This window comes from Strigops habroptila, chromosome 1, assembly GCF_004027225.2.
Source record: "Strigops habroptila isolate Jane chromosome 1, bStrHab1.2.pri, whole genome shotgun sequence".
Classification (NCBI taxonomy): Eukaryota; Metazoa; Chordata; class Aves; order Psittaciformes; family Psittacidae; genus Strigops; species Strigops habroptila.
The window spans coordinates 142,896,131-143,018,026 of record NC_044277.2 but is presented as its reverse complement, the minus strand read 5'-3'; the positions used below and the strand labels follow the sequence as shown (position 1 = coordinate 143,018,026).

At 46.7% G+C, this 121,896-nt stretch overlaps 3 protein-coding genes and 2 non-coding genes across 7 annotated transcripts; 4 read left to right on the top strand and 1 right to left on the bottom strand.

Annotated features, from left to right (window-relative positions):
* Nucleotides 1–6,944: 6,944 nt before the first annotated feature.
* On the top strand, nucleotides 6,945–17,890 carry SLC25A38 (solute carrier family 25 member 38). Of its 3 annotated transcripts, none has more exons than XM_030512895.1 (7): nucleotides 6,954–7,216; nucleotides 9,893–10,014; nucleotides 10,635–10,719; nucleotides 11,562–11,741; nucleotides 12,168–12,336; nucleotides 12,936–13,102; nucleotides 14,472–17,890. In XM_030512895.1, the coding sequence occupies exons 1-7, from the start codon at nucleotides 7,151–7,153 to the stop codon at nucleotides 14,592–14,594; spliced, it is 912 nt and encodes a 303-aa protein (XP_030368755.1). In that variant the 5' UTR covers nucleotides 6,954–7,150; the 3' UTR covers nucleotides 14,595–17,890. The 3 variants fall into 3 exon arrangements, with proteins under 3 accessions (XP_030368765.1, XP_030368755.1, XP_030368746.1); XM_030512886.1 differs by lacking the exon at nucleotides 6,954–7,216 and adding an exon at nucleotides 7,522–7,668; XM_030512905.1 differs by lacking the exon at nucleotides 12,936–13,102 and having other exon boundaries at nucleotides 6,945–7,216; nucleotides 14,472–14,560.
* A 3,803-nt stretch (nucleotides 17,891–21,693) lies between these two features.
* On the top strand, nucleotides 21,694–26,026 carry LOC115619900 (40S ribosomal protein SA). The gene is made up of 7 exons (XM_030512873.1): nucleotides 21,694–21,784; nucleotides 22,044–22,211; nucleotides 22,760–22,878; nucleotides 24,110–24,355; nucleotides 25,278–25,406; nucleotides 25,620–25,788; nucleotides 25,880–26,026. The coding sequence occupies exons 2-7, from the start codon at nucleotides 22,079–22,081 to the stop codon at nucleotides 25,972–25,974; spliced, it is 891 nt and encodes a 296-aa protein (XP_030368733.1). The 5' UTR covers nucleotides 21,694–21,784; nucleotides 22,044–22,078; the 3' UTR covers nucleotides 25,975–26,026.
* Nucleotides 23,482–23,641, top strand: LOC115600777. The gene has a single exon (XR_003989148.1). It is a non-coding gene; the product is annotated as a small nucleolar RNA SNORA62/SNORA6 family (small nucleolar RNA).
* LOC115600783 lies at nucleotides 24,429–24,587 on the top strand. The gene has a single exon (XR_003989149.1). It is a non-coding gene; the product is annotated as a small nucleolar RNA SNORA62/SNORA6 family (small nucleolar RNA).
* An 11,411-nt stretch (nucleotides 26,027–37,437) lies between the features above and the next one.
* TMC2 (transmembrane channel like 2) lies at nucleotides 37,438–107,056 on the bottom strand. The gene is made up of 21 exons (XM_030485735.1): nucleotides 106,913–107,056; nucleotides 77,866–77,908; nucleotides 70,684–70,731; nucleotides 68,400–68,727; nucleotides 67,536–67,685; nucleotides 65,306–65,396; nucleotides 64,359–64,440; nucleotides 63,983–64,089; nucleotides 62,123–62,221; nucleotides 58,398–58,540; nucleotides 56,764–56,911; nucleotides 56,139–56,327; nucleotides 54,561–54,740; nucleotides 53,553–53,705; nucleotides 51,971–52,099; nucleotides 49,422–49,489; nucleotides 48,317–48,556; nucleotides 46,409–46,534; nucleotides 41,236–41,314; nucleotides 38,810–38,930; nucleotides 37,438–37,691 (listed from the first exon to the last, which is right to left on the bottom strand). The coding sequence occupies exons 1-21, from the start codon at nucleotides 107,054–107,056 to the stop codon at nucleotides 37,438–37,440; spliced, it is 2,922 nt and encodes a 973-aa protein (XP_030341595.1).
* Nucleotides 107,057–121,896: the final 14,840 nt, after the last annotated feature.

The window sequence follows — 121,896 nt, the reverse complement described above, 5'->3', positions numbered from 1 at the left end:
CTCCATGTCCTTTTTATGTTGAGGACACCAGAACTGTACGCAGTACTCCAAGTGAGGTCTCACAAGAGCAAAGTAGAGGGGCAGGATCACCTCCTTCGACCTGCTGGTCACGCTTCTTTTGATGCAGCCCAGGATGCGGTTGGCTTTCTGGGCTGCAAGTGCACACTGCCGGCTCATGTTAAGCTTCTCATCAACCAACACAAGTCCTTCTCCTCAGGCTGCTCTGAATCTCTTCTCCGCCCAACCTGTAGCAGTGCCTGGGATTGCCCCGACCCAGGTGTAGGACATACATATATACTCATGCACATGTGTATATATACACAAATATGTACACATACATAGATGTGCATATAGAATCATAGAATCATAGAATCGTAAGGGTTGGAAAGGACCTTAAGATCATCTAGTTCCAACCCCCCTGCCATGGGCAGGGACACCTTGCCCTAAACCATGTGGCTCAAGGCTCTGTCCAACCTGGCCTTGAACACCGCCAGGGATGGAGCATCCACAACCTCCCTGGGCAACCCATTCCAGTGCTTCACCACCCTCACTGTAAAGAACTTCTTCCTTATATCTAATCTAAACTTCCCCTGTTTAAGTTTGAACCCATTACCCCTTGTCCTACCACTACAGTCCCTAAGGAAGAGTCCCTCCCCAGCATCCTTGTAGACCCCCTTCAGATACTGGAAGGCTGCTATGAGGTCACCACGCAGCCTTCTCTTCTCCAGGCTGAACAGCCCCAACTTTCTCAGCCTGCCTTCATACGGGAGGTGCTCCAGCCCTCTTATCATCCTCGTGGCCCTCCTCTGGACTCGCTCCAACAGCTCCATGTCCTTTTTATGTTGAGGACACCAGAACTGTACACAGTACTCCAAGTGGGGTCTCACAAGAGCAGAGTAGAGGGGCAGGATCACCTCCTTCGACCTGCTGGTCACGCTTCTTTTGATGCAGCCCAGGATGCGGTTGGCTTTCTGGGCTGCAAGCGCACACTGCCGGCTCATGTTCAGCTTCTCGTCAACCAACACAAGTCCTTCTCTGCAGGGCTGCTCTGAATCTCTTCTCTGCCCAGCCTGTAGCAGTGCCTGGGGTTGCCCCGACCCAGGTGTAGGACCTTGCACTTGGCTTGGTTAAACTTCATAAGGTTGGCATCGGCCCACCTCACAAGCGTGTCAAGGTCCCTCTGGATGGCATCCCTTCCCTTCAGCGTATCAACCGAACCACACAGCTTGGTGTCATCGGCAAACTTGCTGAGGGCGCACTCAATCCCACTGTCCATGTCACCGACAAAGATGTTGAACAGGACCGGTCCCAACACCGATCCCTGCGGGACACCACTCGTTACAGGTTTCCAACTGGACATCGAGCCATTTACCACAACTCTTTGCGTGCGGCCATCGAGCCAGTTTTTTATCCACCGAGTGGTCCATCTATCAAATTGATGTCTCTCCAATTTAGAGACAAGGATGTCATGTGGGACAGTGTCGAATGCTTTGCACAAGTCCAGATAGATGACATCAACTGCTCTGCCCCTGTCCATCAGTTCCGTGGCTCCATCATAGAAGGCCACCAAATTGGTCAGGCAGGATTTCCCCTTAGTGAAGCCATGTTGGCTGTCACCAACCACCTCGTTGTTTTTCATGTGCCTTAGCATGTTTTCCAGGAGAAACTGTTCCAAGATTTTGCCAGGCACAGAGGTGAGACTGACTGGTCTGTAGTTCCCCGGGTCTTCCACCTTCCCCTTCTTGAAAATGGGGGTTATATTACCCTTCTTCCAGTCATCAGGAACTTCACCTGACTGCCAGGATTTTTCGAATATGATGGACAGTGGTTTAGCAACTTCATTCGCCAGCTCCTTCAGGACCCGTGGATGGATTTCATCAGGTCCCATGGACTTGTGCACGTTCAGGTTCTTAAGATGGTCTCGAACCTGATCCTCTCCTATAGTGGGCCTAAGGTCTTCGTTCTCGCAGTCCCTGCATTTGCTTTCCAAGACTTGGGTTGTGTGGTCAGAGCATTTGCTGGTGAAGACTGAGGCAAAGAAGTCATTAAGAACCTCAGCCTTCTCCAAATCCATGGTAGCCAGTTCTCCTGATAGCTTCTGGAGAGGGCCTACATTGTCCCTAGCCTGTCTTTTATTTGCTACGTATCTATAGAATCCTTTCCTGTTATCTTTTACATCCCTTGCCAAACTTAATTCTAGCTGGGCCTTAGCTTTCCTAACCTGGTCCCTAGCTTCTCGGGCAATGCTCCTGTATTCTTCCCAGGCCGCCTGTCCTTGCTTCCACCTTCTATAAGCTTCTTTTTTCCCTCCAAGTTTCCTCAGCAGCTCCTTGTCCATCCATGGAGGTCTCCTGGCCCTCCTGCTGCACTTTCTTCTAGTCAGGATGCAACACTCTTGAGCACGTAGCAGGTGATCCTTGAATACCGACCAGCAGTCTTGGGCCCCCCTGCCCTCTAGGACTGTATCCAAATATATATATATATTTTTTTTTTATGTATATAAATGTTGATAGATAAATGCAACGGTGTTCTGAAGCTTTTAGTCCTGACCTATTTCTCCCTACAAGATATCATCATATTTGAAGTTTTATAATAAAGATACTGCATGTAATGTAATTGCATGATACTTGCACCTGAGGAACCTATTTCGTCATTAATTTTTTTAGCTTGTGTGTTTTCGTCTGTCCTGGGCAGTGCTGCAAAACTGACAATGTCTCCAGCTGCCTCTTCTCACCCTCCCTCTTCCTCCTCCCCCGGGAGAAAGAAGCAGATAATAGATTATCTTTTCTTCTAGCAATTTAATTTCCTGCCAGCCTGCCTTACAATGTTTCCACACATTGGGCTGACTTCCTTGAGGAGAGCAGAACAAAACACAGTTATGACCAGAGGGAAAGGCTCTAGTTCCAGCAGCAGGACCACAGCCAGGCGCAGCAGTCCAGCTCCTGCCTTTCAGCGAGTGCCAGGCCACCCTTGGGCAAACAGGGGGGTTTTGTATGTGCAACCACTCAGGTGTTGAGAAGGGGATTCACAGAAATTCCGGACAAAGCCAAAGGGTGGTGGACAGCACCAGCTATCTCCCCTGCAGACTCACAGTGTGAGCCCTCTAGATCAGACCTTGCTCAGCTGAAGCATAAGAGATGGAAACAATTTCTGCAGCCCTGCAGCCAACCCTTCTGTGAGCACTTTGGGACACGTGCTCTGCTTGGGCAGAGCCTATCTGCCCAAGCTGGCAAGAGGATGGCCTTTCCCTGGTGCTGCTGAGCATATCTACTAGTGGATATGTCCCTCTTTTCAGAGGTTTCACTGCTGTGGTGTAGCTGTTGGAGGGAGACTGTTATCCAGGGCTTCCCCACAAGGGTTGTGAGCCTGTGGTGTGAGTGTAGCATGAATGTGCAGAGCTTTCTTTGCAAAGTCTTTCACTTTTCTAGTTCTCACCAGAGTCTAAAGGGTACCTTCCCCCTGCTGCTGCCTCAGCACCACTTGCAAACCCTTCCAGTGGGGAGGCAGGAGATGCTTTCTGCAGCTCACAGGATTTCCTGCCTGAGGCAGCTGCCTTCCTCCATCGCAGCAGCACCACCAGGAGCTCCGAGCTGGACCTGACCTCAGCTTCTCCTCACAGCCCAGGTGCTTTGAGCTGCTGCTGCCTTCCTGTGCAAAGGACGTAGGTGAGACCCACATCCGGAGGCTGCACAGAACCTGCCCTGTGTTGCTGTGGGTAGCCAGGAATATCATTGCAGACCTCAGAGCTCCTCTCCTTCCTGAAGGGACAAGCCTGGGAGCAGTATGCTGCCCTGCCGGTGTCTGTGAGGGCACTGAGAGCACAGGAGAGCAGGAGGCATCTTCCTGCATCTGTGCAAGCTTGAGGGTAGTGCCACATTTTAGGGTCATTCCAAGAGCTGGGAGCACAAGAAGGACCCAGCTGCTGAGGCTAGTCCATCATGGAATCCCAGACTGGGTTGGGTTGGAAAGGACCTTAACATCATCTAGTTCCAACCCCCTGCCATGGACCCCATGTCTGTTCACCCGCTCGCATAAAAAGTACCCACCACAGTTGTTATATTGGTCCTGCTCATATCTGCTACTTAACTTTATATCCTGATCTTGCTTTTCTTTTTTGCTGAGATGATGCAGGCTAAAGAGGATTCAGGATGATGTTGGCACATTAAATAGTCTTGTTTTGGCTTCACTGTGTCGTCTTAAAATAGAGACCAGCGTAATTGTTAGCCACATTCAAGCTTAAACCTAGAATACATACTTGTTTTCTTTTGATTTATTGGTGTTATTTGCACCAGAGGGTCCCTTCTACAGAGGGTCTCTGGTAGAAAGATGGAGTCTTTGGTGCCACCTATGATGTTCTGTATGTTTAGTTGGAAAGGCCTTAACAGGCCTTGCATTTGCATTTGCATTTGCAATGCACTGCACTTGCATTGCAGTGGCATCAGTGGGATTCGTCTTGCACAAATGTCACTTCTTGCACTGTGAAAACCTGTGCAGCACTTGTAGAGAGCAAAAAGGGTATGTTTAAGGACCACCCTATTGAACTACACCAGCTAAAAGTGGGATATATGAGGAAGTGCTAGCTTACAGTGTGGCTAGATCCCTTGGGAAATAGTGTGAAGTGGGACCTGGTGGATTCTTCCCCATCTTTCAGCTCTGAGCTGCGGAATTCCACTTTAGCACAGAGAATGGCAGTCTCAGTGTTTTGATCCAAAATGGCATGAAACTTGTCCATATCTGCCTTTTTCTGGCATTATGCTGAAGCCTCCTTCCCGAGGCAACATGGAGGCAACACTAATTAAATCCTTGGCAGAATCTCTGGCTTTCAAGGCACTTGTTTGAGCCACTGCATGCAGGCTGGGGATGAGGAGGGGAGCTTCTGACATGATCCTTTCCAGAAGAGTCCTCCCAGCCAGCAGCACAACTCCATTTCTGCTGTGGTAACATCCAGCTATGCCTGGAGGTCAGAACCAGCCAAACGTTTAACAAGGGAAAAAAAGAGATATTAACGAAGGGTATTTGTGTCCTGCACCTCTCTTGGCTGAAAGAAGCTCCGGCACAGCGATGGGCCTGCATTATCATGCACAAAACTCCCAACAACCCTGGTAATTGTATCGTAATCCTGTTTTATTTTCAGCCTCTTGAAAACACTAATTTAGTATATTCCAGTTATGAAGCACCATGGAAATTACTAACTGCACCAGGAGAGGATCCAAAAAGATTCACAACAGAAAATAATACAAACCAAAACCCCCATAACTTTAAGTATTCTGTCTAGATATAAAAAACAGTTTGGGAAATTGAAAGAGAATTAGATCCTTAGTCTGAATATGTCAGTTTTAACTATAACATGTGGGCTGACATGCATTTTGGATTAATACTTGTACCTCAAAGGCAGCAAGCAATGCTGAGCAAAGCAAAGCTGCTGCTGTACTACACCAGCTTTGATGCACATGTGTGCTGCTGCGTGTCTGTGTGCTTCTGCATCGATCTGCATTCCTGCTGACTTGGCTGAGGTGCCAAAATGCACAGAGCCAGGTCACAGAAATCCCTCCTCAGAATAGCAGCAGTGTGATTTGGGTTACCACAGCCTCTGCTGACAAGTGCATCTGCTGGGACCTCGTCCTGACCCAACACTGCTCTCATGTTGTGGCTGGTCAGGACTCTCCGTGTGGGTCCAATGTGCTTTCCATCAGTCAGTGAAGCAGCATCAGTGCTGCTTCATCTCCTCATTCATTGTGAGGCTTAATTTAAGGGAGCAAAACTCTTCCAGGTCCACAGCAAGCCAAGAACCTGGAGACTGCTGGTACTGTCAGGGTTTCATGCTGGAAGAGCTCATTCATGGGATGTGCACTGTTTGCTACCATGACAGTCCCTGCTTTGCTTTGGAAAACAACAAAAGCATCCATTGTATCTCCCCCCAAAGACATGGAGGGAGAGGATCCAGCCACACCACGCTCAGCTCCATGCAAAAGCTCAGCTCCATACAGAAACATTTCAAACACACCACTTGGGTCTGTCAGCCCTATTAGAGTCCTTAAGATCACTTCTTTAAACAATCATTTAAATGTGCTTTTACTGTGCCTTCAAAGCAAATGTGAACTGCCATGGTTACGTTAAGTCAGAATTAGTTCTGAGAACAAAACATACCCTTCAGTGCTCAGGCACCTAACCAGTCCCACCCAGCACAGCAGAAACATGCCAAAGAACACCAGCCAAAGCAGCTTTTCCAAAACTACAGATCTCTCCCAGCCAGCTTCCTCATCTAATCAATGATGATGTATTGGGTTTGTGCAGCAATATTTGGTAGCAAGGGGTCTGCAGGGGTGGCTTCTATGAGAAGATACCAGAAGCTGCCTGCATGTTGGAAGTAGCCAGTTCCAGCTGACTCCGAGATGGACCCACCGCTAGCCACAGCGGTATCTGTAGCATGTCTGTGATAACATGTTCAGAAAGGGTAAAATCTACTGTGCAACAGCAGCTAGGAGAGAGGAATGAGCATGAGACAGAGATAGCCCTGCACACAGCAAGGTCAGCACGGGAGGAGGCAGGAGGTGCAGAGCCGATTCCCATGCAGTCCATGGTACAGACCATGGCGAGGCAGGCTGTCCCCGTGGTGGCCCAATGTGAGCGAGGGACGGAAGCAGCAGGAGGGATGAAGGTGGGCTGATCCTGTTCTCCATGCGTTAACAGGCAGAGCCAGTTAATGAAACATAACACAGTCACTCCTTGGAGGAGGGAACTGCATAATGAGAGAGGAACAAGGCAAGAGGGGGTCCCTAACGGAGAGCTTTTGCTCGCCTGCGTGTTATTTTCTCAGAGAAGTATATTCTCTCTTTCTTACGGGGCCAAGCGAGCCAATAAGTGGTCTGTGCATGTGGCTGTTGCTGCGCTCAGGACTTTGTTTCTAACAACAGCCCAACGCAGCTGGAGTGTGTCGGGACGCGCTGGCCTGCGCTCGGCGGGGCACTGAAGGCTGGTTCCCAGAAAAGCAGCTCCTGGAAGCTGCTGCGCGCTCCTCCCTGCCTCCTTCTGCTCCGCTGATAAGGAACGGAGCTCAGGCCCATGGGCTGAGGGCTGGTGCAAGTCCATAAGCGCCTCACTGCTGCGACGGTCCCTTCCAACCCAAACTATTCCATGATCCTGTGACTCAATGCTCTGGAAGCTCATCCCTCTGCTGCGGGCCCAGGAGGTGGAAGACCAAGTGGACACCCAGTTGGTAAGACAGCGCCAGGGATAGGACTGGGTTTATGAACTGGAGTATCCACAGCAAGGCGGCTGTGAGGGGATGCTGAGGGAAGACATGGAGACCACGCGTTATAACCCGCCCCCTTCCCGCTGCCTGCGCCTCACACAGCCCGCTGGGGCGCAGCTGCTGGATATCTGAACAGCCTAAGAATGTGACAACAGCCAAAGATGTGACAAGAACGCGGCCCGGTGGCGCGGAGAGGCGAACAGCCGCGGTGCCCGCTCACAGCGCCGGCCACAGCGGGGCCCCGGCTCAGGCGGCACCAGCGAGGATGCGGGACGCGAAGGGTTAAGGGCAGGCGCATGCGCTTCCCGCCCCCCGGGTTGGCTGCTCGGATTGGCCAGCGGCGGCGCTGCGTCACTGCGTGCCGGCGCGCTCAATGGCTGCGGGGCGGCGCTGGGATGCCGCGGCGAGAGGCTGAGGTACGGGCGGGGGGGGCGGTCGGTACCGGGCCAGGGGTTGGCACCGGGCGGGTGCGCCCGGGCTCCCCTCGGCGGGAGGGTGTGAGGCGGCGACGGAGCGGGCCTTGTGGGGCCAGGGTGGGCCTGTGCACCGCGGCCGGAGCGGGAGTTCAGCCGCGTCTGGCCGGCAGCGGTGGAAGGCGGCCGTGAGTGTGCTCCTCCTGAGAGCGCCGTGCGGGCAGCCCCTGTGCTGCCGTTCGTCGTTAGCCAAGCACCGTTGTGTGGGGATTTCACCCTTAAAAGGGGTTTATAAGAAGGATGAGGAGAGTTTTTAGCAGGGCCTTTTGTGACAGGACGAGGGGTAATGGTTTTAAACTAAAAGAGGGAGATTCAGGCTGGATTGAGGAAGAAATTCTGTGCAATGAGGGTGGTTAAACCCTGGCACAGGTTGCCCGGAGAGGTGCTGGATGCCCCATCCCTGGAGACATTCCAGGTCAGGCTGGATGTGGTTCTGGGCAACCTGATTTAGTCGAAGATGTCCCTGCTCATTGCAGGGGGTTGGACTGGATGAGCTTTGAAGGTCCCTTCCAACCCAAACCTTTCATAAACAGGGGAAGTTCAGGTTGGATATAAGGAAGAAGTTCTTCCCTGTGAGGGTGCTGAGGCGCTGGCACAGGGTGCCCAGAGAAGCTGTGGCTGCCCCATCCCTGGCAGTGTTCAAGGCCAGGTTGGACACAGGGGCTTGAAACCACTCTAGTGGAAGGTGTCCCTGCCCATGGCAGGGGGTTGGAACTGGATGAGCTTTAAAGTCCCTTCCAACACAAACCATCCTATGATTCTGTGTGGGTTTTGAAATGCCAGGAGTTTGCAGTGAGTGTGGATGGGAAAACTGTGCCTTAGCTAACCAGGCCATGCTGTGCTTTGGGTGCATTTGAGACAGGTTTAAGGTGTGGGCAGCTCTAAGGGAGAGCTCCACTGGTGTCCGTGGCAGTGTGGGGCCTTGGTGTTCATTGGGAAGGGTTGGAGGCACTGCCAGCAGGGTGCCGAGCAGAGGTGGGTGATTAGGGCTAAGGCACAGGGAGTTCTAGGGTGGTAGAAAGGGGGCACCCCTTTCCTTTGACATGGAAAATGGTTACGAAATGGCTGCTAAGAGATTGCTGCTGTTGCTGTGCCTGAGGCTGCAGATGGAGGTTTGATTGAAGGTCTAAAGATCCCTATATGTGACGATCCTGAAACACCAATTAAAGATCACTTGATCCCCACTCCGCAGACCCCCAGCATTGCTTTCCCACTGGCTAACCCTCCTGTTGCACCTCAACCCAAAGAAAAGGTTTGTCAGATGAAGAAATACCTAAGATGAGTTGTGTTCTGAGAGATGTAGTGACACTTAAAGCAGTTTTGAACTTGATAGAAAGTATAAAAGAGGTGAATAGCCGGCAGGGCCAGAGCAGTGACTGTCCCCCTGTGCTGGGCACTGCTGAGGCCGCACCTCGAATCCTGTGTTCAGTTCTGGGCCCCTCACTGCAAGAGAGACATTGAGGTGCTGGAGCGGGGCCAGAGAATGGCAATGGAGCTGGTGCAGGGCCTGGAGCACAAGTGTGATGAGGAACGGCTGAGGGACCTGGGGGTTTAGTCTGGAGAAGAGAAGGCTCAGGGGGGACCTTATCGCTCTCTACAGCTGCCTGACAGGAGGTTGCAGTGAGGGGGGGTCGGTCTCTGCTCCCAAGGAACAAGTGACAGGACAAGAGGAAACGGCCTCAAGCTGCGCCAGGGCAGGTTTAGACTGGAGATGAGGAACGATTCGTTCCCCAGAGGGTGCTCAGGCATTGGAACAGGCTGCCCAGGGCAGTGCTGGAGTCACCGTCCCTGCAAGTGTTCACACCCCGTGTAGATGAGGCCCTCAGTGCCATGGGTTAGTGGTGGCCTTGGCAGTGCTGGGGAACGGTTGGACTGGGGAACTGGATGAGTTTAAAGGTCTTTTCCAAGCTGGTTGATTCTGTGACATTCAGAAAACTCTTTCCAACCACCGAGTTGCAAGAATGTTATCAAACAATCTCCCAGGAAAAGCAGAGGGACCAAACACCACAAATAAATTTTAGGCTCTGAAAAAGTTTCCTGTGCCATGAGCATCAGTCCTTAGCATTTGGGGTTGGCTCATCTTCCGTTCCTTTAACATGCATCATACCAGCTGCTCTATTTCCTCTTGTGCCATTATTAACTAAATGGTCCTTTTCTTCCCTTCCAGATGCATCCAGTTCTAAAGGCCTTTGTGTGTGGCTCCATCAGTGGGACTTGCTCCACACTCCTCTTCCAACCCCTTGACCTGCTGAAAACTCGCCTGCAAACTCTGCAGCCTGCTGTGAATGGGTAAGAAGGTGGGGATGTGTGTGCATGGGGTCTGTGGGGTGCTCCACCATAGGCTTCTACCTCATTTGCTGGCTGGGGCTTGGAGTTCATAGGGCTGTAACTTGGATACTGAGTCTTTCTGAAATAGGAGCTGTGTTTTTATAACATGAAGGATTGATAATTTGCTCCAGAAGAGAGAAAATGGGTGCTCTTGTGAACGCTACTTTAATAACATGTAACCTCAGCATTTGTCTGCTCTCACTGGAGAGACTAGTGTTTGCTGGAGTGGTTGCTGTCCAGTTTCACGGGGTGTCCTCTGCCTGAAAAATCCTGTACTGTTGCCACATAACATTTCCAGGTGTGCAGCTGCTCCCATTTGCTTGGTGTAGTCAACTATGACTACATCTGCTGCTGTTAACAAAGGGAGTGAGCAATTAAAAGTGCTAATGAGAGAGACATCTGTTACAAATGGTAGTAGAGCAGAAGAGGATGGAGAAGCCCTGGGAAGAATACAAAGAGAAGCAGGCTGAGTTGAGAAAGAGCACCTCAGAGGTATGGGTGAAAGGGAGTGGCTGTGGAGTACCTCTGCCAGAGTGCAGAAGCAGGTCACCTCTGCAGTTCTTGTCGTGTCTTCCTTTCAGGTCCAGCCGTGCTGGGATGGTAACACTGCTCTTCAGGGTTGTTCGTACTGAGAGTCTTCTGGGGCTCTGGAAAGGAGTCTCTCCAGTAAGTGGCTGGTTTAACTCTGACTTCTAAAAATAAGTAGATAAATAAACCTATTGTTTCATAGAATCACAGACTGGTTTGGGTTGGAAAGGACCTTAAAGCTCATCCAGTTCCAATCCCCTGCCACAGGTAGGGACACCTCACACTAGACCAGGTTGCTCCAAGCCCCTGTGTCCAACCTGGCCTTGAACACTGCCAGGGATGGGGCAGCCACAGCTCCTCTGGGCACCCTGTGCCAGCGCCTCAGCACCCTCACAAGGAAGAACTTCTTCCTTAGATCCAACCTGAACTTCCCCTGTTTCAGTTTGAACCCATCACCCCTTGTCCTGTTGTGGTTGTTTATTACTAACTATGGCTGCCTGGATTTAAATAGCCAGCTCTTGTACAATTATGAGTGAAACCATGTGTGTTAGACTAAATCCTATTTTAAGGAATTAATGTTGTGAATTCCATTGATTTGGTCATGGTGGTCCCTGTGGTTTTGAAGTCCTCAGCAGCTGAACACTTGGATGCTTTTGCAAAGGTGGGGTGGCAACTGCACCAGCTTAATTTTTTGTTTTGGAATATCTTGTTCCTAGAAAACTGAATCAATTGGCTTTCAGTGCCATACATCATAGAATCACAGGCTGGTTTGGGTTGGAACGGACCTTAAGATCATCCAGTTCCAACCCCCTGCCATGGGTAAATGATTTGTACTTTGTCTTCTTTCCTCAGCATGTTCGCTTCAGTGATTTTTTGTTTTCTACAAAGCTTCCTGTCAAGTTTAATAGTCTTTAAAATGTTCTGTAGTACATTTTGTCTTATGTATGCTTTTTCTTTCTTTGCTTCTGTTTCTTCTGAAGTCCTTTGCAAGATGTATTCCTGGGGTTGGGATTTACTTCAGCACTTTGTACATGATGAAGCAAAAGTTTCTAGTGGACCGGTCACCCACAGCCCTGGAGTCTGTCCTTCTGGGTGTCACTGCACGTGCAGTTTCTGGGATTTGCATGTTGCCAGTGACTGTAGTGAAGACCCGATATGAGGCGAGTATGACTTTGTCACACACCTTCCTTGTGATGAAACAGAAATTCCTCTGTCTGGAGAAAGTTGTTGCCTCTTGGCTACAGCCAGGGATGTAGTCCTGATTTCATCTGCGCTCACCCATTATGCAGGAAATGCCACGCACTGATATTTAGGCAAGAGATGTTAAGATGAAACAGAATTCACCCTGAGATTTTTAAGTTCCAATTGTATAGAGTGTTTGTGTAGCATTTCTCATATTTTACCTTCCTGAAGGGTTGTTTTAAAGGTAGGTGAAACCCACTTTTTGCCTCGGGCTGTCCTCTGTGCTGCTATCTCGGGCATCATATCGGGTGCATACTACAGGGTTTTTTTGGCTGCTATGGCCTCAGACTATGTGTAGGGCTCCTTGGCCTGTGTGAGTGACTGACCGCTGTCTACGCTTGCAGAGTGGAAAATTTGGCTATGGGAGTGTATATGGAGCTCTGAAGAATATCTATCAGACAGAAGGGGTTCGTGGCATGTTCAGTGGGCTCACTGCAACGCTGCTGCGGGATGCTCCCTTCTCTGGCATCTACCTGATGTTCTACACGCAGACCAAAAACCTCACACCTCAGGGTAAGGCTGAACATTGGAGGCTGCAATGGAAAATGTTTATCTTCTCGCATCTTGCCCTGCAGTTGCCTGCTTGCATGCTCTGCCCTCTACCTCAGTAGTTAAAATGAGTCTCTTGTAGGGCTTTAAGTGGAACATTCACATTTTCCTTTGGAGAACTCTAGACCTATAACTCAGAAATGGAAATTTGCCCTAAATTGATTGATTGTCTTTATGAAGACTGATGCATAAGGTGGGTTGGTGAAGAGTTGAAAGAGAGGATGTCTCGAGTGCTTTCTGCTGCTGGTTATCTTGTATACTGATCAGTTTCCACTGAACCAGGGCTCCTCTGATGTTAGAACTGGCTGGGGCAACACTTGCACAATCTTTCCTTTTCCGAGTAACTCAAGTTCGGTTCCCCAGCAAGTGAGGCTTTTTAATAGTGCTAACTTTACACTAGTAGCCACTTTTCCCCTTGAAAGGCTTCTCTAGCCTGCATGGATTTTAACTTCTCTTAGACTCCAACGTTGATTTCATCATTCAGTAGCTTTTCGCTTTGTCACGCACCATGAGTGTTCCTGGCCTCTCTTGTGTCTGAGTGCATTCCCTTTGCTCTGTTGCAGACGAGCTGGATCCAGTGCTCATGCCCTTGCTGAATTTTGGCTGTGGGATCTTTGCGGGAATCTTGGCCTCGCTGGCAACGCAGCCTGCTGATGTCATCAAAACACACATGCAGCTGTCCCCCCAGAAGTACCGCAGGACAAGCCAGGCCATTGCCTTCATCTACAAGGTGAGGTGAAGCCCTTCTCATGTGCCATTCACAGCCTCACTTGTGATCTCCTTGCTCGAAGCACAGCTATGCTAAGAAAGCTGTTGCCTTTTAAAGGAGGTGAACAAATGTGACTGATATGCTCTTGCAGTCAGGCTAATCACTGTCAGCATTTTCAGAAGCTGAAGTGGGTCGTGCTGTGAGAGACTGAGGCTAAATCTCTTGTTTATGTGCAGACCTCTTCCGTCATAAGTAGAAGGTACTCTGATGGTCTGAAAGCAGTCAGAAGCTTCAGTCCATTCCTTGCTTTTCCTTGTAGTTAGAGCGGCCATTGTCATGATGTACTCCTCTTGAATGTATTACGACGCAGTGAACTTGTTACCTGATTATTTTTGCCATTCCTCAGTCCTCTATCTGTTTTCACAAAAAATTGAAATTGGAGAGCAGACACAGAGTAGTGGAGCACAAAGATGGGCATATTCCAGTAAGCATCTCTCCACACAGACCTCCTTCCTGTTTTCAGGCTGGTGAATGATTTCACTTCAGTCCTGTCTGTTACATATTGATTCTTACACTGGTAGTGATGGAAAGCACTTAGCTTATTCCATTGTATTTCACTTCAGCTTAGCTTAGCATGTAGGCTTGGAGCAGCTGTGCTTGGTTTATCAGTGTAGGCACATCTGTAATTACCACACTGGGGCAAAGGGTTTCTTTAGTGTGAAGTGCTGGTTTCAGATACAAACCAGCTACAACACAATTCTTTGCCTTTTGGACACTAAAAGAGAAATAAATGCCCAGATCAATATTCAGGAATGGGATGGAGATGTAGTCAAAGCCCATCTTTCCCTTCCTGCCCTCAGAAGGGCAAGTCTCGGCAGGTTTCCTTTGTTTCCATATTGAACTCTACTCCTTAACTGAAATCTGTTTATTTGTGCATGGATTTTTTTTGTGCATGCTACATTTTTCTCTCCTCAGAATGCTTTTTCACTTCAGTACTCACAGATCTCAGTTTTTAACACAACAGTTAAGTGACTTTCGGAAATATGAAGCTCTAAACCTAAGACAAATCATTTTCCTGAAGTGTCTTGAAACTGTTACACCCTCAACTTCTCTTCGTTGGGCTTGAGTGTGGCTTTCCCCATCTGTTGTCCCCATCCTGGCATTCCCTTCTCCGCTCACGGCTTGTCCTGCTTTCCTGGGTAGGCCCTGCAATTGTACAGTGCTACAGGTTCTTCCTCAGCATTCAATGCTATTTAAACCTGAGTCTTTCAGAAACCATTCTGGGTCAAGCTGAAATCTATCTTGTGCTGTTCTATGTCATACACGATGAGAAATGAAAACATTAAAGGCAGGTTGTGATGGATTGCTGTGTGTTTCTCTCCAATTGCAGGACTTTGGATTGGCAGGCTTTTTCCGAGGCGGTGTGCCCCGTGCCCTCAGGCGCACTCTCATGGCAGCAATGGCATGGACGGTGTATGAACAGATGATGGAAAAAATGGGCTTGAAATCTTGACTGTCTTGCACGAGAAATGACCAGCTTCACTCCTGCTGCTGCTTGCTGTGATCAACTGGCACTAGGAAGTTCCCAGTTCCACAGAGGAATAAGCTTTGCTCAGCCAGGAGGAAGAAAGCCTTTCTGATACAGGGGATTAGGCCTTTTGGCAAGTAGAGGAAAGGAACGATTGGATCTTTGTGTCACTAGATCAGCTCATTCCAGAAGGACTGCACTTGCAGACTGCCATGGGCAATGGCAGGGTTTCCACAGCCTGGTAACTATGCTAAGAAGCCCCTTTTAAAAATAGCTCTGTGTTCACCACCTTTATGCAAGGAGACATTGCTGAGCCAAAAGCATTTGAGAAGAAAACAGTGGTTGAAGAACCTGCCAGCCTGATCCTTGCTGGTCTGGCCAGTAAGACCACAATGACCCACTGTCCGATGTAGATCCTCCTTCTTCCTGTGATTTGTTCTCTAGATCCTCCTTCCTCATACACTTTGTTCTCACGGGGGAACGTTGCAGACCATGGTGGGAGACTGGATGTGTCTCTTACTGTGTATATTACAGGAGTGAGTGGAAGAGAAACGAAGTGCTGAAGGAAAGCCAGGAACGTGATTTCTGTCACTGCTTTGTACTGTGCATGGTAGCAGAGGAGGTAACTGGAACCTCCTTGCTGTGTCATGTGTTATCATGTAATTGAGCATCTTAACACTCTTGAAATGTGCTGCTGCCTCTACAGCAGTGTTTGCACAGGAATTAAGAAGCATGAGGCACTTTAAAATTGATTGCTACCAAAGTTCTACTTGTTCCCTTAGAAACGTTTTTCCTGCTGGTCTCACAATATCAGGAATGCTCAAGTATTACCTTTTTTTATCCAGTTGTACTAGAGATTTATTTGCTTCCTATTATTCATTTGTTAATCCATGATCAACACCCTCCATGTGAGCTGGTCCTTAGATGTAGCTTTTAGGGTTATAGCTCATAATGCATAAATGTATAATGGAAGTAGATATATGTACTGACACTTTAGATTTCCCTTAAAAGCTGCTGCTGATTGCATGTGGAATATGTTTGAGTTTGGAAAGAAAAGGCTGGTCTTTTCTGTTTGAAACATGAGTGTTTGGTAGGGAACTTGAATTCTCTTTGGGCTCCACACAGACCCTTCTCAGTTTCCTGGCTTATCATTTTCTCTTAGCAGGAAGTCCACAGTTCAGAATTCCCAAGTTTAAGCTTAGATAAATACATTTATTTTCATCCACTGTGCCTTCTTCCTCATTCCTATTGTGTTAAGGCAGACCGCAAAGTGTGTGCTGTCCAAACTTGGGTACCATCTGCTCTCCTCTTCACTTGTGCCTCTGTGCTGGCTGGTTGGGTTGGAATCCTTGCAGCTCTGTTGGCATTGCCAAGCTGGGCATGGAAGTGTGCATCTTGTTCTGTAGAAGAAAACATAGCTTGCAGAAAACATAGCTTTGGTTTTTCTTAAGTATCTAGGCATATTACAAATCACTTTAGAAGCAGAGCAGATGTCTCTAAACATGAAGACTTCACACTGTAGCTGTGCAAACAACCAGTACTACCTACCTGTTTGTTATTCAGAGTGGAATTTGCATAATCACTGCCTGCCCTGGCAACCTCCTGAGCACAAGAGTAGAGGGGATGTGGGTTGTAAGAGATGTTCTTTACCAGATTCCTACTTCAAGAAGGTTTAGTGACTGACGTGAAAGTTAAGTGTGAGTAAAGTGTAAGGTGGATGGCTGGACGCTTGGAAGGTGCTGCCTGTTTTTAGCCTCAGCCCATCTGTGAGGGGACAGTGGTGCTACCCAGTACAGGAGTCTCCAAGAAGGGTGGTGAAGAGTCCTGTGTGCACATATCTGCATGTTAATGAATAGAGCACTGCATGAGATCAGTGCCTGTTGTGACTGACAAGCTGTCAGGTTCCCTCTGCTGCTTCTCACAGTCAGCCATGTGGGCACATAATTGGCCAAATCCTAAGTATGAAGAACTGTTCCTTTCTTTTGCTGTCCCTCCTACCCTCAGTGACTTGAACTTGTGAGAGCAGTGGTAACTGCGCACCCTGCTGGTAGTTATCCTGAGCCAGGTGATAAATCTTGAATTAAGTAACATCCTCATCAGAAACCTGAAATGCAGGAACACTTCAGTGGCTTTTGTGCCCTGTACTCCTGCCTGGTCCAGTTACAAAGGAAGAACTAGAGAATTTATTCCCATGTGCCAGTGTTTTAAAGTCCACTGATTTTTATTTTCTTTTAGGTCTAAAGCAGTGTTAGCTTTTGTTTTGGGAAAGTTCCCTTTACTTTGTGGAGAATGAGGAGGCTCTTTGTTGTTGCAGCGAAGTGAAAAGTACATGCTTTTTGACTTGTGAATTAGCCTAGGCTCCTTTGAGTTTAAGAAATGGAGAATCTAAACTCTACCAACCCTTGGTGCTGTAAATCCAAAAACTTCTCCACATGTGAGCTGGGGAGAGTGAGTTTTGTGGTGCGAGTTTTATTTATTACTTCCTTTGTCAGGTCTCTCATACCTGGGGGAAGGGAAAGCCTGAGGTTCTGTTTCACTGTCTCCTGAAAGCTGTATCACATAGGCAGGCACAAGACTGTTTCTCAGCTCTGATCCTTACCATCCTTCACCCTTTTGCCCTCTTCAAAACCATTCTGTTTCTGAAGTGATTTACTGAAGGTACTTCTTAATACCTATAGCAAGTCAAGAAAAACAAGTGTATGGACTTGAAGTTTAGATATATTGCCCCTGAGGTTGTATGCTTCTAATCAACAACAAGTGGCCACTGTACAGCCTAAATGCGAAGTCAGTCAAATAAAAGATCCAGATCCAGGTGCTTAATCACATACCTGATGGCAATTCAACACTAATGATCCTATCAGATAATCACTTCCAAAGCCATCTGAGCTTGGATGCCAGAGCAGGTGGTGTGATCCTTTCTATATGTGGCAGGATGCAGTCAGATTCCTCTTGGAATGACCTCAGGTACTGGCAATACCCTGTTAGTGAACATGCATTGACTTTGCTGCAGTGTAAGAACACAACTGGTTAACATGTTGAGGCAGTCAGGATTTGAATTGTAAGGACACAAGAGAAATAGTCTGGTTATTTATGTTTTAGAAACTTCACATTTCCATTCTTCCTGTGTGAATATTCTCCCACCCCCCGCACTGTTTAAGCAGAACTGGAGCTTTGGAACATTGCATAGGTTTGAGTATGGTGAGTGTTTATGTGTCTACGTAAAATATTTATGTGAGAAGGTGTATTATATATTTCTATTAAAAACTGGTTGCCAAAATGAACCGTGTCATCTCGGCAGCGTTTCTTTAAAAAACCCAACCTCCCAAACCAATCAACCCACAAGGGGTGGGATGGAATGGAGTCTTAGAGCAACAGGAGTCTCCCAAGAGAACAGAGCTATTGGATGAGTTCAGAGCACATACATGGCAATGCGTATTCTCTTTTTCTATGAGGTATAATATACACTGTGCTAGTGTAAGCTAAATCAGCTTTACTTAAATGGAAAGAGCACATAACAATGGGGAATCTTGTCTTTTCCACAGCTTCCTGTGCCTGCCTGCTGCGTGTAAAGGCTGATGGAAACAGGAGCTCCATAGTAGCACCTTTAGGACAGTGGGGTTTGAGCACTCTGGGGGGAGACTGTTTTTAATCTCCTGCCAACCAGGTCTTTGCTACTCAGGCGGTCTGATCTCAGCAGGGGACAAGCCGTTGTGCCTGGGACATAATCCTCTGCTGCAAGGTGATGCTGGGTTGGTGGGATCTCCTCTTGCTGCCACCGTGTGGTCCTGGGATTCGTTAGCAGGTTGTGCTAAGCAAAGCACTGATGTTGATGATACTGAGATGTACATCTGTAACCCTTTCTCTTTTCAGATATTGCCTAGATGATACATTCTTATATGGAGTTATCTGTGTGTGTCAGTCCTACCAGACAGTCCTGGCGTGGAGCCTTGGGCCAGCTGGACCTGAACTGCTTGTGCAGGTACCTGGTACCATGTTAGGCTGGCGATAGTGCCCACTCCTGCACACAGGGCTCCCCAGAGCAATCCTGCTGCCTAGGCAATTCTAGCTTTGTAGAACTAGAACTAAGAAGGGAATAGATTTGCTGAAGTATGTTTTCCCAAAGCATGAAATAAATAATAATGAACCAAATCATAAGCCCCACTTGAGAGGCCTTTCCAGGTGAAATCCACATTTCACTGACAATAGTTGGCACATCTCTGTCCTTTCCATTCAAGCTGTTTATGTTTCATATCAGCTTCAATATCTTTGTAATCAGATGAGGAGGCTATGCCCTAAGAAGTTCTTCTCGGATAAGGAATATTTTCAATCTAACTCAACTTTTACAAAGCAATGTCTGCCATGCGCTGGGTGCAGTTGTGTAACAAAGTTCAGTGTGAATAGTGGCTGGAGGGATATGGTCGAAAATAGGTGATAAGGTAGATAGATTTCCACCTGAATAACATGTCCATTGGTGACAGAGATTTATTTTAAAGCATCTCAGCTTTAAAAATAACTTCAGTTATTTTTAAATAGCATCTCAGTTAAAAAATAACCCAAACTTTCAGGTTGCTTAAGAAAATAATTAGAAATACTTTAGCGTCAAGCTTTAGCATTACTTTTCGGAGCCCTCTCATGGGCTCTGGAGCTCATGGTCTGCCAGAAAGGGCCAAAACTGTAACAAGAAGAAAAAAGTGAAGTATTAGAGATTCCAGAGGAGCCTGGAATGCTTACCAGCAGCACTCCGAGAATGGTGGAGGTTGGAAGGGACCATGGGGTCATCTAGTCCAACCTCCCTGCTCAAGCAGCTCCTTTCATAACATGTTTGCTGCAATATTTGTTACTGAACTTCCATCAGTGTGTTCAAACACACTTTGAATGCAGTTGGCTTTTGATCATGCAGAGGAGCTCTCCAGACTACATTTACCGCACGCAGTGTGGTAACAACAGCACCTCCCCTCTCCTCCCCCCAAGCTAACATCCACATCATGCTCCTGTTAGGAGATATGTTGGGCATAGCCCCATCATGGCAGCTCTCACCGTCCGCAGCAACAGGAGTCTAGAATGTGCCAGGCACCCGTGCAACAGCTCCTGATCCTGCTGGGAGCTCCCAACCGCTTGCTGAGTTTCATTTGACTTCTCTTTGTCACCACCATGAGGCAAACGTCTGAACTACTCTCTGAAAGTATCTTCTAAACCTGTTCTGGCGATCCCGCTAATTAAGCTCATCAAGCAAGCCCACAGAAGAGAGAAGACGGTGAGAGCCAGCTCCTGAGGTGCAGGTTGAGCTTTTGGGGAAATGTTGGAAAGTGGCTGACAGTGGCTGCTCACCAAAACAGGACAAGGCTGAGAACGCTGGGGCTGTTCAGCCTGGAGAAGAGAAGCTGCGTGGAGACCTCAGAGCAGCTTCCGGTGGCTGAAGGGGGCTACAAGGCTGCTGGAGAGGGACTCTTCATCAGGGACTGTAGCGATAGGACAAGGGGTGATGGGTTCAAACTGAAACAGGGGAAGTTCAGGTTAGATCTAAGGAAGAAGTTCTTCCCTGTGAGGGTGGTGAGGTGCTGGCACAGGGTGCCCAGAGAAGCTGTGGCTGCCCCATCCCTGGCAGTGTTCAAGGCCAGGTTGGATGGGGCTTGGAGCAGCCTGCTCTAGTGTGAGGTGTCCCTGCCCGGATCAGGACTTGGACCTGGACCCAGACCAGGACCAATACCTGGGGCAGGACCAGGTCTGGGACCAGGACTTGGAACAGGCCCAGGACCAGGCCCAGGATTTGGACCTGGGCAAGCAGCAGGACCAGTACCAAGACCCGGACAAGGACTTGGACCATGACCAGGACAAGAATGTGGACCAAGACTTGGACCTGCACCAGGACCAGGACCTAGTCCTGGACCCAGACCAGGACACCTACCAGGATTTGGACCTGGGCCAGGACCCGGACCAGGACTAGGTCTAGGACTTCGACCTGGACCAGGACCTGGACCTGGACCAGGACTTTGACCAGGACCAGAACCTTGGCCAGAACCAGGACCAAGACTTGGACCAGGATTTCGACCTGGGCCAGAACCAGAACTAGGACTTGGACCTGGACCAGTATCAAGACCAGGAGCCGGACCAGGACCAGGACATCGACCAGTACTTGGATCTAGACCGGGACCAGGACCCAGACCAGGACCAGGACGCAGACCAGAACCAGAACTTGGGCCAGGAACAGGACCAGGACTTGGACCCGAACCAGGACATCGACCTGGACCAGGACCCGGATCAGGATCAGGACCACGACCTGGACCCCCACCCAGACCCAGACCAGGGCCAGGGCCAGGAATTGGAACTGGGCCAGCACCAGGACCAGGACCAAGACCCAGATCAGGGCCAGGGCATGGATCTGGACCTGGACCAGGATGTGGCCCAGTACTTGGACCTACCAAGATCAGAACCAGGATTTGGACCTGGGCCAGTACCAGGACCAGGACGAGGACTCGGATCTGGACCAAGAAAAGGACCAGGACCAGGACTTGGAATCGGATGGGACGTGGACCAGGACCAGGACGTGGATCAGGACCAGGATTTGAACCTGGGCCAGCACTAGGACCAGGACTAGGACCCGGAGCCGGACTAGAACCTGGACAAGGATTTGGACCTGGGCCTGGATCAGGTCCAGGACCAGAACCAGAACTTGGACCTGGACTACGACTTGGACCAGGACCTGAACCTGGACCATGACTTGGACCTGGACCCGGACCAGGACCAGAACCTGGACCAGGACCGGGATCAGGACCAGGACATGGACCAGGAATTGGACCTGGAAATGGACCTGGATTTAGACCTGAGCCAGCACCAGGACCAGGACATGGACCAGGACCTGAACCTGGACCGTGACCTGGATCTGGACCAGGACCAGGATCAGGACCCGGAGCAGGACCAGGATTTGGACCGGATCCAGTACAAGGACCCGGATCCGGACCCCGGCCCGGACCAGGACCTGAACCTGGACCGTGACCTGGATCTGGATCTGGACCAGGACCAGGATTTGGACCGGGACCCTCCTGCCCCAGCATCGGGCTGAGCCCCGCCCCTCCCGCGGCTCCCCATTGGCTGGCGGCGCTATATATAGACGTCACATGTCCCCGCCCTTTCTCTTCGCTCCGCGCTCTTTCGGACCTCCACACGGCGTTGTCAGCGTGAGTGCGGGCCGCGGGCCGCGGGCCGCGGCGGGCGGCCGAGGGCCTCCGGGGGTCCCGGCGCGCTGCGGCCGAACCCAGCAGCCTCCCCCCGCAACCCTCGTGGTGCCGGCGGGCGGCGCTGGCCGGGCGGCGGGGAAGGCCGAGGCTGGCGGGAGGCGGGCGGCGCGGCCAAGATGGCGGCGGCGGCTGGGGGGCCTCGTGTGGCGGCGGGAGAAGGGGGTCCCCGCGGGGCTCAGCGCCGCGCTTCTCCGTGCAGGTTCCCTGTCGTCGCTTCCAAAGGGAAACCCCGCAATGTCCGGAGGTCTCGATGTCCTGCAGATGAAGGAGGAGGATGTCCTCAAATTCCTCGCTGCCGGGACCCACCTGGGAGGCACCAACCTGGACTTCCAGATGGAGCAGTATATCTACAAAAGGAAAAGCGATGGTAAGGCCGTGGGGTGGGCAGCCGGGGCTCTGTGGGCACAGCTGAGGAAGGAGGAAAGCGCGAATGCTTGAGCTCTTTAGCAGTGTCTCCATGGCCTGAAAGGTACAGCCGTGTTTTACTCATAGAATCCATTTACTTGGAGAAGTAGAATGAAACACGTATTTCAGAACTTGATAAATTAACTACAGCTGGATTCGGGCACTTCTGATAGTTCTTGACTATAGTAACAAAACGGTTTTAATGTCTCGGTAGTGATTTCTGCTACTTGTTTGCAGTGTTACTCAATCTGAGCTGCACCCTGTTAAAAGATTGAAGTTCATATTCAGGCCCTGGGTCGTGTTGATAGATGTCTGGAAGTGTTGTATCTATCATGTTGATGGGTAGCCTCCCACATAAAACCATCTGGGGGGAGTTTCCTTGTAGTAGCTTTCTACTAAGAGAGTTTTGGAGTAACCACAGCCATGCAACATGTTTAATGGTGAGAGAGTGCTGTCCTGTTGTAGGATCTTGTATCAGCTGGTTGCTCTAAAGCCTTTTGTCACCAATAGGTATTTACATCATCAATTTGAAGAGGACCTGGGAGAAGCTCCTCCTGGCAGCCCGTGCCATTGTTGCCATTGAGAACCCAGCTGATGTGAGCGTCATTTCCTCTAGGAATACTGGACAGGTATGGAAATGTGTTGGTCATGAAGCCTTCAGGTCTTGGGAGCAGGACTCTTGGCTGCATCATTGCCTGCTGGTGGCAAATGGTAAAAGTAGCACAAATCCTGGCCCGGAGATGCTTTTTTTGCCAGCATGTTTCTTGTGTTGCACTTGCAGCTGAAATCAGTTGAAACCCACTGCTCATTTCTGTAGTTTTAGGGTGTTTGGTAACTTCTTTCATATCCTCCTCTGGGTACTTCCTGTTGGGTTATTGGTGTTTTAGTGGTCAGTCCCCTGGTGCTCTCCTCACCCCTAAGAATTCTGTGAGTCATTGGCACTGCTTTTTGGGGACAATAAGTGCTTGATGCATAATATTCCAAGGAAATCATTTGCCCTGTTCCTGAGCAAAGTGTAGTAACTTTGTTTTTAATTTCATCTGTAGATTCCTAGCAAAAAAAAAGTCATAGAAGGGGACACAACCTTTAAGTAAAATCTAATTGGCCACTGACGTTTAGCTGCGAATTGAGTTTCTTTGGAGCAGCATAGGTGGTGCCACAAATGTTTAGGGAGATTGTGGATGACATGGGGTGGATTTACAAAGGAAAAGCTTGGGTTCCTGTGGGATTGACCTGCACACTGTTAAAGCTTGATGCTGAGGTCAGTTTTTGGCCAATGAGCTCTCAAGTGTCGGAAGTGTGCTACAGCAAACTGCATGGCAGGGTGTTCGCTAACGCCAGGAGAGGGGCTCCCTCTGTGAGTGGAGTTTGATAGTAGGCCCTGCCACATGCCTGAGGAGGTGTTGCAAGTGAGTAGGAGCTGCCAGCTGCAGTTTTAATGGGTGCAGCTGCAGTTTATGTGTATTTACTACTGAGTTTTTCCTGTAGTTATGGTACTGGATAAGGAAAAGATGTAGAAATAATGGAAGAAAATCAGCTTTGCTTCCTTCATAAGCTCTTTTCTCCCCCCTTTCATGTTCCGATTATGAGACTATGGAGTAGACCATGCAAACTTCAGAAGAACACAGGGTTTTGGGTACTGAATTGCTGCTTTGCTGGTGGATATGATCTTTTTAACTCCAGGTGCTGGTGTAGCTATTTTCAGAAGCCTTTTTATTTTGTGAGTGCAGAGCTGGTGGTGAGCCCTGATTTTACCCAGGACTTGAAACAAATGGTTCAGTTCAATTTTGTGCATGCTCACACCTGGCTGAGTGGCTTGAAACACAGTTTTCCTGCTTCACTTTGTGGTCCATTTTGCAGCGTGCCGTTCTCAAGTTTGCTGCTGCCACTGGGGCTACTCCTATCGCTGGACGTTTCACCCCGGGCACCTTCACAAACCAGATCCAAGCAGCTTTCCGTGAGCCACGACTCCTGGTTGTCACAGACCCCCGGGCTGACCATCAGCCACTGACTGAGGCATCTTATGTCAACATCCCCACCATTGCGCTGTGCAACACCGACTCCCCGCTGCGCTACGTGGACATTGCCATTCCCTGCAACAACAAGGTAAAGGCTTTGGAAGGGTTGCTGTGTATCTCACTAGTTAAGGCCTCTTGCAAACTAGCAGAGGAGAAGGAGAACTGCACACAGTTGGAGCTTGGAGCTGAGGCCAGTTTGTGGCCAAGGAACTCTCAAGTGTAGGACGTGTGCTATAGTAACCTGGCAGGGTTTTTCACTGACACCAGGAGGGTCTTTGTGGCCCAATGAGTGGAGTTTGGTAGTCATTCTTGCCACAATCAATGAGTATGAATGGATGCCCCATCCCTGACAGTGTTCAAGGCTGATTGGACACAGCCTTGGGTGACATGGTCTAGTGTGAGGTGTCCCTGCCCATGGCAGGGGGTTGGAACTGGGTGATCTTAAGGTCCTTTCCAACCCAAACCAGTCTGGGATAAAGAGATCTGCTGAAGAAACTGCTCAGAAATGTGACCTTGCCAGAAACCACCTGAAAGTCTAGGAGGATGGGAAACTTGCCTTTGATCTCCATCTAGATGTCATTCACTACAACTTATGTAAGCCAAATCTGAGCATGTGTGTGAGATTTGCTCATTTAGTCGGGTTTTCTGTTCATTTTAGCATGTGATGAGCATAATCCCTGTCTTCTGGATAAGATTCACGTGGGGTAGCAAGCAGTGGGAGCTCCATAGCAGAAGAATTGCTTCAGGCAGTGCTGGATACAGCAAATTGAGGTGCTGATGATTGAACTGTGCTTTGATTCCTGCAGAAACCTGAAAATGTCACTGGGGAACTCAGAGTTGCCTTTTCCTGAGTCCCAAGTGCACAAGTCTGGGCATTAGCAAGTGATGTCTTTCTCTTGCCAAGTAAGAACCTTGGATTGGGTGCACAGAAGTCTTGCTCTTTCAAAGAAGAAAAGGTGTTTGAAGGTTTTAGCTTTGCAGCAGATCTTACACCCTTTCTCCTGTTCCAGGGAGCCCACTCCGTGGGTCTGATGTGGTGGATGCTGGCTCGGGAGGTCCTGCGCATGCGTGGCACCATCTCCCGTGAGCATCCATGGGAAGTCATGCCTGACTTGTACTTCTACAGGGATCCTGAGGAGGTAGGAGATGTGTCTCTGAGATGCCTTGCTTGCATGGTGCTCCTGCCCCGTGTCTGCCTGCTGTCAGGGACAGGCTTTGCCGGTATAATCACTGCACTCCACATTTAAGGTGGTGGTTGGTTCCTTGTATTGCCTGTCAGTCGGTGCCTGTTTGGTCCACGAGGGTGGTGAGGTGTTTCTGGGAGACTTAGGCTATGTGCTCTTCCATTGCAGATTGAAAAGGAGGAGCAGGCTGCAGCTGAGAAAGCAGTAACAAAGGAGGAGTTCCAGACAGAATGGACGGCCCCAGCTCCTGAATTCACTGCTCCTCCTCAGCCTGAGGTTGCAGATTGGTCTGAGGGAGTGCAGGTCCCATCTGTGCCCATCCAGCAGTTCCCCACAGGTCAGTTTGGGGGTGGCTGTGGGAGGTGGGGGGGGCGTTGCAGCGGGTGGAAAGAGCTGTGGCGTACTAATTGTTGGCTGTGTAATTGCAGAGGACTGGAGTGCCCAGCCTGCCACTGAGGACTGGTCAGCAGCTCCCACAGCCCAGGCAACCGAGTGGGTTGGCACTGCCACGGAGTGGTCCTAACTTCAGTCCTGCTGTACTGCAAGAGAAATAAAGACTGGTTTAATACACACCACGTACTGCTTTCTTAAACTGGTTGGTGGGTGCAATAAAGGGTAGTGTGGGGCATGGCCTATGGTCAAGGGTGGTGGAGGGTCTGTACCTGCCATTTCGCCCTGGTGCTGGGGACTGTGGCTCATCCCCAATGGGGCGATTCATTGCACTTGTCCCAGCTTCCACCAGTCTGCAGGGCATCCTGTGGCCCAGCGAGGGCTGCGTGGTACAGGGAGGAGAGCCCTGGACTGGGAGCTGTTCCCCTGCTGAAACTGCGGTTCCAGCACCAGTGTCACTGATTCCTTCCTCAAAAACGCTGCAGTAGTCCTCAGAAAAAAGTACCAAAACCAAACCAAACACCTCTTCCCCCCCTTAATTATTTTGCCTTAATTATTTTGAGGGGTATATTTCTGTGATTAATAGCAATAATGGGAGGTAGACCCTTCAAGAAGAATGAGATTGGTTTGTTGGAGGTGGAGATGAGATCGAACTGGATCCCCTTTTCCATATTGCTGTGATCTTGTATTCTTGTTCTCCCTTCAGCCATGTCAAATCAACCCATGAGGAATGTTCTCTGTTAGCACATGTGCTCATTTCTTTTACTGTAACAGTACATATTAGCAGTGAAAAGCCTAAAGCAAGCTAGCTATGCTGTTGTCCAAAGGAAGCTGGTCTCCTGTTGTCCTTACCTCTTAGATGCAAGACAGCTGAAGATTTTGTTAACTAATGCACAGCTTTTAGCTGAGAGGCACATGAGGACTTCACTGATTTGGCCCTGAAAGGGCCTTTCCCATTCTGTTTGCCAGAAACAAGTCTGCCACCCATGTGCTGGGCTGCATCAACAGCAGCGTGAGCAGCAGGTCGAGGGAGGTGATCCTGCCCCTCTGCTCTGCTCTTGTGAGACCCCACTTGCAGCACTGTGTGCAGTGCTGGTGTCCTCAACATCAGCAGGACATGGAGCTGTTGGAGCAAGTCCAGAGGAGGCCACGAGGACGATCAGGGGCTGGAGCACCTCCCGTATGAAGACAGGCTGAGAACATTGGGGCTGTTCAGCCTGGAGAAGAGAAGCTGCGTGGAGACCTCATAGCAGCCTCCAGTGTCTGAAGGGGGCTACAAGGCTGCTGGAGAGGGACTCTTCATCAGAGACTGTAGCGATAGGACAAGGGGTGATGGGTTCAAACTGAAACAGGGGAAGTTCAGGTTAGATCTAAGGCAGAAGTTCTTCCCTGTGGGGGTGCTGAGGCGCTGGCACAGGGTGCCCAGAGAAGCTGTGGCTGCCCCATCCCTGGCAGTGTTCAAGGCCAGGTTGGACACAGGGGCTTGGAGCAACCTGCTCTAGTGTGAGGTGTCCCTGCCCATGGCAGGGGGTTGGAACTGGATGATCTTAAGGTCCTTTCCAACCCAAACCATTCTGTGATTGAGATGTGTGTTTCTGGCACATCCTTGAGTCTTTGTCTTGCCAGCACCCAGCAGTGGGAGGCTCCTTCCAGCCACCCGAGGTGTGTCACTGTGTGCCAGGGGATGGTGAGAGCCTGTTTGCTTTGGGACCCTGGGTGAGTGTTGTAGCTGGGTCGGGGACAGCGGCTGCTGATGCGCTCCCCAGTTCTGAGATTGCCCAAAATAACTTGTTGCTCTCCTCTTTCTTTTCACCCTTCCACATTAAAAGTTTCCAGACTTGGCATGGGCTCAGCCCTCTGTACCTTGAATCGTTGCTGTTACTGTGTCACCATTGTCCCTTTATGTTCTGTAGCCTCTTTCATGTGAATGTGTTCCAGTTAATGAGAATCTAGCAGCCCTCAGAGAGCTCCTGTGTGGGTGATGGTGGGGTTTGAATCAGTGATGGCTGCATCTAAGTGCTTGTCAGTGAAATATTCCTGGCACGTTACTGGAATGGGGTTGTTTTCCTCAAAGGATTTCCTAAAGCATCAGTTTGACCTTTTAGAAGTGGCTTTCTTAGGACCAAGTGAGAGGTGGATCCACGCAGCCTGGAAGGAGAGGGTCAGGAGTCAGATCTCTGCGTGTGGAATCAGAATTGCCTCTTTGGGGTAACTGGAGTGGGGTGGAAGAGCTCGTTCGACGGGAGCTCTGCAGAGGGGACAGACAGCAGCCCTGTGGAAAAGGAGGCAGCTTTGGCTGCAGCAGCAGAGCTGCTTCACTTCCACTGCAGGAAAGCTCTGTTCCTCAGCGGGCAGGGGCACAGGGGAGGAGAGGGATCTTTTTGTGTTTGGGTTGGTTGAATTGGGCTTGATATGTTTTTTAGGATAGCCTTTCTCTTCCACATTCAGTCACAACAGGAGCTAGTTGATGTTGCTGAGCATCACAGAACCCGTCTGGAGAAATGAGCCCTTGAGGAGTCCTTGCCAGTACATTACAATGGGATCCATGGATCTTGTATACACATGTGCTTCCTAATTCCCTCTCTAATTTATGTGCCCACATTCACAGATGTTCCCTTTCCTCTCTAGTCATTTCTTTGCTCAAATATCACCTGATCTTTTCAGTACCCCAGTATTGTTGTAGGATTACACCAAGGCTTTTCTTTTCGAGGAAGCAAAGGGCTTTATGCACAGCTGAAGAGACTCAGCTCTGTTTCCTTAAATCCAGGCTGCCAAAATGCTCCACTCTTTCCACCTGTAGACTGGTGACACACTGTTCTACCTTCACCCTCACCTACACTCTTTACCCAGAGAGGTGGTGGATGCATCCCTAGAGACACTCAAGGCCAGGCTGGATGTGGTTCTGGGCAACCTGATCTAGTTGAAGATGTCCCTGCTCATTGCAGGGGGTTGGACTGGATGAACTTTGAAGGTGCCTTCCAACCCAAACTGTTCTATGGTTCTGTATTTGCTTTTTGGGTCTGAACTAGGTGAGGATGACCATACCCGCCTGTCGCTGCTCTTGGGCACAGGCATGTTAACAAACACGGGTTCCTGGGGGCAGACAGTCCCCCGGAGCATCTCTCCCACCTGGCAGGTATCAGGAGGATGATGATGGTGCTGGGCTGCACAGCTGCGAAGTGCCGGGGTGAGCATCATTTCTAAAATCCCAGCAGATGGGGCTGTTATTCCTGGTTTGTCCGCTTCCCGCTGCTGCTGCTGGTAGCCTGAGAGCAGGACTGGGGGGAAGACAGCCAAAAGCTGTTTTGTAAGCACACCTGAGCCTTTTTGAGGTGGATCTCTGCAGTGAAAGAAGTCACCTGCCCTCCTAAATATCCCAGCTGCTATTTAGTGCTGCAGGAGAGAGTTCGCACTGTTGCAAATCCCCTGGCTGTGGGGTCTGGTGATGATGCATCTTCAGCGCCTGGCTCCATCTCTCGCAGTGGGAGCAGAGCTGGTCCTGCTGTGTCTTGCCATGCCTCTTGCCTGGCTTTTGACTTCCCTGCAGCAGGCTGGTGTCACCCTCTCACAGGGATCGAAATACACTGTTTGTGACAAAAACCCCAACCCAAACCCTACTGTTGTTCTCTATGTGTCTGGGTGTTAAACTTACCTCCACGCTCAGCTGCAAACCTTGATCTTGCTCTTAATTTCCCTAAAGGAGCAAGTGTGGGATGCTGCTGGCTTTCAGTGCAGAGGAAAATGGCGCTCTTAGATGAAGATGCTCATCCATCCTGCTTCACTTATTGCTTCCAGCATTTCTAGATTGGCTTGTCCCTAGTTCTCCCAAAGCTCACAGGTACACAACTCATTGCACCCACTGGCTTTGCTTATATAGGGAAAAATTAAGCTGAACGTGTAGAGAGGGAATCAGAGCATGCACCATTTACCTTCACTTGTTATTTTGCTGTTAGGGGCTCTAATTTGAGGGGCAAGATCACATACAAAACCAAGCCTCCACTACTTGCTCAGCATTGCTTCTGAAGGCTCCTTTGTGCCACGTACCTGCTCTCACCTGGGTAAGGTTTTATGAGCCTCAGGGGTGAGGGGCTGGAGCATCTCCTCCCCCTTGCTCACAAGGAGTGGGATGGGGTAGGAGTGAGGAGGCTGTTGGCTTTTCTTCTTGGCTTGGTGAGGCAAACCCCCTTGGTCCGAATGCTGCAGCCAGCCCATTGTGCTCCATCAGCGCCTTCAGGAGGTTTAGCAGCTTGTGTTTCTGACTCGAAGGGGGCCTTTGGAAACAGAAACCCTTTTGAGATTGATTTTAAGTCTTGATTTGGTTTGTTTAAGCACGGCCTGGATTCCTCCTTGACTTCCAAGGATGCTTCTGCGCTTTGTTTAAAGCCTTATTTTCCTTCTGAGAAAGCAACATGTTTGTGGTTGTGTTTCAAAATGAGAACTGGGATTTCTGGAACCACACCTCGAAGAGAGAAGCAGGAACTTCTTTAGAATGTCAAATCTGAGGCTTGTGGTATGAAATCCTGCAAGTTCCCAACGTTGCAGGTTATCAGCTCTGCACGGTGCCCGGGTGGGACAAGCACTCTATGGACAAGCTGTTCTGTTGTGGTCACAGGTTGGTCTGTGCTGGTTCTGCTCCCCTGGTATGTGGGAGATGGAGGTTGCTCTGTTCAGGTAAGTGCCAACCCTTTGCATTTCTTTAATCTTTATGTTAAATCTTCTGCTATTACAAGGATATGGATTGACCTTCCCTCCTAGTGTCCATTTGAGGGGCAGCTGTGTTAGAGCAGAGCATCTCTTGGCTGGCTGCAGCCTGGGAGAAGACTTGGTGTGCACATGTGAGCTCATGTGCTTCCTGGGGCACAAGGGCTGCTGTAAGGCTCTGCTGTCTTCTGGGACTGTGGCTTTATGATTAGAGGCTCTTGGGGCTCTCCTGCTAAGAGCAATGAGTGCTTCCCATGGGGAAATGTAAGCTGGAGGGAAACGGGAGGGACCAGGCAGAGAGCAGCCACCTCTTTCCTTGCTGAGGCTGGGGTGGGCTTGTCTGTTGTGGTAGCTGCTCAATCAGCGTGATGCTGGTGCCACAGAAACCCTTGTGCATGGTACCAATTTCTGGTTAGATGAGATTTAATGGTGGCTGCAGAGGATGTGTCTTGGTGCTGCGGAGACCCTGCATCCCACCTCTCTCGTGTTGGCAGGCTGCGTTTCTCACAGGGTAGGTTTGGGATGAGTGGTTACTGTGGGGTGAGGAGAGCACCCCCACCACACTGGGGGTTGTGGACCTGTTTCATAGAATCCCAGACTAGTTTGTGTTGGAAGGGGCCTTAAAGCTCATCCAGTTCCAGTCCCCTGCCCCATGGGCAGGGACACCTTCCACTAGGGCAGGTTGCTCCAAGCCCCATCCAAGCTGCCCTTGAACAAAATGTAGGGGCTACCTGGCAACAGGAGCTTTGAGCTTCAGGCTAGTCCCTTGACTGACCAAGGAACAGCGCTGTTCTCCTTCTCCAAAAGGTACTGGGCTCCCTGGGGAGCCAAAGCTTGGTTGGCAGCGGCCTTCTGCAAAACCCACGCAGCCTTGGGGCTGTTTCCCTGCTGCCGATGGGGCTGGGGACCCACAAGCTGCAGTGGTGCTGCTGTGATGGCTTTGTGTTTGTACCACCGTGCCCAAGCTACTGTAGTGAAGTGCTCCAGCTAATGAAGAAGGCATGGGTTTTACTATGTTGGGGATGGTTGGTGGTTTTGTGTGTTGTTTCCCGCTCCTCGAGCCAGCCCTGAGCTCTCCCATTGCCTGATCTAAAGAAATCTGATAATAACCTTCATATTTTGAAGATCCGAAATATCTGCTTGGGCACTAAATTATTTACTGCTGCTGCTAGCAAAAAAACCCCTCAAAATCATCCCAAAAGTCCCATATGTGTGAAATCTTTCTCAGTTAGAGGAAGATTTGGATCTGCAGCCTTTTGCAGAAGAAGCCTTGGTTTCCATGAACAGCTTTGCTTTGAGGGAGGGAGAGTGGAGAAAGGGGAGGACGCAACAGCTTGGGATGTTTCTGCAGCTGCTGATCGCTATTAGAATGGGGTTACTATTAGTGTTCCACCTCCCACTAATGCTGCGATGGTTTGCCCTCCTCGAGCCGCCCAGGTAACAGTGCCATGCTGCTATGGTTGCTCTTATTTCATCTTCAGCTGAGCTGAAGCTATTTTTTCCCCCTCCCACATTGCCTGCAGAGAGACAGCACTGGCAGCCTGCGCAGGTGCCACTGGGTTCCTCCTCGCCTCCATTCCTGCTTTAACATCCTGCCGCTGTCTCCTTGCAAAGCCTTTTCACTGCTGCTGTGTGGCAGCAGTGGGCACAGGGCCTGTTGTGACAGGACAAGGGGTGATGGTTTTAAACTAAAAGAGGGAGATTCAGGCTGGGTTGAGGAAGAAATTCTTTACAATGAGGGTGGTTAAACACTGGCACAGGTTGCCCAGAGAGGTGGTGGATGAACCATCCCTGGAGACATTCCAGGCCAGGCTGGATGTGGTTCTGGGCAACCTGGTCTAGTTGAAGATGTCCCTGCTCATTGCAGGGGGTTGGACTGGATGAGCTTAGAAGGTCCCTTCCAACCCAAACCATTCCATGATTCTATGAGGTGGGAGAGACCCTCTGCGGTTGCCACCCTCCTTCTTGGCTGCTCTGCCACCTCGGGGTGGCTTTTGCCTGTATGGTCTTTCCATGGGGGTTTGATGCTGATGTGTAGCTTTTGCCTGCTGGGAAATGGCATCTGTCTGTCCATCCCTGGTGGCTGTGGGCTCTTCTCCCTCTGCCTTCATGCTGCTATGGGAGGATGCTCGGTGCAGACGCATCCCGTCTCCTCAGTGCTTTACCACCAATCATAGAATCACAGAATGAACCAGGTTGGAAAAGACCTTTAAGCTCATCAAGTCCAACCATTACTCCAGCACTGCCAAGGCCACCACTAACCCATGTCGGTGCCTGTGTTGATATGTGCATATACAGACTGGCTGCCAACATGTGGGAGCTCTGTTTGCTGAGCACATGGAGAAGGTGGGTTTTCCTGGGCAGAACCACATGGTACCCATTTCAGATTCTGAGGCAATGCTCACCACTGGTTTGGCTGGTCTATAGATGGCTGAATTGAAGGGGGCCCAGGGAGTTGGGTCCTGTGATTGGAAACGAAGGACTGCAGCAAAGCCAAGCCTCCCTGCATTAGCTTTGTGTTGGTATAGACCATTTAAAACATGCTGCTGACTTCTGATTCAGCAATGATGACTGTGTTGTGTGAGAAATGGGCCAGTATTAGAAATCCTTGGTTTCCAGAGTTGCCTTTTTCCCTGAGGAAAAACTGTATCTGAGCATTTGTGAGTGCTAAAGCCTTGGCTGCAGGTGAAACCGGGCTGCCACTTGTCAAAGGACAAGCTGCTGCCTTGGGGCTTAGGCAAGCAGCAAGAAAAGCATGATGGAGAGAAGAAAATCCCCGTGGCTGTCAGGCTGCAGAGCTGATAACGCTGCATGCAGCGTGAATTGAAACTGGGGGCATCACTCTTTAAAGCTTTTAGGTGAGCACTTCATTTGTGTTGTCAGGACATCACTGCTTGGCAGAGACGTGGCTTGGAGATGTAGTGCGGTCAGGCTTTAAAGGTTCCCATTCAACCTGCTTTGGTGACAGCAAAAGCACCTGATATTGTTGTATAGAGGGGTGTGAGCATGCTGGGGTGCAGAGAGGTGGGCAATCTGCTGCACCCGTGGCCTGATGAGGTCAAGTCAGGGACCTGCAGGACATCAGATTGAGTTTCAGTGCACCTTCACCAGTGGGAAAGCCACTGTGGGGATGCTGAGCAATGCTGCTTATGGGGTGGGATAAACTGCAAACACATTAGTCTCCATCACCAGGAATTGTCTCTGGGCCTGGGGAAATGGCTGTTGGTTGTGTTTCTCGCCTGGATCTGATGGTGGAAGTGTCTCAGTGGGTGCAGGAGCCAGTGGCCCCTGTCTCTACGATGCCTCTCGTGGTGTGTGGAACCTCTTTGTTGCCGAGAGGTTTCTTTAGATTAGATGTGCAGATGATGCCCCTCCTCGGCACCTTGATTGAAACCAGAAATCCCTCCCCAGAGCTCTGGTCTGTCAGTTGGTATGACTGGCACAAGGAACCCCTTCTACCCCTGCCATGAGCAGCGCTGTGCGACAAAAGACAGCCAAGGTCTCGGAGAAGAAAGGAGGTGGATTATGCACAAGACTGTAGCTCAGTGTTTTGAACGAGCTGCCAGTCCTGTAGCTGTGAAGGATCCAGATGTGTGATAGATGGCTTCATGTAAATGGAGGGCCAGATACAGGAGCAGAGGATGAAAGAGGGCTTAACACGATAGCCTTGGCTGCTTCTCTGGAGTAAGCGAGGCTATCAGAACAGAATGCTGTCAGCAGTGGTGGCGTGCAATGCGTGTTCCCTTTCTCTCCTGGCAAAGCTTCATGCAAGCTACCTGAAAATGCAAGCTCAGCTGTTTCAAAGTTCTATTTTGTAGGGAACTTATTCTCCTTCTGGAGTAAAAGCTGATTTTTCTGCTTTGGAGAAGCCAAGGCCTTGGTATTATGCTACTGAATGCAAAATCACTCTATTCTTTGCATACACGTGAGATATTTGGGCCACTTTTCTGGCTTTATGAGCAAGCCTTTTTGATGGTATCTACTACTTTCTGTTCACTGTGAGTACAGAAAGCAGTTTGCCTCACAGCCAAGCACAGGATGAAGGAAATGGCTGAATGACCCTCAGAGAAGGGTGCATGCTGGCATCCCTTTCACAGCCCCAGTTTGGCCACGTGTGTTTTGCAGAACTGTCCTTTTGGGTTTTCATTTCTATGTTGTTGAGATTCCTGTTTGTCAGTAACACTGAGCAGATGCTCAGTCTTTCCAGCCTGTGTCTTGCCTTGCAAACTGAAAACTGATGCCCATGAGAGTTGCCTGTTTGAAAACAAGATTTCAGAGAAGAATAACAAAAGAATTCATATACAGATAGATGATAGAATATATTTCTATCTATATGTTTCTATATAGATATATGTAGAAATGTAGATATTTCCTTGGGTTTTACCAAAACTTTTTGAACACAGCATTCGAGCTACTGACTACTCCGAGTTTGGGAAGTTTAACCTCCAGTTGGTGTAACTGTTAAATAGGCTCAAAACACAGAGAGGCAAATAATCATTTTCGGTTAATACGAAGACCAAGAATTGGCATTTTTACACCCTTCACAACTGTTGTGAGCTGGAGTCGGGGAAGACAGTTGCCACTGGTCTGCAGAAATCATTGTCTAGCTGATACCAGCACCCTTGTATCCTGAAGCCTCTGAGCTTGCAAAAGATAGTGGTCAAGGAGTGAACCTAATGTATAATAATTGGAGATGAGCAAAGCTTGAAAGATTACTTAGCTACTGGGCAGTTGTGTGCTCCAGAGAAGACAAAGTGCTTTGTAAGGCTCAGTATTATTGCAGGTCTTGGGGGGCTTGATTCAGAGAGCATTCAAATCCTGGAATAGTTACTTATCTGGTCTAAGTCTGTTTTTCAGGTCTTCTAAACCTGTCTGGAGTTTTTTATGGCTTCTTCATAATGTTTCTCATTGCCCTTACATTCCTAGTGCTAATAAATAAATATTATAGAGTCATATTCTCTGCTCTTCTTCCATGTGTGCGCAACGTGTGCACATGCATGTTTTCAGCCCCTTTCTGTTTTCTTGCAGAGGTGAGATCCGAAGCCACATCTCCCCTTTCCAAATCATGTTTTAATGTGAGATAAGGAGCTAAGAGAAGGGAAATCCTATTCCTCATTATGCAACCATTCCCTAAGATACCAGTCTGCAGGGCAGGGAGGCTGGGGTGAAATCAGGGCACTGTGTCATTTCTGTGACATCCTTATGGATTAGCAAGTTGGCAAAGCTTTCTCCCAACTTTCTGACCAATATTTTCTATGGACACGTGTGGAGAAGAGGGGAGGACAACAGCTGCTTTCTCCCTAAAAAAGCCTTCTCCTATCTGACTTTCATCCAGTTCAGTGGCTGGGTGTCTCTGCAGACAGAGGTGCAGGGGAGGCAACCAAAACCGTGCTGCACCAGCAGCTTCACAGCAAAGAGGCAAGACAGGACCTTCTCTGAGAGACACAGCTGGGAGAATGAGCAACCCTGCCCTGGGAACAGCCAAACTGCCTTTGAGCTGCACCCCAGGGTGCAGACTTCCAGCGGGATTGTTACTGGCTACACTTATGGGTTTGTTTTTGCTGATGAACATGAGTTTATTTGTTATAGAAATGTTTATGGAGGAAAACACATAGAAAACCATTCCATGATTCTATAGGTGATCTAAGCTGTCGAGGATGGATTTGTGTCAACAACAGGAAGAAACTGTGGATGCAAAAGAGCAGATCAACCCAGAGAAGTCCTGTACAGAGTCCTGGGAAGTTCTGTAGATCTGGAAGATGTGGTCCTTAAATTGTACCAGAAATTTCTAGCTGGTTATAATCAGAAACTAGGCCAAAGCACTTCTAGTCTGTTAGTTGTGCTGGGTGGTGTTACTAAATTGGGAGGATCTCATCAATGCAGATCAGTATCTCAAAGGCAGGTGCCAGGAGGATGGTGCCAGACTCTTTTCAGTGGTGCCTAGTGAGAGAACGAGGAGCAGTGGCCATAAACTAACACACAACAAGTTTCACCTCAACATGAGGAAGAACTTCTTTACACTGAGGGTGTCAGAGCACTGAACAGGCTGCCCAGGGTGGGTTGTGGAGTCTCCCTCTCTGGAGACATTCAGACCCACCTGGACACGTTCCTGTGTGACCTGCTCTGGGTGGCCCTGCCTTGGCAGGGGCTTGGACTGGGTGATCTACAGGGGGCCCTTCCAACACTAATGATTCTGTGATTCTCTATCTAAAGATTGAAATAGTGGTGCAAGCTGTCAATGGACTATGAAAAGAAGAACAAAGGAGGAACCTGTAGAAAGCAGTGGTGAGGTACACAGTGGGCTTGGAACAAAAAGATGAGAGTTTGGCACGCTGGAGAAAAGCTGTTATGAAGGACAAAATGCTGCTGACAAAACCTCTTCCTCTGCTGGTCTAGAAGGAGTCCTCTACTCCTAGTAGTGGCTGCCATGCAGCTGGACACAGACACTCACTTATATAGACTTAATTCCTCAGGCAGAGGGGACAGCAAAAGAACCCAACACCCTCTGTTGAGATGACAGGTGAACTCGCACTGCTTTTATTAACTGAAGAAGCCTTCAAAAGGACTGGCAAGCACTTGTACCACTGAGTGAATTCACCGTGCTGCTGTTAGTGGCCACAGGGCTATGTTCAGTATGTAGTAGTTCAGCAGTGCCACAGCTGATTTTCATCCTGACCTCCTCCCATTTCCTTCGTGCTCAGAATCAGCGCACCCATTGGGGGTTACAACTCCAAAGTGCTATTAAGCTTCCAAACCAAGCTGGTTTAGATAGTGTTAGAGAGAAACAGATAGTCACGAGTGGATGACCAACATACGATAATCATTTCCTACTAAAACTACAGCAGTCCATGCAGCACCTCTGTTTTCATGTCAAACAGGAGGAACACTGCTGAGCTTATCGAGCAGCATGTGGGTAGCGTGGCTGCCCTCTCCCCCTCCCAGGGAATGGCCCCAGTGGGTATCCCCTTGGCCTGTGCTGGCCAGGGTAAGGTGTGCGGACCCCCAGTGCCAGCGGCTGTGTCACCAACATGTGGGGCGGTGGGATGAACGCTGCTCCTCTCCCAGCAGGCATGGGGCTGCCATCCAGGACTGCTGCTTTGCCTTGTGTCCCAGCAGTGCTGTTTCCATGAGGAGACTCTCTTTTCTTGTCTAGAGAAAAGATTATGGATGTTATTTTCTTGAGAGCAAGCGCTGCCTTTCTTCCTCTCCCCGGTGACTGCTGCTTCTCCTACGGACAATAACTCCAGTGACTGGGGATTTGTGTTTGAGTGGCTGAGTGAAGAAACCATAACTAAGACCGTTAGCCCCTGGCCAACAGCCAGTATGTGTCTGTGCTGCCCAAGCCCTCTCTGCAGGTTCTTGCTGATGCATTTATAAGAGGTGACAGTCCCACCAGTCCTGCTGGCACACCTCTAGCCACATGGTGGTCATGGGTCATTGTTGGGTTTAGTCTTTATTTCCAATGCACCCACAATGCTGCCAGCACTATTTCCATTTAAATGAGTACCCTGGGTCTTCTCTGAGGAGAATCTGTATTGGCTTGGCCTGAACTTTGCAGCTTGTTTTGGCCTCTCCAAGAAACAGCCTTCTAAATGTGAGAGGACTATGGTGGCACTAGTCTGCTTTTCTTGTCTGCATCAAGATAAAACCCAGATCTTTCACGTGTTGCACTGTTTCTCACAGATGAGAGCAGGAGGCTCTGGGTCAGGAAATGGCTGGTTCAGACCATGCCTGGAGGATCTGTCTTCCTTAAGAGTGCCCAAACCCTGGTGCCAATGCCTCCTCCTGCAACTTTCTGCCCAGCCACAGACCCCTGCAGCAGAGCTTACAGCACTTATTTGCTCTAAGACCAACACAGTCCTGTAAAAAGCTTCTGACTCATTCCTAATGGATACTTCAATGAAAACCTCAATTTGGAGAAAAGTCTGTGCCTGGCACAACTCACCAGCCCAGAAACAGCGCTGGAATTCCAGTATTGTTCCTAGAATAAATTGCTGGTTCCATGACCGGCATGGTTTATAGCTGGAGTATGAATCATAACTTTGCATTACAGTTCCCACACTGTGATATGCCTGTGTGAGACATAATCCAGTCTAAAAACTTGGCCTTCCTGGGTGGACTCTGTAAAGGGACAAAATCTGTGCTAGTTATACTTATCCCATCCCTTACAAGTGTGTGTCATTCCAGTTTCTCAATCCTTAGTCAGTCTGGTGTCAAAAGGAGTATTTGCAGGAGTGTTGGGGTGTGTGTGTGTGTTTAGTTTTTACCTTCTGCTTGCTTGGGGTGACTTTCATTCTTTGTACTTGGTGTAAATAGATCCTCCAGATCTTGCATTATGGGATTAGTGCTGGCTTTGTTGTTTCTCTTGTTCTTCTCCTCTTCACGTTGCTGCAGCAATTAAGAACATTGGGTTAAGTTTGAAACTGCAGATGTAATCTGTGAAACGGTGGCCTGGCATCATGCTTGGCCTGGCTAAGTGCGTGTTGGTATGAATGCAATCCCTTTGCCAAGTTTAAGGTGCTGAATCTTGGTCTGGAGTCCAAGGGTTTTAGGGAAAGAAAGTAGGTCCAGGCAGGACTGAGAGCCTGGGAAGCGACAGCTCTGCTGCTTTTGGGGCACTTGCTGACAATGTGATGTAGAGGTGCCAGGCTGTTTGAGTGTGTCTGGAACTGCCAGTCTGCTCTCCCTGGGGTTTTGGTTCATTTTAAATGTACCTCTTGGGAGGGAGTGATAAATGACAGAGGAAGATGAGGAAGGCACAGCAGCATGAGGATAGGCCATAGGGATGTCATTGGTTTTATCTGTACACATTGAGGTCTTCAAAAGATTTCCTTCTGGATGGCAGAGGAAGGAAAATACTCCAGGGGCTGTTTGTGCTCAGGACACACTAAGGATTCTGTATGGGGAAGGGAAAGGCTGCCCTCTCTTATGCAGTGAGAAAGTGTTGATGGGATCAGCTCCACCTCCAGCTCTCCTCCCATAAGAGTGCTCTGCCAATGGAAGGAGTTGTATGCTGAATGCAAGGCAGTGTTTGTGGCCTTGCTACAGCCATTTGGAAAAGCTGCCAGACTTTGGCATAGCTGCAGCAGATCCCTATGAGCTCAGCAGGTCATCACGTAGGGATCTGTGGTGGGCTCCAGCCACTGACCACCCCTGCCATGACCGGGCAGCTCCCATCCCTCGCTCCTAAGCAGGGGGACTGTGCTGTTCCTTTGGGCAATACCAGGACCTACTTTGTGACCCCTGCCTGGCGGCTTGAGCTCCCTTAAACCCTGATCACAACAGGTTTGTGCAGCATGAAACAGTCTACATGCCCCTAAGTCCAAGTGTGCCGTAACACGTGTTCAACTCCTGCAACACTTGAGGACGCATTGTGCACCAAGCCCTTATTTTAAGCCAAGTGCACAAGCACGTGAACTGTTCAGAAACTGATGGTTCTGAATTTGAGTGTTTGGATGTAATCGATGGAGGCTCATTTCTCAGTGCTGACATCCTCACTTTTTATGTTGCACTGATCTCTGCTTTATGTAATGTGTTGCTCTTTTCCCAAGTAATGAGTGATAGGACAACAGGAAACAGCCTCAAGCTGCACCAGGGAAGGTTTAGGCTGGAGATGAGGAACAATTCGTTCCCCAGAGGGTGCTCAGGCATTGGAACAGGCTGCCCAGGGCAGTGCTGGAGTCACCGTCCCTGCAAGTGTTCACACCCCGTGTAGCCGAGGCCCTCAGTGCCATGGGTTAGTGGTGGCCTTGGCAGTGCTGGGCAACGGTTGGACTGGATGAGCTTAAAGGTCTTTTCCAACCTGGTTCACTCTATGATTCTATGTGTCATTGCCTCCTTGGCTCGGATCCTGCCCTGTACCTGTAAAATGTTTGATACCAGTCCTTTGGTGGCATCATGTTTTTTCCTGATGCAAGACTTGACACTTTGGACACATCTATGTAGTCCAAAACAGCACAGGGTTAGAGACCCACCAGTAAAGCACTGAGGGAAACTGGTGCTGCCAGACCAGCACAGGCTCTGGTAGCAGGACAGCTTTGCTGTTTCTCATTGAAACACATTGTCTAAGCAGAGCTGTGCTTCTGCTGCAGGTGTTTTGCTGCCAGACCTCATTCATATTAATTCAGGGGTCCCTGCCTTATAGTCTTCTACTTGTTGCAACCCTTCTCAGTTCTGGATATAATGAGGTCCAGATCCTACCCTGCTAATTTGAGTCATTGCATCTGTCTATATCTTGCTTTTCCCATCTGTATGGCAGAGACAGTCACTAGCCTCCGTTGTAAAGTGCTTGGAGAATTACTGGTAAAGAATGTTATTGCCATGCTGTTATTTATGGCTCTTTGCTTTTCAGCTTGTACAGACTCTGTGGTTTTGATAGGCTTATCATTGTCCCTGGGAAATCTCAGGCTCCAAAACACTACTTGAACTTATTTTTGTGGATGGAAAGTGCAGTTTAGAGGAAAACTCACAGTGGTTTTGATATATGAAATAGCAGCCTATTGCAGGATGTGACCACTCTTCGCAATTAGCCATTAAATGCCATCAGAGAGGACTGAACAAGCATAAAATGCCTCTTCCCCCTTGTGTTACTAACGTGTTCAGAAGCGAAGAGCACTTTAAAAGCACGTGTTGCACATCAAACTTGAGGTGCATGGTAGTTTCTCAAAGATGGCTTTGCCAGATCAATACTTACCATTTGCATCTTCTTCTTCAGCTCTGCATTGGCGCGCTGATATGCTTCAGCCACAGCGTTCAGGTAATAGATGGCAAGGCTACAAAAACAGACGTATTGCTGTAGTGATAGGGCCAGGGGAGAGAGAAAGTCCCATAAGGAGGGAAGATTTAACTTTTTGCCTATATTCTAACACTGAGTTTTCCCACAGGCTGTATCCAAACCGCTTTTAGAGGCTCAAGGCTTAGGAAAAATCCCATGGCATGGTCAGCTAAGATGGGCTGAGCCAGCCCAGCAGCTCAGTTCTGCTCAAGTAAAAGAAAAATGAGCATCCTGCCCTCCTGCCTCCACCTTGGCTGGCCATGGGCTCCCTCTGCCTCCTTTGAGCCAGCCTTGGTGAAACCAGGCACCAGCCTTGAAAACCAACTCTGCTGATAAAACACATGGCTGAAAGGAAAACCCTGGCCTGGGTGACAAAGCAGGTTACACAGGGACCTTAGAAAAAACTGGGAAAACAGGAAAATGGTGGCAGAGTAGGGGCCTGAACCCTCTCCTGAAAAGCACATTGCTCAAGGCACAGTCCTCCTTCCCTTTTCAGGACCAGCTGTTTCCTGCATACTGGAAAGAGGCTGTCAGGAGGAGCAGAGGCTGGAACTGAGGGAAAGCAGAAGCCAGGTCAGGGCAGAGTCACTGGCTTTTGTTTCAATCCCTTCTGCAGAGAAGGGCATGTCAAAAGCCAGGGGAAAACTGAGCCAAGCTTGAGGGAGCTGAAAGGTGACCCAGAGAGGGACTCTTCATCAGGGACTGTAGCGACAGGACAAGAGGTGATGGGTTCAAACTGAAACAGGGGAAGTTCAGGTTAGATCTAAGGCAGAAGTTCTTCCCTGTGAGGGTGCTGAGGCACTGGCACAGGGTGCCCAGAGAAGCTGTGGCTGCCCCATCCCTGGCAGTGTTCAAGGCCAGGTTGGACATAGGGGCTTGGAGCAACCTGCTCTAGTGGAAGATGTTCCTGTTCGTGGCAGGGGGTTGGAACTGGATGAGCTTTAAGCTCCTTTCCAACCCAAACCATTCTGTGATTTTATGATTCTATAGGAAAATAAAGGTTTCGGATGTAAGTTCACATCTGCTTGTGTGGCTTCAGCCCAGGTTCAGCATCCTCAAGCCAGGCTTGAGGATTTTGTCAGCAGAGTGCCAGACTCTGAGCCCAGCAAGGCACCGTGTACTGGCATATCAGTTTCCAGGTGGGAGACAAGGAAGGGGTACTTATGATGGCCTCTCTTGAGGCTATTTGCAGGGGTCTGTCTAGAGGAAAGACGTTTGGTTTCTTTTGCCTAGTATTAACCCAAAAGTCAGTCTTGGTGATCTGAGCTCTCTGATGCTCAAAAACCTCTTGGAAATTATTATTTTTGTTCTTCTACAAGGATGTGATAGTTTTATTTCTTCTATATTATCAAACTCATTGCCTAGGAAATACGGCTGTGGGGCTGCTCTGCTATTTTTGTTGTGTCCAGCAAGGATGTAAGTGCTGGAGCATCCCTGTTGTCATAAAGATAACTAGATCTGTCCTTCCAAGCTGTTTGGGATGACATGCACTCTGTTTCTGAGCTGCCTTCTCTTGTTCACTTAGTAGCTGAGCAAATCCATTTCCATTCCTTTTCCAGTCCTTTCCTGCCCTCTGTGTTAGCAGCCAGCATCATCTCCAACCACAACATTTTCCCTCCATGAGGACTCCTTGTTTAATGGGGCCTTGATGGGAAGGGTGTGAACTCACCAGGTCCCTCTCCAAACACTGTGAAACATGGAGTAGTGGTGGACTTGGCAATGCGGGGGGAACATTTGGACTTGATGATCTTAAAGGTCTTTTCCAACCTGCTTTATTCTGTGATTCTATGATAAATCTGCTCTGTCAGCAGATAAAGCCTGAGCTTCCTCTGTCCTTGGCTTATTGCAGACTTATTGCTCCCTCTTGGGAGGGAGGGGGAAAAGGGACAGAAAAGGGATTTGGGGGGATGCCTTTGCTGCTTTCTGAATCTGCATGTGGTCAGGCAGGTTTGGACTTGGTTATTCAGGCCAAATAAATTGAGTAAGCATTAGGAAATGGAGTTTATTCACTTCCACTGGGGTACTTCAGAGCTACTTGCCTCTAAAATGAGCCTGTTTGTGCTTGAGCTGTTTAGCATGGATGTTCTATGGCCCTGGCATCCTTCTCTATTTTACTGCTCCCCAGAGCTGGGTCACTGCCCTTCTCTAGCCTACACAATAGTTTTCCATCTTTTTCTCCTCCCTGGTGCAGTAAGGTGCTTCCAGCTTTTGCTAGGAAGCTCTGCAAGCCATGGCTTTGAAACCTTGCCCATTACCCAAGTTGGGTTAAGTTATGTGCGTGTGTGCACAATCTCTCTGCTGCTTCTTGCTCTTTATTTACTTTTCCCCTTATCCTTGGGCAGCTAGAAACAGGACAGCAAGTTTGACACCCATGTCAACTGCTAGACCCTATCATTGGTTGGGACTTGAAGCCAAGAACAGAAATAAATAGAAGAGACATCTTGGTTTTCACCTCAAAAAAGATAAAGTGTTATTATCATGGCTGGAGAAAATGGCTCAATTCAGCCTATAGGAGCGAAAACTACATTGTTTTAGTGTCTGCCATAAAAATCAACAGAGTGTCCATTTATGGCCCACTCATTGCTCTTTGTAGAGGCTGGTTTTTATCTAGGCTGCAGTGTGGGTTGCCTTACCTGCTGGCTCTCTGTTCATCAGGACCGAAGGAAGCTTTTGCATTTCCTTGGTTTTAATCTCATGGCAAACTGGATGGGGATTGGTGTAATGACTAGCTCCAGCTCGACCCTATCTACCTGTCTGCACCTCAGCACAAGCTGAAGACTTTCAGGGAGAAGGCAGGAAACTGGGGCCTTACTAAATGTAATTCCCTCGACTGAGAGGTTTCCAAGAGCAGAAAAGGACTCAAGCCTCAGGAGAAATCCTTGCATGGTATCTATGGTTTCATCTAGGATTATCCCAGGAAGAGTTTGTGTGCACATTGTGAGCAGCGCTTCTGCACGACCCCTGATGCTCTTGGGGCATGCAAGAGCTACTGCCAAGGGGCTGTAGGTATCACTTGTCCATGGGTGCAATCACTTTTTTTAGGGCTGTGACTCTCCTGCGAGCTGAATGACTGGAAATCATAAATATCTAATGCCCTCCAAGGCCACACAATGTATCTGGGTGGGAAACAGGGTGTTTTAGGTAATGAGGACGTAGGGGGGGATCGCTCAGTTTGCGAAGAGATTCGAGGCAGAGGCAAAATGGTGTCTTGAAGAGAGATGGACAGACAGGAAGGCTGTGGTGTGGGAATAGCTCAGACTGTGAAAGGGTGATAAAAGGTGTCTCTTCAACAGATAAACTGGATTTGTGCTGTCCCCTGACCTGGCTGTCATCGAATCCCAGACTGGTTTGGGTTTGAAAGGATCTTAAGATCATCCAGTTCCAACCCCCTGCCATGGGCAGGGACACCTCACACATAGCCAGGTTGACAAAGGCTCTGTATTTCAAGGCAGGTAGAGGGATGACATGGAATTTTCAGTTTGATTGGGACTTTTCTCAGGCTGTTTCTCATTGAAATTTTGTAATGTGGGAACTTGGTTTTGATTTAATTTAATAGTATTTTATTCAGTGTAACCTATTCAAAATGAAGGGTCACAGTGCCCAAGAGGCCCATCTCTATTGCCTGTGGATGCCCAAAGCAGAGTGAGAGCAGGCAAGAAGATACAATACACTCCCCAACCCTCCCCCTGTCTCCCACTGTTTAGTCTGGAGTGTTCAGAGCTGTCAATTTGGTCACAGCTCTCCCATTATTTTGATAGCTATGGAAACCTCAAGAACAATGCCAAAAATATATGTTTAAAAAAGAAAGAACTGTCTTGATCGTAGCGTGGCAGAAGGTGCTGGAGATTTAAGTGTTGTTTCAAAGCTGAAATGATCAGATAGCACTGAAAAAATTCCATAGAACCATAGAATGAACCAGGTTGGAAAAGAGCTTTAACATCATGAAGTCCAACCGTTGCCCAGCACTGCCAAGGCCACCACTAACCCATGGCACTGAGGGCCTCGTCTACACGGTGTGTGAACACTTGCAGGGACGGTGACTCCAGCACTGCCCTGGGCAGCCTGTTCCAATGCCTGAGCACCCTCTGGGGAAGGAATTGTTCCTCAGCTCCGTCTAAACCTCCCCTGGTGCAGCTTGAGGCCGTTTCCTCTTGTTCTGTCACTTGTTCCTTGGGAGCAGAGACCGACCCCACCTCACTGCAACCTCCTGTCAGGCAGCTGTAGAGAGCGATAAGGTCCCCCCTGAGCCTTCTCTTCTCCAGACTAAACCCCCCAGGTCCCTCAGCCGTTCCTCATCACACTTGTGCTCCAGGCCCTGCACCAGCTCCGTTGCTCTTCTCTGGCCCCGCTCCAGCACCTCAATGTCTCTCTTGCAGTGAGGGGCCCAGAACTGAACACAGGATTCGAGGTGCAGCCTCACCAGTGCCCAGCACAGGGGGACAGTCACTGCCCTGGCCCTGCTGCCACACTGGTGCTGATACAGGCCAGGATGCTGTTGGCTTCTTGGCTGCCTGGGCACAAGCTGCTCATGTTCAGCTCCATCAATCAGCACCCCCAGCTCCTTTTCCACGAGCAGTTTCCAGCCACTCTGCCCCAAGCCTGGAGCGGTGCAGGAGGCTGTTGTGGCCCATGCTGTGTTATTCCAGCTGTATTATTTGGAAAAAGAAAAAAACCCGAAGCACAATCCCAAACAAACCCCACACCTCTTCATAGTTTTGGAACATGTAATTTTTTTAGCAGCTCTCTAAATGCCACCAGCTGTGACAGAAATTGCTTCTCCAAAAGGCATCAGGCTGAGGCTGTCCATTTATTTCCTGCTGGCTACTGAAGGTTTTTTGTAGGGAAGCTGTGACAGCTTAGATATCCATGAGGCCTCTGTCAGCAATGTGCCTCATCTGCAAAGTTGTGTTTATTTGTATCAGGTAACTACATTTTGGGTGAAGGTGAGGGGATAGCAAGCATGTGTCTGCCCTGATCTGGGCTGTTACCTCAGCAGAAGCGCTATTTAGACCTCACTAGCATCCCATCATTTTTCTCTTTTCTTCAACCTCCTCCCCCCAGCCAGGCATATAATATTGCAAGGAAAACTTACACCATGAGCAGAATTGCAGGTATGATCAGTCCTGGATTTGCCACATAGCTGAAGATCTTGGCAACAAAAAGTGGGAAATCAAGCTCGATGGTCTCTTGAATGACTTCATACATCCTTTTCTTTCCACTGGAAAGACAAACAGCCAGTTAGGGAGTGTAGGTATGTCCTGGAGGGACAAAATAGCTCTTAGTCTAACAATGCTAACTAGCATGCTTCCTCTGTCTTTCAGAGCATCAGCTGGTTGTTGGGAACCAAGGATTTTTAAATGCCTTCATTTGAAATTATCTATTGGTCCGTCAATTCCTCCTTGACCCCCATTGATCATGAGAATAATCTTTACTAGGCCAACTTCCTCTTGGAGTGGCTACATTTATTTCCACATGTGGCTTCTTTATGAGTTCTATTTATCCCTCTGAAATGCATAAAAATCTACAGATTGCAGATATATCATATATTTCTATTCAATATCTTGTTAAATATGGCCTTTTCATAGAGATGACTTTCCATATGCAAATTCCAGCTTTCTGAAATGATGAGCCAACTTGAAGAGCTGCTCAGTAATGACAAAAATAGCAAGCTGTGATTATTGCTTAATAGGAAACTCAGTGAAAGAGTCATTTCAAACCAGATTGATAAAACAGATGAGAGTATTATGTATGAAAGGAGAACAAATCTGGAAAAGGCTGGATTGTGTAATCGACCTTCTTCTTTCCCCAGCATCTCTTGGGTTGTGCATTCACCCCTACAAGTGCTATTCCTCATATTTAGGCTTATGCCTCCTGGGATCTTGCAGGATTCTGCTAAGGAAGGTGCTGGACTCTGTCCTGATGGTGGGAGTCAATAGCTAAATGCTATCCCAACTTCATCAAGTGCCTGCAGCTCAGGAGAGCTGAGCTCTCAGTCAAGCTGAGCGGTGTGCCAAGGGCCTGAATCGGGCTGAGTGGCTTTTGAAGGGTTGATGGGGAATTGAAATAGCTGTTTCACGTTCCAGATTAGTCATCTCCAAACAGTAGCAGGTGTGCAGCAAGTTCCTTGTCAGAGCTTTCCACGTTGCTCATTGACACCTGTCCTTGTTCTGGAACTGATGGAATTCTGGTCTCTTGCCTTCTCTGAGCCTTGTAGCTTCCTGTTGTCATTCCCCATTAGCAAGTGGATAACCTAAAGCAGCGTATCTACAGGAACAATTTGTTCCAAGCTTGCTCCTTGCTGAGTCAGGCTCAGCAAGCCCAGGAAATGGCATTACTCAATCAAATTAGGCTTTATTGGCATGTTAATCCGGTCCATTGAATGCTCCATGAAGTGCTGATTCTGTCCTAATTAAAACTCAAAATAGTAATTTTTCCCTTTTTCCCCTAAAGATACAGCTCTTTGGGCCCAGACCTATCCATTTCTGTCTATTTTTACTAATTATATATTCTATTGTATTTCATTCTCATTTATTATAGAATTTTTGTTTTACATTTATTGAATTTGACACAATTCAACATGTAAAATACATCTCATGCTGTGGGAGCTCTTGGCCCTATGAGAGGTCTTAGACAGAGGTTTTAGACCCGTTTTGCTCCCACAATGTTCCAGAGAACCTTAGGGTTGTTCCTGTTGCTTTTTTGTGCTGGGGGCTGCAGCCTTAATGTCCCACCCCTGCTGTCTCCTGGTGCTTTCATTGGTGTGTGTCAGGAAAACACCAGGAATCATGTAACAGAGGAGCTTGCAGATCCCAGTGCCGAACAGCAGCCAGGAGCTCAGAGCCAGTTCAGTGCTCTCAGATGTCTGTTTGCACCAGACAGTGGGGCACAGCCCATTGATAAGGATTTAACCAGATGGAGAATGGAGGCATTTCACTAACTTCATGAACATAATCCCACGTACCACAGCACAAAAATGGCCTTTTTGGTGTATCGCTAGTACCTGAATGGTCCGCAGTCAAAGGAGGGAGGCAGGGACATGATGGTGTAAGCCACGGGCAGGAGGCTGAGGAACAGGATCAGCAGCAAAAGTCCCATGTAAAAATTGTTAGATTTGGATGCTTTGAAGACTCGTTCATGAGGGACATTGCTACTCATAACAGCCCAGCACTGAAAATACATGGAGGTTAATAAGCGCAGCACGTTTATACCCACGAGCCCTGGTGCGTAAAAGGATCCCATCCTGAAAAGGAAAGGAAAGGAAAAGTATTGGGTTTTGACAGACTGGAAGGTGTTTTACTCTCAGAAGGAGGAAAACAAGTGTTCATGCTGTGAAGTTTGCCCACAAATGAAGTCTGACTATGCTGGCTTGTGTTACTCATGTGCTCCCAGAGGAGAAGCTGCTTGCATCCGTGTTAGGGTAAGGTAATCAGGCATTGAGGACCAGTGAGATCTCGGATCCCTCAGTGGTTGCAATGAAAGATTTTGTCAGTTTGTGACAAAAAAATATCTTGGAGATAGCTTGGGCAATGCCAGGTGAATGTCACCAGTATGGAGACATCCCTTAAATCTGCAGAGATGCTGTAGTAGGGGACCAGGCAGAAGTAATCCACGGCAAAAGAAACTTTGCTCCCAGAGGTGAGGGTGCTTTGTGCTGTTGCCTATTGCCTCCGGTGCTGCTACAGCAGGGCAGAACAGCTACTGTTTGCCCTCGCTTGGGGCAGTTTTGGGATGTGCCCCTTTGTGCCCACCCTTGCATTGATGTGGAAGCTTGCAGTGCCTCCAAAACCCTTTCTGATCTCTTTCCCTAGCACATGGGCTATCTTAATAAATTATTACTACTGGAAAAATATGACCTTATGAAAGTCAGAGTGGGGCAGGGTTTGTACTACTGATCTCTGCCTCAGTAATGCCACTGCCTCTCCTCTTAGATGAGCAAGCCAGCATTTTTAGGTTTCTAAATTTATAGTCAAGCACAGGAAGCCAAACAGAGAAACCAAACCCCAAAGGTTATTCTAGCTGGCTTGGAAGCTTTCTAACTCCATTGGCAGGTTTTCTAAATGGTGCAAAACACAAACAAAGAGGAGGAAAAAAAGGAAATATCTTACCAAATCATTCCCTGGTTGAAGACCAAACCCAAAACATTGCCGCTTATGTCAAACTCTGCATAGGATGGCTGTATGGGGAAAGAAAGGAGGGGGCTGTTGATAGAGGTACCTGCTATTGTTTGCTGCTGGGTTAAAGGATGCTTGTTTAAAACTGGTGTGAAGGGATTTCTGGGAGGGCTCCTGCTGAGTGCATAATGCTTGAGTGACCAGCAGCAGAGCAGTGAAAGCAAAGTTGGAGCTATCGTGCTCTGGGCTGCTGCTTCTCTCTTGGCTTGCTGAAAATTGCAAGGATATATGGAGGTGCTTAGAATTACTCTGTGTTCATTTCTCCCTGCTAATATAAAACCAGCTGTGAGCAAAGGAACCATGGCAAGGGACTAGGTTTTAACACTCCAGCTGCTGTATCTGGCTACAAAACTACAGTTCCACCCTGTTGAATGTTTAAATGGTGATAATGAAGAGCTGGAGGGAAATGCTACGCCAGATACATCCATGTCCCCAGGTCTTGCAGCAGCAGGCTGCTGCAGAACACAAACAGAGGGCAGAGGGAGACACATCTGAGGGAATACATGACCTGATGGGTACTGGATGGCATTTTGCTCTGTGATAGCAAGTAGTTAAAATACTGCTTTATATGGAGCAGCCTATCTAACGTGAGGGCTAATGGTGCTAAGTCCAGAACAGGCTGGTCTAACCTATGGGCAGCATTTGTCTCATACATCAGTGTTCTGCTAGATTTGCCTATGATGAAGCTACTGTTTCATAAATATATACATACATGGTTCTAAAAAGTAATGGAAATATGTTTGAAATTTCCTGTGCAGGATGTCTGGTTTTCACACAATTTGCAGGTACATAATACTGTCAGCAGTTCATCAAGTTGAGGTTTAAGGTGCTTGTCTTTTATGATGAAAACTGGAAAGGAGCCTGGTCAGTCTTGCTCAGCTGACCGCTCACAGCTTTGGGAAGGCATGGGTGCGAATATTGGTTTCTTTGTTCCTTTGATTACAGTCCATTTCTGCTTCAAATCACAGAATCATAGGATGGTTTGGGTTGGAAAGAAGCTTAAGATCATCTAGTTCCAACCCTCTGCCATGGACAGGGGCACCTTCCACTAGAGCAGGTTGCTCCAAGCCCCTGTGTCCAACCTGGCCTTGAACACTGCCAGGGATGGGGCAGCCACAGCTTCTCTGGGCACCCTGTGCCAGCGCCTCAGCACCCTCACAGGGAAGAACTTCTGCCTTAGATCTAACCTGAACTTCCCCTGTTTCAGTTTGAACCCATCATCCCTTGTCCTATCGCTACAGTCCCTGGTGAAGAGTCCCCCTCCGGCATCCAACAGATGCTGATTGCGGTTTGTTTCTCAGTGCAAAATCACCTTGCAACCTGCCTGGGCTGATGCCAAATGCCAGGGAAAGGAAAGAAGGAAGCATGGAATAACCTCTAAAGCAGGTCTTTTAAATTGCATTGAGAAGTGGAGGATGGATGTCCAGGGAATGTGTGGGGTCTTTTTATACAACAAGGCATGCCTGCAGGATAGAAGAGACTTCCAGCTATTTGTACAATGGAGATCTTAAAAATGAAGAAAACCCCATGTGGTATTTCTAAAGGTTGTTTACAGGAAACATCTTAAAAAAGAAATACTCAAAGGCAGCTAACAAAGTGAGAGGAGCACATGGCCAGGAGGAGGAAACCAGAAGCTTCAGCAAGATTTTGATCTGTGAGCACACACAGTGGGAGCAATTTCATGCTTCTTGGCTGCCAGGAAAGTCCTCCAAGCTCTGAAATCTCTCAGCCCCCTTGGGAAACATCCTCTGCTTTCCCCAGAAGAAATACAAAGAGCTCCACAAGCAGCAAAATGCCGGTTGTGCCTCAACTGTCCTTGCTTGACCAGGCCCCTATAGATACCTGCAAAGCCCTCCTCTTTGCTCTTCCCCAGACCCCTCCTGGAAACCCTCCCAGTATGACTACTTGGGCAGCTGGTGCGCTGCTATATCTGTTATCTTGCAAGGTATTTGCATGTCTGTCTGAATCCATTTGGTTTTGTCACTTCTTATGGGAAAGAATGGATTTCCTCCATTCCCCCTCATTATTTTCTTCTGTATTTGTGCAGCTCCATTTCTGTCTGCTTTGGTAATGTAGTCTTTATGAATACCGAAGAGTCCAGCACTGTTGTGTGTTATGCATACATGAGAGGGGAAGGAAATGCTCCTTGCTCCATTGCAGACAGGAAGGTCTGGGACTTTGAGAAGAGATCTAGAACGGCCCAAAGATTTGGGGTTATAAAAACTGAATGAACATCAGGTTAACTTTTTTTAAACTCAGTGTTTTAAAGGCCTGAAGCAGGGGAGAGAACTGCATTTCTGCAGGGTTCTTTCTGGGATGGAACTGGTTGATCCAAGGTAGTGATGCAGAGGCTACCTACATCAATTGAATTGTCAGACAAGACTGGAGGACCACTGGAAGCATTTAAAACCAATCTGTTTGTAGCATTTGACCAAATGGTCCTAAATGACTTCTATCTTCAAAGCTATAAGGCACAGACTTACAAATCCAGCCTCTAGGTCCCAGCACCAACAGTAGTTCACAAATCTGACAAAGCAAGCTCGGATGAAGTCTCCCACCAGGATGGTTATGTAGGTCACCAGGATGTCGGACACAGTGAGCCTTACAAACTCCTGCAATTTAAATCAAGGAAAAAACATTTAGCTCCCATACTTTCAGCAGTGTTTGGGACTGTGTTTTCTATTAAGCCATTTGTCTTTATATGAGAGCAACCTTCAGAAAAGCATGCCAGGAGCAAACTCCTTGCCTGGTTTCAAACACTCAGCTGTGCCTAAGCTTTACTTCTGTTCTTGGGAACCGTGAGCTCCATCACAGCCATTAGCCCTGAGAGTTGCTGTTAGTATTATTGAATGCACTATGCATTGTGGCAGCACATAAACTGGGAGTAGAATGTTAATGCTGCAGTAATGCTGGTGTAAAACATACCTACACTGAGGGTAATGTTGATTGTGCATGGCTCTGCTGTGGCTCAGCTCCATAACCTAACGTGGATTTGCTCAGTTGTAAACAAGAGCTGTGGGGAAGTGTAGAGAAGAGAAATGTGCAAGATAAGAAGGGTAAAATTGCAGGCAGAGGTAAGACTTGTAGGATGAAGATAGCTGATGTCCCAAGGATTCAAAGGGAAAAACACTTACAAGAAAAGGTTCAAAAGCCTGAGGGGATAAGCTAAGGATCTGGAGTATGGTAGCTCAGCTGCACTGGGGATCAGCTGCTCCTAAGGGGCAATGGTGGCTGGTCTTCCCCCACTTGACTGAAAAGCACTTAGCTCGTGAAGATCCATTGGGTGTACGTAGTAATGCACAGCCTCGCAGCTTGGTAAGCCCTAGGAATCTAACTCAGCTTTTACTTTCTGAGTTGTGCATAGTCTGGCTGCAGTACTTCTTGATGCAAGATGAAAGTTGCAGGGTGGGTTTGTGGGGTGAAATTCCGAGGACCTGGAGGCCACCCTGCATGCATTTCAGGGGTTATTTCTGTGTAATTCTGCTCTCATCCCATGGCCTTGGGATGTGTCAGGAGTTCCCTTGAGGCATGTCTTCCGGTTGGATTTTACTCATGCTCCAAAGCTGTTCTGCATCATGAAGTGCAGCAATAAGTGGAGAAAACACGTTTGCTTCAGAAACACAGTGAGGATCTGAACGAAAACCCAGTGCCCGCATGGCTGCAGGCTACCTGGCCTTTTGTGCTCCTCACAGCATGTGCCGCAGAGCTGTGTGTGCTCTGGGCGCTTCCAAATGGGGATCTCACCACCATGGCTTGAGAACTGTGGCCAAGGACTTACACTGCCTTGGTGCTACTATATGAGAGTCAGGAAAGGAGATGTCATTTGCAAGGAAAACTTCAAGCCTGGAAATCAGAGAATCACGGAATCAGACAGGTTGGAAAAGACCTTTAAGATCATCAATTTCAACCTTTACTCCAGCACTGCCAAAGACATCACTAACCCATGTCACTGAAAGCCTCGTCTACACAGTATGTGAATACTTCCAGGGATGGTGATATGTTAAAACATTAACAACCCCCCACCCCAAACCAGCCCAGAGACAAACTACATCACAGGTTTCTTACAATGCCGACTGTTGTCTCCCAGCAGGGTCCCCTGGGCACATCTGCAGGATCAAGGGGAGGTGGGGTGGCACTGCTGCCATTCCCCATGGACGAGTTAAAGTGGCCAAGCAGCGTCCAGTGTGTGATGTTCTTCACCACGTCCTCTTCAGCCAGCTGCAACAGAGAACCCCCCAGCCGAAACTATCAGGAAAGAGGGGTCCCAGAGGATGTGTTTGGAGAAACCCAAGGCATTGGGTTTCCTCCTCGTCCCTACCAGTTACCGCTTGTCATATAAGCATCTGCTTACGACAGAGTTGCAGTGCTGGCAATAGCACAGAAACCCCTTCCCTTTTGTCAGAAGCAGGGAGGAGCAGCAGCTTTTCCAGACCTAAAGCAGATTGGGGAACCATGAGTTCTGCGAAGCTAGCAGCCTGTTTCCTGCACATGGAGGAGCCAGACCTCCTTCAAGACTACTGTGTGCAGATGGAGCCTCCACCCAGTCCTTCTTCCTCACTTTCTTCATAATTTTTCAAGGCAAAACCCACTCTCATTCCCTCATTCCTCCAATTCTTCTCAGCTTAAACAGAGTTATTTTTTTTATGGATCAGTTAGACATTTATCCTTTCCTCCAGTTATCTGCCTGCAACACGCTACCAGGATAAAGTTGAAGAGAGGAGGGCAGGAGAAGAGGATTATGAACTATATCCTCGGGTTCTGCGTTAATAGAAATCGCAAACGGTGTCAGATGGAGAAAAAACCTCAAATTACTCTCACACACCATGATTATAGAAGGCAATAAACACTCTGTTGTCAGGGCTGTAAAGAGAAGCTGGAGACTTGATGATTCTATGATTCTGTGGTGCTCTGGACACCCCTCTGTTTGGTGAGTCTCCCTGGGCACTGCAGCCGATGCTGGAGAGGACTGGGGATGGGGGAAGCGCCTGCTGCAAAGGGGGTGGTTATGCCTGCTGGCTGCAGGGATGGGCTGCGCTCACCCCCGCCTCTGGAAAACGGTAGTGAATGTCTTACTTTTTCATTGACATCATCCATCAAGGCCAACAGGAATGTGTAGAGGTTCCCAAGGAAGAGCGCGAAGATGCGCCCCAGCTGCCACTTCAGCCCGATGCGGGGATGGTAGTTTTCTAGTGCAGCGATGGTTTCAAACAGCGGAGGGCAAAACATGCCCAGCAAGGACATCACGATTTCAACCTGCGGCATGAGGAAAACGAGATTACCACGAATAGTAACAGCAGCTGCTAACTTACTTTGAGCAGAACAGGGGGTGTCAGACTTCAGGGCTGAGTTGCGTGGCTTGCTCTTGCAGGAGCACTTTTGCTGTTGTCTCAAAGGGATGAGCTCATGAATATTTAGGTTCCTCAGGTCCCTAGTAGTACTGCTTGCATCAGCTCCGAGGTTCTTAGTTTAGCTCCAGAGGAAGCGCAAGGCTTGGCTTGCGTGCAAAAAGAGAATTAGTTGATGCTAATGTTTATTTTTCACATTCAGCACCTTTGCTTTTGCAATAGGCAATTATGGATTGGAATGGAAGCACATCAAGGACTCGGTTTTGCAGTGATAGTGGTATATTGTTCCTCTATATGGTGCAAGATGCTAAGTTATACTGTGGTCAATGAGGTCATTAGCAAGTCAGTGTTAGCTCAGGCATGACTTGCAGGCTCTATGGGGTTTTTACAGCCTCAAAGTGCCTGTTGGCCTGCAAAGGACTGTATCTGTTCAGCTGCTGGCAGGCTCAGACTCACAGGTCTCTTTTTTTTGTGCTTTTCTTTCCAGGAGCAGAAAAGTACCCAGAAATGTGTATATTCTGATCTCAAGTTATCACCAGGGAAGTCTCTTTAATTTGGGAAAAGTTCACTGAAATCACAGAATCCCAGACTGGTTTGGGTTGGAAAGGACCTTAAGATCATCCAGTTCCAACTCCCTGCCATGGGCAGGGACACCTTCCACTAGACTATGTCACCCAAGGCTCTGTCCAGCCTGGCCTTGAACACTGCCAGGAATGAAGCACAAACACATCAAAGCATTTTGTGAGGAAGTTCTGTCTTGCTAATCTTTTCTGAGGGAATTATGAAAATGCATGGCTTTGAATTTAATTTGCCTTTGATATATAAATACATGCTAATGTTGTATACGTTGAAATGAAACCTTTCCATAAGTTGAAACTTCTAAAAATCTTATTCTCACGATTCCAGATGGATGATAAAGATCTGAGTTTAGCTTTATGTCTGATCATGGACATCTCTAACATCCAGAGGACTTTCTAGTACAGCAGAGTTTGTAAGCAGTAATATGTAACTTGAGTTAGATTCTTTAGAAGATGGTCAGAGTTGTAAGTGCTGAAGACCCATTGACTTTTACTGTGATTTATATTAAGGGTATTTTCCCCTCTCTGCAGGAGCTGTTCTCACTGGAAACAACCAGTGAGACCAATGTTCTTCCCAGCTAGAACAAGTACAAAGGTACAAAAGGGGCCTTCTGAGCCTCGGTGGGGAATCCCTCTGCCTTGGATGCTGTCCTCAAGCTGTGACAATGATTATGTGGGTGTCCAAGAAGAACTACCACAGCAGGAAACCAGAAACACAGCTCCCTTACCTCATTTCTTTCATACCACCCAACATTTTGCATTTTAGAAAACGTCTGGGAGCGTTTCACCACGAAATAAATGAGGTAACCGCTTCCACACAAGCAGCATATGATGAGGACATTGGCCAAAACCCGCAGGAACCTCCTCAGGTGGATGTTCTCATCCTTGTTGCTTTCTTGCTCGTCCACGATAGACTCCTATAAAAACAGGGGTGCTCATAGAATTGGAGTGAGTACCTCACAGCACCAAGCCTAAGGCAACATCGGGTGGTTTTCTATGCTTTGAGATGCAAACCCATGCTATTCTGGCTAGATTGAACTTGGTAATTTATGTTAGATTCAAATGAAGCTTCATACAGGCATCTCTGACTGCAAGACATCAAGTGGCAGACAGCCTGCCATATCCCAGGGGAATGTGGTGGGGGAATTGCACTCTGAAGTGAAACTAATTTTGTCCAATCCTATACAGGGGGTTAGGGTGACCCAGGGCACAGGAGCTGGAACTGCTGTGGTTCAGCATCCTCTTTGCATGGAGAGATGCTGCACAGGTACCCAGATTTCCCCTTAAACCTCTGCCATGGTGGGTGCTGGGAGCATCTCCAGAAGCAGACAGAGAAATGCCACTTAGGGTTACCTTGAAGCTGGTGGTGATGGATGCAAACTTGTTGTCCGCTGTCTCTGGGTTGCCAATGAGGTAGTCCCAGCTGGTGAACATTTTCCAGCTGAAAATGAAGTTGTCATCGTCCCCATCTGCTGTACTTTCATTGGCGTTGCGTGCCATCCTGTGTAAGGACATGGTCAGACAGCGTTTCACAGAGCCAACACGTCCTTCAGCTTTGCAAAGCAGTGATGGTGGCTTTAGATTGCTGATGGATAAGGAAGGAGTGGGGTGACCATTCTTGGGGTCTGGGTGCAACTGCCTGTGCTGTTGGACTTTAGGTTTAAGGAGGACTGAGCAGTGAAACAGAGTATTCAGGGCTATGCAGGTCTTGTGTTAAAAACAGTAACGTAAAAAAACCCTAGCATAAGTGATTAAAGAGGTTGAAGAATGCTTCCACCAGCGTGAAGAAAGTCTATTTACAGTGCTTCTGGGTCCTAGGCTACAGTATAGGATTATGGCTACCTTTGGATAGTTAAACTTACACATTGGTGCTGTCCAATCCACCCACTGCAACACAAAGTTTTAGTAGACTTCAGTAGGTGCACAATGCTGGAACCAGTGGAGTAAGTCATCCAGGGAGAGAAAAAGGATTATTCCTGTTAATCAGCACAAGGGCAGATGTGGCTTCTGCCGTTTCCTCTCTATTATTTGATCCCTGAAATCCTTCTGTAACTCTCCCTAGAGTTCCTAGCACCAGTCCCTCAAGGAATGTGAGACAGCAGATGATGCAGTTCCATGGCAAACGTACAGCAAATCCCCATGTCCCGCTCCAGCCAAAGGCTCAAGAGGCTCTTTCTGCTGCACAGCAATAGGGCCACTTTCAGCAGCGATAGAAATCCATGGGCTTATTCTTCCTTACAAAGGAAGGAAAACCTTTGTATGTGTGTGCCTTCCAGGGCAGTATTTTTGGCTTTGCAGAGCACATCTCAGCATCAAGCAGTGCCTTGGCTGTGTCCTTAGTGCCCTGCGGATGTTGCAGGGGCATCACTGGTGCTCAGGAACAGTGCACCAGGACTGTGGAGGTTGGGGCCTGATTTAAAACTCCACTGATTACTTGGGAGACGCATCAAAAGCAGTCTGGTAGCATTTGGCTCTTTTCTGTACCCCTCGCACCATCTGTGTGACTCGCATTGGCTTTCAGGAATGGTTTTGGGAGGTTTTTTTTTGCATTGAAAGGATGGGGAAAGGAGCCTTTGAAATTTACTGTAAGTAAAATCCTCCTTCATGTACAAAAATGGAAAAAATCCATGTACATGTATAACATCCACCTGTTTGATGGCCCTGTAGTGATGTTGGAGAAAGGGTTAAAGCCATCTAGGGAGGAGGAGGAGGAAGAAGAGGGATGGGGAAGGAGGTGGGAGGGTTCACAGTAATGCACATAGCACATGGCTGAGGCGGGGGCTGCCCAGGTCCACCTAGCCCACCAGAGCCAGGGGTGATGGATGCTGAGGCCAAGTGCATGAAGACAGCAGGCACACAGCCCCCTTTGCCCCACACTCCCCCAGCCATCCCCAAAGGCTGCACCAAGCCATAAGCTGTACCCATGGAGGGGAATCCAGCTGTGAGACACATCTGGGTGCAGAGAGGGCAATCCCAGCTGTACTTACGATCTTATAACAACCATCAGGCTGTAGCCAAATACACTGACTCCAACCATGAAATATGCCATCGGGAGCCTGTATTTTAACCAGCCAATTGTCCTCTGGTTGTTGTAGTAGCCGTAAAAGAGCGCTGAGTATTTGATATAGCCCTGGAGGAAAAGCAAAAGCCAACATTCGTGTAAGCTGTGCAGCTTTCCTTCTTCAGGAAAGGGGTTTCTGGTGAAAACCAAAGATTTAAACAAGGAAAATCAACCTGGAAAAGTTTTTAGTGTCTCATTCTTGACTGTTTTCTGCCCTGTCCCCTTTGAGAGCCATCCTCCTAAGAGCTTATCATCTTAAGAGAGAGGGGAAGAGGGAGAGCACATCAAAGGACCCTGGCTCCAAACTAAAATGCAGGTTTTATCCATCACTGTTTCATCCCTCCTAGAAAAACCTCCTTATTGCTCTTTGTGGCTGTAGCCCACCTGCTTCTCAAAGCCAGTATCAGACCCTCGGATCTTGTAGAAATGCTGTAGCAATGGGGTTTCCCACCATGATATGAAACTTTTCCTTTCAGCCGAGAGGCAGCTGATGCTCGGTACCCTGCAGATTTAGTTCCTTTTACTGGCTCCCACCTGCAGAGCAAATATAGCTAAAAACTGAAATCAAAGCACTGCTTTCATGTGGAAAGCAAAGCTCAGACATGAGCTCTGTTATCCACCGTGTTGTCTCAAGTAGATCTATTTTTTCCTGTACAAACTGCTGGGCATTCAGTGAGTGTGCAGATTCCTAACCTGCATTAGCAATCTCTCCCTATTTTTCTGTCATATCTCATCCAAGTTGATGTGTATCATTGCATATTGTGCTTCTCTGTTTTTCACCTGTTGTCTTTCAGCTCGTAAATTGTGTAGATTAGCCTGGCCATGAAAGTTGAGCAAGCTCCCCTCTGATCAAGCCTTTGGAGAGACCAAAATTGAGACATAACTTGAAGCTTATGTCAGAGGCTGTGTAATGGATCTTTTTTAGAGACACTGAATACTTTAAATGGGGAGGGACCTCTGGAGGTCATCTAGTCAAGCCTCCTGCTCAAAGCAAAGCCAACTTCAAAACGAAGTTCTATGGCTCAGGGCCATGTCCAGCTGAGTCTTGAAAAGCTCCAAGGATGGAGATCCCACAGTCTTTCTGGGCCTCTCTTCCAGTGTTTGACCACCTTCATTCAATCAATTAGACCAAGCTCCCCCAAAGCACTCGGTTTTTCATTCCTAACCTAATATAAAGCTTTGGTATCCCTGGGTGCAACATTAGCTGTGTGTTTGCCCTGCACAAAGTGCAGTGCCATACGTATGGTACAACTCTGCAGCCAGTGCTGCTGAGTCACCTGGGGACATACAGCAAGCCTGTGGCTCATAGTGTGTTATGTGGAATGTGCTGGGGAGGTGTAATGAAAAAATCCTCCTAAAGTGTAAAGATAATGTCCTTGGAAGGTGCCAGTGAAGCTTGTTTCTCAGGTTGTAATCGCAAACCTTTGTCTGTTTGATTCATCAAATGGTGGGGACTGAAAAATGAGGTTTTCTGCTCACATCATCCAGTATGTTCTGTAAACTCCATTTGTGAGACACGGTGTCTAGTGTCCAATTGAGATTTATTCCTTTCTGCTCCTTTAGAAATCCATGATGTGACCTCCTTGCTGCCAAAGCATACGTTTCCCTGGCTCCTTTGTCCTGAAATGCATTTTTCAGTATCACAGTATTGACTCTTCATTTTATGCCTGCTCTGAAATAAGTTTCCCCATTGCACTTCTTTGGAGCACTGGAATAAGCAGCTATTAATTTTCAAAGGGCAAGCCTGTGAAGGGCTTCATTTGACATCTTCTGGCTGCTGAGGGTGTACATCATTGCCCCATAGCTGAAAATTGCTTCTCAAGCTTGTCAGATTGCTCCCCGGTGTCAAGCAGCAAGGGAGTGGGTACTGGACCTGTGTGGCAGAGGGGCTCAGAGGGTCAAACCCTTGACGGAATGTAGACGTATGTACCAAGACACAAGCAGGAGACTAGCAGGTCGTGGTAGCCAGCCTTTCATGCTGGTAGGGCCTCATCCAAGAGCAAATTTCCATATTGATAAGTGTATAGTCTATGGTCTCCCAGACAAAATCAGTGGCTGCAGTTCAGCAGCAGTCCAGCACAGGTTTTTCTTTGTTTTGGAGGGGCTTTTTGTTAGTTTGGGGGTTTTTATGGTTTTGGCTTTGTTTTTGACAAACGAGTTTAAATGCTGCTTATTTTTACAGTGTGCTGTTCAAATGAGCTTTTCCTTCAGTGTTATGTTATCCAGAACGTCACCAATTCACCTCTAATTTTGGATTCTGGCAAGTGAGTGAAGGTGCAGAGTAATAGCCAGAAAAATCCTCAGCAGAAAATGGGTGGTGAACAAAGGTCTGGCCCTGTTCAGTATTTGAAGCCTTATTAATAAATCCATTTAAATAATCTCTTACGTTAAAGAATTGAGGGGTATTTTTTAGCTAAGGGAATTGTGGTGAGGTTTATGACAACAGGACTGGGTCTGTAATATGTGGGCCACCACCAACAAGTGTTTAATAAGTATCTCCAGAAGTAGCAGCTTTGAAAGTCAGATCCCAAGGTATTGGCCACAGCAGAATCTCCTCACCCCTGCACACACCTTCTTCTCTTTTGGGCCATCCCCTAAAAACACTTAATCCCTTTGGCCTAAATCTTCAAAGGCAAAGGGTCACTGACTGGGGTGTGTGTGACTTGAGGCTGCAGCCAAGCACTTGTGGGCAGCTAGAAGCTTAGGTTTTCCCTTTGGGTGCAAGTCCTAAACTTTGGTTCCAGCTTCAGGCTCTTATAAATATTTCAGGGGAGCAGGGACGGCAGGGACATGGGGAATGATCCCCTTCCTAAGGCTATGAGCAAGTTCGTAGTGGCTGTTCTGCATACAAAATGAATAAAATTCTACATGATGAAGATGAGATGATGATATCTATTTCTATAGATCTATGTATATTTAAAATATAGCAGAAATATATTTATTGGGTGGTTCTTTCCTCTGAAAAAAGATCTTTTATTGCCTGAGTTCTATGTCTCTATAAGACAACTATGTGAACATGGTTTAAGTGAGTTGCACCAAGTTCATCACTGGGCAATTAACATTGTCACCTGCAATTTTGGCTTCTTGTGCTTCATGAATAAAAATACTGTGTAGTTAAAAGGACATGGGTTTCCTAAATCTGCTTTAAATTCCTTCTGCGTGGAACTGTGTAACGCCACTGGCCTTAGTGGATTTTATTCTGTCCTGTTGCATCTCATTGACCCCAGACAGACACGTTTTGGGTGATGTTAGCCAGTCAGGCTGGGGGAATGGTCGGACTTGATGATCTTAAAGGTCTTTTCCAACCTGGTTGATTCTATGTCCCCTTTGGAGTAAAAGTCCATCTGCTTTGTACCTGCAAACCTGAGAAATACATGTCTCTGTGAGTCTCTCATGTCATGTGTGTCTACACACACGTGACATACACAAGCTAGCACATTTGGGCACAGAAGTGGTTCAAATCCAGATACTGTTTAGGCCAGAAAACTCAGGAGATACACAAATTCTTTTTGTCGCAGAAGGTGTCTTCATCTTCTGGAAGAAATAGGTGCATTGGTGGTTTACCTGGGCTCAAATTCATCCCTAACTAACTTCTGAAGGGTTTCAGGAGGTATTCAACTGATCTCAGATGATTAATGCTCCTGTGCTTACCTCAAAATCCCATAGAACTGAAAAATCCATAGCCGTTGCTTGTTCAGCCCGGGGTACAGTTTTCCTTGGCATGCTCCCGTATGGCATTCCCATCAGGACCTAGTGAACATTAATAACATTGATGCATGTATAGTATGATACATTGTACAGTTTTTGTGGATTTTTTGTTAACGAGACCCTTTGATTTTAATTTTGGTCAGTTTTCCTTTTTGTTGGTTTTAATTTCTTAATTCCAGAACAGCAGTTTGAAATATTTAGAATTAATTTCACCCAAATAACCAGAGGATTTCCCTTTCTCTGCTAACATCAGGTAGTATATTGCCAAGGACCTATATCTCTCAATGAACAGCTCCAGTTTAAACGTCCTTAGCTTAGCAAGAAGTTCTTTGCTTGAACTTCATGGGTGTAATGCAATAAAGGGATTAGCTTTATCTATTTATGCAGGACTCCTCCTTAGAGGGAAGTCAAGAGCAGTGGGTTGAGCTTGCAGTATATCTTATATTGCAGGTCTCAAGGTGAGGTGAAGGGCAGTTAGGTTGGGGAAAAAAGCATATGACAGAATGGTGCAAAGAACAGTTTTCATTGCACAGCCTCTTCTGCTGGCACCACGCAAAGCAGCAAGCCCAGAAGCTATGGAAGGCCAGGTGAGAACATCAAGGGCTATGGAGAGTTGAATATATTTACAAGCAGACTCTAATGCCTGTACCAAAATATCTCAATAATATTCATAGCCTAGAAAGGTCTTAGCATATAATCTATATGCTTTATGCACTTACTTTTTATTATTATGCTTTATGCACTTACTTTTTAGGGCTATCTAATTAATTTCCAAATTATTTGTGATTAAATGTTTATTGCCCAGTGGCTTTCCATATCGTAACAGCTCAGGAGGCAATGAGTAACAGTATGCATACTTAAAAGACAAAAGCTGTTTAGTCTTCTACTGTATGCATAGTTCCTAAAAAATACATTTGTATTGTTCAGTGCTAATGGCTACGTCTCTTCATCCTGAGAGAAGGAAGAGCTTTCAGTTTTGATAGTATGAGCAACCACATTAAGGAGAACAAAAGCCTGGTCCTCGGGAGAGGCTCTGCGCTGCATTTCTGCTTCATAAAAATCTGCATTGAACAGAACAGATGCCACTGCCTGTGGATTGCACAGCCTTTAAAGACTGCACTGAGTAATTTAGCCAGAGCTGTAATGGCTGCATTAAGAAATTCTTCAATAAGTGATCATATGAAGTTGGCGATGAGATGCTTTTCTTTCTCCAAGAACAGCAAGAAATAGGAAAACTAAAAATAAAACTCTGTCTTGCGAATCATCCAAATTAGAAGTACAGAAAAGGGATATTTCCCAAACAAATGTTAGTTGGCAAAGTGCTGAGAAATTGTTTGTTCCTTCCCTTGATAGCTCCTCCTGTGGGGCTGTGCTGTAGCTGCTGCCCTGGGGCTTTGCCCCACAGAGGGTGCAGAAGGAGGTTTCTTAGTCATTTTTAGTCCACAGCCATTTCTTATGGCTCTTATGGACCTGCGTTTGTATCTAGGATTCCTAGGTTGTATTTTTCACTTTAGTTAAAACAAAAACTGGCCTTAAATTAGGGGTTTGAGCCCATGTTTTAGCTGCTGAATAGGCAGGATCTTTGGTAGCCTTTTAGGTCTCCAGAATTCAATCTGACATTTGCTTCTGCGTCAGCAGCAGCCTTGCAAGTTCTCTGTAAATAATCATCCTTATACAATCATCCTTATAAAGCACTACCTGCTGTAAGAAACCTGTTTGTACTATCAATCTCATGTTCATGTGTCCTTAACCCACAACATCATGTTAAGCAAGATATTACTGAAAAGAGAATTAAGCACTTACCTCTGGAATTATAACCAGTCCAAATATTAAACCAAAAAGGACAAGATTCACTCCGTACATCCACCGCAGAAATATGAAGTAGGAAGCGACTGAGGAGCCAAAGTGACCTTAAACCAGAAGACACTTCATGGTTAGGAGTTTAGGAGGGTTAAACTGTCCTCAGCAAGCCCTTTACCCTCAGGTCTCCCCCGTGTGTTGCCCAAGACCCTCCTGACAGCCCCCACCACTGACAGAGACAGCAAAGCCCAGAGCTGCCCAGGGTATGTGCTCCTCATTTGGCACCAGAGATGGGGATGAGGAAGCTGGAGCATGGTTTGGGTGAAGTGAAGCTGGCTTACAAAAGACAGCTACTGCACAGCAAGCAACTTCCACTTACTCTCCACTTCTTTTATCTTCATCTCCCAGGGTATGCACTGAGTTTTGAAATTGTCAAAGTCTCTCTTAAACTTCACCCATTTCTGAAACAAGACAACACTGCAGTGAGCAGAGAGGTGTGAAGAGGGAGGCTGCTTCATCTGCAGGCCTTTCTAATGGCAGGGCTGTGTAGCACTGCTAGGAGAGGGTGTAAAGTCCAAACCAGAAGCTCTGGTCTGGCTCTGATCTTTTGGGCTATTCCAGAAACTACCTTCAATCCAAAAGTCCCCCAACCCCAGGTGTTCGCACTCATTATCTGAGCTTTAACCTTCCCAGGCTTTTGGAAAGCTGCAGTTGTGCTGTGAGTGCTATGATGCAGAACCAACTCTGTTTAAAATACAATTTAATTTGATAATATACTGAGCTCACATCCTTTCTCATCAGACCAGCAGCTAAACTCTCATTGATTTCATCATCTCAGGCCTCGCTCCATTTTTCACTTCTCAATATAATCTCCATGACAACACGCAACTTGGCTACCATCTTCAGTCTTAGAACACAGTCATCATTCTCCCTGTTATCTCCTCATTACCGGGGAAGATGGAATTTTACAGGAGTCCACGGGGCAGTGCAAGCATTTGGCATGGCCTTTCTGTCCTTTAAGGGTACCTTGTCTCAAAGATGAAGGTTTGGGAGATTGCAAACAGAAAGCTGTGGTTTTCCCTGCTCCCACAGGCTCTGCCTTGCTTCAGGGAAAATATCAAGGAGATTCAGATGGGAGGCAAATTCTCCCTGTTGTTTCTGTAATAGTCATAGCTTTGAAGCTGGCTAGTGTTTTTTTGAATGCAGGCAGGAAGTTACTTTGATTTCCTGCTGTTTCCAAATACAGGTTAATAAACTCTACCAAAAAAAGTGCTGAATACATAACCAGGTAGCCAAGCTGTTCCCTGACATCACTGCGGCACTTACCTTTGCCATCATCATCTTATACGCGTACAACTTTTTGCCCTTCCCTTTTCCTAGAGCTCCTTCAAACTTCTCTACAAAAGCTTGTGCCTCCCTAGGTGCAAAATAAATAAGCAGGTTATTGAAACAACAAAGAAGTCATTCGCTTTCCACCTCTCCCCACACCAGTGGGAAAGCAGCTGTGCTCATGCAAGGGTGGATGTCTGATCTCCCTCCACACTCTGTGCTTCAGCTGGGGCTCTGGCTGCTATCTCCTGGTGGTGTTGCTGTGCCATGTAGAGCCTGCAAGCCCATCTAGAGCTAGGTAGCATGTTCCCAGGGCACTCATGTCGATGCAGAGATATGTCCCAACTCTTGTTCCACACTTCTGCCTGGGTGTATACCAAAGCCGCCTGCTCCTCTTGCTCCAGAGCTCTCCTACCCCAGCATCCCTGCTATAACTTCTCTCTCGTGGTGCACTGATCAAGAAGGAAATGACATTGTCTAGTGAAACAAACTCCAAGAGGATGCTGAATCTCCCTCCATGAACACCTCCCTGGATAAATGTCAGCGATGTGCAACTGGCCTAACAGGATAATCTCAGTGCCAGGGAAAGGAGCGTACGCTAGTCAGGATTGAAATCAGGCTGCAAATTGAAATTAGTTTTAGAATAGGATTTCTAAGGGGAATACAGAGAAAAGAACCCAGGTGGATGCTGTTAGAGTATGCTGAGTTTGTGAATAGAATTATATTGTATATTGGTGTTGCTAATACATCACGAGGAGAGATTAAATTTCAGGAGCTGGGAGGTCCTTTGCAATCTTAAGCCTATGTGAAAGACGGGCTTGTGCTTGGTAGAAATAGTTGGCTATTTCAGCCTGTAACCTTGGGAAAATCACCTGCAACTTCATTTGCAAACCTAAAGTGAGATTTCTAAGTCTTGAACATATTGTTTTGCTGCCTTTGTGTTACACATTCCTCACCTGTGCAGTGGGGCTAATAATTTCTTGTCTCAGGGTTGGGTTTGTGCAGTCAAAACAACTAAGGAATGGACAGCACTCTGTGAGCCTTTCTGGAGACCCTTGCACAAGCAATGCATGCTTTGTTCAGGTTCGTTAGTAGGTGGCAGTGATTGCCATGGTTCAGGGATAAGATGAAAGGACGGAACTATGTTATCAAACAGGATCCTAGGCAGAATTTTAGCCAGGATCCTACACCAAAGGGAAAATCTATCAGAAATAATACTGCTTTGCTATTTTTTTTCTTTTTTTGTAGAACTTTGGACTTTCAGGGTCATAAGATTTTATTTGTAACGAGCTCAGGCTTGTAACATGCCCGCGAGATACAAAAGCTGCTTTAAATTGGTTTCCCTGTATAGATCTTTACCCAGATTTTTAGAAGTAATTGGAAGTGTTCAAGGCTTCTGATTTTAATGGAAGATGGAGCAGGTCTTGGCCTTTAGGGTGTAAAAGAGAGAAACAGAGACACGTGGTGGCAGCCAGCCTTCACAGCCCAGTCACTGCAGCTCTGGCAAACAGGGAGCAGAGGGGTATCACCACTCCCCGTGGGGCTGTGCATGCCTCCCAATGCTATTTTGAAAGCTCTCCTGGTCGAAAGGGGGTTTTAACCAATAGAGCTGGGATTTGAATCGTTGCCTCGACATGGGGATGGTTTGTGATGACCCTGTTGTCATGTGGGTTTTGATTTCCCTGGTCTGCCCTGCCCCACTGATCCCACTGGCCTGCACTAAGGGGTCTCTGCAGCTGCCCGAGCTGTTCCCACATTCAGCATGGGCTTGGTGGCAATATTATCTCAGCTCCATAAACCTTTGCAAATAATGCAGCATTTTTTCCAAGCAGCCCCATCTCAGGAGTGTGAAGTAACATGGCACTTTGCTGCTCTGATTTCTGCCTGACAATGGGCATGAATAAGCAAACCAGGGCACAGAGTCTGCTTTAACAAGTAGCCTGGCAGTAGTGAGTCATTTGGTTTTAAATACGAGGGTAGAATGACCTGGCCATGGGTATCAGTTGAACAGATTTGCCTGTTCTTTGGTTACAGAGGCTGAAAATCAAATTCCACATTATAACTCTGATCTGTGAAGCCCAGACAGGCTGGCCAGGCTCTGCCAGTTGCTTTGTCTGAGACTGGGGTGTTACAGGAGCAGCAGCAAATATGCAATATCTAGGAAAGGCAAAGTGCATCTGGCAATCAGCAAAGACCCCAGGGCTGTGGCTCCTGGTGTGAATGGTACCTGAGCACTGAGAGCTTCTTCACCATCCTCCAGGGCTTGTTCCTCATGGTGGAGATCAGCTTTTTCTTTTGCTCCACCTGCTCCATCAGCATGGCAAGCTCTTCCTCGGACGGTGACTCCTCATCAGATGAGTTGGAAGAAGCAGAAGTGCTGGCAGAGACACAAAGGCCACAGAATAGAAAACCTTGCAGGAGTTAGAGGGAAGCTCACTGGCCCCTGGGGATCCCGCTCTGAGGTGCTCACAGTGTCTCACTATCTCCTGGCTCTGTGTGATGCCAACCTGGCCCCTTCTTGCTCAGGGCAAGGCTGCTTCCAGTGAAGAAATGATTGCTCCCCAGCATAACTCACCCAACATTGTGTTTTGGATCACACTTCAGCTACAGAAGCATTGCCTAGGCTACAGTTGGCTCTGGAGAAATGCTTTTGACATGTTCAGAAGGAAGTAGGAGATATGGGGAGAAGCAGAGGGTTGAGACAAGCAAGATTTGGAAGAGGAAGAGCTTGAAAACATGAGAGATCCATTTTAACCTGAATGCTTCCACAGGCCAACCAAGAAAATGTGCCCAGATTTGAGTGGCTTAAGCTGTCCTGTCGAAGAGTGCTTTTCTAGCCCCAGCTATAGGTGCCGGGACTTCACTACGTGTATGGGTCTGATCCTGGCTGAGAAATAACAACAGAAGAGCTTGGAAACAGTTTGTTTGTGTGCCATTTTACACTACTCTTTTCCACTGTTGTACCTCTCTTGGGAGAGCAGTAACTTATTCACAGTCTATGGGTTTTGCAGTTCTGACCCATATGCCACTGGCATGTTGATACCGCTGCCCATTGGACACGAGGCACCATACCCAGGGATTGTTTAATTACCTGTTTTTCCTGTCTTTCTTCTGTTTGTTCTCCCCCTCTTTTCCTTTCTTGTTTGCTTTCTTTTCCTTGTTTTCTGACTCCTTTTGATCTTTGGTAGGAGCCTTTTTGCCTCTCTGCTGGCTTCGTTCCTCTCCTGCCTTTTTTCCACCACTGTTTTTCCTTTGGTAGTTCTTTGTCCTAGCAGCTTCGTTTTCTTGGCTACAATTGTCTTCCTCTTTACTTCTATCTTCTTCTTTGTCTTTCTCTTGCTTTTTCCTTTCAAGTCTGCTTGCTCTGCCAGTTTTCCTGAGGGGTTTTTTCTTGGGTGTCTTGTTCTTTACTTCATCTTCTGCAAAAGATAAAAAAGAAGTACATTGGGAAATCCCATGCTGGCAAAATGAGGATTCATCAGAAAAGCATGGGCAGCCACGTTTGCCTGATGCAAACCCTAGTGAAGCCAAGAAGCAGATGCTTGTTGGCCTCAGTGGGCTTTGCGTTATACCCCATCCAAGAACCATGTCCAACTCTTTGGTTATGGAGCTCCCATTTAAGACAGTATGGCTGATTTTAGCACATCAGTGACTTATATGTGGCCATAAGAAAACTGGAGATCAGTTACCAATGCAAAAGCCCATCCATCAGAGAGCACAGGCACATATCTTCCCAACCTGTAAACGCACCAGAGCAATGGAAACAGAAAGCACAGTTGCTTATACAGTATGAAGTTTGCTTGGTGCAATGTCCTTGAAAGACATTTACTTCTCAAGGCTGGGGATGGAGGTCTTCTTTTTATAGAGAGAAAAGGCATAGCTTAGGAAGGACCCAGTTTTGTTTCACTGAGCTTTGTTTTATATGGGAAGGTCTATATCCGGAGAAAATAAAACCCCAGATAGTCTCTGATGCACGTTCCATTCTTATTGGCATTGCAAGCTAAAACCCTCTTTTGTGCTGAAGTCAGAAGTGCTTCCAGTTTGAAGGATTGAAATGGAGCAAGATTTAATTGTGTGATATTATAGAAAGGGGAAAAACACATCCAAAAAAACCCCTTTTATCACCAAGTACATTTAAATAAATCATAAGTTTCCCACACTCTCTTGGCTTCTAATTTTCCAAAATTTCTGGCTGATGAAAATCAAGTGTTCAAACAAACAGCAAAAAAATTTATCATTTTGGCATTGGTTTATTTCCAGGGTAAGAGAAATCGTAATAGAAGAAGGATATCATGCAGGAGTGGGCTCCAGAGTGAAAACTGAGCAGTCTAAAAGGTGAACAAAACTAGAAGCAAAAAGAGTTTGAGCATTTGCATCTTTGTGAGAAGCTAGAAATTAATAACAAGCAAATAGTTTTGTTAGTAGGTGGTGGTTGTCACACTTGGCACTGGGAACGAGAAGGAGCTTTCAACTCATTCTCAGGAGCCATTAGGTAGGTTTCAGTTACTCTGTAATGGTCCATCTCAGCTGAATTTCAGTTAGTGATCTAGGTCAAAGGACCACCCCTCTTTGGGTAAATGTTCATTTTATGGAGCCAACTATCACAGTTTTCATTTGCAACCTGTCAAATACGAGCTTAAGTTTGGAATAATCATTGGTTACTTTTATTGCTTTGCTCGCAAGTATGGAAAAGGTGGGTATGATTTAAAAACAAAAAATCCAAGTCATTTGCTAATTATTTTCTCAAGTTTTATGGATTGTGCAGACACGGTTGTGAACCATTGTTGCAGTAGCATCTATATTCATATCACCTCTCCAGTGCTGTCACCTCTAAGCTATTTTTCTTTAGTTAGTGCTATAATCCTACCACTTAGCTATTTCTCTTTATTTACCGTACATACAGGGTTAAAGTTGGTTTTAATCCTGTCACTGGCTTTTCCTGATTTTCTTCACAACCATCACTCTGCCTTCCACCCATTTTAATTTTTGTCTTCTCGGGGCCATAATTAATCAAGATATCAGCATTAGTCTAAGCAAGCATTACAGGGGGGGCAAGCAGGACCTTGCTGTGATGCAAAGCACCCTGCATACGATGGTGCTTTATCGCGGTGCCTGGTTTACTAAGGATGACTGCCAAGGGACATGGGCTCTGACAGCCCTCTACTCTAGAGCGTGGATGAAAGGGGACAGACTGTTTAAGGATGATAGTTTACATATCACCATTGCAAGTCAAACCTCAAGGGGAAAACCTGGTTGCTTACTAGTAGCTGATGAAATGGTTCCTGTTGTAGAGCAAGTAACAAGCCACAGAGAAAAAGAAAAGGTGTCACCTCTTGTATTTCAAACAAGATCACATTTTTTAATCTCTACATTACCTTCACTCTCTGTGTCACTTTCCACTTGTCCATCAATCTCTATTCCAGCTGCAAGACAAAGAACAAAGAGTAATTGCATTCGTTACTGGGATTTACACACGTGATGCTTTACGCAGCTAGCCATTAAGTGCCAGCTGGAATTGGCAGAATGTCCCTTATTGATTAGACATTATACTCTTTTCCTACAGTGATGCTCTTCATATTTACTTTAGTTTGGCAGGTTGACAAAAGTTCCATGCATGGACAAACTGAAACTGCATTGAGAGACACAAAATGGTGTGCTCGGAAAGATTTGGCAGCATCAAAATGAAATAGTGATACCAACCATCTTCCATGATGACCTGTAAAGCACATTTCTTTTTCTTCCCCATGACAGCCTCCTGTCTTTTGCACAGACACCGTAGCTGCTATGCTGCACACCCCAATCATATGCAGGTTACTCTCTCTTCCAGTGCCCATGAGCTTGTCTCCTTGGCTTTGCAGACAGATGGGCACATCCAGATGTCAGTGGCTTCTTGCTTCCGAGCCATGTGGGCAGGAGAGGGAAGGAAGGGGTGGGAGAGGCAGGGAAGACCCGGGATCTGTCTCAGCCCACCCAAATGCTTTCTCTTCTTCTCCCTTCTCCCTGTGAAAAAAGTACCCATCGGCATTACGTTGCAGTTCATTATTTAAACATGAAGGAAAGCCCTTTGGTGGATGCATGGTGGTATCGTATGAAACACAGACACAAGTCACGTCTGGTTCTGACATAAGCATGTGGCTGGAGTCTTTGGGAGGATCAATTTTCTTAATGCCATATTCTTTACTGACCTATGTCAATCTGTGTAACCCTGTTAGTCATTCCCCTGCACCTTATTAAACCTCCTAGTTGGTGCCCCTCAGGGAATGGCTGTGGGTCACCTCCTGTCCTCCATGTATGTCTTTTGTAGGGGACTCATGAGCTAATAGATGCAGTAAGGAGTCAGGAGTCAGGACACCAGGATCTCTCTTTCCTTTGCTCCTCTATTCTGTGTGACCTTTGAATCCTCATTGCACTCGCTGGTAAAATAGGATAGGTTTTCCTTCTAGGTGCTCGGAGGCTTAATTAATTAATGTGAGACCCTCATGTGGAAGGTCCTTTAGTACCACAAAGTATTGTATTGCATGCTGCAGCTTGCAGCCTTCTGATGAGTCAACAATAGGTTTGTCTGAGCAATCTCTGGCGTAAAACCTGCAGCACTTGCTCCAGCTGTCGCTTCTTCAGAGAGCTGGTGCATCCCCAGAGCAGGGTTTCTTCTGCAGGCACGCGGGTTGTGCAGGAATGCTTTCCCAACAGGAAACTGACCCTCGTGCCTTCACCAAAATCTGCTGCAGACCCCCAGCTTGCACAGGCATCCCTTGGGGGACCTGGCATGGTCACAGTACACAAAGACTCTTATCCAAGTGCTGACAGGGAGAGTTTTAATTCCCCCCTTCCCTCCCAAAGAGATGAATATTGTGGAGATCAGCTTGAGGCTGCTGCCACCGGCGACTCTTGTGTATGATTCCTGCTCTGGGTCAGGGGCAGCACCCAAGGAAGTGCCAGCCTGAACAGGAGACTCTCTGGTGGTTTTTGCTCACTGAATTCTGGTCCAAAGGCACCTTTCAAGTATTTTAAGTCCAATCCCATGGATTTTTTGATCTGCCTTTGACTTGCCTGAGGTAAATACATAGCACATGGTATATACCCATACATTATTAACAACTCTAAACCTACACACTCATTGCACTGGGTGTTTTCACTGTGTGCTCCCCGCCAGCGAGTCTGACTGGGTCTGAAGACAGTGGCAGTGGTTTTTGAAGGTCTTCTCAGTGTTTCACCTGTAGCCCTATGTGTACATGTGGCAGGTTGAAAAGTTGTTCCAAATGTGATCACTAGGTCATCGCAATTACTGGAGGTTGCTGGAATGGATTTCCTTCAAGCTACTTCAGTTGCCTCAAGCCTCAGCCCCAAGCATCTCTTTCCCAAACAGACTTCATTTTCCTTGTTAAATGAAAGCCAGATTTCTGGAGAAGCATGTGGTAAGAGGCAAAGGGTTGTGGACGCCCATCACCCAGCCATAATACTGTGCTAGGTGCTGGCACTGCTTCTGCCTCATGGCATCCTTCTTCTCCATTAAATCATACTCAGATGCTTTTTGTATCCTCAAGGTATGCTCATGTGAGTGTCTCATTGCCAGGGGAGTGTCCTGCCTTCTACCCTGCCACATGGCCAGTAATTCACCCATCATCTGCACTGGAGCTGGGGCAGCTGCAGGCTCCAGACCTGCTTGTGCCACTTGGCATACCCAGAGGTACCAAGTACATGAAAAATGATGGGCACTGAGACTTCATTTTATTATCAAAATATACAGCCAGGTAATACTCCTGTCCTGCATGTCCTTTGATATTATAATCTGTCCATGGCGATGGTGTGATGCTACATGGCAGTCACAGAGGCCATGGGCACCCTTTGCCCCATGGGGGGATAAGATCACCCCGCACCGTAGGTGATAGCTGAGTGGTCCCCTGGGACCTATTCTATGGAACAGAGCAGGAATGGTAGCTGTTTTATACAGCACTCATGAGGCAACACATTGGTATGGCTGTTTAGTGGCTGAACATACTTGCAGGCAGCTCTGTATGGATGTTTCTTCCCTTCCCTGTGCCTACACTGTCCAGCATAGCAAGTTTGACCATGGCAAAGCCGTGCTCCTGCAGGCTGGGTGGCAGCATTTTACCCTTGCATAGGAAGGAAACATTATTTTTCACACTTCCTACTTCACTGGACTCCATCCCATGGAGGAGTTTGACAATTATTTCCTAATGAGGAAGGTTATTAAAACGGCTGCTCAAGCACTTAAACTTAAGAAGAAATTCCTACGTTACTTTTCAGACTCAGCCTATGGTCCAACAGACCCCTTTGAGTAAGGCTTGCTGCTCCTCTTCCTTTGCCTTAGAGCCTTAGAATACATAAACCCATCCCAGCTGATGCTGTCTTCCTCCCATGGAAGCAAAATTCTCCATGTGCAGCCACACAAGCATGAAGAGAAACCCTGAGGTCTTTGTCCCTCAGGGGACATGACCTTGGAGGGAGAGGCAAAGCCACTGTCACTTGGGAAGCAGACTAGGCCATGCCAGAGGGTGTGATGCAGAATATAGGCTGAGCAAAGGAAACTTCAGGAGTGGGGTTCAGTGCAACAAAGTGGTGTCACACCAGCTGAGACCAGGAAGAAGGGCAGCATGGTGAGGCCAAACCATGGACTTGCCAGCCTTGTTTGCCTTGGGTTTTGGTATGTGCTTAGAGATCTGCGATTTCCCCCCCTCCCCGAATCAGGCTGGTGGGATCTCGCTGTACTTCTGTGCTGGTTTTGCCTGTGTGATACTGTGCTTGCAGTTCATGGCCACTGAATAGTGCTGGTCAAAAAAAGAATGCTTAAAGAATAAAATATATAGTTGTTCGTGTTCACATTGAATTATTCATGGGGAAAAAATGTAAGGTGGGACATTCTACAAAATGCTGTATTTGAAATAAGGAAAACGTACTTCATTTCACGTCCTTTTGACACTCGTCTTTCTTGGGTGGTAGAAGGTGCTTCATTAAAAGAAACACATACAGAAACTTTGCAACAAGCTCCAAGCATGGCAGGCCTCGAGAGCAAGGAGACATCTCGTGCACTGTGAGTGAGGTCACACAAATGAGGTCTCACAAATGAGGACTTTCTGCGTCCGTGTGTGCGCATCAAACAGATGACAGATCCCGAAATAGCTCCGGGTAGGGCTGACCTGAGCCTGCATAGCTGTACAATGGGGAGATGCTGCCATTCCTCAGCACCAAGCATGCTGCTGTCCTCAGCTTACGAGCCTGATTTTCCTAAGAGGATAAAGTGTCTTGCGGGGTTTATGATTTCTTAGGATTATGGATAGGGGGGAATTAATGGATTAATCTTTTACCTCTGAGTTATTCCACACAAGGTATGAATAAGTAATGCACAGCCACAAACCCAGCTATTACTTATGTAAATGTCAGACTTCATACACAGAGTGTGAGCCATTTCTGGAGTTGTAGCACTAATTTTTCCATCCTATACAATTTAGCTTGTTTCTCCTCATTGTGGTGACTAGCACTATATAATTGGACAGGTTTGAGTTTTAACATACAAAGACATCGGATGTCTTATCCACCTCCAAGTGTTAAATACAAAGCAGTTGTGTTATGGGGAGAGGGTAACTGAATCCTGCGAGGATATACAACATGCTTCTAAATGCTTAATGAGCTAGTGTTTCTCCCTTTCTTGCTTTCTGATTAACATAGGGCTTTAGCTAATTAATCCATGGATTACATTTATTCAAGATTTATCTCGTCTAGAATTAATCGTTACTCAAGGAGACTTTTGAGTAATAACAGTAACACCTGACCTGTGTGTGGATATTTTGGTGAGGGCTTAAAACTTGCAACTAGAGCCAACTTCAATGCTGTATCTGAGACAGACATTTAAAAGTCAGAGATCACTTCCCAACACTGACTGCTAAAGAAAACTCATTTTTACCAACAAAACCCCAACACAGTCATGCTTTCTAGGGCCTCTCAGGCATGTTTTGTAAAGCTGGCTCCAGCTCAGCTCTGATCCAGCCTAGCTTTTGGCCACAGCCTAGGGTTAACTTTAAAACAAATAAATAAATCTGACTAAACCATGGAAATCCAGCATGGGCTACATGTTACCCTGGGCAGAGATGAATACAGAGGTCATCCTTGCCCTCATGTAGTCTCTGCAATGCTGTAGGGTTTCTCTGTACTTTGGTCCAAGGGTCTGGAGCGTCCTCTGCCAGGGCAGCATGGGAAGGCTCAGAAAGCAAGGACTCGTCAGCAGTCTTCACTGCAAACATATGGGAAGACAGTTTCATTCATGTCTCTTTTCTTTCATGTCTTTCATGTCTTTCATGTCTTTCATTCATGTATTTTCTTTCTGGAAAAGACATTTCTCAGCTTTTTGCAGTCTCTGAAAAGAATCTTCTGGCTCCCAAACAGAACAGTGGGTCTGGACTACAGTTGGAGGCAGTAAACCAGTGCCAAATACATGCCCTGTGTTGTTCCTGCAGCGTGGACATTAGTTACTTGTAAGGACAATGCAGTCCCACTGGAAGAAACTGCACAAGATTAATCTTGTGTGTTCGGGATGCTGAACTCAGTGCCTTGCCAATGGAAATAACCTTTATCTGAATAATCCCAACCCAAGGTGGGGAGCAGGAGGTCCTCAGAGGCAGAGACATTGCTTTCCTATTACATTCCCACTGTTATTTCTCAGTGTTCTGTCTTTGGCTTTGACTCACCTCATGCCTCAAGGCACAGCAGGGAGAGCAACAAGCTCCATACATGCTGTTAGCCTGTGTTTGAGCTGGAGAACAATTACTGCCAGAGGGCTGTTAATTCAGGTGGCCTGTCAAGAGGAATTACTACAAAACAAGGGAAGGATGTGCACTGGCAGGTCCTGGAGATGTGCCAGCTCAGAGAGGTACCTCTGAGCATCAGATCAGCCATAGGACACAGCTTCTCAGTCTTCCACTGCTTCTTATTGTGTAGAAGCCAGTATTAATTCATTTTGTTTTAAATGTGCTTATACTGCCCAGCTGGGTGAGAATAAAGCACCCCTTTAGTAGCAGCGTTGTGGGAAACACTGCAGTTATGAAGACCCCAGCCTAGGACAAAACACAAGCCAGTGGCTGCCAGCTCACTGCCATCTTCACTGACTCCACATCTCAGTCTAAGCACATGCTTGGTGTCATCCTGGATCCATGTGAACCTGTCCGTGCTCTCCAAACCCAGCGTATAAGTGCTTGTTTGGCAGTGGTGCTGGTCAGATGCTGTGTGTTGCTCCTGTATCATCCCTTGTTGGGGGCAGGCTTTGTGGGCAGGAGGCTCTTGTTCATCCAGAAAAGTTACACCAGCCATGGGTTTGTGCCAAATAACCCTAAAGCTTCAGCTAGCTCATGGACTCAGTGGTGCACAGGACTTTGAGGGGCCTCCCCATAAAGCACTTGCGGTGTCAGAAGGTCCCTGTCTGTGACAGAAGCAAAGAGGTGAGAGGGTGGCTGGAAGTCAGAACTAGGATCTCCATGTAAAATTATCTCAAGGCCACATATATAGTTGATTCACACTGGAAAAAACCCAAACCAACATGCTCTTGTGCCCTTGTTAGACATGTAAAGTTGTATTCATGAAACACTTTGAATGATTATTTTTTTCTTATATTTTTCTGGTAAGTTTTAGTAAAGAATAAAATGCAGCACAAAGCCAGATCATTGTGGTGCACAGAACCCACACAGCATGAGAGCAAGCTAAGACAGAAGCAATTTGTTTGGGGAAGAGAAATGCAATGATTTGGTATCTTAAGGGATTCTGCCAGTGCATTTATATCATGCCACAGTAACCTGCTTCCTCCTTTGCCTTAGCATCATTTAGTCCCTGTGATGAAGAGATACGAATCACAAGTCACACTCCTCTTCTGCTCCTAAGAGAGCAGCACTGCTTGTGTGTAATATGCTCCTAGCGTACTCCCAGCTAGTTGAGATCTGGCCCAGGTCAGGAGTGATGTGCAATCAAAATGTCATTCCAGTATCTGAAGAATATTGAATGTATCTGAAGGATATTGAAATGTCTTCTAGTATCTGAAGGGGGCTACAAGGATGCTGGAGAGGGACTCTTCATCAGGGACTGCAGCGATAGGACAAGGGGTGATGGGTTCAAACTGAAACAGGGGAAGTTCAGGTTAGATCTAAGGCAGAAGTTCTTCCCTGTGAGGGTGCTGAGGCGCTGGCACAGGGTGCCCAGAGAAGCTGTGGCTGCCCCATCCCTGGCAGTGTTCAAGGCCAGGTTGGACGAGGCTTGGAGCAACCTGCTCTAGTGTGAGGTGTCCCTGTCGGTCATTTGCCGAGGTGAGCAGCTCCATAGAGGAGCCTTCAACTCCGGAGCGAGGGCAAACCCCGCGTCCAGGAGCCTCAGTTCTGGGCGGCGAGAGCCTCCGACGGAGCCTCGAATCCCCGCCAGGCCTTGCCCCGGAGCCGCAGCTCCGCTGAGGCGAGCGGGGACTCACCGGGGGCGGCGCTAGGAGCGAGGCACCGCCCGAGCGGGAAAACCCGCCGCGGGGAGCGCGGGAACAGGGCCTGCGGGGCGTTCCAGTCACTTACCACGAGTATCCTCAGGGAAAGCCCCACACTGCGGAGAGCGCGGCTGGAAGGAAGCAAACTCGTTATTCCCCAGCAGGGTGAGGTGATGAGGCTTTCATCCCAGCTGAGCTTGGGAAGGGAGGCATCCTGTGCACGAGGGACGATGCTGCGGTCTGAGGTCAGTAATTCAACATAATAATATCAAATCAATCAATAGAAAAGTATTTAGATATGGAGATAAAGTTATCCGAGTGTGTACAGACCTATTTCAAGCAGCTAAGTGATTCAAATGGCTAAAGCCATGCTACGTAAATGCTTTATGTTAGGCATAGTTTCAGAAACTTGCTGAGTCTGGGTCTCCTATGGCAGCCAAGGCAAGAAATGGTTCCCTGTTGGTTTCTGGTGTAATTCTACTGATGTTGGAAGGATCTATTTTAGAGGCATTGGAGCCCCTTTCTCAGGGAAGGTTCTGAGCTGTCTCTTCAAGTTGTTTTAACCTGTTTTTACGATGTTTCTTTCCTTAAATATACTGCCAATGCACTTGAGTATCAAATCTCAAGGCAACAGGCCAGCATGTCTTGAGCAAATCTTGCTAGATTCTCATTCACAGCAAAGCACTCCAAAATTCAGTGTTGTTTTGTCTCATGAACAGATTAAATACCTAATAAGCCATTTAAAGTATTAAAGCAAAGGAAGAAAATTCCACAGCATGTTATGTGCTTTTCAAGTGTTAGTGATTTCCGTGCTTATTATTGAAAATGATTGTTTATTATTAAATAGTGACTGAGACATTTGTAATGGTAGATAAAGGCCTATCCTTTACCAGTCCAGAGTGTGTTGCAGATATAATTGGCTTAAGAAAAGTTACTGCTTTTATCTGGGCGTTCTCTAAAGTCACTGAGTATCTTCTGATGCATTTATTGCCTTTAGATGATTTTTAAGAGAGCTCCCTTTGTTTAGAGATGTAAGAAGAGGGTAATTTATTACTATTATTAACATTTGTGTGTACATGTATATGTGACCATACATATGTGTGTGTGTATACACATATGTATATATAAATCTTCTTTTGTTCCAATCACAGAGTCATTAAGTTCTGGTAGGGCTGGTGTTCTTCATGTCCAGCATTAAGTGTGTAATGTCAAACATGTCTCTGTGCCTCTTGTAGCATATGGCCAGGACGGAGCACATTTGTGTTTTTTCAAGCTTACAAATATTTCTGTTGAGTTCATTATCATGAGGATTCATTTTCTGAGATGCGTAAATCAGTGTTAATGCTAAAACTGAGCTGGTGTGGTCGAGGTTTTCAGTATCACAATGAAACCCCATTTTCTGTGAAACTTTAAACTGAAAATGGAATGCAGGTGTGTCCAAGGAGCCTTTTCCATCACCTTGGGCTGAGTTACCTGGGACAAACTGTGGTCTTCCAGCAGCTGAAGCAGGCTGGGGTTAGGCTGGCAAAACTGTTTCTGGCAAATACCTAAGAACAGTGATGTTCACTGGGAAGATTAGTCTTAATGTTATTGGTGAGCCCCCACTGTTAAACTTGACTTGTGTGATAGTGTTAACAAGGTGAATTTTAGCCTGATGTTTAGATTTTCTCAAGTACATAGGCACTGGCCAGGTTCTTTGGGTGCTGCTTTGATTGGAGACTTTTATTACAGGAACTTATTTGTTAACTAACTGTTGAGTAAGTTTGAGACCAGGTGAAGTACCTTGCCACCAAGGCCCAAAAGCAAAAGACAGAATGGTAGGTTACTTAAGGAAGGCAAAATACTGTTGATTAAAATATGAACCTTCTATGTGGAGTACAGAATGGATTGTGGGTTTTGTTGTTGCTTTTTCCTCTAACTGCATTAGCCTGTTCCTGGGATGATTTGTTAGCACGTGCTCATTTTCAGTGTTACTACACAGTCACACTTTTAGCTTAATAATGTGCTTTCTGGTTTGTACTTGCTTGCTATGACTGCAGGACTCTTGTCAAAACCAGTATTAACTTGCTTTACCCATTGAAGAGAGAGAAAGAGCAATCTATTTGTATTAAGACCTAAACAACCTGGTCTGAACTTGGCTTGGACCCCATTTTGAGCAAGGGGTTGGACTAGTGTCGTGGTTTGAGCCCAGCCGGTAACTCAGAACCACGCAGCCACTCGCTCGCTCCCCCTCTTCTTCCCACCCCCTGCTCCTGGAGGGATTGGGAGGAGAATGGAAAGAATGTAAATCCCACGGGTTGAGATAAGAGCAGTCCAGTAACTAAGGTATGATACAAAACCACTACTGCTACCACCAATGATAATAATGATGAGGGAAATAACAAGGGGAGAGGATACAATTGCTCACCACCCGCTGACCGATACCCAGCCCGACCCAAGCAGCGATCTGGGCCTTCTGGGTGACTCCCCCCAGTTTCTATCCTGGGCATGACGTGCTGTGGTATGGCATACCCCTTTGGCCAGTTTGGGTCAGGGGCCCTGTCTCTGCTTCCTCCCGGCTTCCTGTGCCCCTCCTCACTGGCAGAGCATGAGACTGAAAAGTCCGTGATGGGAGTAAACATTACTTAGAAACAACTGAAAACATCGCTGTGTTATCAGCTTTGTTCTCACACTAAAGCCCAAACACAGCACTGCACCAGCTACTAGGAAGGAGAAAAAGTAAGTTCCAGCTGAACCCAGGACAACCAGAGACGTCCTGAGGTGTCCCTTCAGCCTGAACGGTCTTATGATTACTGAAAAATATCATGCATTTGTGAGCTAGTGGGAACTGTTCTGTAAGGCAGGAAGGAGGGGCTGTTTAGACTATTTAATCCAGGCTGTATAACCTAAGCCTTTGCTTTGGGCTGGAGTTCTGAATCCCTCCTTTTCTTTGCAAAAAGGATTTTAACGTTCTCTCTATGTGACAGAAGTGCTGATTGTGCCTGCTGTTTCCAATCTGAATGCTACCCCTGGCTCCCCAAGCACCAGACTGTTTGTTTTCTTTGGCTTTATGGTATTTTAAAGAGCTTTCTCTAAACTTCATGCCTTTATGAATACAAAAATGATTTGAAAGGCTTTCCTCTTGACCTGCTAAACACAGAGTCCCTCTGGGGTTTGTCTGAGACTCACGGTTTATCTTGTTAAGTTATGCTATAATAGTTACCACTGTATGCTGTTTTAAGTTACCAGAACACTGCTGCTCATCTGTTTTGTATTTCTATAGGGTAATATAAGCAGATTGTGCCTCTGGAGAAATCTAGCTTTATTCTTGTTTTGCTACAGGGAAACTGAGTCTGAAGGGTGTTAAACTATGAGCTCAACAAAGTCAATGAAGGGCTTCAGCTTTGGTCTTCTCGTTCCCAGATTTGTGCTTTACCCACGTTTATTCTCAGTTCTAACCTCCCATCTTTGTTTCATGAACCTGTCTTTCCCTTAAGATTTGCATGCTGTGGCATGCCTCAGACTATCAGCAGCATGTTGCCTTTACATAGCGTTTCAGCAGGTACATTAGCTGCTCCTTTTGATGCCACGGGTTGAATGAGAACGTGTTCCTCCTGCTAGAGGTTTCTAAGCAGGACTGAATTCCTTCTTTTGTTAAATTGCCATTTCTTAACCCAGAAATTCCGAACACCGCTATTAAGACATTTCCCTGCTGAATAGGCCAGGCTGAGAATGCAAACTTCTTTTGGAAACACCATAGTAGGAGTCTTTGAGCATGACAGAGAGGTATCTGTAGAAGCAATTGAGAGCATCATCTCTTGCCAAGGTCAGGAGGGACACTGTCTGTTCCTACCTCTGTTCTCAACACCTTTTTGGGGACCAGCATCTTCAGCAGCAACAGTGCTGACCCAAAGTAGATATTTTGATTGAGTGAGCTAAAAAAGCAAGTGCCTCAGGCATGTTGTAGCTCTGGGTAAATCCTGGGTGGATCGAGTGCAGGAGGAGATGATGACTAGCTGATGGATCCCTTGTTGTCTTTGGGCAGATGAGGTGTCTGAAGATGTCTGCAGCTCAAACAGTGACCCAGGAGGGCGAACTGCCTCCTTCTCGACCGAGGTTGGCTCTTGAAAGGGGACCCTTGGGGAGGTGTCTGGCAGTTTAAGCACAGACCTGAGCCTGCCCCTGCTGTGGGACTTGCCCATGGACTGTGCAAGCCCTTGTGCCCCTGTGGTCTGAGCTTTACAGCCCCAGCCAGCAGCCAAAACCAGAGAGGGTCCAAAGCTCCTCCACAAGCAGCTGAGGAGATAGGCAGGGGCCTAGAATTTCAGGCAGCATTGAAGGGAAACACACCTCCAGATTTTAGTATTAAATCCCTTTATCATCGTAAGGAATGTAATAATCATTACACAAAGATATCCACTAATCACACAAAAACCCCTAATTCTATGTGCTTATTTGAGCCAAATTATTCTGCTATAATGAACATGATATTGACAAACACATGGATCTGAGAAATGTTTATCATAGATTCTTTAATATTTGCCACTGCTGGCACTGCACCATTCCAGTGGGCTTTCACTTCTGACCCCTGCCTCCCTCCGATGCTGCAAATCATTGTTGTCTCAAGAATTTATATACAACTTCTTGACATCACTGTCAAGTAAAAGGAGGATTCCTGCTGCTTCTCAATGCCTATAGCATTGAGCTGTATGACTGCACTCACGGATAACAACAAAGTGGTAATTTACTGGGGATGAAATGTTGCTACTATAGAAGAAATATAAATTATAAAAATTAGATTGCTCTGTCAAGAAATCCTGAGATTAAAGCACTTATTTGAATATATATATGCAGACCTAATGGGTGCAAGGCTATAAATGCAGAGGAGAAGGAATGATCACAGCAGTAGATTTGTGTAGTTATCAATCTGTAAAAATCAAGCAGGCAAGGCATTTTTAAAGGAAAAAGCAGGATGTCATTAACAGGAGAGTAAGTTTTCAGAGAAGGTAAATGGAAGATAAATGGTGTTACTTACCAGCTAAAAGAAAGATGCTTACACTCTAAACTTCAAACTCCTCTGAAGTTGCTTGGACAGATTTACACCATTTAAAAGCATCTCTGGCTGTCAGAAGGGCCCTCCTTACAGATAAAGTCCATCCTCTTCTTCACAGAGCAGGTTTCATTGCTAGGTTCATCACCAGCAGCAGCTGCCAGGATGGAGTTCAGGCTGCTCCACTCCCTTGAGTTTCTTACTAGCCTGACTCAGTTAGATCCATTTTTAATGCTGCTTCTTGCAATTCTGAGGAACACAAGCAAAGGCATCTGCTTTAAAGAACATTAAACAAACCCTTCTCTTTGGTTTTGTTTGTGCATGGTTTTAGCAGAATGATTTCCCAAACAGAAATTGGAAGAACAAAAACCCATGTGCTGACTAACACAACCCAAAGTTTTAATGCATGTAAGACTGAAGCAGAAAAAGGCCATTATATGTTAAAGCATGAGACAAATGAGTCAAATAACTGCCCCCTCACAAGCAGACAATGGCACTTTTCCATCACAAGCAACTCTACCAGTAACAAATGACAAGTTTTCAATCCCCATGCCAAAAAGGAATGTGTGCCACAAAAGCCCGTGTATCACATCACTGTACTGGAGTGCAGGCAACAATATGCTGGGGCACCTCTTGGCTTTTCAGTGTCCTTTGAAGGAAATAAGCGTATTATGAAGTATTGTGTTCTGTTAATTTGCTCTCAAAAATGTATTCTGTTAGAGTGAAAGCAATCAGTAAGAGCAGCCACAGGAAATTACAGCATCACAAGGAGCACCGTGGTTACCTTCAGAGTGAGCACGAAGCACTCAGTAAAGCATGAACATCAATAGGGACATGTACAATAGTAGGAATGTGAGGATATCTTGGGAGCTGGCCAGAAAGCTCTTGGCATTTTAAATTCTGGATTTCCTAGTGGTGGGACATGTTGTCCTTTTATCTGCATTTATTTATTCCAAAGCAAATTCTGGTACACGTACAGCCAACTCACTGTGATGTGAAATGCTTTGGAAATTCTTCTCAAGACTCACAGAAATGCATAAAAGAGAAGTTATTCTTATGAGTTCTGGAAAATTCCTTTCTCTGTGTATATATATATTTTTGTGTGTGTGTGTAAAAATACCTTTTTCTCATGCGTGTGAAAATAATGTGATTCATATGTATGTATGAGGACCTAAGTCACAGAATCCCAGACTGGTTTGGGTTGGAAAGGACCTTAAGATCATCCAGTTCCAACCCCCTGCCATGGGCAGGGACACCTCACACTAGAGCAGGTTGCTCCAAGCCCCTGTGTCCAACCTGGCCTTGAACACTGCCAGGGATGGGGCAGCCACAGCTTCTCTGGGCACCCTGTGCCAGCGCCTCAGCACCCTCACAGGGAAGAACTTCTGCCTTAGATCTAACCTGAACTTGCCCTGTTTGCGTTTGAACCCATCACCTCTTGTCCTATCGCTACAGTCCCTGATGAAGAGATGCCTAAATGATGCCTAAAAGGTTCAAAGAGTGTAAGTGGGCTTGCTGGCTGAACAGCAGAAACCCATTATTATTCCTATTCAGGGTTGGAAACCTGGTCGTACATGTACCCACAGATATCCACACTGCCTTTCTTTGTTCCTTCTGTGTTTCCCCAGACAACTGTACGTTAGAAATGCTGGCCAGAGCTGGGTTGAACTCAGTTCTGGTTTGAGTGTAGAATAACATTGGTGTTTTTAAGAGGTATCATTAATAAATCACTCTAATATATTCAGGTCCATAGTTCAGCTTGGCCCTTTCATTAATGTTAGGGAAAACTATGGTCAAGCTTCCCAGCCTGAATTTAAACACAAAAAGAATCAGTTCTGTGTATGGGCTGGAAAGCTGAGGGTATTAGCTCTCTATCTAGGCACTGCAATACTTGCATAGTTACAACTATCAATAAATTCACTTCCCAGCACCATATGGAGCAGACAAGTCTCTGTATTCCCCAGAAAGGAGGAAAGCTGAAGACACATTTGCTGTCTTAATGGTGCTTGGGTGCAGGGTGCGGCGCGGGCTGTCTTGGCCCCTGCAGTGAGGATGCTGCAAGCTGGCCACCCAGGATTCACTCTGGGTCATTGCTGTCACGTCTGATGTGGCCTGTGCCTGACTTGTGTCTCCTTTTGAGGCAGTGAGCAGAAATGCACAGCCTTTTCTCTCGGGCTGCATTTTCTTCTGGCTGATGTGTTGAATTTTAACCAAGCTCTCCGGCTCTCTCTCCAGGTTACTGTGAAGAGAGTGTTTGCTGTTTGACTGTTGATGTTGAATTCGTAGAAATGGAATAGCAATAATTACAGTATCCCAAATTTCAAAATACGTGCTGCCCAGCATGCCCTGGGAGGCACATCCTTATTCTCAGTAGAGAAAAACTGAACCTGTGATCATAGTTTGAGTGCATTTAATGCACTTGTGTCTCTTTTCTCAGGAGAGGTTTCCGTGTGGCATTTGCAGGTTAGAGGGAGAAAAGACAAAATTATTGCAAAGACTCCTGCTACATCTTGGTTTTCTTTCTTTCCATCCCCAAAGGTTTGAAAATAATTTAGGAGGTGAAATGATGTAGAAGTTATTCTCTATTGTCTGTATGTTCTTCTATATTAGGCCACAGAAAGATAACATTGCATGTACGTACCCATGTTCATACATGTGCATGGTGCTTTAAAGAAAAAGAAAGAGGCAAAAATGGCATGGTAAGGTATGGATCTTAATGCACACACCTTTTCCACTATGTAATAGTAGTAGTATTATCAATACTTTTCTATTGCTATAATACTTAGAAACCAATTGGGTTGGAAGTGTGCTGTGCTGGGAGCAGAACAAAAAGTCCCTGCCCCAGAGAAGTTCAAGTCTTATTCTACTATGTCTTGCTTGCTTGAAAATCCCTGCCTGGGTTTTCCAGTTCTGCCTTCCTGAGGGAATGGGAGGATGGGGTCAGCCTGGGTGGCTGCGCGTGACACAAAGGACAGGATGGAGTTGTTATACTTGATGCACTGGGAGAGGAGGAGGTGGTTTGGGACCTCTGGGGAAGGTGACAATGATCTCAGTAGCGAAGGTGTGTGAAAATTAGCATCGTGGTTAATGGTCAGGCCTGCTGATCTAAGCTAGAGAAACTAGTTAAAATGAGAGGTAAGATCTCCCAAAAAAATAAAGCTTCTTTCAGCCACCAGCTGTTAACCTGTGCAGTGCATCTTAGTCCATCGCTATGCCTTGGAAAGACTAGATTTCTTTAAAATCCCACTTCATCCTTCTTATCTCAGCGGTATGTCCAATCTAAACTGGTCTGTGAAGCCTGGACAAAGAGGTGCATGTCCACCACCACCAGCAGTTGAGACTGATTTGCACTGGGGCAGGATCTGCAGGGGCACGGGAGGGAGGTTGCAGGCTGCTCTTCAGCAGCACGCAGGTTTCCCACCAGCACTAACTGTATCGGGCCTTTGTCCAGATGCTGAGCTCAGGGCTAAGCTCTGGACTGCTCCTGATTAAACGTCCAAGGTCACGCACAGCAAAAGCAAGCAGTGCAGGTCTTGGAAGACAGCATTGAAGAAAACAACACAATGAATTAAACCTTAGCTCAGAGCAGCTTCCAGTGTCTGAAGGGGGCTACAAGGCTGCTGGAGAGGGACTCTTCATCAGGGACTGTAGCGATAGGACAAGGGGTGATGGGTTCAAACTGAACCAGGGGAAGTTCAGGTTAGATCTAAGGCAGAAGTTCTTCCCTGTGAGGGTGCTGAGGCGCTGGCACAGGGTGCCCAGAGAAGCTGTGGCTGCCCCATCCCTGGCAGTGTTCAAGGCCAGGTTGGATGGGCCTTGGGTGACATGGTCTAGTGTGAGGTGTCCCTGCCCATGGCAGGGGGTTGGAACTGGATGAGCTTTAAGGTCTCTTCCAACACAAACCAGTCTGTGATTCTATTAATGGGGAGAAAATCATTGAAGAAAACCACAATGAATTAAACCTTGGCTCCTGATGGCCTGCGGGGAGCTCTCCCAGCTCAAGGGGCTGCATGCATGATGCTGCATAGGACTGGCAGCCCTTCCCATAGGGAAGGGGACAGCACAGAAGTCACTCTCTCTGCATTATTTTCCTTCCAAACTTGGGTGCCTACAGACCCATCTCCTCTGGTTCTGCCTGTATTCAAGCAGATGAGATCCAAAATTACTCTCTTGGTTATGGCATAAGTATTCATAGAGCAGCAATGTCCCCCTTTGTGCTCGGTATCAGTTGTGCCTACAACTGAGTGGAAAATAAACACCGTCTGCATCAGGTGGAAATGAATGGAAACTGAAAATAATAATAATAATTAAAGAAGGCTATGAAAGCCCAGAAACACATTTGAGAAGCAGTGGTGTGTTTGATATTACACAGCAGTATGTACTGGCCACATCAGCACTGTGTGTACGGCACTTGCTTGTGATAGCCTAGCTTTCCTGGGGTTTTCCATAGGCCTGTAAAGGATATAGGCTTCTTGTTAGCTAACAAAACATGCTGTGTAGTTTAATTAGCTTCCTGGGAAGCGAACATCCCCAGAGATTTAAATGATGAGAAGAGTCATGGATTTAAAAAAATTCTGTGATGACAAAGCACAGTTTTGGCTGGTCTCCCGACTTCCAGTTCCATGGGATTGGTTTTGTCCCTCTTACCAGAACTCTGTGCTGCCTCCCTGTGTCTTATAGTGTGATGAAATCGATGCATTTACCTACAGAGGAGTTTTTTGTTGTAGTTTGTGCGGTTTGTTCCTTTCTTTTTAATCAGCATCCTTGACCCCTGTTAGCAGAAGCCTTCACCTTCCTGCCCCATCACTTTCAATGTCAGTGTCCCAGGAGGAGGCTGCTACCCTGCTGCCTCTGGCACGTCACCCCAGATGCTGCATGCTGATCCTCCTCCATGGGAACCCTGTCCTGAGAATCCCACTCCATCCTTAAACATCTGGCACCAGGTTATGGTTAACTGCTTTTTCAGCAGTTAAACCCCAAGTTGCCTGCCCCAGGAGGCTCAGAAGAAGCAGAGAGCACATCTGTTAACTTGTCTCAGGCTGTGTTGCTGCACCTTTATGGCAATCTGTTTCTTAATTATGAAATGCAGGATTAAATATTCACACACACAGTGCAGGGACCATGGAGCCCAGATAGATGTGTCTGTCCCCATCGTCCTCTTGCTTTTGCGGTTTGTGTCAGAAACCACTCTTCAGTCTTGGATTTTGGGTGTTGCTTCTTGTAATCTGACTGCTGTTTCCAGAGAAAGTGTCAGAAGATGGGTTTTTATCATAGAATCACAGAATGGTTTGGGTTGGAAAGGTCCTTAACATCACCCAGTTCCAACCCCGTACCATGGGCAGGGACACCTCACACTAGACCGTGTCACCCAAGGCTCTGTCCAACCTGGCCTTGAACACTGCCAGGGATGGGGCAGCCACAGCTTCTCTGGGCACCCTGTGCCAGCGCCTCAGCACCCTCACAGGGAAGAACTTCTGCCTTAGATCCAACCTGAACTTCCCCTGTTTCAGTTTGAACCCATCACCCCTTGTCCTATTGCTACAGTCCCTGAAGAAGAGTCCCTCTGCAGCATCCTTGTAGCCCCCTTCAGACACTGGAAGCTGCTCTGAGGTCTCCACGCAGCTTCTCTTCTCCAGGCTGAACAGCCCCAATGTTCTCAGCCTGTCTTCATACGGGAGGTGCTCCAGCCCCTGATCATCCTCGTGGCCTCCTCTGGACTCACTCCAACAGCTCCATGTCCTTCTTATGTTGAGGACACCAGAAGTGTACACAGTGCTGCAAGTGGAGTCTTACTAGAACAGGTGGGCAGAAATCTCTTATCAGTGGTTAAAGGTTTATTTCTTGGGGCATTCACTGTTACAGACACCCGGCTTTGCTTTCATGTTGTTTCTCTTTGAACTAGTTAATACAGAAATGCCTGGTTGCATACCTCAGAAAGAAAGCCGATCTATGGACCACTGAAAAAAGCTGAATATTTTTGTAGAAACCTACATAAATGTGACATAGGATAAAGTTTAGCAATAGTCTCTGTGGGAATGGCAAAAATCCCGATTCTGTGCTATTCCCAGATCATTAAGGGACGACAGATTTTCACAATTGGGTTGCTGTAAATTAATATCTATGAATGGGGAAGTGATAAACAAGCAAAAATCCTGTCAGAGCTCTTCACAGAGGGCTTCCCACTGCAGCCAGCAGCTGAGGACTTTCCACTGAAGAACTTCTCCTGGCAGAGGTCCTAATCTTGACCCTCAGAGAGGCAGTGATCAAACCATTGTGATCCTTGAATACGAGTTTCCTTGTCACATAGGTCATGCAATTATGTTTTCATTAGAAATTAATGCCAAAATTTTTTGACTGAACTCAAGTATCTTCAAGGCTGCCCAGAGAAGTGGTGAATGCTCCATCCCTGGCAATGTTCAAGGCCAGGTTGGACAGAGTCTTGGGTGACATGGTTTGTTGTGAGGGGGTTGGAACTGGATGATCTTAAGGTCCTTTCCAACCCAAACCAGTCTGGGATTCTGTGATTCTCTGATCTCTTGTGAAAAGCTGAGGACTTTGCATGGTTAAGATCCAGCACATTGTGAGCTGCATTGTTCCATCGATCAATGTAGAAAGAAGCTTTCTCCTTCCTTTTAGCCTGAATTGGGCTAGATTAATCTTGCTGTCATTGAACAGGTTTTTTAAACTACCTGATAGATTGGGTCACCTATAAGTATAGGTGGGTTTTTCTTTGTAAGTGTAGGAAGATCCTTACCAAATCAGGTCTAGATAAAGTGCGGGATATGTTTTGCAGACTGAACTACATCCATCTAAAGCTATAAGGGAGATTTACTAGATCACAGATTATTGTTTTCTGAACATTTGCCAATTGATAAAAGTTCTTTGAAATGTGGGTGGATGAGGCAGACATCCTGTTTCACAGTCTCCTTCACTGGTGTGTAACAGGAATGTTTGCAGCTTTGTTTCAGCTTGGGGTGTTCCTTCTCACCTACCCCATCCCTGCCTTTGCTGGCTTTATTAGTGTATTGTTTCCCACCTTCTTTGCAGCTTTGCTGGCCCATCTGAGTAAGGTGCTCAGTGATGGTGTGGAGTGTGACTCTATTCCCCCATACAGAGCATGGTGTGGGGGAACAGGAGGGCTACCCATGGTGTTGGTAGCCTGAGCTGGGTACCTTTGAGGCAGTGAAACAAGCACCTTGCAAGCCCTGGGTTTGCTTTTTAACGTGATCTCTGTGGTTTTGCTAATGATGACCTGGTTTAAGTGGGTACCACTAAGTGACCAAACTACCATGTGAATCGTGTAACATCCCCACAGGAAAGTGGTGCTTTGGGCCGAATTGTGCTGTTAAACCATGGGTTAAAACCAGAGTAGTTATGGAAGAGATAAAAATTTTACCCGCCAGCTATCCTCACATCCTCTTTCATCCTTCTTTCTTATTCTGTGACTTAACACAGGAGATAATCATGTTCTTTTGGAGCCTGTGCTATGGAAGAGGTGGTGAGCTTTTCTATTCCCATGGCATGTGAAAGGAGCCCCCTGCTCTTGCAGGAGGTACAGGACAAACACTGCTTTCACACTGTCGCTTCCTCAGTGCCACTTCGCCCAGGCAAACTCAGTGCTTTAAGCCAGGACTAAGTGGTCAATTGATGCAGAGGACCCTGGAGCAAGCTTGCAAATTAGTCTGCTTAAAAGGTTGTGCTTTACATATTTGAAGATAATTGGGCTATCATAACTAATTCATCGAAGGATGTCGACAGGAAAAGAGCCATCCATCCCCACTTTCTAGCCTTAGATTAAATAGCAGGAAAGCCTGTTTTGGTTTTTCTCCTCGTTTCTGTCCTAATGGATGTGATCACAAAAGATGGATTTATTTTTTTACACTATAAAGGCACGAATGAGGCAATGGACATGAAGAAGAGGCTGACTGTTGTTTACGTGGCCTTGTATGAGGTGCCAAGGGCATCATTTCTATTGCATCCCAGCCTCATTCAGCAATGAGGTAAAAAACCCCCTCATACACAGCTTTTTCTACTGTGAGCAGTGCAGCAATCATATCTGCAGGGAGAAGGCTTCTGTTATTCATACATTGGCTGCATCAAATTGATGACAACACTCTCGTGTACGGACATCTGTCTTGCACAGCTCTGTTTCCATGACAGTAGCCAACAGATGACTGTGCTGTGATGGGGATAATACATACAGAGCACCTTTCCATCCAGAGCACGTTGATACCCACAGTTATTCCCAGAAAATGACTTTCAGATTCCTAACTCTTAGTCCTTCTGTGTGGATCCAGGAATGAATACTGAAGGGGTTTTTTATGATTCCTATAAATCATCATGCTGTAAGAAAGAAGACAATTTTCTTGTCTGTCTTTAATGCCTCTCTAGAGGCAATATTCTAGATCCTTAGATGTGGTACAGGGCCTTCAATACCATGAAAATCAGTGGGAAATGCAAAGAGGAAAGGAAGAACCTCAGGAAGAACCTGAGGTTTCTATGCTGTGAGGGCAAATAAGCAGTTTTGCTAGTAATCATCGGTGTCAGATATAAGATATCAGTGACTTTCTTTTCTGTTTCCTTTTATTCATTCTCTCATGTCCTAACAGGACTGCGTGTTCAGCTACAGGTGCTGGCTGAAATGCAGGTCAACAGTAGCAAACCAGTTTTGTCTTTGCTGGATTAGTGGGCTGACTGATACGCTACAAGTCTTACCCTCTGTCACCCCCTGGTGTATTTAAAAGCAGTCAAGAACAACCCCGTACAAGAGCAAATATAACCTGAAGGAAGGGTTTCTCAGATACCAGGTTCAGCCAAGCAAATTCTGGAGGTGGGAAGATCTCTCCCAATATTGGTTTTCTAGCCTGAAAGCCCCAAATGAGCAGAAATAGATGAGCTGAAGGAAAAAATCGTCCTTGACAGCGCGTAGGTTCAATTCTGAATTTCCTCAGAAAACATCTAGCTGGTAAAAACTGGCCCCTCCAGCTCTCACCTGATCCGTGATGTCTTGGCAGTTGCATGTCCAGCAAGGAAGGTGAAGCTTTCATTTGCTTCTCTTCCCATTTTTCTGGCTATGTTATTCTCTGCCTCACCCCCTCTGTACATACAAACAGGCTTGCACCCCCTCCTAGTCCCATGCCTGCCTGTCCTCCCCTTGCCTTCAAGCCCCATTACACTTTGGACTCCTTAGTTCTTCCTTTCCTATATCTGGCATCTCTTAGAAACATATATATATATTTTAAATACATTAATGTCCCTCAATCTTTGTTGCATATCTCCAGGTTCTGTGCTGTAATGTCTCTGATGTCCTCATATCTTTTCACTTCTAGCTATTCCAATTGATCTGTTTCCTCCTGCTGTTGCTTTTAATATTTATTCTCCCTCTCAGCCTAGCCACTGCTTTTTCAGCTTTAACACCTTTACTTCTTCCAAGCCACGGCTTGTCTGATCTCACTTTACTGTAATTCTGTCCATCATTTTCTCTGTTATCTTCAAAAAACCATATTTTTGCCCCTTTCCTCCATGCCTGGTTTGAGTTACCCTGCCAAGGCTCCTGGCACCTCTTACAGTGTCACTCTGCAGCCATAGCATGAATGGACTTGTGCCCACCATGCTTCTCCCTGATCTCCAAAGCCACCAGGGTGTCTGGCTTGCAAATCCCTTGGGTACCACAACCTGGAAATACATCCTGTATCCTGCTCACACGGGCACGGGCAGCCCCGGCCCAGCTGCATGAGGCTGTGGTTAAGAGGCCTGGAGCTGCATGGGAAAAGGACTTGGGAATTGCTTATCCCTTATAAAATTTCACCAGGAGACCAAAATTCACCTGAAAGGTCCTGCTCCTGAGAGAGTTCCTGTGTCTGTATGTGTGTTTTCCTCCTGTGTGTTGCCAGCAGCAAAGCTGCGCCTTTCCTCAGCCCTGCCACACCAGTCCCCACTTCCTCTCCTTCAGTGGCTAATTCCTAGAAGGAAAGCCTTGCATCTGAACTAGACTTTGAACCAAACCAGTGTCAGTGCTGCTCCTCATGTTTCTCATCCAATGCTGCTCCCCAGCACGTGCTGCAGCCCTTCCCTCCCCTCTCCTGGCATGGAGAGGGCTCCTCCATGGAGATAAAGCCGTGTTGAGAGCCACAGGCTCCCCTGCAGCAGGCATTGTGGTGTGCCCCTCATTTCCTTGCTGGCCCACCCCAAGATGACCCATTGTCTCCCCTATTCTGAGAGCCATTTCTCCTCCCAAGATGCAGAGCCTGCTCATCAAGCCTGAGCAGCTTGACTGCTATTAACCCGATGGGGAGCTGTGCTGATTTCCAGCTCCTATGGAGCTGGCCTATCCTGCTGGCATGTTATTGAAGTGAAGAAAAGAGCAGAAGTGGTTGGCTTTTTCTACTCGGAGCTGCCATAATTTTCTGTAGTGATGGGACATCTCTTTTAATTTCTTTCTTTCTTTTCTTTTGTTGTGTTTGAGGAGTATTTGCCCTAATTAGTGTTAGCTTGAGGAGGAACTACTGTGAATGCTGAAGGTGAATTTGCTCCCCACCAATGCCAGGTTTCGGTGTGGCACAGTTAAGAATTGTGGGGCATCTCTGTCCTTGTGTAGCATTGATGGGAAAGGAATGGGGCTTCACTGGGGACCCAGCCAGCAGCACAGCGGGGTGCTCCCTTGCATGGTTCATCTGGAAGTGCTTCGGGGCAGAATCAGCCTCAGCACTGCTGCAGTGGCCACCCCTTGGGGCAGGCGGGTGAATACCATAGAGTCCCAGACTGGTTTGGGTTGGAAAGGACCTTAACATCATCCAGTTCCAACCCCCTGCCATGGGCAGGGACACCTTCCACTGGACCATGTCGCCCAAGGCTCTGTCCAACCTGGCCTTGAACACTGCCAGGGATGGGGCAGCCACAGCTTCTCTGGGCACCCTGTGCCAGCGCCTCAGCACCCTCACAGGGAAGAACTTCTGCCTTATACCTAACCTGAACTTCCCCTGTTTCAGTTTGAACCCATCACCCCTTGTCTTATCACTATAGTCCTAAAAGAAGAGTCCCTCTCCAGTCACCTCCACTGCAGCCATTGCTCTCCCCATGGACACTGCGGGAGGTGGGGAAAGCTTTCAGTGTGTTTTTAAGCAGTCAGACGCAGGGTGGGTCATGGTTATAGCAGGGTGAGATGAAAGGAAATCAGTCTTTGCATGAACATATGTATTTCTTTAAATAAAGAGCTGGTGTTATGAGAGCACACGGTGCCCTAGGTAGGGAGTGATGGGCTTGTTGCCATGGGAACTACTCTTTCTGCTTGAATAGCAAAATCAATAATTGCCCGAAACACTGTGTGTTTGGAGTTTGGTCCCTTTTTGTCATGTAGGTTTTGCGAGAGGGGATATGATGGATTCTGCAGGAAAACAAAATCTCTATGGATGCTCTGCACTGCTCCCTGTCAGCCTCGGTACCTGCAAAGGGATATGTTAATGCCATACCTTAATTTAAATGGATAAAGCTTTATCCTGCCATGCCAAAGGCCTAATTCTGTAACTCTTGCCTTTATTTTAGGGAAGCAAAGCCTGTGCTCCTAGGAATGGTAACCAATACCAGCAGGGTCAAGGTTGCTGACATACACTGGTTTGGGTTGGAAAGGACCTTAAGATCACCCAGTTCCAACCCCCTGCCATGGGCAGGGACACCTCACACTAGAGCAGGTTGCTCCAAGCCCCTGTGTCCAACCTGGCCTTGAACACTGCCAGGGATGGGGCAGCCACAGCTTCTCTGGGCACCCTGTGCCAGCACCTCAGCACCCTCACAGGGAAGAAAGTGGTGAAGACTATGTAGTCTGACCACAGTGTGAGGAGCACGTGGGCCAAACTGCTGAGTTTGACCCATGTGGTCATGGTAAACACTATAATTTTGAATCCCTTCCTGTGGAGGAATCTCTTTGGGAACTGGTGAGCCAGGCTCTTCCCTTGCAGAGCTCCTCAGATGCATGGGCACTGCTTCCTTGTGTCCTGGGGCCTGCCTGGAAGATAGCATTGCTTGGTCACCATGGTACCAAAACAGGGTGCTGCTCCAAGTACCTCGTGTTTTTCTTTCTTTCTTCCACCCATTACACACTCTGGTCAGCAGTGAGATAATTTGTTTGGTTGATACGCTGGAGGGAAGGGATGCCATCCAGAGGGACCTGGATGCACTTGTGAGGTGGGCCGATGCCAACCTTATGAAGTTTAACCAAGCCAAGTGCAAGGTCCTACACCTGGGTCGGGGCAATCCCAGGCACTGCTACAGGTTGGGCGGAGAAGAGATTCAGAGCAGCCTGAGGAGAAGGACTTGGGGGTGTTGGTTGACAAGAAGCTTAACATGAGCCGGCTTCAGTGTGCGCTTGCAGCCCAGAAAGCCAACCGTATCCTGGGCTGCATCAAAAGAACCGTGAGCAGCAGGTCGAAGGAGGTGATCCTGCCCCTCTACTCTGCTCTCGTGAGACCCCACTTGGAGTACTGCGTACAGTTCTGGTGTCCTCAACATAAAAAGGACATGGAGCTGTTGGAGCGAGTCTAGAGGAGGGCCACGAGGATGATCAGGGGCTGGAGCACCTCCTGTATGAAGACAGGCTGAGAACATTGGGGCTGTTCAGCCTGGAGAAGAGAAGCTGTGTGGAGACCTCAGAGCAGCTTCCAGTATCTGAAGGGGGCCTATAAGGATGCTGGGGAGGGACTCTTCCTTAGGGACTGTAGTGGTAGGGCAAGGGGTGATGGCTTCAAACTTAAACAGGGGAAATTTAGATTAGATATAAGGTAGAAGTTCTTTACAGTGAGGGTGGTGAAGCACTGGAATGGGTTGCCCAGGGAGGTTGTGGATGCTCCATCCCTGGCGGTGTTGAAGGCCAGGTTGGACAGAGCCTTGGGTGACATGGTTTAGTGTGAGGTGTCCCTGCCCATGGCAGGGAGTTGGAACTAGATGATCTTAAGGTCCTTTCCAACCCTTACTATTCTATGATTCTATCATTCTAATTCCCTGTGTTACCGTGCTAGAGGGAATTCATCCCTGGGAATGAAGCTAACGCCTCACTGAGATGAACAGAGGTGATTCATGCTGCTTCCAACTGCTGGGTTCACTTGTTTATAGACTCAAGCTGCTGATGTGACTGCTCAGTTACATCCCAGGTTAGGAGTTAGCTTTTTCTCATCAGGAATTTCCTTTCTGATTATTTCGGGGAGGGGGGGAAGCCTTAAAGAGATCCCTTTAATTTCTGTATATGTTTTGTGTATTTGTGCTAGCAACATGAATAGATGGATACATCGATTTAAATCGATGTAAATATTTGTGCTAAGCAATTTGATGTGTCCGGCAAAATGATTTGATGATGACAGGGTATAGTTGGTGAATATTCCCTCCCTCAGCTGCTTGCAGTAGTGCTGGTCTTCCATACCCAGCATCTTTATAATCTCTGCAGTTTACAAAATACACCAATGACCTGAGAATAAACTAGAGACAACACTTGGAAGAGAACTTGGTTTCTCTCCCTTCCCATCATAACCATTTTGTGTATACTGGGCTTTTTAGGGGTTTTGCTGGGTTGCAATATCTTATACAGGGGCCATTTACAGTCACAAAGTAACTTCTTTTTCTTCCCAAGGGAGAACAGATTTTCTTGTTTATACATTATTTTATCCACAGGGAGTTTGAGTAAGGCAGATTTCAATGCCTGGACTTCCATTAGAGCCTGTAGACACAATCTGACCATTGCACCAGAGCAAACATAGGTTCTAGGATAAGGAGACCACTAACAATGGCACCAAGTAGGTTCCTCACACATTTTCCAAGTGGTTGTTTTCCCAAGGCATGGCCTGGCCATACAAACATCTGATAGGAGCCATCGCTCAATGGTTTAGTGCATTCCAGTCCCACTTTTACCTTACAGACTTAGTGCAGTTTGGTCTGACTGTTCATTTGGCAATTACAACTGTAGGATGCTTCTAGTGAATCTATCAGGTGGTTTTTTCCAACTTCTTAAGTTTGTTAAGCTCAGCCAGTTTTGTCCGTTTGAAGTTTGCTATCTTCAAAGTGTTAAAGGCAGAAGAATGGCCTTGGAATGAGCAGGTAATAGTGGTTTTGACTATGGCATCAAAATACGCCACTCATTTTACAGTGTGGGGGGCAATTCATTAGGCTCCTGAAGTGGCAAAGCTTGTGAATTGGGGTTTAACTTCCAGCAGACTTACAACTGTAAGTAACTTGGGGCAATGATCCATTTGTAACTCAGAGGAAGTTGGGTTCTGATGTGTTGCACAACCTGCTGAAGGCTGGCTCGACTCTGGGTGAGACAAGCTTTTACTTGCCAGGAGCCACCAAAGACCTGAGCTGGTGTAAATCTGTGTCAGGAGAACCTTTTAAAGCCTTAGAAAGCCAGTGATGGCTTTAATTAATCTCTCTTATTCTGGGTTGGCAAAACTGGTCCAGGAATTTGCTTTTTCCAGATGAGTGAATAGAAGAAACCCTTTTCTGGGGGGGTTGTTTTGTTTTTAGCTTACTGGGTTCATTCAGGGGATTATTTCAGACAGAATTTGAGTGTTTCCATTGATTTGTCTTTCCAGTCCCACTCCATGAACATATAATATCCTGTCCCCAGTTTCTTTCTGGTAGTGGCAGAGGTCCTCTGGTGCCCCCTCCAGCGTCTGGCTTCATCATCAGGAGGCCACATCCATTATTTCCCTTTGTCTAACAGCACTGCCAGCTGAAATATCTCTTGTTGCTCTTAGTGATTTAGGCCATTTCTCAAAGACTACTTAAGTTTCCAGACGGTGAATGTTGAATCTCAAATGTGTGGGAGCCTAATTGATTTCTCTTCTTAGGAGAATAGAAAGGTATCGCTCCATCTGAGATGTAGTTCAGTGTAACGCACACAGAATAAACAGGCATTTGGAATTAGGATGCACCAGCCGTGCAAATAGCAAGTCATGATAATTGTTGTTTTAAATAAGATAACACCCTGGGTCTGGAAGAAGCTGGAGGTCTGAAAGTGCAGATCTCCACCTTCCTTCAGTTCCCTGCACCTTCGTGGAGCCAGGAGGATCTTGGCTTTCTCTGGGAGAAAGGACAAGGATAAAATCCACATTGAAGATACTATATCGGGACCTGAGACTCATTCTGATCGTGTCTCACAGCTCACCAGCATCTCTGTGAACCAGGCTGTTTCCTTGCACTTATCCCCCTCCAGAGTATGGGGTTCCTCTTCTCTGTGTGGGAGAAGAGGCAGGATGGAGAGGTTTAGAAATCACAGACTCATTAGGGTTGGGAGGGACCTCTGGACATCATCCAGTCCAACCCCCATTGTGAAAGACAGAGCGAGGAATATTCCTTTTCTGATGTCCTTCTCTACCTTCCCAGCAAGAATAGCTTTCCTTTTTTTTGGGGGACACACACACACACATGTGCTTGTTTCCAGCTTCTTGGGACCCTCTGCAGGCGATTTCTCAGCCTGGTCCATAGTGAAGCCTCACTGGCATGTGCCCCATCCACACTCTTTGGAGAGCATCTTTTTTTGCCATTACAGAAGCTGCAAAGTTTGCCAGAAAAACAAACTCTCTGACACAAGCTGCCATGAAGCAAGCAATGGCCTGTACTTAAACCATATTCCTTCTTGGATAACTGGGAGTAATTGAGGCTTTGATAGATGAACTCTGTTACTCCAGTCAGTCGCTGCCGATCCTTTGCACCTGCTTGAAATTCATAGGAATTCCTGGTATTGAGCCTGTTTGCCATGTGGATGATGAATATGAGCCTGGCTTGCTCTAGAGCACTTTTTCAGTTTCACTTACACTTAATTTTACTGAAGCTCTTCCTTCTCTTTTGTGTTGGTGGTTGGCAAAGAGCCAGTTGCTGGAGCTGGCTTCGTTTTTGGGGCCGTCAGCTTTGATTTTCCTCTTGCACGCTGCGTTCCCAGTGTCCGCACACTGGGAAGCTGTGTTATTCCTTCTAAATCAAGATGATTATTATCTCTGTTACTGAGAGAAGTCGCTACGAAGCTTGCCAGTACATTGCTGTAAATCAGAGAAATTCCCATCTAAATTTCTGCAGGGGATGGAGCTAAGGTAACAAGAGACCTGGGCAGGACAGTCAAGGAAATCAGAGGTATGTTGGCCTGGAAAGTCACCAGTTCAGATAATTCCTTTTATTATAGAACAGCACAGACATAACATACCAATACCTGGTAGATAATAGCATTTTTTTCTTGGATACATGCATCAGAATTGCATATTGCAGCATTTATCAGTATAGAAATGGAATTATGCGTTTGCAGAATGCTCTGCAGTGCTTTGCTCACTACAGTCTTACAGTGGGAAATGGAAAGGAGCCGAGGGGTGATTACTTCATATCTACATGGGATCTTAATGCATGGCTACCTGAATTTGCCATTGTGGTGGGTTGACCCTGGCTGTCACCAGGTGCCCAACAAAGCTGCTCTATCGCTCCCCCTCCTCAGCAGGGGAGACCAAATACAAAGAAAGGCTCATGGGTCAAGATAAGGGCAGTGGTGGGTTCATCTTGGAGCTGGCTGCCATGGGCTCTGTCCAACACAGAGGAAGCTTCTAGCACCTTCTCATAGAAGCCACCCCTATAGCCCCCGCTGCCAACCCAATACAGCTGTATATTTGGGACTGTCTGAACCCTGACATGCCTTTTCATATATAGCAAAACCAGGGTTCAGGCAAAACTGGCAGTATCTTATCAACTTGTTTCCAGTTATTCATATTTTTGCTTACAGAAATAATGCAGAGGAAGTCTAGTGACTCTCCATCACGCAGTAATGCAGTTTAAGGGTAGGAGTTTCCCTAATTTCTACTAACACTATCTGTGAGAAAAAGCTTTGGGGACAGGAGGAATAACTTATATGGGAAGTCATAGTGTACTGTCCCGTGACTCCAAGTCCAAAATGTATTTGCTCTTCTCCAACACATAGACTGTGCTCAATGGCATTTTTCAATTTACTTGATAGATGAAGCAGTGACTTCAGGGAGGGTAGGATATTATCACCCTCTATAAAGTGATAATCTTTCATCTCTTATCACCTTTATAGAGTGCCTCAGCCCCTGCTCACTGGGAGAGCGTGCAGTGAAGCATTTCTATGGACTTGCCCTGTTCTTGCACTCTGCCCTGGGCACTACTTGGAGAAAACACCCATTGGAGCTGTGTCACCTGGGGTCCTACACATTACAACCATTCCTATGTCTCCCCTTTCATCTTCTGACTGAGAAATGTGGGGACAGCTGCTCAAAGTTTGAGTTAGCATTGTATGAAGTCCATAGAACAGGACTTTATACAGCCGCAGGTCTGAGCATCTACTGTTGTGAGCCACCACACTGAATAATTCCCACCGTCAATGGATCTATATCCACTTTAGACTCAGTATTTTTCAGGCAGTTTGGATTATATGTGCAAAGATACAGCACTTCTAGATGGAAAATTCAACAACTCGGATGCAAAGGGGAAATTGGAGCCTGGAGATGCCTGCAGTACACTTCATCTCCAGTGAGCTGTGCATGGTTGCAGCCCTCACTGTTGCTGATCTATAGAATATTTATAGATAGTATAAAGGCTGTAAATTTGGAAAGGTGATAGTTCCAATAATTGGGCCTCTCTTATTTGTTTTGGATGCTGTTCAAAACCTGAGTGCTCTACTTCCTAAGCTAGATTTATTCCTGGCCAGTTTATACTCCTGTTTTCTTGTGCTAAGGGCAGCTCTGTGCTTCTGATCCATTGTGTATTGCCCTTCTCTTTACAAAGGGCAGCGTGTGTCCACTCTCTCCTGTCCCACAGCTAGGACAAACTAAGCTCTTAGCTGGCAATTGTAAAACAGCTCCCTCTTCCCCACTATTCCTAGGATCCAGCAGAGAGGTATCTGATTCACTACAGCATTTAAGTGCACGATTGCGCACTTTTTATCCTTGAATTTCCATTGTTCCTCTCTTCAGGGTTGTCTGGTTTTGCTGACACAATCTTCTTATTGTCCTCTTTGCTAACAATGAGTTCCCACTTTGAAATCTTAGCAGGAAACGTACTTAGGACAAAATGTAATTAATGAAAACCCTAATGAATATGAACAGAAAAATTGAAAAGATTGATCTGAAATCACTTCTGTTGATAATCTTCCTCTGGCCTGATGAAACCTTTGTTCAGCTCAGCTGGTTGCAGTCACTTTAAGCACTTGAAATGTCCTATATTAATTCTCAGTTTGTGTAATAATCCTCTCCTTCTTAAGGAAATGACTGTGTTTACTCTTCTTCCATGTAGTGCTGCACAAAACCCTTTGACGGGTGTCAGCTCTGCTGCCTTTCCCCCTCTAACATGATTGTCCTGGATGGAAACAGGCAACACCATCTCAACTTAAATCTTGGATGGCATCTAGGTTTTCCTGAATCTTTTCAGCCTCTAAACCCCATCCCTGCTTTTAGCAGGCCAAATACTGGGTCCTCCTTCCCTCTAGGAACCCTTTCCCACAGGCTTCAGGTGGAAACACCAAAGGGGTCTTCTTTTTCCCTTGGACATATGGAAATACCAAGCCTTTTGCATTTCAAAGACACTGAGCTTTTCGGTCCAGCAGACCTGTATTTCTAGAAGTTCTCCTTATTTCTCCACATTCTTTATAGGAGATTCCTGTCTGATTCTTTGAAGAGATTAAACTCAGGATTTCTCCATCCCAGTTTATTTCCTACAAGCAGCGTTTTTCTAGTCCCTTCATTGTGTGCCAAACCCAACTTTAACATAGCGTCAACTCTTGTTGGCTCAGTGGCTCCGTCTTCTGCTGTCTGTCAGCTCTCACATCAAGACGCCCATCTCCAAGGTGAAGCAAGCACAGAACCATGTCTTCACTGTTATGCCCAGCCCAACATCTTGGTCTTTGCAGACACTCTGGTTCCTTGGCAGGAGGCTGTCACTAATGACCTGGAATGTTGTCAGCTGAGATTATCATAGAGCACAGCACAGAGCTGGCTGTTTCCCATACCAAGTATCAGAGGGTATAGTCCAGAACCAAACTTCTCAGGTTGAGGGCAGGAAATAAGGGCAATTCAGTGATGACATCAATCATGTCAATAGTGATGAGTAAAACAGAATGTCACAGCTTCTTGGCAAGGCTCCTGGAGCTCAGTAACACCAGTGCTTAAACTAACTTGAGGCTACAGGAGTTGTGAAATATCATTATGTTAATGTTGGAGAGGCAATACCATTAGCTGAAGTCTAGGATGACTTGTTGAATTTGTCAGGTTAGGGCAATTTGCTGAGGTGATTATATTTTGATTCACTATAATTTCAGTTTGGAACATTTAATTTCATGTATTTATTTAAGCCTGTATTGCAATTAAATCTCTTCTCTTGCATATAGATTCCCAGGCTTTTGGAAGAAAGTGGCTGTGCTTTCACGGCTGCCTTGGAAATTGAGATATGCTGGCTGCATTTTCCACAGTGCTTCCATGAGCAAGGACAAAAAATCCTACTTGCAGGATTTTTATCGGGGCGGGTGTCTGCTGAGAACTCCCCAAAAATCCTCTGTGCTCCTCTCAGTGACATTGATCCCTGTTGGATGCCTGGCTCTGTGGTCAGCTCCAGAAACACCACTCTTTGGCACCCTGTGCATAGGGGCATGCCCATGTGTGTACTGCTAGAAGTCAAATTATACTGACCCTAACCTCCTAAACCTGTGGGTAGATGCTGATGTGACACTGGACCTTTGGGGCTGCTGAGCCCGGATCACTTGGGATTTGGATAGGGCATGCTGGCTGCGTCTAGAGACTGGCTCCTGTCCCATTTCTCATTCTCACTTTGGTTCAGGTGGCACTATTGTGGGGTGCTCTTGACAATCAGCAACTTTGGTGCCATTTGGATTTGAAGTGCCTTATGATGCACACAGAGATGGATCTGCTTCAGTCCAAGGAAAGTGTCCTTTCTAGGGCTCTAGCTGCCTCTCATGAAGCAGATGCATCTTGATGATAATGCTGCAGGCTACTGAGAGGGAGGAAAGAAGGGATGGAAGGAGGGAAGAAGGGGGAGGGATAGCTCAGAGCCTTTGCTGTGCCCTCCTGGATGGCAGAGGCATGGTGCTGCGCAGCAGACTGGGCACCCAGTCAGCAACAAGAGCAAGAGCTGGTCCCTCACCATCAGGGAGGCTGTGACAAGGGGAAATTCAGAGCAGAAAGGAGAGCGGATAATGCAGAATGCAAGGCTTAAAGGTTTTTTTCATTTGTTTTTCTCCTTCCCTGGAGCCTCCTGAAATAAAAGCCGGCACTCCTCGGCTTGAAGGAGTGGATGACTGCAGGGCATTGTAAAGCTAAAGCATCTTGTTCTCTTGAAATAGAATTGTGCACAAAGGCAGCTTTGCATTACATCCCTGCCTGGATGCTTTTTAGCACTCCTCCAGTTTAGAAAACTCTTGTAATTGCTTTAAGTCTGTTTTTCCACTGCTCCAGGTCTGGTCTTTGTTTTCAATGGAGTGACGGTGGTTCCTCAAAGCTGCATGCAGTCTTCACCTATAACTCCATTATTTTAGAATCGTGGAATCACAGAATGGTTTGTTTTGGAAAAGACCCTAAGCTCATCCAGTTCCAACCCCCTGCCATGGGCAGGGACACCTTCCACTAGACCATATTGCCCAAGGCTCTGTCCAACCTGACCCTGAACACTGCCAGGGATGGGGCAGCCACAGCTTCTCTGGGCACCCTGTGCCAGCGCCTCAGCACCCTCACAGGGAAGAACTTCTGCCTTAGATCTAACCTGAACTTCCCCTGTTGCAGTTTGAACCCATCACCCCTTGTCCTATCACTACAGTCCCTGATGAAGAGTCCCTCTCCAGCATCCTTGTAGCCCCCTTCAGACACTGGAAGCTGCTCTGAGGTCTCCACGCAGCTTCTCTTCTCCAGGCTGAACAGCCCCAATGTTCTCAGCCTGTCTCTATATGGGAGGTGCTCCAGCCCTTGATCATCCTCGTGGCCTCCTCTGGACTTGCTCCAACAGCTCCATGTCCTTCTTATGTTGGGGACACCAGCACTGCACACAGTGCTCCAAACTGGGTCTCAATTTTGGCACCTGTTGGTCCCTATAATCTGTGGGTTTGGCTCAGGGAACCCTCACTTCCAGCTCCATGGGTAGAGTTTGTTGTCAGTTCAGTCACAGAGATCTCATCCACCTATCTGCTGGAGCCTGTTTGTTACATGGTTACAGCCCTGCTTCTGGTCCTTTTGCCTGCAGAACAGAGTTTTTCTGCCATTAATGTAACTGAATATTCCAGAGTGTGAACTAAGAAGTTACTTTTGCTCTGTGGTTTGCTATAAGTGAAGCTGCAGCTTCAGAGAGCTGCTGAGATCTTTTGACCATTCTTCATAGAGAAGACATTAAAAATAGGAGCTTCATTTTAAAGAACTTTGAATGATTGAATGATCAAATAGCCCTAAATCCTAGTTCCTGATATTTGCCAATGTACTCCTTTGTAGCATCCGCGATGATTTTGCTGCATAGCCCTGGAAAAGGGGAGCTGGTGCCTGCATTCGTGTCCTTCCTGCCCCTGTTGCTTCCCTGGGAAGGTGTGTGTGCTCCCCGCCTGGCTGTGTCCCAGCAAAGGGCAAAGCTCTTGTTTGAAATGGCATCTCCTCTTGTGCTCCTGCCTGGTGTGTGACAAGTTCAGTCCCACACTGACACTTAAGCAGATGCTGGTCTGCCTCCTGGAGAGTGGCTCTTGTCCGGAGTGCTGCGGGGCACTGGTGATGGGAACCCATTGCAAGAGGGCATGAGCTCCTCTGCTGGGAAATGGCTGTGTGTAGGGTCACAGCGGGACGCTTCAGCTCCTCCAGCGCTCCGGCCTTCCCCCGCTCCCTTCCTCAGGAATGGGCATATTTGACTTGAGACCACGTACTCTCTTCTTGTAGAGCTATTGCCAGCAGTATTTGCCTTCAACTTGCTGCATTTATATGGCTATTAGAGAAGTAAAAACTGTTTTGTAGCGCACCCTCCCCCAGCAGCTCCCCTCCTATGGCTGTGTCCATGGGCAACAGGATTAGTTTAGTAAACAGGGTGGGCCTGTTTAGTCTAGAGAAGAGCAGGCTGAGAGGGGATCCCATCAATGCAGATCGGTATCTCAAAGGCAAAGAAATGAAGAAGGTGCCAGACTCTTTCCAGTGGTGCCCGGTGACAGGACAAGGAGCAATGGCCATAAACTAACACACAACAAGTTTCACCTCAACATGAGGAAGAACTTCTTTACACTGAGGGTGTCAGAGCACTGAACAGGCTGCCCGGGGGGGTTGTGGAGTCTCCCTCTCTGGAGACATTCAAACCCGCCTGGACACGTTCCTGTGTGACCTGCTCTGGGTGGCCCTGCCTTGGCAGGGGGTTGGACTGGGTGACCTACAGAGGGCCCTTCCAACCCGGATGATTCTGTGAACATCCACCTGACCACATGCTCTTGGCAGGGATTCTCCTATAAAGAGATGCCTTGAAAGGTGCATGACAAACTCTTCTCTTGTATTGCTCTTTATCCCTTTTTATATCCTTCCAGAAGGAGTCACTCAGAGCCAGTTCTTTATTCTCTTAAGATGTTGGGTGTTTGTGTTGTCTGTCTTAGAAAGTCACTTACCACGGGAGGAACTGTTTCAGTCTCCCCTTAATACATATGCAGACATATAATAGGCACCAAGGAAACCTCTTACCGGCTCTCAGTTGTGCTTAGCTGTAAAGTCCTGTCACCCTTACTTTGCACCCTTACTTTCTTGCTTCTCCTCACAGATTGCTAACTTTTTCAGGTTCCTGAATTTCTTTTCCATGTCTACAGATATAATTTGGTTGGTTCGATCCCCTGACATTGTGCCCTATGAGAGCAAACAAGCATTTCTGAGGTTATTCAGCAACACTTTTTGACACATCTCCCAGCCAGTCTCAGAGAGTCAGCCTCTATCTGCTTTGCAGGTTTTGATCAGGCTATTCATCATGAAGTTATTAGTGCTTTCCAGGTCCTCTTACTTTTCAGTACAGAGTTCTCCACTTCTGATTTTTGCCCGCAGACACGATGCTTTATTGAATCTGTGAGCTCTGACTTGGTTTTTCTACCACTTGTCAAATTTGTGCTCTGATATTTCAGCTTTTGACACTACTTCTCTTGGCAGAATCTAATAGATGCTGCTTGCAGGCTTCTGTATCTGTGGATTTTGCTTAGCTATGTTGCCTTTGCTGAGAAACAGCTTAGAAAAAGTAAATACATTCTTAGTGACAAACCTTTCCCAGTTGACGCTGCATGCATTTTTGAGATGACACTGAAGTTTTGCATATTTACTGGTCAAAAAGGCTGTCTACATTCTAGGAATCGGTTAACCCACCCCTCCAATGGCTAAATGAATTATAAGCAGGTGACACAATTTAATTCAGCATTGACAGGCATTGTAAGGCAGTTGCAGGGACAGCTGAATGAGTCTGATTGCAAGTAACCAGATGTGTTTGCTTTATATGTGGCAGGATAGCTTTATTGTAGTAGCACAGCTAATCAAAACCCAGCCCTCCTCCTGGGTGAAACCTTCATATTTCTGCACTGGTGCATGATGTTCTCTTTATAGACAACCCCAGGTCTCCACAGAGAAGTTTAGTGGGACTTCTGAGTTCATTGCATTGAATTTCTCTTTCAGTATGGATATAACTCGTTTCCACTCATTGTGCATTACACCGACTGCATTTATTGTTTATTGACTCATTGTGGAGCATACCTAAGATTTTGAATCAAACATAGTAATTGTTTGCCTTTTTTTCTCTACAAGGTTGTGAAAAGGGGTTTTTCTCCTGCTGGGAGGGGTGTTCTTTGAAAATCTCTTGAAATTGTGCCTGAAGCTCAGCAGAAGGAACTGACCTGTTCTGGTCCAGAAAGAAGCTCCTTTTCCTTCACTGACTGTGGCGGGGGGGGAGCCCAGGGTTGCTGTTACTAGCCTTGCTTATGTGAATATCCCCAGGCAGATGGAATAAATAATAATAATAATAGTAACAATAATAATAACAGCAGTGATGCTTCCACATCGCTTTGCCATGTCCTGGTAGGTGGCCTTTGCGGGTGGCAGGTTGGTAGGAGTCAGCTGTGGTGCAGAAGAGCTGACACTGATACCTGCTGGTACCCATTGTTGAACTGGGGTGCTGGCTGTCCTCTGCTAGTTCTCCATGGCGTGGGGTCATAGATCAGTGGCTGGGCCTCCACAGGCACTCCTGTCGACAGGGTGGGACATCCAGACATCTCACCTCTACTGCTCATGGTCCTCACACAACTGTCAGCGCTGTCCCAAGCCAAGCACAGCTCAGGGGAGAGGTTTTTAGGGTGGTATTTAAATAACAGAATAACATTAAGGGTACACAATGTCTCAATCTAGTCAGGATTAATGTCTAGACTTTATTAATGATTTCACAACACATGGCAGGAAAACGTGCTTCAGCGGCATATTTTCCATCTGACAGAATAACAAGTCCCTTCAGGAGCACATCAATTGTTTTATCTTGGCTTATCAGTGTAAATCTTCCGTCTGTCCTGTTAACACTGCAGAAAGGAAGCAAGTGAATGAAATTGGCTTATATGTACTGATTCTTCTTTCATTCCTCAGGCCTGAAAAGACTAGATCTTATTTCACTGAGACCAAAGTTTTTGGCAGTATCCAGAATTGAAATAGCTGAATTCATTGCTTGTTTCGAAGTTCCTCCCTGCTTAGCTCCATAGATGTGACACATATGCTTCAAACCTTCGATAATAATCATGTTTACTGCAAACAAGTCAAACATTCAGCAGCAACATGTAAATAAGAGCAGTAGCAGCAGATGTCCAAACAAAACCAGTACCATGCTATCCAAGTTTCAACTTGGCTCCCATTTTAGACAAGCTCTTCACAGAAAAAGGTTATTGCATCTACAAAAGCAATGTTAACAAAGGGACATAAATCTGTCCAGCTCCGATTTTGCCACCTTGGATGCTGCTCTTTGAACTTTGTACTAATTCTTCCAAAGCTTATCATCTTTAAAAGTAGCTTTTAAGTACATTAGCTCAACGTGCATGGTTTTTAACACGACCTTTCTCATTTTCTAATTAGTTTTGTTGCTCAGCTGTTTCCCCATGACTCTCTCAGTTGCAGAGTCCCTCCAGTACGTCTTATTGAAGCTCACTCTAGCTGGAGGCTTTGCTTCCAGGTTTCCAAAGTTTGAACAAAGAGAGTTTTAGAAAAGCTTCAAAATAAAAGTGAAAAATATGCACCCTCTTATAACACGCCACTAAAATACGCATCTGAACTGTCTTGTCAGAACCTGATTTGGGCATCTGTTTTTGCACTAGATATATTTTAGTGATAGCACAGGGCAAACAGTCACGCGGCTTTTCTGATCTTCGAGTTTATATGTGATGTGGTCATAGGATGTGATTTATGAGCATCTCTTATAGGCAGGTGGGGTGACACAAGCCACGCTTCACTGAAGCTGGTTACAAGCAAGGAGGCAGGGAGGCCTGCCAGGAGAAAGTGCAGAATGACTTAGGGAGGAGAAAATCCTAAAGGTGAACGTTTGAGAGCCAAGTCGTGGGAAGCTGCAACTGAAATTTCATTACTGGTTTAGATTGAGTTATTAATAAAAGCAAGGTTGACACTCACCTGTTCTTAAAGTAGCACAAATAGGCTTAGCTGGAGGGCCTTTAGTATTGTTACACTGATTTATATGGAGAGTAAGACTTCATTTCAAGGTCTCTGTACTGTATTGAGGGCAGTATAGTAACTCCATTTATTTGCAGTGTATTTCTCGGTGTAGTACATACAAGGGGGAGTTGTTTTGGCCTTTAGTTCAGATGGATGATTTTGTTTCCCAGCTATTTCACCAAATTCTGTTTACATCCGCTCTTAAAGACATGAGCGGCTCTTGCTATTCCTTTTGCTGGTACTACCCTCATGGTATTCCTCTGAAGCCCTTGGCAAAGCTTTCAGTCCACAATAGGATTGGTTTTGGTTTTTAAATAGGACTACTGAATGTGTGAGACATCAAGGCACTGAGCCTGATTCCAGCTGTGTTTTTTAACATGGGTTTAACTCTCCTGACAAGTAGCTATGTTATTCTTGATTTTGACCTCATTGGAGTAAGGTATAAAGATGACATAAGCTTAAAATCACATCCAAAGTCTTAGTTCTTCTGTTGCATATCCTTACAGACCTTTTACAGTCATGTTCTTATACACAGTCAAATGGATTTGTCATCTATTTGGTTGACTCTTATTCAGCTTCAAAATTTTCCTTAGAAAATACTGTGCAACATAATTTTACCTTTTCAAACACAGCTAAATTTCTAGTCGAGACTGTAACTGTTTGCCTCTATATGGGGGGTGAAAACAGTCAAATGATTGCTGTAGCTCACTGCAGAGCTACTGCCAGAGAAGCTGTCTAGAGGAAGATGCAGAGAAGGACCACAGTCCGCCTGTGACTTTACAGCGACCGTAACTCATGCCCGTTTAGTGTCTCGCTCTTGATTCCAGAGTCACTGCTGCCCCTCAGTGCTGCATTGCTGGCAAAGGCATGCCTTGTGGAAAACACAGACCTTTGATTTAGCAGGACATAAACCCTAGTTCCAACTCAGACCTCTTTACAGCCCACAGAGAAAGGTAGTGTCTTCCCCACTGCGTTTAACCTTATCATCTCTGCTGTATCAGGAAAAGGTCTTGCTGTGAATCCCTGTTTGCTGGGAGGAAACCAGCATCAACGGGGATTCACTGTTGCAGCACAGAGCTCTATTCCCTCCTCTCCTCCACTGGTTTATATCTAAAACATAACAAAAAATAGGATGAATCCGTGCTGTGCAGAACACAGAGCGTGGCAATAAGCTCTCTTTTGCAGAGTACCTCAAGAAAGTTTCCCCTGCAATCATTTTCTATGCAGGTACTGCAGGTATTCACCCCCCTCCTTCCTCTGTCTGTGTGATTGCAGCTGCTGGTTCTGTTGCCTTGGATTTTATTGTTTAAAGGTAGAACAGATGGTGAGATGTCTATTAAATACTAAAGCGTGCAATGCAGGAATCATTAGCACAGCTGAATTGGCTCCTTGTAAGAGTGGGTTTATCCTTTGAAATAGATTAAAGGACTCAGAAGAAATTCACTGCCCCGCTGGGTGCCTGTGGTGGGCTGAATAGATGACATGCCACTCTTGGCCAAAACAACCAGCATCCTTTCCTACAGGAGCACGTTTACGACAGGATTCTGCACCCTCTGAGGCCCTGCCAGCTACTGAGCTGCTTCCTCACTGGTTTTGCATGAACAAATTGATCAGTTACATGATAATACTGTATTTTGTTCTGTTTAACACCACTTTCCAGGAGTCCTTCTGCATAGGTTTAAGTGCTTGAAGTCCTTGGGGCAGGAATTATATTCTCTTTTAAATTTAGAACATGCAGTAGCGAGGTCATTTTGCCCCAGTTTCTTCTCTTGGTCTCTCATTGCTGCAATGCAAATAATTAATCCAAGGACTAGTTGTAAAAAGCCACAAAACCTGCAGCCCTCTGAGTAATTTTGGTTTCAATGGGCTCTGCGGGTTTGGCTCCCTGAAGTATAATAGTCTCACCATCCACCATCTCTGATGCACTGGATCAAAATGTTCTGCAAAGTAAAACTAAGACATTTCCGAAGTACAGGACTGTGCTTTTATCTGAGAAATGTTGACAGAAGGGATCTCATTTAAACAGCAAGATTCCAAATCCTCTATTCTTTTTCTTTCCTTAATATAATCCAGTTTGCTCTAAAGGTATTGAAAATGTCCTTTCCTTGCTTATCAAGTGATACAATGAATACAGCTGGAGAGCCTCACGTTGATGGCACACTGTGTGGAAACGTGTGTTTCTGGTGTTTCACCCTCTGATGGGGGCAAGATGAGATGTCAGACAAGGACCTTTATATCACAGTCCAGCACCTCCCAATTCAAATAGCTCCAAAATTCTTCTTCAAACATGGACTTCACTGAGGGCTCATGTCCAGTCTCTTATTCTTGTGATCATCTCTACTGAAGCATCAGCCAAGGTGTGCTATGTGCCCTGTGTGAACTTGGGAGCATTTCTGTTTGGCCCGAAGCAGTATTTTGCTCTGTGGCTGTTTCAGGAGCTCGCCAGCAGAACGGAGGCTGTGTCTGTCCCCTCTCCCTTCCCTCCACTGCTGACCATTCTTCAGCAACTGCTCTTTGAAAGCTTTGTGGGATTTTTCGGGGTGAATTGGAAAATCTTTATACTGCAGCAGCAACACAGCATGTTTCGTGGTCACAGCAAATGAAATCACATTGCTCCGGGTCACTGGCTCGGCTGTCTCCCAAGGCAAATCTCTGCTGGGCCCATCAAACCCGTGTTAGCCACGCTTTTGTTCCACTAGACAATGGCATGCTTTTGTATGACAATGGAAAGAGAATGAAAAAGCTCCTAAGGCCCTGCCTTACAAATCAAGTGTTTTATAGAAACATAGAGTGTGTGTTTTATAGAAATTTACAATTTGTAGAGAATAATATGGGTGATGGAGAGGGACTCTTCATCAGGGACTGTAGCGATAGAACAAGGGGTGATGGGTTCAAACTGAACCAGGGGAAGTTCAGGTTAGATCTAAGGCAGAAGTTCTTCCCTGTGAGGGTGCTGAGGCGCTGGCACAGGGTGCCCAGAGAAGCTGTGGCTGCCCCATCCCTGGCAGTGTTCGAGGCCAGGTTGGACATAGGGGCTTGGAGCAACCTGCTCTAGTGTGAGGTGTCCCTGCCCATGGCAGGGGGTTGGAACTGGATGATCTTAAGGTCCTTTCAAACCCAAACCAGTCTGGGATTCTATAAGAAAGCAGCACTAGTTAGATTACACACATATATAGCAGTATGTGCTTTTCCTCTACTCGTTATTTTAATTGCCCTAATAATTCACACATCAAAGGGACCGGATTAACCTCCAACTGCAGGCTTGGGTAACACAGTAGACCTTGACGTGGCATGCCAGATCCAAGTATATGTACTTGGAAATCCAAGTATGTCCAAAGGGATATAACATTGACAAGCACTTTGGGCTTTTTAGTTCCCAGCTGAGTGTGTGGCTCTGCAGCCCTCTCCTGATTTCAGTCTGGGTCAAACAAATACAGGCTGTGCTTAGTCTGAAACAGCTGTGATTTGAAGTGCTTTGGATTGACTCTTAGTGAAATGCAGTTGTGCTGTTCAGATCATAGAGCTTGGAGCTGAGCTGTAAATGCAGATTGATTAGTTGACAGCTTCACTTTGCTGTGGATTTGATGAAATTTAGCAAGCAATTCCTAACCCTGCCTTTCCTCACTCCTTTTTGCACATTAAGTTACATTTCTCTCCAAAATGAGGGCTCTCGTTTAATTTTCTCCCTTATATTTCTCCTTGCTGTCCCTCCCATGGCGGGCAGGTCAGGCTGGCTCCCACACGGTCACTTGTGTTGGTTGCTCTAAAGAGAGCACGGGCACAAGCAAAGAGCCTTCACTCCCAGCAACATGTGAGCTCCGTTCCTCATACTTCATACACACGTTAGTAAACCATGTTTTCTGTTGTTCACAGATACAATTTCATCATCAAGGGAGTATATTTGGTGATAAGAAAGTTTTTTTTCTCAGCCTGTGTGCAGAAGATAAAATCCGGTTGGAAATTTATTGGTACAACTCTTCTGGGAGGAGAAAAATGAAAGGAATGAGAAGCAAGTTCTCTTAGTGACCATTCCATGCTTCTAGATCCAACATCCCCAGTTTCACTGTTTGGTTGGCATTGCTTAACAAAGAGTTCTCCAATCGGAAACATGAGCCAAACTCCTCTTGTTCTAAACACATCTACAAGCAGGCAAATTTTAAACAAAACTAGAGCCTAGCAGCACAGATCTTGTTATCAAAGCTCTTGAGAGTCACTGGCAAATATCAGAGGAATAAACTGCATTATCTATTGATGAATGACATCTCTACAGATAGTTCCAGCTGAACAGACTATTTAATTAATTTTCTTTGCAACCAGAAGTCCTTCTCGGCAGTGAAATGAACTTTTTTTTTCCCCTCTCTAAGCTTTTCTTATTAGATTTTAGTTTGGCATTGAGGGCTAACAGAGAGATTCCTGAGATCATCACCATTCTTGGAGGTATAGCTGTGTTCCTGGCCTTGCTGAAGAAGCGAGATGTTAGTGAAGGCTTCCTAGGGCCAGAAAATCAAGTACGTGCAGCCACAGCAGGAACAGTGGCTGCATACAAGCAAGATGCTCTTAGAGGACCCACATAGACCAGGCCACTCTTCTGCATGGGCCATCTTTAGTGCTCGGTAGATGGTGCCAGTAATAAGCCTACGAATAAATGTGTCATGGTGCAGGAAACCCTCTTCGCTGTACCCGTGGTGTGTTGCAGTGCATTTAACCAAGATCTGCTTTCATTGGAAGAATGAAAGGAAGTCAGGCTGGAGGAGAGTTTCCTAGATGCTGTTCTGGCAAGGAAGCCAAGGTTAGCATGGACCTGGCTCAGGCAGCCCTTTCCCCACAAAGTCTGAAGCGTGAGTGGACAAGTGTGTAACAGAGCTGAGGAAAGCACGAGGGCTTCACACAGTCTCTTAGTGGATGACATGAGGATGATCAGGGGCTGGAGGACCTCCCGTATGAAGACAGGCTGAGAACACTGGGGCTGTTCAGCCTGGAGAAGAGAAGCTGCGTGGAGACCTCAGAGCAGCTTCCAGTGTCTGAAGGGGGCTACAAGGATGCTGGAGAGGGACTCTTCATCAGGGACTGCAGCGACAGGACAAGGGGTGATGGGTTCAAACTGAACCAGGGGAAGTTCAGGTTAGATCTAAGGCAGAAGTTGTTCCCTGTGAGGGTGCCAGGGTGCTGGCACAGGGTGCCCAGAGAAGCTGTGGCTGCCCCATCCCTGGCAGTGTTCAAGGCCAGGTTGGACACAGGGGCTTGGAGCAAACTGCTCTAGTGTGAGGTGTTCCTGCCCATGGCAGGGGGTTGGAACTGGATGAGCTTTAAGGTGCCCTCCAACCCAAACCGGTCTGGGATTCTGTGACACCACTTTTTTCATGGTGCTAAAAGTTGCTCTGTCTCTGTAATGTACAGGCAAGGAACCCCAACCTTTCCTGCTCACCCAAGTGAGGGTCTGGGGTGAGGAGCTCTCACCACAGTATCTGGAAGCTGCCTCCCCCAGTTTGGGAGCTGACACTTTATCCCTTTTGTTTTCTCTGGTGAAGGGCAGGCTGCCTGGAGCGGTGCCCAAATACAAGTGTTTAAATCGACTGTGCTTTGGTCATGCTTAAAATCTGTCTGTAAGGGACAAGGGGTTTGGCCCTGTCATTACATCTAGTCATGTTGCTGTCTTCATATTTTGACAGTAAACCATCACTGTGCCTGTCTCCTCTATTTTGCTGCTTTAAATGGAGGAATGATTTAGATCAAGGTACCACTTCTCAATGCTCACCTTTGAAATGTCTCACTGGCATAATATGCTCTAAAACATACCCGGAGTACAAAAATGATAGAAACTTGAAGCATCAGAGGGAGGCAGAGCACAACCAAAAACCTGAATTGAATGGGATGTAGGTCAGATTCAGTCCTGTGAGACTCTTTTGCCCACAATGTGGCCCATAGCTTCTAAAGATGCCTTTTTGTTGTTTACATTTAAGGAGTTTCAATATGGCTTTAACCTAAAGGCTTTCCTTTGGCCTGGAGTAAGCATCTTTTCCCCACACCTCCTGGTCCAGATAACCAATTCACCTACATTTTAATGGGAGAGAGGCTACAAGATTGAAGGAATAGGGTTTTGTTTTGGTTTATCATTTTCTTATCAAAGGCAGCATGTAGCACATCATGGAAATCTAGTTTTAGTCTAAATTCAGGAGGGAGTGAAGCTGTTTGTATTCCTGAATGGCTTTGTCGCCAGGAGGTCTGTATCCTTGCTGACAGCGCATGCCTTTGTCACACACTGCCGTTTCTGAGGAGCCAGCTCTGACAGGAGTAGTTGCTTCTGTACTTGGCAATTCAGTGAGCACCACTTAGTTATTTCGCTCAACATTTGGAAGTTGTGTTTTTCTAATGGAAAATCAAGGGATTTTAAAATCCTAAACAGATCAGCAAACTTGGACATGGAACCCAGGAAACACTAACTAAAAATACACTTGTTCCCACATCCTCATCTACCCTCTGAAACGTAAAGATAGGAGATGCCTCAAGCAAAGACAGGAAATGCCTCAAGCAATTGTATTTTAGTTAATTTAGCCATTTGCAAGTGTCATCTTCTGCTACAGCAAAGTGCATTTAGAAACAATTCTATTTCCTGATGAAGCTTTTGCAAGAGCAGTTTGTAAACCAGCAGCTGAGATTTTTGAGCAAGTACTTGAAAAAGTACTGTCTGTGTTTCCAGATAAAGGAAGGGGAGTTCACAAACGTGGTGATGTAACCTGCACTGATATAAATGTGTATTCTGACCATGAATGAAACCTTGCTTCTATTGTCATCCATCAAAACTCTGCCAAAAACTTTACAGGGCCAGGACTTAAGCCTGGGGTTTATGGTTCTTAAGATTCTTGGATCTGGAAATCCCTGTTACTGCAGGCAGCTGGTGCTGTGAAACTCCTAAACGGGAAGCTAAACCAGTAAGAAAGTTTCTGTGGAGGTGGAAGGGTGTGGAGAAAGTGGTTGGTGATATGAGGCTCTTACCTGTTGTACAGATTGGCTTAACACAAGATAGGGCTTAAAATCCAGCTTGACGGTGCTTGATCTCAGGGCCTGAGTTCAATTAGTCATTAACCTATGGAAAGATACAGTGGTATATAAGAGATTTTGGCTTATCTCTTTGACAGATACTGTTGTGGCTTCATCAAGGATGTATCCTTGTTGCCAGACATGCTGTCCAGTTGACAGTGATCAACCTCTGTGATCACTCCTCTGTGAAAGTGGCTTCCTCAGGAAAAAGTCCATAAGGTGTCTAAAAATGTTTGTGCCTTTACTTTCATCTCTTTGGAATAAGGAGGAAAGTTCTATTCTGCTGCAGTTACACAAAGACCAGCCTCTTACCTTTAAAAAAGCCCTTTAAGCTGGAAGTATTAGTGATTCTTCTGGAGATGCATGGTATTCTAATGTGTAATACATGATATTCTAATGTGTAATGCATGGTATTCTAATGTGTAACTCATGGTATTCTAATGTGTAAATTCACACATCTTCAGGCAAATGAAGGAGATGATTGTTGTAACAGTTAAAATCACAGGCAAGGTCTTTATTTTTACTTTGCACATGTCTTGCATTGCACCACTGGTATTTAAAACGTTTGAAGAGAAGAAGAGAGTCACTTTTGAGGCAGCTGAACATTTCTCTTATGTTTTATCTCAAAATGACAAACCCTGGCAAGGTCAAAGATCATTTGAGTTGGTCTTTTAAATCCAGGATCTTCACATGCACTGTCAGGATCCCATTCCCAGTTATGTGAGGGAGATAGGGAAGATTCACAACCCTCTGGCTGTATTAAAGGGGCGAAGGGGAGCAGCAGATAGAGCAGCCACAGGATCTGGCTGCAATACAGCCCGTGCAGACCAGATTCAGAGATGTTTTCTTTTAATCTGTATCTTTTCATTTGGAAAAAGAAGCTTTATGAACCTAATCAAAAGCTTGTTGGTACCAACAGAAGCCTGTGAAATACCGATAACTGCCCAGTGTACTTGCACTTGTGACACCGGTTTTTCCCACGTTAGCATATTCAGTCCCGTTTTTCTGATCTCTGGGAACTGAGTTTTTCTTCCTCTAACCCTCCATAGCTGCCTTTTGGCTTGGCAGCTCCCACAGGGACACCGCTGAGACAGGCAGGGCACTGGGTTGTTTTCCAAGCCTTGCCTCTGAAAAGTGCCACCCAAGCACCAAATGTTGCTGATGCGGATTCATGACAGCGCAGGCAGGCCAGCGAGGAGAGCGGGAAGCGGTTTGTGTGAAGAGGAGCACAGAGCGTGCAGAAACTCCAGGAGCCTGATGTTGCGTGTCAGGCTCCCCATGGGAGTTCTCCCCACCACAATTGGCTGTCTCTGCCCCTCGCCATCCCTGTCTTTCTCTCAGTGGGAATGTTGCTGGGTGTCTCATAGGAGTATCTGAACATGTTCTACATTGCTCTCAGTAGCATCTGGGAAAAGGCAGTTTGAGTTTTCTGAGGTTTAGATTAGGGATCTTTCTCCTCCTTCACTTTGCACTCTTATACTTTCTTCAGGTTCTCCCCTTTCTCAGGCACTGTGAATGCCCCAGTTTGCTTTAGCTGCTTCCTCAATTTGTCTTTTCCAATATCCTTTGTGGTGCTGTCAGATGAGGAATGATTCTGGACAAGAAGTACACCTGTCTGATGTGTGGAAGGAGCAGTCCTAATTGCGTGTGACACTGCAGCACAGTGTAAGATAATGGCTAGAGGCAGATCTTGTATTGCAGATACATTCATGATCGTGAATCTGCAAGTGCCTGTAATGATGAAGGAAGCAAGCTTCAATGAGAACTGATACTTTTACTCTTTTGGTCAGGAAAGTGATTTACTGGCATGTCAATCATGCCTGCAGCCTCTACCTCTTAGGAATCTGTCCCCAGCTTTCAGGGAGATTTGGGGTGTCTATGGCTGCTATCTGTGCAGTTAGTTTACAGTGTGCGAGGGGGAATGGTTTTAAACTGAAAGAGGGTAGAGATTAGATATTAGGAGGAAATTCTCTACTGTGAGGGTGCTGAGGCGCTGGCACAGGGTGCCCAGAGAAGCTGTGGCTGCCCCATCCCTGGCAGTGTTCAAGGCCAGGTTGGACACAGGGGCTTGGAGCAGCAACCGGGTCCAGTGTGAGGTGTCCCTGCCTGTGGCAGGGGGTTGGAACTGGATGAGCTTTAAGGTCCCTTCCAACCCAAACCATTCTATGATTCTATAATCAATTCCACATCTCCTCAAAACAGACAGTGCTGAACTGAGTTAAAATCACACTCTGACACCAAGTCTCAGACACCAGACCTGATGCATGCCCCATGCTGTTGGTTGAACTAAACCAGTCTGAGTTTTGATTCACCTGAACTCTGTTCAGCCTCAGCTCAGAGACATGCCTGGAAGCTCCCAAGCAACTAGATGGCCTTACCTGAGGAGTTAGAGCTGTGCTGCAGGTACCAGCCCCATGGGCTAGCTTACCCTCACAGGGAAATGGAAGTCTGTGTATTATAGAATCATAGAATAGTTAGGGTTGGAAAGGACCTTAAGATCTCTAGTTCCATTATCATGAACTACAATCCTGGCAAAGGCTGGAAACATTCACAGGTGGGTTAAAGCAGTGATTTCATAGGATGGGCTTGGCAGTAGAATTAAAGGCAATAATTACACCGGCACTTACGGTACTGAAGGAGAAGAGAGGACTGAAGAAATAGAGATGTCAGCTTCAGCCAGTGCAGGATACATGGCCACAGCATCGCTTTAATAGACTATCTGTGGTTGTGCTGTCACTTACCACGGCTCAGATCAACCTAAATGCAGGAACATCTGTCAGATTATACCCAAGAGACACCCTAGGAGAAAAGAGAAATAGACTGTGCCCAAAGGCACAGTGAGAAAGCAGTCTGAGATTATGGTTTTAGGTGGTGGTCTTCAAACATCTCCTCTTCAATTAAAAGGGTGCTGGAGTTAAGACCAGGGCTGGCTCTGGTCAGCATTCAGGTAACAAGTGCTTCCTGTAGATGAAGTATTACCTGGGACTACTACTGGTCCACATGTGTGTTTGCAGCCGTTACTGTGTGCATACAGAGTGTGTAGGTTTGGATAGTTTAACCTGTGTCAGAATTCCCAAAATGCCTTAAAATGCCATTGTGTTACATGGAGAAATATTTCAAACTTGAGTCGGGAGGTGGCTGAGGTTGAGATCAGCCAAACCCACAGCCTTGGCTCTCCATACAATCATGCCTAGGCCTAAAAGAGCAGCTAAACTCATCTTTGCAGCCGTAGCATCTCCTAATCAAGCTTAAGTCATGTGAAAGTTTATTTAGAAGCGAGTTGATGTAAATAAGTTAGAGAGGACAGAAACCAGGCCTCAAGCTGCGCCAGGGGAGGTTTAGGCTGGAGCTGAGGAACAATTCCTTCCCCAGAGGGTGCTCAGGCATTGGAACAGGCTGCCCAGGGCAGTGCTGGAGTCACCGTCCCTGCAAGTGTTCACACCCCGTGTAGATGAGGCCCTCAGTGCCATGGGTTAGTGGTGGCCTTGGCAGTGCTGGGCAGCGGTTGGACTGGATGAGCTTAAAGGTCTTTTCCAACACGGCTGATTCTGTGATTCTGGGATCTACTACTTAGGGAAGGCTCCGGGTGCACTCTGCCATGTCTATGTTGTCGATCTTAAAAATTGCCAGATAAAAAGCAGTGTAACGCAGGTAATGGGATACAGAAGAAAGAAGATGGATTTAAGCTGCGTAGGTTTTTTTTTTCCCCTTCAGTGGATCCTTGGCCCCACTTTTGCTGAAGGCTGCTTGTTCAGCTCATAGGGCACGGCTGTGCTATGCGATAGCCTCTTAACCCCAGTTTCCAAATGCTTCTGGAATGCTTCCTGCTTGGGAAACACTTAGTGCCTTTCAAAGCATTTTGGGATCAATCCTGTCCTCCTCCCCATATCCCAGGCTTGGTAGCACCCTCTGTAAGTGGAGTGGGAAATGGTCAGAAGTGCTGAGAACCAAGCTCAGTGCAGGTCTGTCAAGCACCACAGCTATTATGGATTACAGCTTCCAACATGATTCAATTTGATTTTAAAAGTTGAATTTCTCAGGTTAGAGTTTTACTTGAGCTCCTGACCACTGGTGCCACTCTCTCCCAGTAGTTTATTTGCCTTTTGAGAAGAGGAGAAAATAGACAAGTTTCCCTTCAATGACATTCTGCCTTCCCAAATATCAGTAATAGGATTTAATAGCTTCTTGCCTTGGACTTTGCTGCATTGTTGCATTTAAACTACTGCCACATTTCATGCCCCGGCTGGTTCTGCAGCAGTGATGGATGGAGCATTGCATTTTTATGTACTCTATCTCAGCTACAGATTGTAAATTCTGTGCTATGCTTTTGGGGCAAAAAGCACTTGGTAACGGTTGGTGTGAATCTCTGTATGTGATATCTAGCCGCAGTTGTTACTGGTTTAGGTATTCACCTCACATCGGAGCGCAGAGGTTTAGAAGACAGGCTCAAATAAAACAAAATTAGAAGGAAATCTGCCTGGTTTAAGAGTTTGCATCGCTTAAAGCCTTTTGCATGGAGGTAGGTACATTGGGTTTTTCAGTTCTATAGTCAATCCTATTTCCTGCCGTGGCTCATATGTTTTTCTTTCATGCTGCTCGTTGTAATTCTATTTCTAACTAAAACTGAAAAATAATTAACCCCTTTCTCCCTCCCACTGGATTAAGAAAGGTAATGAGATTGTCATCCAGAAGTTACCTGAAGAGTAGTATTTAAAATAACAAGTTCCAGATATCCAATAACAAGGATATCTGAGGAATATCGTGATACGCTTACAACTGATGGATTTCCTTTGTGAAGCAGAGGTTCACTGCTAGTCTTCCTTGGCAGACAAAAAGCCATCATATCAGAAACAAAAGGTCACTTCAGCATTCCTGGTCAGAGATGCCAGTTTCTTGGCATGTGTATGGACATATTTTGGTGTTTGGTAAGTGACAGCACAACCACAAATAAACTGAATGCAAACACCAAAGCACATTAATATGAATTAATACCAAATAATCTGAAGTAAAGTCATATTATCTTCTAAGCATTTCTGCACCTTGTCAAACCTCTATTAATTTCTCGTTTAACCTCATTAAGAACAAGAGAAAGAATGTTCCTGGCTGAAGAAGAACCACACAGCCAATATTAAAACGTGAAAGGAGGCTCCCTGCAGCTCTCATTATGTGGCCCAGAGACATGTGTGAAGGAGAAATGCCAGCATCATAGGAAAACCGAGGGAAGCCCAGAAGCAGACACTGTTTCCCAGTGAGCTGGTGCTTGCTGCTGTGTTCACAGCACTCCAGACAGCAGCCTCTGGCATCTCTGGTAAACCTGGTGCAGTTCCTGGGGTTACTGTGTTTAAAAGATGCATTCAAAACATCTTTCTTCCTCCAAGCCTCCACATAAAGCCAAAGAGTGGTTGTGCTTGGTGTTGTGTATGTAAAAAACATCCTTGCGATGCCATGGGAGGTCTTTCCACCTTTAAAACCATGAATTGCAATCTAAATAGATGAGTGGCAGAGGTGTAGTAAAAGGAGGGTTCCCATCTGCAGAAGCAGAGCCTGTGCAGAGCACAAATGAACTGTACAAAACCTCAGGGGAAGCCAAGGAAGCAGTGAAGGGTTGAACCGGACCCTGGGAAGGGTGGTGACAAAACCGTGTCCCTCTTCAGGTGTGCTCCTTGCACTGAATGCACCCACTTGCTTTCAGCTCAAATGAGTTTTGAAGTTCATCAGGCTTCATTCCAGCTTTGTTAGAACTAAAGAAGTAATAATTTTTTCATTATGAATTGAATGAAGTACTTCGATGCTCAAACAACATCTTCAGTTCCAGTTTGGCATCATCAAACAAGATGGGACTGTGGAAATAGAGACCAAATTCAAGCACAGGTTTGAATCTTGGGTGTCTTCTATTGACAGACAGCCTCTCTTGCCCTCTTTCTCTTGTATACAGCCTCAAAGAGGGCTAGCAGGAGAGCAGACCAGCTCACTTGGGGATACAGTATAGCGTGGTGTTTAAGGCAAATCCCCAGCACATGGGGAGGTCTGCTCTGTCCTACCCCTTCATGGATGATGGGAATTGGCCCTGCTCTGGTCACCTGCTTTACCCCTATAGTCTTAGAGACATACAGCAAGTTGGTAGCGACTCTTTCTCTTCTCTTTTTTGGCTGGAGTTTCCCCAGCAATTCTGATTTCAAACCCTTTCCTGAATTGGACAGAAACAAGTGGATAGTTTCTAATTCTTGATTCATCTTTTTTCTTTTCTCGTTGTGGGAGGGGTTTTTTTAAGCAAATACAGCACTTGCAGAATGTTATTGCACTGTTTCAGCCAAATTCTGGGGTTTATTTAGTCTTGCAGTTGATGTGTAACTAGAGAAACAGCTATCTCACATCCCAGGTGGAACTC

Coding starts and splice junctions, on each gene's coding strand:
- SLC25A38 (XM_030512886.1), top strand. CDS start 7,549: ATGCGCTTCCCGCCCCCCGGGTTGGCTGCTCGGATTGGCCAGCGGCGG. Junction 10,015..10,634: donor CTGCAGCCTGCTGTGAATGG/GTAAGAAGGTGG, acceptor TCTTCCTTTCAG/GTCCAGCCGTGCTGGGATGG. Junction 11,742..12,167: donor TAGTGAAGACCCGATATGAG/GCGAGTATGACT, acceptor CTACGCTTGCAG/AGTGGAAAATTTGGCTATGG.
- LOC115619900 (XM_030512873.1), top strand. CDS start 22,079: ATGTCCGGAGGTCTCGATGTCCTGCAGATGAAGGAGGAGGATGTCCTC. Junction 24,356..25,277: donor CCATTCCCTGCAACAACAAG/GTAAAGGCTTTG, acceptor CTCCTGTTCCAG/GGAGCCCACTCCGTGGGTCT. Junction 25,407..25,619: donor TCTACAGGGATCCTGAGGAG/GTAGGAGATGTG, acceptor CTTCCATTGCAG/ATTGAAAAGGAGGAGCAGGC.
- TMC2 (XM_030485735.1), bottom strand. CDS start 107,056: ATGAGCAGTAGAGGTGAGATGTCTGGATGTCCCACCCTGTCGACAGGA. Junction 56,328..56,763: donor CCATCACCACCAGCTTCAAG/GTAACCCTAAGT, acceptor CTGTTTTTATAG/GAGTCTATCGTGGACGAGCA. Junction 48,557..49,421: donor TTCAACCAGGGAATGATTTG/GTAAGATATTTC, acceptor TTTCCTTTTCAG/GATGGGATCCTTTTACGCAC.